The sequence below is a fragment of the Centropristis striata genome, chromosome 18 (assembly GCF_030273125.1).
Source record: "Centropristis striata isolate RG_2023a ecotype Rhode Island chromosome 18, C.striata_1.0, whole genome shotgun sequence".
Classification (NCBI taxonomy): domain Eukaryota; kingdom Metazoa; phylum Chordata; class Actinopteri; order Perciformes; family Serranidae; genus Centropristis; species Centropristis striata.
The window spans coordinates 23,449,682-23,559,609 of NC_081534.1; the positions used below are offsets into that span (position 1 = coordinate 23,449,682).

Genomic DNA, 109,928 nt, shown 5'->3' on the forward strand with positions numbered 1-109,928 from the left:
AGTGTTTAGAGTAAGACGTGTGCTTCGTTCTCTACACTTTGCTTGCAGTTGTTTCATGACAGATGTATGAATATTTATAGTTGCTGCATGTCAAGGCAATCAGTTACTTTGCACACGGGTGACAGGGAGGATTGCAGGTTGCAGGCTTCAACGGTATCACACAGACACATTTAGCTGTTGCCGGTTGTCAGTCAAAGCGGTGTGAATACTTAATCGTACACTGTAGACATTACATGAAGATGTAAGAAAAATCTGCACCTTTCAGCTTGCTGTCAAACAATACAAATCAAGCTTAATGTTCCAGTTAAACATGTATGAGTACTGCTGTTGCTGGTGTTCTGGATTCCCATGAAATATAGTACAGACAGATGTTGATTTCTCATAACTGTTGATCCTCTGACATTTCTTTCAGAGTTCCCAACAGGTCAAAATGCTCACTTATCCAGCAGAATATACAGCCCTAATTAAAGTAGATGCAGAATGCATCCAAAGTCAGAATTCACAGTGTATATTTACAAAAAACAAAAGTGTATCAATTTCAACATAAAATATACTGTATTTTGACAGTTTTAATTGATTATTTGTCATAAAAAGCATGAGTAAATTATTGATTTGTTCACCATTTAGACAGCATCACAACTTTTTTGGAATCAAGGTTGCATTGACATCTACGAAAAATTTAATACAGAAGAAGAAGAAGCCCATACTGAAGTGACTTCAAACTGCATTATTTATTCTAGCCAGTAGGGGGCAACTCCACTGATTGCAAAATGAAGTCAGATTGTATAGAAGCCTATGAGAAAATTACCCCACTTTTCATTTTCATTTATCATCTCAGTAAATATTTTCCTAATGAGTTTATCTCAATCTCTAGTTTTAAGTCTTCTTCAATTCAGCATGATGTTAATTTTGTAAGTTATGGTTGCATTTAGAGTAAAATAGATGATAAAGCAGGGTATGCTTTAGGGCGTCTTATGATTGACACATTGTGTGTATAACTTTGACCCTTTTATTAAAATGAATTGTAACATTCTGGTTGGGTAAAATGTTCAGCTTTCAGTTGTAGTAAAAAACTCTCTAAGGAGTAGGCTTGCTTTTCATTTCCGCACTTTGCTGACCAAATTAGTTAGCTAGCACTCGCTGGTAATGTTGTCCAAATATGGTCATTCGGGCTAAAAAAAACAGCTTGCAATGGTAAAAGTGTCAAACTCAAGGCTTCAAATCTGTAGTCCACAAACCAATGCGAGATGTCACAGCGGATCCACTTCTTGTATACAGTGTACAGAAGTGTCCCCTTCAGGATAAATTATAAATCTTTAGCACTGAGGGGCTTGGGGGCATCACCTAAGATGACTATGATTGATTAAAGTAATTAAAAACAAGCTGGAGGAAAACGTTTGATACAGCACTGTGGAGAAAGGTCCAACTCTTTGCAATACTGGGAAGTGCTATTTAACAAATGGCAACATGCTAAACTATGATGATGAATATGGTAAACATTAAACTGGCTGAACACCAACATGTTAGCATTTTGATGGTAGCAAACTACCATGGTACGGTATGATATTGGAGTATTGGAGTAATTAGCTAAATGTCATTGAGGACATCCATTGGTTTTTTCAGTGATCTTAATTGTCAGTGAGAAACGACAAATATTGGTGTCAGTCCCTCTACATTTTTTTTCTCCAATAATCCTGCAACTTTACAAGAACACTGACACATAATACACAAAGAAATCCATCTCGGAGGTGGCAGAGATATGGATTTCTTTATAAAAGATGCCCTCAATAAACGCAGCAGCAATCACAGAAACATTGTTATTTTGCTCCCTGGCTGGACTACACGTACATGCCTATAAAGTTAATTGCATGAAACGACTTCATGACCCTTCTGCAGATATTCCCAGAAACGTAGGAAACAGAAATCGAAACAAAGCATTAAAGGTGCAAACAATGAAAAGGTGAACCTCGACATATGATCAAAACATTCCTCCTGGAGTGCAGCGGAACATCAGAGACGGATATTCTCTGATAGTGAAAGTGCATCTGAGGGTGATGTTTCCCTTCCAGGGTTTAAAAGGCGAGCTCGAGACTAGATCATTACTTCAGGCTTCAGAAACCCTGAAGAGAGGAAGTGAAGCAGTGTTTCTCTCTTCTCCATCCTTTGATGTTTCCTAGAACAAGGCATTTATCTGCCAGTTACTCTGCAAGAGCTAATCAGTTATCAACAAGCAAGAGGGCTTTTATTTTGGGCCGCTCTCAGGTTTGAAGCAGTGCATGTGGAGCTCAGCTTTTATCTGTAACTAGTCCAGCAGATCATGACTGTAAATAATGTGTTCTTTCTCACTTTGCCTAAAGATTGACGAGCTTGGAGAAGATGCTTACACTGACGAGCTGCCAGCAGACAGTTTTGCCAAAAAAGGGAAGTAAATTCACATTTAAATGAGCCTCATACTCTTGGGAGATTTATGTTTTTTTTCTGTCATTTGCTGACCTTAAATGTCTTCTCATTTTGTCAAGTAGAACATTTTGTTCATTTCAGAGACACAGACGGCAGCCATGGCTGAGCAATATTAATAATTACACCTGTGATGATGATAGCCTCATTTCACTCCCGAGGTGGAACAAGGTTTTCATCTGTGGCCGGGAAATGTCACATTAATGCATCTATTCTGATTTTATCTGCGACAATGCAGCCATTCGACTCCTGCTGCACCATTTATTCTGCCACTGTGGAAATAAGGTGTGAAGAAATATAACTTGAACGTTTGCATGGATATGCATGGAAATGAATGCATGTAAATTAGATAATTTATAATCAGTGAATCAAATCTGTTTTTATTAGGGCCGGGCAAAGGCCAGATCTTTGCTACTGTGATTCATGGCAGGATCTGACTCGTTAATTTAGTGGCGTCTAATCAGATTAAATGTGCTGATAACTAACTGGTTTGTCCTGCAGAGGAACAGACATCAGAAAAATAAATAAATGTGTATGAATCATGTTGTGTTGACACATCAACACTCAGCTCCTCTGAGTTGGGTTTCTAAGTGTATAAATGACATATTTGGCTCCCAAAATGTGCTTTTTCTCTGGCATTTTCATCCAAATACAAACACTGACTCACTTTTGAAGCACTCCAAATAATTGTTTTGGATCACAAAATATCAGGGAAAGCGAACAACTTGACAGGTACAAAGTAAAAACAGCCATTAAAGGAGAAAAAAAGAGAGATGGTCTCAGCTCAGCCAGCCTCAAAAATGATTTAGTCTGCTTTCTGTTCTTTAAGATTCAGAATTTTTTGGTTAATTATTCACACAATAAACAGACATGCAGTGACTAGCAATGAAGTGTGCAACCTCTAACTGCCTTTGAATGTGTAAAAAGGGAAGAAAACCATGTACAAAAAGTTAATGTGGAGGTTTTATAGGAGCAATGCAGCGTTTTTGTTCCTGCAGAAATTGTGTTAACAATCACCTCGTGAATTAGGGAGATAAAGCGGATATTCAAAGCTGCTCTTAATCTAGCTTTATTGCTGCTTTGTGCTGTGTTGATGCCGGTTCTTTGTCCGAGCACATCGTCTGCTAGTAGGAGCTCTGGGAATTCAAATCAGATCCTTTTTATAAGCCTCCACCACCACCACTGTCGTCTGCCTTGCTCGTATGCACCGCACTTGACAGCTCCATGGGTTGGGCAGATAAAGCTATATGGAAACACGTGACGTGGGCTTGTAGGAGCGACGCTTCATAAGTGTGAAGACAGAGAGAAAGAGGCTGGAGAGACGCTGGAGCAACCTGTATCCACAACGCAGGAGCGCGCTCCAGGAGACTTTCTGCAGAAACCTCACAAAACTTATGCTACGTGTAGAATTTTAAAAAAGGGCAACTAATAATTATGATGATAACGGTGGTTTTATTCTAACACACATGCACGCTGGTTGTTTCTGCTTTTTATGTAAGATCTGTGGATGATGCGCTTCTGACTTGGATTAACGCGCGGTGGTAAAGGGCGATTCTGCGCACTTGGAAAATTATGTAAGGTAAAGAAGCACTTTTCTTATTTTCAATGTATAATTGTGGCTTTTATTGTTGTTTTCTTCTTTATATTAGCACTTTAAATGTTTTTTGTTGCTTGTCCAAGTATGAAAGTGTGTTTTCTTCTTTTTTTATTTTGCGGATTCCTGGATGCATTTTTGCTTTTTGCGCCAAATTGTTGTTAAATCGATACGCCTGCAAATATTATTAGACTCTCTAAAGAATCTAATGTTGAAATAACTTCCCAAATTCTGCAAAAAATCTGTATTATGTAATGCTATTATTCCGTGTTTTATTTTTTATTTTTTTACTCTTACAGTAAAATAGACCAAATCTGCGCATGCATGTGCTGTATATAGTTTTGCATTACATTATGAGCTATATCTGTTTTGCAACAGTGTTCCAGTGTGTGCAGGTACGGAGGATCTGCGTTGTTTGTCTGGTTGTGCATTCACAAAGAAAATAGGCGTTTTTTTCTTTACCTCAGCTTCATGTTTTCTTTTTCTTTTTAAAGTAGGTTTTCTGACAAGAAAACACCTAGTGATTCTTAATTGTATGTAATGATAACTACAGGGTGGATAATACAATATTTATAAGTAGGCTACACCAGCTCTGAGACCAGGTGTGGTTTGTGAACAATCCAATTCTATAAAATATTGTTTTTTTTATAAAGAAAAATGTGTAAAATTGTTCAAAACTATCACATATTCAAAATATTTGCAATAAGAAATATTGCATAATGTGATTTTATCTTATTTAAAAGTGCAGCTTGCTGAAATATATTAAAGATGCTGCAAATTTAATATGTATGGGGTTCTGTTTTTAGGTTTTCCAAACATGTCTGAAATTTTTGTCATCAATTTGTAGGTTGTCCAGGTGTCTTAGACTGCAGTATTACCCTCAGACACAGCCATGAAATCTGTGCTGGATGGTGTGGCGGACACCACCTTCCGGACTATTACATCTGGTTTACAGTATCTGGGCTCCAATGACGCCAACTACGACGACCCCCTCAATGATGTAGACTTCAAGGCGGGTTTCTCTGTGCAGAAACCCTTATCTGCTTTCCGCAGCAACTCCTTCCCGGACAAAGTACCTGCGGACGAGGAGCTCATCCTCAAGGGCATCCCCTTTTTTCCCACCAATGCCACAGACTTGTTTGGCAACAGGAGCACGTTCAGAGATGAGACTAATACCATACAGTGTGGGGAAAACTTTATGGACATGGAGTGTTTCATGATCCTGACCCCCAGCCAGCAGCTGGCTGTGGCTGTGTTGTCTCTGACTCTGGGTACCTTCACCGTGCTGGAGAACCTGGTGGTGCTCTGCATCATCTTCCAGTCCCGCACCCTCCGCTGCCGGCCGTCCTATCACTTCATCGGCAGTCTGGCCGTGGCTGACCTGTTAGGGAGTGTCATATTCGTCTACAGCTTTCTGGACTTCCATGTCTTCCACAGGAAGGACAGCCCAAATGTTTTTCTCTTCAAGCTGGGTGGAGTCACGGCGTCGTTCACCGCATCCGTGGGGAGTCTTTTCCTCACTGCTATTGACCGCTACATCTCCATACACCGGCCTCTCGCCTACAGGCGCATCGTGACACGGACCAAGGCGGTCATTGCCTTTTGCATGATGTGGACCATCTCCATCGTCATCGCAGTGTTACCTCTGCTGGGCTGGAACTGTAAACGTCTCAATTCTGTTTGCTCAGACATATTCCCTCTGATTGATGAGAACTACCTGTTGTTCTGGATCGGTGTGACCAGCGTGCTGGTTCTTTTCATTATCTACGCCTACATTTACATCCTGTGGAAGGCTCACCATCACGCCGTGCGCATGCTAAGCCGCACCTCCCAGAAGAGCCTCGTTGTTTACTCAGCAGATGGGACTAAAGTGCAGACCACACGCCCGGAGCAGGCACGCATGGACATCCGCCTGGCCAAGACCCTGGTGCTCATCCTGGCGGTGCTGGTCATCTGCTGGGGCCCAGTGCTCGCCATCATGGTCTACGACCTCTTCTGGAGGATGGACGATGACATCAAGACGGTGTTTGCTTTCTGCTGCATGCTCTGCCTGCTCAACTCCACCGTCAACCCAATCATCTACGCCTTGAGGAGCAAGGACCTACGGCACGCCTTCCTCAGCTCCTGCCATGCCTGCAGGGGCAGTGCCCAGCAGCTGGACAATAGCCTGGAGTCAGACTGCCAGGCCAGAAATGCCAACATTTCTGCCAACAGGGCTGCAGAGAGCTGCGTGAAGACCACTGTGAAAATAGCCAAAGTAACAATGTCTGTGTCAACTGAAACTTCTGCAGAGGCTGTCTAATTGGCCGTCACTGGGGGAAACTGTGTAAATGTCATCCTCCCCAAACAATGCCATTCAACACAATAAAGCAGAAGCTAAAATATCCCAGAGAAAAAAAAAAATCCTCTCTCGAGAGTTACATCCTCACATAGATGCTTCAGTGGTCGCATTATTTTAGGTTGGGTTGTGAGTACATGGTGTGCCAAAGTGCCAAACGGTTCATAGGAAGGACTCACAACTTGAAAGGATTGTCAAAGACTATCATAAGTCTGCTGTTTACCATAGACTTCATGATATCCAGTTAGTGAAGGCATATTATATTTTTGTACTGTGAATTCAGGTTTTAAAAAAACAACAATATATCTTCATTTATGGGGATAAGGGGCTACTGACATTTTTAATTCGAGATGTGTTACTGTGTCATTTAGACTTTAAAATGTGTCTTGCGCCATAAATATAACAAATCTTTGCGTCTTGACTTTCTACAAGCTTCATGTATATGTTGCATAAAGACATTTCTATGAGGGAATGGTACAAAAAAAAGATTGTTTATTTCCAAAATTGCCATTAAACGTCACTTTTTTTTTTTTTACTTCTTCTGACAACACTCAGTGAGTGGCAAAAATGTGTGAAGACATTTTGAGAAATGCCAGGTGATTCATGCTCAAGATAGGAAAAAACTACTCTAATGAAGATGGAGATAAATAGATTCACAGCTTTTGTCAAATCTGAAATGGCATTTTCCGTGGCAGAGTGACAATTGTCCCTTTTGTCCATTTCTTTACCCGCTCGCTGTTAGACCTTTAGAGTAACGTGTCTTTGTTCAAATGTAAACCTAACAACTGTACAGTGTTTTCTTGCAAAATAAAGTGTTCAGATCATTCAGCTATACAGCCAACAAAACAACAAAGGAGCTTGAACACATCAAAACTGAATCTGGACGCAGTGTGCTGGTCACTACTGTAACAAAACAAAGTGGTTTCTGACTATAGCTGCTTTCATCAAATGTATGATTTTACTGGATTCAGCCTTATGTATGTGTGTGATACGTTGTGACTTGGTGATATATTTCCAACCCCAAGCCTTTTGGTCATTGCAGTGACTTGTTTTAGTGCTACTGTTGCAGCGGGGCATCATTTTGGAAAAATAAAAGCAACCCATGCACAGGCCTAGTGAAGTACTTTTGGCGTAACTCTAAATAAAAAAAAATATGTCTGCTGTTAATTTTACTTATCTAAACAAAGAAAACAAGGGGTCTTTTCCTTAGCTGGTAACTTGGATGGAAGTCTGTATGTATGCATTGTGTGGAGACTCCACAAATCGACCTTACAAAAGAAATCTGAGAAGGTGTGATTTTTCTGATAGGTGATGATGTAGTACTTTTAATCTAGAAATCTCACAGCACAATTGTTCTGTAGACATTTATCTTGGTGTAAAGTTATCCAGACTGCTGTTTATCAGTATGCTTTGCTGCCTCTTGTATTATTCAGTATTGAAGATCAAAATGTCAACTGTCAAGTGGCTTCTGTACAGTGGTGGCATAATGAGGACTTAAAAAAAAAAAAAAAACACAATCAGTCAAGTGTTTTTAGTATTGCTGTTTTCAAAACTTTTGAATAAAGTTGCAGCTGGTTGTCATTTTGCTTGCAGTTATTTGTTTTTTGATGATGGGAAACAGGATTTCGCAGCAAGAGGAGCAGCCTCTGGGAGAGGAAGCCAAGCCCAAACCATCAGTGGTGTTTTAGCGCCCCCTTGTGGAAGATCTTACATTGTCCTTCTGAGGAAAGAGGACATATCCCCACATTGATTTGTGCTTTCTTCGTATTACTGTGGTTACTTCTCTTAACCCCAAAAGTGACAAATTGCAAGAGCTACCGCCTTGTTCTCTGACACAAACATCTGCTCTGTTCTCTTCATCTCTCGGCTTAGAGGGACAGGAAGATTACAACATCTGTTCACGCAGATGTCTACAGGATTTTGCTCATTTATCTTACAAATACTCCAATCTGGGAAAAGCCATAAGGCGTGTTTACTCTACCATGTGTGAAAGTCTACACTTAGACCATTTTCTGATGTTTTGCATATTAAATGAATAACCAGTGGTGGAAAGTAACTAAGTACATTTACTCAAATACTGTACCTAAGTGCAATTTTGAGGTATTTTATATCAATTTTCTGCTTCTTGAATACCTACATTTGACAAATATTGTACTTTTTACTACCTTACATTTACTTCTTACCTTTACAAGTTACTTTGCCGACTCAGGTTATTAATTTAAAACATAATCAACATGTTAAATAATGATTTAATATTATCAGACTAAGTTAAAATTGATCCCAGGGTGTACATTCACAAGCTACCCAGCAGATAACATATATAAAGTAACTGAGATTAGCTCCACTTTTACCAGCTGCAGCATTTAAGTGTTGTACACATTGTGCATCAGTATATAATCCAATAATATTAAATTTCTCTGAAATGAGCCATTCTATATTAAGATTACTTTTATTGTTGGGACTTTAAGTATGATACTTTGACTGTTGCTTGTAGCAGAATATTTTGACACTGGTATTGCTTCTTCTCTGCTAAGATTTGATTGCTTTTTCCACCTCTGCAAATAAATGAGGTTGAGGCAGATTAATCAGGAATAAAAAAACATCTTTTGTTGAAGCACTAGTTGGGACCAAGATGCAGAATTTTTTTTCAGCCTGCAGCACTTACACTTCAAACTATAACACATTTGAGGCACAATAGCTGACTAGTTGCTCTGTGTGCTGACCCAAAAGTGCAAAAAAAAGTTTGGGTGCTTTAGGAAAAAGGGAAGAAGGAACAACAGATAGGAAAGCTATTCAGGTACTCGAAAAAGTAACAAATGAGGAAGGAAGTAATAATATAAAAGGGGCTACATAATTAAGAAAGTCAACATGTTTCAACCACAAGGTGTTCATCACTGCTTTCCTGTTTGTTAACACCATTGACTACACTTAAGAATTCCCATTGTTTATATTGACACTGCGGAATAATGACACAAAAAGATAATATCTGTATTATTATGGAAATAAAATCTTTAGCTTTCTTGGCTGGAGAACAAGAGTTGAACTACCAGTCGCTCTCACATCCTCCTTTTTTTGGACTACAGTTCATAATATGTTTGTGTACAGGGTGGTTGAGGAAGTGGTAATGATGAAAGGGGAATGCCTCAAACTCTGGGTGTGTGTTCAAGGGGAGGAGAGTTGTTTTACATCAAAACTTACAAGCCAGACTGGGAGTTTTGCAGCAAAAGTAATCCTTTAATACTAAAATTAAATAATTTCAATACCATTAGGCTATATTTAATCACCCCTCTGCAGAACTATTTATCTTTAGTATAATGTAATGCATTCCCTTTCTAAAATCTGAACATAATCCACAGGCAATTAGTTGGCTAATACTTTTATCAACCTACCTACAGTTTAATGTTTTAATTTAAATTGATTTCATTCACGGGCTGAATTAATATTATTTTCATTAAACCAGATGTAAGCTCTTCGATCAATACAATATGTTGACATAAAGTATTTAATAATTTGGGCCTACTTATAGCTTTCCACTGACAAATAACAACACATATCTAATTGGATTGAGTTTCCAATTCACTTTCATGCATTTTGACCTTAATAATATTTAATGTTTTAATAGATTTATGTATTTTAAAAAAATATAAGTATTCTTTCTAAAGTACTCTCTCTATACAAATACGTTTTAAACTCTTTAAAAACTCTTATATGGAGACTTTTTAAGCAAACTAAAACTTCGCCGTGGTTTTGGGGGGTTTTGTCACCAAACAAAACAAATTTGAAAAAAACAATCCTTTCGAGGCCTTCGGGAAATGTAGTTTAAAAGTTAATAAAACAGTGGACCTGATAGGGGTAAAAACTACAAGTTCCAGTTTAAGGCCGTTTCTTTGCGCATGCTCAATGCGCAGCATATCTATCGGAATAACAGGTAAACTCGTCTGAGCCGTTGAGGGTTGTTCTTGGAGCTAGTGCAGTAAAATCTGCAATCATCCGATTTTATAGCGACTTTTCCCGATTGTGTTTTATCCAGAATCTTTCGAGATATATTCGATAACGCAGTTTAGTTGAGATTTATCAGCAGAAGGCAACGAGAGCCGAAAAAAAGTGCGGATTTGTCTGCTTCCCGGAATCGCTGCTACCGTTTGACTTAGCTAACGTTAGCTAGCACTAGCAGCACCGAGCCGGGCCCAGGTCGGCCACTTTCCCAGATCAAGAGGGAATTTTAGCATTTCTGTTTTAGTTTTTATAGACGTATTTCGGCGTGATGGCTTGTGGGGCTACACTGAAAAGGACTCTGGATTTTGATCCACTAATGAGCCAGGCTTCACCTAAAAGAAGAAGGTGCGCCCCGATCATGTCTCCGGTCTCTTCGCCACAGAAATATTTGCGTATGGAGCCCTCGCCGTTTGGGGAAGTGTCCTCCAGACTCACCACAGGTATGAATCTATATATCGTCACACGGTTACAATAATCGCCTTAGTCATTTTTGTCCATTTTTTGTCGCCCAAATCATCTCCTCATGACGCCGGCCACATATGGTGAAGTCGCCTACATCCTCAGTTGACCAGATCATGTGGTTTGACCCCTTTAAACCTCTGAAGTCCAGGAGATTTTGGTTCAAATTTGCCAACTTCCTATGCATTATGTCTCTGTTTAGCATCTTTCAGTCTGTCCTTACATCACATGCATGGCTCCTTTTTCTCGACACAAAGTTGGCTATCAGTCAGATTTTTCATTTTTGTTTAATTAACAAAGTATAAAGCTAACACTTTATTTTGAAGGTGTCTACATAAGAGTGACATGAGCTTGTGATATACATGACATGGGATGTGTCATGAACCTTAATGACACTTTGAAGTAACATTAATGCTCATGATACTTGTCATGTCATGTTTCTGACAGGCTTGTGTGACTCTTATGTAGACACCTTCAAAAAAAGTGTTAGCATATCTAGCTTAAGTCACAAAGGCATGTTCAAAAATTGCCCAAGTCATTGATTTCTCTTAAGTTACATAATTTACACAGTGTTATTACTATGCCAATAGCCATCCTTTGTTACATCCTTTTTGAGCGAAATGATCAATAAATGTCATATGTTATACTTTTGGTGAAGTTTTTTGTGTTTCCTGCAAAACTTGAAAAAATGAGTTAGGCGATTATTTTAACAGGGTGACGATATACGTTTTATATTTATATGTAAACACAAGTTCAGTTTGTTAAACCATGTCCAATTGTAAACTGGACAACGTTAGCATTAGCGTACGCCATTAGCATTTCCCCTGTGTACCGGTGTCCTGTGGTGTGGTTACAACAAAACTCCTCACATATTTTGTCAAGTTTAATTAGTGTTGTTGTAAATGCCGCCAGTCGGTCAACACATAATGTAGGCTATGTTATAAGAATATTTATTACCTAATTGTAAATTCGGCATACACTTTGAACAAGTTTTTATGAATCAATCTTTGTTTTTGAAAGTGTTACTTTACATGGTTTTGAGGAAGTTAAAGTGTAACAGAAAGCTGGTGTGTGCTGCTACTGCCTGTTTATAGATGTATGTATACAATGTGTGATAACTCTGAATCGCAGAGTAGGGAGAGTGGTATGTATTGTGCTGGTTAATGTGTTGTAGGTCTAATGATGGCCTGTGGTTGCTGTTTGTCTCCATGCACAGGGAAAACGAATGCAAATTAAATATTAGCTAACTGTGGTTCAGTTACTTTTATGTGTGAGCTGCAAAAATAAACACTATAAAACGTCTATTATGTACCTGGATACATGTACCAATCCAATTTGTAAATTATAGAACTGCTTTGCATCACCTCTGTGTAAATATGTCACTTTTAAAACGTTGTTCTTTTCTATTTCAGAGCAAATTCTTCACAACATCAAACAGGAGTACAAGCGGCTGCAGAAGAGACGACACCTGGATAGTGCTTTCCAGCAGGCAGACAGTGGCTGTCCTCTGGACCTGCAGAGTGCTCACAGTGGATCTGCTCTACCAGGTAACTAGTTACCATGTTAATGAGAATATTAACTAGTTTTCACTAGTCTATAAACTTAATATAACTATTATTAACCAGTTGTTCACCAGTTAACCTATTATTATACGTCATTTTGTTATTGGGATGTGGTTGAATTAGTTCCTCGTTATGATGGCATGGATACTATTAGCTGACCAGAGCTCATGGTCTCTTGTTTGACACACCAGTGACTGGCATATCCATCCCCTTTGGCTTCAACAAGTCAGGGTGTTTTTTTTAACCTTTAGTGTTGCTAAGAACCGTAGGAAATCCTGTTTCTTCAGCCCACTCCCAAGGTAAATCTTAAAACATTATTTCACATCCTTGTTTCCCTCCCTTGTGTCTCTTAAGGGCGTATGAGCTCCACCCTTGTAAGATAAGAGGGGCAGATGTGTTGAGTTAAGAAATCAGACAAACCAGACATCCTCACACAACTGTATCACATGTTACTGGGCTTAAGCAAAATAAATACTACACAGACATGCTACAAATACGTTGAGGCAGTCACAAATGTTTATTGAAATTATTTCTTCTTTTTTTATTCATGGGATTCCAGGTATTATATTTTTATTATTTAAATTGTAAATTTTTGTACAATATAAAACAAATTGTTGGTAATAATAAATGAGAACTGTGCTCACATTTGTGACGTGATGTTTGTGCTGCCTTTGCTGTGGAGTATTTATACATGTGTAGTGGGTAACAACACTTCTGCAAAGGCTGCACACGTGTCCACACATATCTCTCTACTGGAGACCTCTCTCCTTGACTCTTATGAATCTGCATTTAACGATTCAGGATGTCCTTTCAGGATGGCTAGTCTTAATCAATTTCCAGGTGAAGTGATTGAGGAGAGAGGAGGGATTTTGGGACGAAGCCCCAGATGGGAATAGTGGAAATCCCCCTTGTCCTTTCACTTTCTTTTACTATGGAGTTTGATTTTAATGAATCCCAGTCTGTGAAAAAGTGAAATGCTCTGAGGAGGATTGTACATCAGATATTGCAGCTAGATGAGGAACCTAAAGACCTTGCAATGCTGTGGCAGTGTGTGATGTATTTTGTATTAACCCATTGAAGCCTGGGAAGCGGATAAGTCGTTTTGTAGTATTTGTATAAGCTCTCAAATACTTTTAGAATTTCATTTCTATCTGCTACAGAGGCTGAAAAATCTATTATCTAGTAGAAGCGTTGACACTTCTGTTGAATTTCCAGAAAAACTTCAGGTATTAGGGGCTTATTTTAAAATCACCCAGAGGTTTTACAGGCATTTCAGGCCTCAATGGGTTAACTGTGCAATATTATCTCACCAACAGGTACGTCCTCGGGTGCTTCATCTCCCACCAGGAAAGAGCAGCCTTTATTCTCCCTCAGACAGGTTGGGATGATTTGTGAAAGAGTGTTGAAAGAGCGAGAGGACAAAATCCGCGAGGAGTACGACGAGATACTGACGACAAAGCTTGCAGGTATGATTTTTTATTTTTTATTTTATGGCAAATTGTAGTGAGTAATCCAAACTGTGTGCCAATCAGTGTTTACTCTTCCAACAGAGCAATATGATGCGTTTGTGAAGTTCACGCATGATCAACTGATGCGACGGTTCGGAGAGCAGCCTGCCAGCTGTGAGTATAATATATTTATTATCTTTGTATTACAGTTGTAGCTAATTTATAATTTGAACAAAAAAATTGTGATCAAAATTAAATAGACAATGCAGACAATTAAAAAAAAAAAAAAAAATTAAAATGGTTTTGCATATTGATTCCTGAAAGCAGAGTTTGGTCCTGCTGCTCTTTCGATTGACGGCAGCTGGAACACATGAGTCACTGCACATGTACAGTGTTTACATTTTGCAGCAAACTGTAGCTTTCTGTCAATGTTCCGTTTAAACATTACAAATAATGGTGGTACAGCAAAGTGTTACGTTGCAGGGAAGGAGACTTGACTGTTTTAATGAAACATTATTTTCTGCAACGAGCTGATATGTTACAATATTTTTCACTGTCATAATGCATATGTATGTATGCATGCTGTTTTTTGTGATTTATACTGTGTGCCGATCTCTGACTGACAGAGGGATAAACTATACTCCTGTAAAAGTCAAGAACTCTGATATGATACAGGGCTGAACACTAACGTTTAAAAGTGGCTGTCAAAGCTGAACATATGGTTGCCATTTTTAGTCACCTTATATTTTGAGTAATTGGATACTATGCAGTTATACGTCAACTTGGTGATAGAAATGTGACATAAAACACAACCCAACAATTTTATTAGTGTTTGAACAAATTCTTTGTAGTTTGTTTTATCTCATCTTTAACACTTGGTTTCGTCAGGTTCTGACTGTGACAGTACTAATCACAAATGCAGCTAATTCTAAATGTATTCATTTTAGGATGCACATTTTGCTGTCCTTTTAAGTTAAAAAGGTGTTTCTACTGACTGTCCTTGTTCTTGTCCAATCCTGTGATCTGAATAGTGATAATATTCTTGTTTGTCCTCCACAGATGTTTCCTGAGTGTCAGCGTCTGATATTTAGGAATACAATTTGCTGCACGCTACTCCAGGGACTCGTGGGTCTAGTTGAACTTTTCTCCTAGCTGTGCCATATCGCCTCCATGTGGACTCAGTTTGTGGCATCCACGTTTGCTGTGTCTACCAGAGTTGGGAGGGCTTCCTGCTGCCAACTTGTTCAAGGACTCTCTGTGACTCTGCCAGTGGCCTCTTAACTGCCGTGTCGATATTTATTTGGCTTTGTTCTGATGCCTTCGTAAAAGGCTGACTGCCACCAAACACTTGGCCTTTTTTGATTTTTTTCTCTTTTGTTTTTGTCAGAATTAGTTATTTCACAGAGAGGATGTTAGTTGTGCAGCTCCTCTATATGTACATTTTGAAAAAGGGATTGAACATTGACGAGTGGACGAACCAAGACGCCACCAGGAACCGGCATCTTGGCTTTTTTTTCAGCATTGATTTAAACTGTACTGGCAGTTTACTGCTATTACATTTGTATACACTGTATTTTTTACTTTTTTGCTTGAATTTTGTTCATTGTACCAAAATTTCATAATTTCATTTTTTTTGCTGTAGGTATAAAGGGGCTTTGATCCAAGAAAAGCGAACAAATAAAGTCTTTACACAAATGTTTGGGTTTGTCATGGTTTTTCTATTTGAGGCTCCAAAGTTGATGTCGTTTTTTGCTTTTTTTAAGAGATCAAAAGTTATGCTGATATGCTGCCACTACAATGCTGTGAAGGTGAGTGGAATTTATTGTGTTTCTGTTTTGACTGTTCCAACAGCAGTCTCCATACAAACTGTTACTGTTGATAATAATCACTGGAACTATTTCTTTAGAGAATTGTAAAACTTGTTTTTGTTTTATTTTGTTCAAGGTTATATTTTTCTGACTTTTTAATGGAGCAGGGAAGTAATCGCTTCATGACCTGAAGCGTGTCAGTGCTTGGAAAATATAAAATATTCAAAGTAAGCATTATGTGTAACAGTTCAACGGGGTATTTTAAACTTTAAATTATTTTCTCAAAACAGTCAGAGCCTCCTGAATAAAAAGATTAACTGTCAGCACCACGGTTTTGTTTTTTTGTTTTCTTTTAATCTAAATTCTGTTATAGTAGGTGGGCTTTAACACTTGGAATAATACATTTTAAATGCATTTTGCTCATGATTTGAAAATAATTTACTTTGAGATATTTTATTTATTTTTGTTGACAAAGGGCATAAACGGTAAAATGTTTTGTTTCAGTCATGGGCCTGCGTCCTATTTTGTGTTTTTGTTTTTTTAGTTCCAGGTTATATTTTTCTGCAAGGCCTCTAACTTTTTAATGGGGCAGTCAAGTAATAATAGCCTGAAGTGTGTCACTGCTTGGGGAATAATAACTAGGACTGCAAGAAGTACTGAACGGGCCCTCGCAGTACACGCGTGTCGGGGCATGCTGCCGTCGGGGTGTGCGCGTTACAGGGTCCAGTCTATACCACCCCTATGAATTTCATTGCCTTAAGTGTTATAGTGTGACCACGGTACCAAATATGAAATTAGACTGCCACCTAGGGGCCGATTAATAAAACCTTAAAGGGTTATCCTCAGGAGGGCATTGACAATAATTGTACCAAGTTTTGTATAATAATGCACAAACTATCTCTTTAATCCTCATACAGTGTCTGAAGGAGGACTCTTAACTGATATGTATAAGTTAGAAGAGGCAGGTAGCAATGGTGGAAAGTAACTATGTACATTTACTCAAGTACTGGACTTAAAGTACAATTTTGAGGTACCTTTATGTACATTTTATGTAACTTTATACTTGTACTGGACTTGTACGATACATTTAAAATTATTACCCATTTTTATAAATTAAACCACTTAAAAGTTTATTAGGTAGTTAAAATGAGCGAAGTGGAGTCATTTCACAGTGTGGTATTAGTACTTTTACTGAAGTAAAGGATCTGAATACTTCTTCCACCACTGTCCTTTTACTTAACTTTTTTTGTACTTTAAGTGTTAAGTCGTACATTAACACAATTCTCCTGAACTTGGTGTTTTTCCACCTTTTCCTTTTTGGTTCAATAACTCAGAAAACAGAGTCTCGAACAGCATTACCTGGGGATAGTTGATGCTTATATACTGGAAAGTTTGTACATAACATACCAATAGCAACATGAACACAACAGCTCTATATTATATCTGCTGAATTTTAGAAATTTAGTCCCAGTTGAGTCCAACTTTTTTTTTTACTAATTGATAATTGTACAAAAAATGTAAAAAAAAAAAAAAAGTTATGTTTTCCCATGGCCAGGTTTTGGTTCGTGACACACTTTTGCATTGGGATTTAACTATTGTTGCCCTTTTTTCAACTTGAAACAATTTCATTACATGTCCAACTGTTGCAGTAATGCCGTAAAAGCATTGGCTCTGAATGTAACAGGCCCACACAAAATTAGTTGCTCATTTGTCATTTATTCGTGAAAATTGTGCAAAGTTCATAAAGACACATTTGTTTTGTTCAAACTCGGTCGTCATGTCTTTCTACAACAAGTCCAGCAATCATTGGCAGTAGTTATAACAGCATACATTGTAAACAGAAATATAAAAAATCATATACACCCATTCGCCACAAAGATATCAACACTCCAATAGGCACTTTCCAATGTAAAACACTTCATGGCAGTTTTAGCCTAGTGGCATTATACTGCATTCTGATGAGCTAAGATACAAACATTTTGGATGCTGCATGAAAATGGTCTACTCTGGTAAAATGGACGTAAAATAAATGCAAAGAAAATCTTTCAGTATGCAAATGACGTTGATTGTAGACAAATTTTTGCTCAGCAATTTGTGGGATCTGGCACTGTATGGAAGAATTATCCTATCTTTATTCAAGAGCGTAGATTTTCAGTTTGAGAGCATAATTTGTCTTTCTCATGCTCAGATTTGTTCTCCTCATGCTCACATTTTGCGCTCGCGCTTGAGAGCGCAGAGTTGAGATCTGAGCGCGTAGACTTTAGATTTGAGTGCGCACAGGACATATTTGAGTGCGAGCAAAATGTTTGTGTCCAAGAAGAAGAAATGTGAGCACAAGCATGTGATTTTTAAGTGCACGCACACATTTTCAAAGAAAGCAGCAGAAATCGAGTGCGAGCGCAAAATGTGAGCATGAGGAGAACAAATCTGAGCACGAGAAAGACAAATTATGCTCTCAAACTGAAAATCTACGCTCTTGAATAAAGATAGGATAATTCTTCCATAGCACTGCCCCACTCTGAGATGATTTACATGAGTAAAAAAAATTGATTGTCAAGAGTTAAACCATCAAAACTAACTGATAATCACGTGTAAGAAAAATCCCTTCATCGAAAATGCCCTTTAAGTGCCTTAATTTCTACCAAAAACAAGCTCGCTTTGACCAAAAGGAAAAAAAGGCACATTTTTAATCACTTTTTCTTCTTACAATCTTGAGTTGCCTTTTGGCTGAGGGTGGCTGACAATAAATGGAGGCGCAGGTAAAAGATAACCATCAGCGCTGTAGATTGGACAGGCTTTAAAGTCGCAGGGCCAGTCGCTCCATGCATATCTGAGGGCAACTACTTCATCAGTAGGTGGACACAGGCTGGTAGATACCGTGACAGTGGTCGCGTCCCACTGCATGATGGGAGCTGGAATCCAGGAGGAGCTCCCACATGGAGCCTGATTCTCTGTGCAGCAGATCTTAAATTGAAATAAAGAGAGAAAATCGCTGATTGGAGCTTATTTATTGAGCAAGGTTTTTATGTTTAAGACATGATTAGAGTAAACCTGGCCTATATCTGATGGTTATTTAACTCTCTGAACCCCAAGAAGTTTGAGGTGTATTTTTTCCACATGACTGTTGGTCTCAGCTGAGTTGTTAATGGCTTCCCAGCTGCAACGGGGAGTGCAAAATGTAATGTTTCACAAACGTTTTATTTTAAATAAGACATGAAGAATAAAGTGATTTCAATCAAATATCTCTATTTAAGCTTAGATTTGGTCACATTCCCTGATAGAATTCATCGCACATGATTCATTCTAGAACCACAGAAAATTCAAAATTCTGGCGATAATTCCACTTTTTAACAGTTCTGGCGTAATTTGGTTATTTTTAAAAAGATAAAACATGTCTTTTAACCTGTCGGAAGGTCATTGGTTTCAGATGGTTAATAGCTTTTTTTGTTTGTTAGCTTGGTTGCCAAAGCGTGTGGTGCCAGCCTTACCTCAAAGATGTCCTTAGACGAAGTAACGGACACTTTCTGGTCGTAGGTGATGTTGATATCTTTTTGAGTGGCCATGACTTCGGTGGGGAAAGGTCCCTGGTAGGATACGTCCTCATTATAAGCCACTGCCCTTGCTCCCAACGACAGTCTGTAGGCTACATCCTGCTTGTCTCGGGGATGGATCCTGAAACAATAAAAACAAAGACTCATCACTTGAACAAACATCATGGATGAACCAGTTGGTAAGACCAGGAGGTTTAAAGTCAATAGAGTATGCATCACTTTGAAATATAAAAGCAGGTCACATCTTAATTTGCAAACTTTTAATGAAGAAAGAAACAGTGAAAAGCTGATTCCCTGTTGGTCTTTCAGTCTTCGGTCCATTAGGAAAGTCTGTTGATGTGTGAATAATGCTGTGTCTTGGCAGCACATCAGGGGCAAGTCCATGAAAAGTTTTGTAGATGTTTTTATTATGATCTTAAATTCTATCCAAAGACAAACTGGAAGCTGGAGCAGAGACATTTGCACAGCTGAGCTCTTTGGTTCAATTTAAACACTTTCAGCAACATTTTGTGCTTCAAAATAAACTATTGACGGAGTTGCACATTGGTTCTATTTGTTAATTACACTATTAATAAATACCTGTATAATGTGCAGTACAGATTTGCTAAGAGTACATATAATCACCACACTTACGGGCCATAGGGTGAGTTTTTATCTGGTAAATCCAAAGCCACGGCCATGAAGGTCTTCGGCATCCGGGCATTGGGAACATAGCCAACGTCGGCCGTCTGGTGCCAGCGTATCTCTGGAAAGGAGTCATTTTTGGATCCTTTCTTGTAGGTGGACAGCTGCAAGTACGAAGAAATTCTGCATATGATCTATGATACATTCCCAGCGTTTCAGAGGAGAATACTGCTAATTTTTTTCACAATTTAAAAACCACATTGTTTTTTTTTTTTTACATTTGGCCATTTCTTTTCTGATTCATATTTGGCTGGGTGTTTGATAACACATTTTCTGTGGTTGGAAAACACCACATGTGTACTTTTGCTTTAGCTGACTAAAATACTAACATACCTGAACAAACCCAAAGGGGAAGTCGGGAGCTGTCTCCCCGCCTGAGCCCTGGTGAAACGCCATCCTCCAGTCACCAATCATAGCAGGGAAGGAACAGTTGTATTTGTCTTGTTGATAGATAGTATTTGCCTCCCCTGGAAGTGACACACATGTATACTATAGATGCATGATATGCATACATGTGGCTACACTGAACATTATGTTACCAGCGCAGGTAGTCTTACCTTGGTACCAGATGGCTCCTTTCATGGTCATGTTGAGCAGCGGATGGATCATTGAATTCCACAGGACTGAATTCTTTGTCGGACTGGGAGATTATATTGTGCAAAAAGTAGCAACAGTACAGTTAGTGCAAGCTAACCTTTCTTGGTTATGACACAAAACTACTAAGAGTACAAGAAAAACGTTATTTTACTTTTATGTGTGTCAGTTTCCACATACATTGGAGGTGGAGCCTCAGTTTGACGCTCGTACCACTCTTCCCCTTGTCCACATCCAATAAATCCACAGAGACCAGCCGGTAAACTTGAATGAAACCACAAATCACATTACCTACCAAATTACCATTACCAAACACTCGCGAGAGTGACACATTAAAGGTACAGTCTTCACAAAACAAAAATATATCTATCCACATATATTGTAAACATCAAAACATGTACATATTGTAAACATTATTATTTCTTATGAACTTCAATTATTCTGTTAACAACAAAAAACTGCATTTAGGCTCCTACATACATTTTGTGACAGGCTAGCCGTATTGTTTTTATTTATTCATTTATTTTTATATCTTTACCTGCTGTTAGCTTCCTCTAGTATTCCACACTTCTGCAGTGCTCTTGAAGATGACCAGACTTCAACACGTGTGCCTGGCCAACAGGACTCCACCAGTCCTATGGGGTACTGCAGCTTGTCAAACAAGTTACGTCCAAATAGCCAGCAGACCGCAGAGAACTGTGCCAGAGCTGGAAACACACCTGCCTGTTAATCAGTCCATCCCCAGAATGCAAGTAGGTGGTGGTACACACATAAACAAATAGCAACATGCTTGAAGCTGTAACCATAACAAAACACTAGCTTGGATTAAGGAACACATTTAATCTATTCATGCAAGACTTACTTGCTGGCGGCACAGACCAGGGAAGTTCTACTTGAATCAAATCAATCAGCTCAGTTTCACTGGTTTTCATGGACGCCATAAAAGTCCTCACATGAGGATACTTCTCTGCAATTTTCAGCTCCTCTATTGCATTGAAAATCTATTGGGAGAAAGAATGAATGCAAGAGTTCATTACACAGTAAAATATGAGTCTGGTATCCAAATCAACCCCACAAACAGGTTTCTACTACACATTTATGTTTGTGCGATGAGCTCATGAGATAGACAGACAGGTGAATCAGCCTACCTTATCCATTTCAAACGACATGTTGCTCTGCCCTCCACACAGCCAAACATCTCCAAACAGCACATCTGTCAGGACGGCTGAATCATTCTCAGCGACTGCTATCACAGTGTATGGACCGCCAGGTCCAACAGGGTCAAGGGTGATTTTCCAGATACCTGTGAACAAAGTCAATGATGCATAAACTGTAAAAATACTGTTGGGAAGTCCCTCCTGCTGTCTCGGAGGCCAACTTCAGCAGTCTGACATTGCTTTCCACTCAGCATCACATACAGTTATTTTAAACCACCCTAAAACACATTGACCCACATTCATGCACTCCATTATTAGTTTTGTGTTAAACTGAGTTCATTAAATTATGTTTAAGTATGTCCCTTGTGTATGTCAACTCCCTCATTTTCACATTCTCTCACAGTTTCTCCTCAGTTTCTCACAGCGACTGAATTAATAAGTGGTAGTTGTTCCCTTTATGTAAGGGTCTAACAGTGTGATCACACCAGAAGCGAGCTAAATGTTTGTCTTGCGTTACATTTGCCTGGGGGTCACATTTGTGTTCAGTCAAGTAACTTGCACAAGAGTGTAAACAAGCTGACAATCATTTGGTCATCAACCCAGTCTGGAATAACCATTACTACTGCTTTCATCCCAAACAGTCAATTTTCAATTCATAACATCATTGAGAGGCTCAAAACAAACATTTGTAATTTAATTGCAATAAACAATCACAAGTGCCGACAAAAAACATATCACAACGCTGATATTTTAGTCTGAATTCATGCTTTGTCTGGTCTGTCTGCAAGATAGAGAAGCAAAACTATTTTTAAAATGCTTGTTTTCTGGATGAAGTTCATGATCGATCAGAGGTGTGTTCCAGAGAGCTGGGTTTGTGAATACCCTGAGTATTTTAACCCTGATATGAGGGAATAAAGAAGGCGATCATGATAAAAGAATGCAAGTGGTGACATTGACACATGCAACCAGGAAAATTGACAAATGTTACTTCTGGAAAAACAGATGAAAAAACTTTTGAAACTTCCCCTTTTTCCAACTGTCCTAACCACCGTGGTTACACAATACAAAGCTCTGAATCAAAAATGCACTTTTAAATGAATCTGTCCGTCCGGATCACTCAGTTTGACGTCTTCAGTAGCCTGCGGATGTCCACATAAACTTCCCACCAGTGGCGGATTTAGCAATTTGGGGGCCCAAGGCGAATTTAGCTAGGGGGCCCTTCAAATCCTTACTTTTAACAAAAAGAGTTTTATGTTATTTAATTCTGTTGACTTTTTTTGCTGTATATATATATTTACAGCATATATACACACACACACTGTAAAAAATGTTTGTAGAAATTACAGTAAAACACTGTAAAATTGCATCTGAAATAGGTCGTAAACATTGTACATCACCCTAGTAGATACATTTAGTTACTGTAAATCAAAGAATAGTATAAAACTTTAAATTCTACAGCCATAAACTGTAGAAAAGAAAGTAAAGTTGTAAAGTTAATGGAGAAATACCATGATGAACGTGGTTAAAATCCTGCTGCTAGGTGAGCACCATGGTGACACTCACCTGTCGCTGTTTACGCACTGTTGGAATGTAACTAACAGTGGTGGAATAAGTATTCAGATCTCTTACTTAAGTAAAAGTACTGATACAACACTGTGAAATTACTCCACTACAAGTAAAAGTCCAGTATTCAAAACTTACTGAGGTAAAAGTAAAAAAGTATCAACATCAAAATGTACTTAAAGTATCAAAAGTAAAAGTACTCATCATGCAGAATGGCTCCACTCAGATTGTTTTTTACATTTTACATATATTATTTGATTATTATTATTATTGATAGATTTATGTAAGCAGCGTTTCACTGTTGTCAAGATAGGGATCATTTCAACTATACATATGTATACATATAGGCTATATACACTGTAAAAACAAAAATCTGTTTAAATTACGGTAAAATACCAGCTGTGGTCGCCAGAACTTCACCGTAAAAATACAGTGAGCGTATGTAAATGTAAATATCAGCAAAAACTGTAATTTTATACTGAATAATCCCATTACTTTTAGGATAATTGTGTCATCATGGTATTTCTCCATTAACTTTACAACTTTACTTTCTTTTCTACAGTTTATGGCTGTAGAATTTTAAGTTTTATACTATTCTTTGATTTACAGTAACTAAATGTATCTACTAGGGTGATGTACAATGTTTACAACCTATTTCAGATGCAATTTTACAGTGTTTTACTGTAATTTCTACAAACATTTTTTACAGTTAGTTACTAGTTTGCAGTTTACGTTGACAGTCACTGAAAACGTTGGGCCACAACGCCGGATCATCTCCGATGATGACAACACTTTCGTGGTGGTCAACAGAATCAGGACTGCTACTCACCACCTCCTCATTGTTGACATCTCTTCTGTCAGAGCTCGAGCATGACGCGGTTACTATGGTTACCTCCTCCCCTTCTGAATTAGCCGCTGCCTCCTGCTGCTCCTCGACAACCGGCGGTGTTGTCGAAACATTAAAAAATGTTGTCAACTTCGGGAGTGTGTCATTTTTTGATTTCGCCTCCTCCCGCTTCCTTCTTTTGGTGGCACCACTCGGGTAGTTTCGCTTCATTTTCCAACTGTTGATATCAATTTCACCGCTCACGTAACGTCTTCCAAACTTCCCTCCACTTCCGTCACATAACTTTGGAACTCTCGCGATCATGGCCTGGATGGAATAGTCCATTATAACACGAAATGGGGGGGGGGGGGTGTCGACGGATACTTTATTTCTTTGTATTTTAGTTTGTTGTCTTTGTTTCCGATTTAAACATACAAATTTACATTTACATTTAAAAACGCAATGGCTGGGGATCACTGAGGGCCCCGATTCCCAGCTGAATGGAGAGTGGGCAGCTGGTCTGGGGGCCCCTGCAGTTCGGGGAAGTTGGTGGGGCCCCAGGCAGTTGCCTACCTCGCCTCTATTGTAAAACCGCGTCTGCTTCCCACCTGCAAACAACTGGGTGCACTCACCTTTTGTAACAGTGACCGGTGAGGTTTTCTGATCCACTTGTCCTTTCAAGTAAAGGGTCACCTGTGCACCCTCAGGGCCGTAGCCCCACAGCACAGCTCTCTCTGGAGCCTTCTGCAGCACCATGTGGTCTCCATAGTAAGAGGCAAAGCGCAGCTTCGCATCTGGACACACAGTTTAATGTATGAAAAATATGACATTATTTTTGTTGTTTGCATATGTATAGGCTTCAGAAAACATAAAAACAAACAGTTTTAATTTAAGGAATTAGCTGGGGAAGTTTTATGGCGATATCGTATTAACATATTTCCCTCTACTCTCCCCATGTAAACAATGCCTATGGATGACAAACAGTTTTTGTAGACGGTACTCACCACTGGCGCAAATAGAAGCTAAAAGTATAAAAGCAAGACTCTGTATTACAGCCATGACAAAAATACAGCAAACGTTAACAAAAAGCTTAACGCCTCTGTCAGAAAAAGTCAAGTGACACACAGAGTGAAACCGGTCGAGCTATAAACAGGCTTGGAATTTCGTCATTTTAGGGGCAAGGCCATTTGGCCTTCCCGTTCACATTTTTTTAAGGGCACAAAGGCCACATGACAGGGCACAAAGGCCGTTTGGTTAAATTACGCTGGTTTTACCTTTCAGATTAATACCTTAACATTCTCATTCACCAAGAAACATTAATTATGTATTAAAACATTTGTTTTAATTCATAAACATTTAAAAACTTATCATATTGTAAAACATTGCATTAAGAGAGACTGTGAGTGAGGGAGAGAGAAATAGAATGTGTGTGTGTGACAGAGAGAGAGAGAGAGAGAGAGAGGGGGGCGGAAACAGTGTTAGAGCCTGGCCATAGAAGTGAGAAGGTTCAGACAAATACTGGTAGAGAAAGACAACAGCCACCACTGTGACCTAAACACAGAAGTATCAGAGATACACTTTCTCCTGACACAGTGCAGTGCACAGTATATTTAATATATTAGAAAGGACCTTTTTTTGGACAATGACAAATTAACCTGTTTTGAAAAGATGGCAAATGCATATATTTTGAAAAGATGGCAAAATGAATCTCCTGCCTGAGTTCATCTAAGAGTAAAGAAAGAGAAATGCCTCCTTCCTGCCATAAAAAAGGAACCTGCTGAGGTGAAATTGACATCAGCTAAATGTCGAGCCCTTGGCCCTGAGGTAGGGAAGACGTTAGCGATATCCCAACTAGCTAGCTATCACTAGTTTTCATGATGCAAAAATGTAACGTTAACGAGTCCACTTTAAATAGGCTAATACAATGGTAATTACCTATCAATAGTACTTTCTATAAAAACGTAAATGTTAAGTCCTGTCAAATACTACCACACACATCAGTTACAACATATCAAAACAGCTTGTCCGCTAGGGACGGAGAGTGGGTCGGGGTTTGACCACTAGGATGGCTGTATAATTCCATAAGCCCACCACGCGTCACTAGCGTTGTGTTTATACTGGAACTTTGACAGTGGCGCAAAGGCCACCTTGGCCGTAAATTGAACATTTTTTCACAGGGCATCAAGGCCAAAGTGCAGGGCAACGATGGCCGTTGTGAAATTCCCACCCTGGCTATAAATCTACTTCCGTGTTTTTCCGAACTAGGGGTACGTCCATACAGTCTATGGGTACGTCCCATGTCGTCTATTTCGCATCCCTGCATCCCTCACTTGCGCCGTTCACGGAGATGAGGGATGGCGTTTCAGTGAGATGATTGCACCTAAGCTCTATGGCACGAATCAAAACTAAATCACGCTAAAAACGGTAAACTACCGGAGGATGAAATGTTACCTGAACTGGGAGTAAATGACAGAGAGACTAAAAGCTCTTTGTCTCTTTTGAAGTTTCCCACCTTTGACAAGCAACCGGCTGCCCCGCGAAATCAGACCAAACTTTTTCCTTTGTCTCTGACGGACTGTTAGAAAAATTGCATGAGGAAACCTTGAAAATTGAATAATCTTACACCAACAGAGAATCCCTCACCATTTTTCTCTGCGCAGTCGTTGATGGGGAATGATGAGCAGGAGACGTCCAAGTTCTCAGTTTAACAAAAGTTTATTACAATACGTCAAAAAATGCAGTTACAGAGCTCTGGGTCCAAAACTACATGTCCCTGAATACAAACAGACGGGTTTCAGTTCGTGAAGTCTGAACCACATCTAATTTCCCTGAACCGAAGGTAGATTTCTTCCAGGAAGTTCCGCCTTCTTCATCCGTTGATTCGTCAGTTTTAATCAATACAGGGAAATATCATGTCACCGGTCAAATAATCATTTCTGCCCTTCACAGTGTTCTGACCTGCTATCAAAACTTGTTAGGACAAACATTCTGCCTTGTTATGACTTACAGATATAATTTGGAGCCACTTATTTTTTCAATGTTTAAATGTATTCTAAAGTCTAAAAAATATGAAACGCAATATATTCTTTGTGATTATAGAATCTTAATCAGTTTAAGCAAATGAAATATATGTGATCAAAGTAATCACAGTTTCTAAATCAACATTAACACACAAACATAATCATTGTATCAAAATCATGCCTGATTAATATAAATGCATAGAGATACATATTACACCCAAGGTTGACCTTTGATAGTGACCTGCGTCACGCACAGAGACAGACACGGAGTCAGACACCAGGGAGGCAAACAACAGAGAAGCAGAAATCAAGCAATCAAATCATTTAACAAAATAGAGAATAATCAATTTATTCTAACAACTCACACACAGTTAAAGTCACTGAAGCAACTTCCAAGAAAAGGAAAAGAAAAGCAGTGGTTTGCTCCTACTTCTGTCACTTAGCCTACTCTTCTTCCCGGTTACTGTTCAGAAATGAACAAAGAGCCTGCCATCACCATGCATTCATATGCTCGCAGAGCTTTAGAAAACCAACTCGAGGTTTTGGATGGATTACTCAGCTCTGAAAACCCACCTACAATACCTGATAAAAACATTGAAGATCGACGGCCAGTAAAGAAATAAAAAAAATTGGCCAGGGAAGGACACGACAAAAAAACTGTTTCAAACGCTGCTTTAATGGCAGTGATGGAGAGAATAGAAAAAAATGCAGGAGGAATCCCTCAGAAGAATGCAGTCTCTCGAGACCACTGTTAAAGACAATACACAAACTATTAAAAGCGTTACTGACCCTCTGGAGTTCCTGGGGAAACAGATGGAAGATGTGACTCTTCATGTGGATTCCCTGCAGAGTCAAGTTGAAACACTGGAGAAAGAAAACGCGGTGCTCCGCGACAAATGGATTAAGCTGGAAGCTTACCAAAGAAGATGGAACCTCAGAGTGGCGGGGATCCCCGAACAGCCTGGAGAAGACCTGAAGAAAACCATCATCGACATCCTCGGCATGGTTTCCCCTGACACCGCCCAACACCTGCACTTCTCTGTGGACATCGTCCACAGGCTTGGACCCCGCTCTGCGGACCGTCTCTCCAGCCGCCGCATCATGCAGTTCCTGTCTCGCACACACCGAGACAAGATCTGGAGAGATGCACGAACCTCTAAGCTGCTCAAGGAGAGAAAAATTAAAATCTTCAAGGATCTGTCCCAAGATACGAAAGGTGCAAGGAACAAGCTGTGGCCGCTGGTGGAACAAGGGAGGAAAGAGGGAAAGAAAGCCGGCTTCAGAGGCTCCTATGCACTTATTGACGGTAAAAGGATCACTGTGAATGACATGAACAATATCACTTAGTCCGTAGACTGGGCGCAGTTTGCACAGAGGAAGCAGACTCTTTTCCCCCCCCCCTTTATTTACAATGAACTTTTGTTACAATGGGGAAAACTGAGTACTGGGTTTGGACTTGTGGGCGGGTCGGTCTTCCCTCTCTTAGTTGCCGAACTTTTTTCAATATCTGATTGAAGCTGTTGCCTTACTGGGGAAATTAATTAACTTAGTCTCTCCCTCAAATCTTCCCTAGCTAAACCTTCACGCGCAAAAACTGTACTGTACTTACTGTAATCTGCCTGCTGGCTGGCAGGGGGCAGCAGCGCTAAAACACTTTCGTCGGAGCTCAAACTAAAAGCAGGAGAAGAAGACTTCCAGATCTGGTCAAAACAAAACAGGAGACATTATATTATTGACATATTTTGCAGTAACAGACAAACAGCAAAATAAAGAGTGAGGGGGGTTACATGGGGGAATAACATAATTACAACTAATAGTTGTGTGAAACGCCCTTCTGCGCTTCTGTGCATGCAGAAGCGTAAAACGTCGCGCATGCGCAGAAGCTCAAATAGGCAGCGCATGCGCAGAAGCGCAAAAATAAGAATAAAGGTAAAAAATAAAAATAAAAAGGTGGAAGAAGTATTCAGATCCTTTACTTCAGTAAAAGTACTAATACCACACTGTGTAATGAGTCCACTCCGCTCATTTTAACTACCTAATAAACTTTTAAGTGGTTTCATTTTTTAAAAATGGGTAATAATTTTAAATGTATCATGTTTTTCATTTTAAATCTTGACCTGAAAAGTAACTAAAGCTGTCAGCTAAATGTAGAGGAGTAAAAAGTACAATATTTGCCTGTAAATGTAGTGGAGTAGAAGTATAAAGTTACATAAAATATACATAAAAGTACCTCAAAATTGTACTTTAAGTCCAGTACTTGCAGCACATAACATACCTTTGTTTCTACTGAACCTTTCAATCTACTTAAAAATTGACAACAAAATCCAACTGAGTTAAAAAAGTATTTGCATTTAATAAAGACAAATGTTCATAGTTCCACTGGCAGATAGAGCAAAGCAACAGTCTCAGATACACAGACAAGTGAAAGGAAGTCGTCCAAGCTATCGTACAAAATCTATCAAACATAATATACGCTGTTCAATACTCATGGTCCGACAAACATCCACTGGTTAAACATAAATACTCTATATGATCTGATTAGGTGGCGTCTAGGCATAAAGGTTATGTTTCTACAATTTACAGAGTCAAAATAAATAGTCTACCGTTTTGCAGAATCTCCTCACAGAAGATAAACTTCAAGACTTCTGGGAGTTATTCTTTTTGTTCCTGTATTAGTGCTGCGAAAAGTAAATAGCTCCAAAAATAACGACAGTAAAACTCCCTTTCGAACAGGTTACTGCAGGGACTCCTGTGGGGGGAAATGTACAATGTGTACAAATTTTAAGAAAAAAGGAGTGAACACAACCGTCTTTACCATCGTGGTTAAAACATTTTTGCTCCGTATTTGTGACGTCACAGAGATCATCAACGGCGTCTGAAGGCACGGGAGATTCTCCAGGCGTTGGGCTCCTCGTATCGGTTGTAGAGCGGCTCGAGGCGCTGCTGCTTCTTCTGCTTGCTGAGGCGCGTTGGGTCGGACACCTTGAAGAAGGCGGGAGAGAACTCGACCACCCATCGCGGGTCGATGTACTCCTTAGTGGTCAGCACCAACTCGTGGTACACAACCCTGAGGGGAAGGAACGTTTTTTTTACAGTTGGAGGTTATTATAAAAAGAACATTTATTTCTTATTTGGCTGCTAAAAAGGTGGAAATTTTCTTGTCGTCATACCACTCAGGCTGGCGGTTGAACAGAGCGCTGGAGGGGTGGATGTAGACCACCTGCTGGTCTATCAGGGTGCGGTATCCCTCCTGAGGATCCTTCTTGGCTGCGTTCCTGAAGAAGCCACTGCAGATGGCTTTCTGGACCCGAACTGTGGCTTTACCACAAGAGACCACGTCCAGTTTGTGTCTTAGGAGAAAAGAGCATATTAGAGGCTCATGAGAAACCCAAAACATTAATATTATCTCATATTCGGTTGCTTTCAAAGTCCTCAGATCACTGAACTGTTCAGACAATTTGCTGTCTTGTAATCAGGAGGCTTGAGGTCGTTACGTTCCTCACACTATACGACAGGCAGGTGGGGCATTGATACAAAAACTATTCAAATCCCTTACTCAAGTAAAAGTATTACCACCACACTGTGAAAGGCCTGCATTCATATATAATGTATGTACTGTTTGTGTTAATGCTCTTGCAAGCTATAGCTCTGTATAAGTTTTGAAATTGCTGTATATTAACCCTAATGACCGCAAGATTTGCAAGCATGCTGTATTTTTGCAAATTTTGCACAATGTCCATTTATTTTTTTGTTTTTGTTATAGTTTATAAAAATAATGCATCTCAAAAAGTGAGCTATGAGCACAGTTAAAATAAATTTCCTGTGGTTTGAAAGGATTTTGTTTTCCACTTACACTTGTGTTTTTTTTGCACTTTTTTTATTAGCAATTTATTACATTAGTATGGACATAAGTCAATTAGAATGTGGGATGTAAGGGTTGTATTGCTGTATATCATATTAAAATGCTCCAAAAATACAAATTTTCCTATGTTTCTATGTATAAATTATTTCTGTAGAATGGAATTTGCGGCCTGGAGCACAGTTTTAAAATTTATTTTTTGACAATTTTTTCTCTCCCTCTACACTCTGGCGATGATGTCACACACTGTGACACGAACATTGCGTGCAATACACACCCATTATAATCTCAGAATTTCTCCAAAAATGATCATGGTCATTGAACAGGGATTGATAAAAAACTATATGACCTATCGAAACGTGGATTAATACACCGATACACAAGACTTGTGTCTACTATTTAAAGTTTAAATGGAATCTCTATGTGAAATTATGCCGGAGAAGTAGACGTTTAAAAATCTCCAGTTATTGTTCTCCTTTTTTTTCGTGACGATCAAACCGCAATTTGTCCTGCAACTCTTCTAGTTGTCGGACTAGTAGCGGGATGAAATTGTGTCCGGAAGGGGAAGAAGAAAAAATCCACAGTATAACAGTAGTTATAGCTATTTATTGAGTTTACTTGTTTATTTTTTTAAAAAATATATAGAATAGAATAGCCTTTATGTGCTTCCATTATGTATTCATAAGTGAATTTTCTGATTGTGAAAATGCAGTAAAATAACATTTACCGAAACATTGCTTTTATTTTGAAGGCGGGGCTAACACGTTGTTACCGTAATGCTTAGTAAATACATTCTCCGGGAAAACAAGTGGAGTCTGACTGATCACCGCTACTAAATTAATGTAGCAGAAGCCCTGTAATGTATGCAGTTTATATAAATATGGATTTTAACAGTTTTAAGGTGCTGGAAAAAAAAGTTCTTGAATTTGACTTTGAACAAGGTAGGTGTGAATGAGAGTGTGATTGTCTGTCTCTATGTGTTAGCCCTGCGATAGTCTGGCGTCCTGTCCAGGGTGTACCCCGCCTCTCGCCCAATGACAGCTGGGATAGGCTCCAGCCCCCGCGACCCGATTGCGGATAAGCGTTTAATGGTAATGAATGAATGAATGAATGGTTTAGGAACTGGAAGACACAATATTCTATTTCATTAATTATTGCACAATAAATCATGTTAACTTATTCTACATAATAGATTTAGGCAGCTTACATTCACTATGAGTTTAGATTTCTTGATAAATCATTTTTTTAAAATTGTTTTTTCTCAAGCTACCGGTGGATACGTTTTGAGGTATGTCGCCCTGGTGACGGCCAGGTCCCTCACAGCCTATCAGAGGACGATGCCTCAGTCAACTTTGAGGCCTACCAGAGACACCAGGGCTTCGAGGAGAACATCAAGACGGAGCATATAACAGGTTATATATCTGTTTTCTAAAGTCTCAGTGTTTTTAGTGGACTACCTTTATGTTTTGTTACATTTACAGGATATTGATTATTGCTTGTACTGTATAAGCATTACAGGCCATCCTGGTTCCTGTGTGTTCATCACACTGATATGAACCAGGGTATCCTTCAGGTTTAACAGCACGGCTTGTAGCGAGGAGGTTACGGGTTACAATCTCTTGGTGGGAAACGATATAAAAAAATGCTTCTTCTTCCCTGACAACTGCTGTTAAAATGTCTGAGCAAAAAGGAGAAGCTGCTCCAGTGGAGCCACTCAGTTATGGTTTGTTCAACTCGAGTGTCTGTGAATAACTCTCCTTACCAATGGTGGAAGACATCCTCAGGGTTTATACTTTGGTAACAGCACTAATACTTCAGTGTAGAAATACTCTGATACAAGTGAGTGTTAGCATCAAAATGTAATAATTTAATTAATTCCAATCCGACTTGTGAATTTCCCACTTGGATCAGTAAAATTTGATCTTAACTGATAATAATATGTCATTATTTATTTGTTGATTGTATTTTGTGTTATTAATCTGAACCTGCAAATTGACTAAAGCTGTTAAATAAATGTGTTGGATTGAAATGTACAATATTTCCCTCTGAGATGTAGATGAGTAGAAGTATAAAGTAGCAGAAAATGGAAATACTCAAGTAAAAGAACCTCAGAATTGTCCTTATTAAGTGTTTAAGTGAATGTACTTAGTTACTTTTCATCTACTCCTTTCAAGCCTCTGCTGTGAACATATCATAAAATAAAGGTTAACTGAAAATTAGGATTTTAAAGTAAGAGTGTTGCCAAAATGCCAGAAACTTTACAGTAGTTGTAGTTTTTGTTTTGAATCTCATACTATTTATCCATCATTCCTCAGGTCAGACACCGCAGTCCCCTGGCTCTTCTCATCAGCTCCACCTGACCTCCCCGACCATGAAGCCCTCTACCTCATATTTCAGCTCCTGATTCTGGAAGTGTTAAGTCGTACATTAACACAATTCTCCTGAACTTGGTGTTTTTCCACCTTTTCCTTTTTGGTTCAATAACTCAGATAACAGAGTCTCGAACAGCATTACCTGGGGATAGTTGATGCTTATATACTGGAAAGTTTGTACATAACATACCAATAGCAACATGAACACAACAGCTCTATATTATATCTGCTGAATTTTAGAAATTTAGTCCAACTCTTTTTTTTGCTAATTGAAAATTGCACAAAAAATGTAAAAAAAAAAAAAAAAAAGTTATGTTTTCCCATGGCCAGGTTTTGGTTCGTGGCACACTGTTGCATTGGGATTTAACTATTGTTGCCCTTTTTTCAACTTGAAACAATTTCATTACATGTCCAACTGTTGCAGTAATGCCGTAAAAGCATTGGCTCTGAATGTAACAGGCCCACACAAAATTAGTTGCTCATCTGTGATTTATTCGTGAAAATTGTGCAAAGTTCATATAGACACATTTGTGTTGTAAACTTAATAATTCTGAGTTTTGTTCAAACTCGATCGTCATGTCTTTCTACAACAAGTCCAGCAATCATTGGCAGTAGTTATAACAGCATACATTGTAAACAGAAATATAAAAAATCATATACACCCATTCGCCACAAAGATATCAACACTCCAATAGGCACTTTCCAACCTAAAACACTTAATGGCAGTTTTAGCCTAGTGGCATTATACTGCATTCTGATGAGCTAAGATACAAACATTTTGGATGCTGCATGAAAATGGTCTACTCTGGTAAAATGGACGTAAAATAAATGCAAAGAAAATCTTTCAGTATGCAAATGATGTTGATTGTAGACAAATTTTTGCTCAGCAATTTGTGGGATCTGGCACTGCCCCACTCTGAGAGGATTTACATATGAGTAAAAAAAATTGATTGTCAAGAGTTAAACGAACAAAACTAACTGATAATCACGTATAAGAAAAATCCCTTCATCGAAAATGCCCTTTAAGTGCCTTAATTTCTACCAAAAACAAGCTCGCTTTGACCAAAAGGAAAAAAAGGCACATTTTTAATCACTTTTTCTTCTTACAATCTTGAGTTGCCTCTTTGGCTGAGGGCGGCTGACAATAAATGGAGGCGCAGGTAAAATGCCATCAGCGCTGTAGATTGGACAGGCTTTAAAGTCGCAGGGCCAGTCGCTCCATGCATATCTGAGGGCAACTACTTGATCAGTAGGTGGACACAGGCTGGTAGATACCGTGACAGTGGTCGCGTCCCACTGCATGATGGGAGCTGGAATCCAGGAGGAGTTCCCACATGGAGCCTGATTCTCTGTGCAGCAGATCTTAAATTGAAATAAAGAGAGAAAATCGCTGATTGGAGCTTATTTATTGAGCAAGGTTTTTATGTTTAAGACATGATTAGAGTAAACCTGGCCTATATCTGATGGTTATTTAACTCTCTGAACCCCAAGAAGTTTGAGGTGTATTTTTTCCACATGACTGTTGGTCTCAGCTGAGTTGTTAATGGCTTCCCAGCTGCAACGGGGAGTGCAAAATGTAATGTTTCACAAACGTTTTATTTTAAATAAGACATGAAGAATAAAGTGATTTCAATCAAATATCTCTATTTAAGCTTAGATTTGGTCACATTCCCTGATAGAATTCATCGCACATGATTCATTCTAGAACCACAGAAAATTCAAAATTCTGGCGATAATTCCACTTTTTAACAGTTCTGGCGTAATTTGGTTATTTTTAAAAGATAAAACATGTCTTTCAACCTGTCGGAAGGTCATTGGTTTCAGATGGTTAATAGCTTTTTTTGTTTGTTAGCTTGGTTGCCAAAGCGTGTGGTGCCAGCCTTACCTCAAAGATGTCCTTAGACGAAGTAACGGACACTTTCTGGTCGTAGGTAATGTTGATATCTGTTTGAGTGGCCATGACTTGGGTGGGGAAAGGTCCCTGGTAGGATACGACCTCATTATAAGCCACTGCCCTTGCTGCCAACGACAGTCTGTAGGCTACATCCTGCTTGTCTCGGGGATGGATCCTGAAACAATAAAAACAAAGACTCATCACTTGAACAAACATCATGGATGAACCAGTTGGTAAGACCAGGAGGTTTAAAGTCAATAGAGTATGCATCACTTTGAAATATAAAAGCAGGTCACATCTTAATTTGCAAACTTTTAATGAAGAAAGAAACAGTGGAAAGCTGATTCCCTGTTGGTCTTTCAGTCTTCGGTCCATTAGGAAAGTCTGTTGATGTGTGAATAATGCTGTGTCTTGGCAGCACATCAGGGGCAAGTCCATGAAAAGTTTTGTAGATGTTTTTATTATGATCTTAAATTCTATCCAAAGACAAACTGGAAGCTGGAGCAGAGACATTTGCACAGCTGAGCTCTTTGGTTCAATTTAAACACTTTCAGCAACATTTTGTGCTTCAAAATAAACTATTGAAGGAGTTGCACATTAGTTCTATTTGTTAATTACACTATTAATAAATACCTGTATAATGTGCAGTACAGATTTGCTATGAGTACATATAATCACCACACTTACCTGCCATAGGGTGAGTTTTTATCTGGTAAATCCAAAGCCACGGCCATGAAGGTCTTCGGCATCCGGGCATTGGGAACATAGCCAACGTCGGCCGTCTGGTGCCAGCGTATCTCTGGAAAGGAGTCATTTTTGGATCCTGTCCGGTTGGTGGACAGCTGCAAGTACGAAGAAATTCTGCATATGATCTATGATACATTCCCAGCGTTTCAGAGGAGAATACTGCACATTTTTTTCACAATTTAAAAACCACATTGTTTTTTTTTTTTTTACATTTGGCCATTTCTTTTCTGATTCATATTTGGCTGGGTGTTTGATAACACATTTTCTGTGGTTGGAAAACACCACATGTGTACTTTTGCTTTAGCTGACTAAAATACTAACATACCTGAACAAACCCAAAGGGGAAGTCGGGAGCTGTCTCCCCGCCTGAGCCCTGGTGAAACGCCATCCTCCAGTCACCAATCATAGCAGGGAAGGAACAGTTGTACTTGTCTTGTTGATAGATAGTATTTGCCTCCCCTGGAAGTGACACACATGTATACAATAGATGCATGATATGCATACATGTGGCTACACTGAACATTATGTTACCAGCGCAGGTAGTCTTACCTTGGTACCAGATGGCTCCTTTAATGGTCATGTTGAGCAGCGGATGGATCATTGAATTCCACAGGACTGAATTCTTTAACGGACTGGGAGATTATATTGTGCAAAAAGTAGCAACAGTACAGTTAGTGCAAGCTAACCTTTCTTGGTTATGACACAAAACTACTAAGAGTACAAGAAAAACGTTATTTTACTTTTATGTGTGTCAGTTTCCACATACATTGGAGGTGGAGCCTCAGTTTGACGCTCGTACCACTCTTCCCCGTGTCCACATCCAATAAATCCACAGAGACCAGCCGGTAAACTTGAATGTCTACTCAGAAAAATGCAGGAAAAATACAAAATAGAAAATGTCACAAAATGAAATAAAAATCGCGTCCTATACACGAAATTAGAAAGTAGTGGAGAGAGAGGTCAAAAAACTATTCGGCTCCACTCCCCGCTTGTCCTGACTGACCACAAATCACATTACCTACCAAATTACCATTACCAAACACTCGCGAGAGTGACACATTAAAGGTACAGTCTTCACAAAACAAAAATATATCTATCCACATATATTGTAAACATCAAAACATGTACATATTGTAAACATTATTATTATTTCTTATGAACTTCAATTATTCTGTTAACAACAAAAAACTGCGTTTAGGCTCCTACATACATTTTGTGACAGGCTAGCCGCATTGTTTTCATTTATTAATTTATTTTTATATCTTTACCTGCTGTTAGCTTCCTCTAGTATTCCACACTTCTGCAGTGCTCTTGAAGATGACCAGATTTCAACACGTGTGCCTCCCCAACAGGACTCCACCAGTCCTATGGGGTACTGCAGCTTGTCAAACAAGTTACGTCCAAATAGCCAGCAGACTGCAGAGAACTGTGCCAGAGCTGGAAACACACCTGCCTGTTAATCAGTCCATCCCCAGAATGCAAGTAGGTGGTGGTACACACATAAACAAATAGCAACATGCTTGAAGCTGTAACCATAACAAAACACTAGCTTGGATTAAGGAACACATTTAATCTATTCATGCAAGACTTACTTGCTGGCGGCACAGACCAGGGAAGTTCTACTTGAATCAAATCAATCAGCTCAGTTTCACTGGTTTTCATGGACGCCATAAAAGTCCTCACATGAGGATACTTCTCTGCAATTTTCAGCTCCTCTAATGCATTGAAAATCTATTGGGAGAAAGAACGAATGCAAGAGTTCATTACACAGTAAAATATGAGTCTAGTATCCAAATCAACCCCACAAACAGGTTTCTACTACACATTTATGTTTGTGCGATGAGCTCATGAGATAGACAGACAGGTGAATCAGCCTACCTTATACATTTCAAACGACATGTTGCTCTGCCCTCCACACAGCCAAACATCTCCAAACAGCACATCTGTCAGGACGGCTGAATCATTCTCAGCGACTGCTATCACAGTGTATGGACCGCCAGCTTCAACAGGGTCAAGGGTGATTTTCCAGATACCTGTGAACAAAGTCAATGATGCATAAACTGTAAAAATACTGTTGGGAAGACTGCTGTCTCTCAGGCCAACTTCAGTAGTCTGAATTAATTTGTGTTCATTCAAGTTACTTGCATAAGAGTGTAAACAAGCTGACAATCATTTGGTCATCAACCCAGTCTGGAATAACCATTACTACTGCTTTCATCCCAAACAGTCAATTTTCAATTCATAACATCATTGAGAGGCTCAAAACAAACATTTGTATTTTAATTGCAATAAACAATCACAAGTGCCGACAAAAACCACATCACAACGCTGATATTTTAGTCTGAATTCATGCTTTGTCTGGTCTGTCTGCAAGATAGAGAAGCAAAACTATTATTAATGGGCGTTCCCGTTGCCACACCTGGTAGAGCGCATACCACAGAGGCCCAGTCTTCGTAAGCGGGCGGACCGGTTTGAATCCGGCTTGGAGCCCTTTCCCGCATGTCTTCCCCTCTGTCTCCCCCTTTCACTCTCCATATCTCTCCTGTCAATAAAAGCTACAAAATGCCCAAAAAAATATCTTTACATTTTTTTTTTTTAAATGCTTGTTTTCTGGATGAAGTTCATGATCGATCAGAGGTGTGTTCCAGAGAGCTGGGTTTGTGAATACCCTGAGTATTTTAACCCTGGTATGAGGGAATAAAGAAGGCGATCATGATAAAAGAATGCAAGTGGTGACATTGACACATGCAACCAGGAAAATTGACAAATGCTACTTCTGGAAAAACAGATGAAGAAACTTTTGAAACTTCCCCTTTTTCCAACTGTCCTAACCACCCTGGTTACACAATAAAAAGCTCTGAATCAAAAATGCACTTTTAAATGAATCTGTCCGTCCGGATCACTCAGTTTGACGTCTTCAGTAGCCTGCGGATGTCCACATAAACTTCCCACCTGCAAACAACTGGGTGCACTCACCTTTTGTAACAGTGACCGGTGAGGTTTTCTGATCCACTTGTCCTTTCAAGTAAAGGGTCACCTGTGCACCCTCAGGGCCGTAGCCCCACAGCACAGCTCTCTCTGGAGCCTTCTGCAGCACCATGTGGTCTCCATAGTAAGAGGCAAAGCGCAGCTTCGCATCTGGACACACAGTTTAATTATTACATTAGTTAATTAGCGTGTAGAAGGACTAAATCACAATATATTAAGAGGATAACAGTGCGGATATGAGAGGTCATACATATGACTGACTTCTGGTTTCTGTTTTAAAATTGTATTTCTATTTTTCTAAATATTTTAGCTTGCTTTGACGTGGCTAGGGATTCTGACTGCTGTTTAATCCTCACTCTGATGAAAAAAAACATTTTTAAGCAGTCTTCAACGATGCGATCTCAGGCACTAGAACATTTTTAACAATCTGTTCATTCATTTTAATTTTTTACACACTGTCACGCAATTTTGGGCTATATTTTGCATCTATAACATGGCTTCTTTCAGTCTGTAAATTCATCCTAAATTCACCTAAGGTTAGTGTTACATAATCTTTCCTGCGTACACAAACAACAAATAAATAAATCTGGCTTTATCAAATGATCAGATTTCTGTTCTGCAAATGTATGTATGTATTTTTGTTGTTTGCATACAGGCTTCAGAAAACATAAAAACAAACAGTTTTAATTTAAGGAATTAGCTGGGGAAGTTTTATGGCGATATCGTATTAACATATTTCCCTCTACTCTCCCCGTGTAAACAATGCCTATGGATGACAAACAGTTTTTGTAGACGGTACTCACCACTGGCGCAAATAGAAGCTAAAAGTATAAAAGCAAGACTCTGTATTACAGCCATGACAAAAATACAGCAAACGTTAACACAAAGCTTAACGCCTCTGTCAGAAAAAACAAACCGGTCGAGCTGCAAATCCATTTCCAAGGGTGTTTCCGGTGGCACACCTGGTAGCGCGGGCAATTTTTTTCATTTTGACAACGACTATCTAGACGCAGGTTCAAATCCCACTCGGGACAAAACTTGTAATGCATTATTAAACAGAAATCAATTTTCGTGTTCATTCTTTGTTCAAATTATCTTTAAAATGAATGGCAGTAGTAATGTTTTTGATTTTTTAAGTAATTTAGGACCTTAAAAATAACCTAAAAGGTTCTTAACTTAAAGGCAGTGTAAATAGACAAAAATACTACAGCAAATGTCATGACGTTATATCAAGTGCTTGACTTACTCATGGCTTTTAACCGACTGTATTACAGTTTTGTTACTCAATTACAATTGGATTGCAATTGTAATGACTTAAAACTTGTTTATTTAATTTAACAACTTTTACTGCTCACTACACATTATTGACTTATTAATGAGACATGTAGACATTAGTAAATGGAATGTGTTATTTATTAACAGACAGAGCCCACAGTGCAAGGTCATACATACACAGCACATAAAAACATAAAAATAAAAAACTATATACAATGCCTTTAAAACGTTGCTTTTACACATGAAATAATGGTCAACATAATTTGGCCTTTTTAAAAAGAATTTGCAAAAAAAAACTCTTTAATATCAAAGTGAAAACAGATTTTTACAAAATAATGTAAATTAATTAAAAATATGTGAGGTAAAATAAATGATTGCATCAGTATTCATACCCTTTAAAGTAACTGACCTAATTCAACAAAGTTCCAGCTAATTGATGCAGCAGAGTCACAGTTAGTGAAATGGAGATCACCTGAGCACAGTTGATGTGTGTCAAGTGATCATAGTATAAAAACATGTGTGTCTGGGAGGTCCAGTCTCTGGTTCATCACTATTCCTGCTACAATTGTAACATGAAGACTAAAGAACACTCTTAACAACTCAGAGAAAAGATAATTGAAAAGTAGAAGTCAGGAGATGGCTACAAAAAATGTCAAGCTCACTGATCTCACAGAGTTCAGTTAAACCATCATTAAGAAATGGAAGCAGTGTGTCACTTGTTTAAATCTGCCTATAGCTGGCCGTCCTCACAATCTGAGTGACTGGACAAGAAGAAGACTGGGGAGGGAGGTCACCAAGACACCTAGGACCACTCTGCAGTAGTTACAAGCCTCAGTGGTTCAGATAGGAGAGAATGCACATACAACATATGTTGCCCGGGTTCTTCACCAGTCGGAGCCACCAGCTGAATGGGAGAGAAAAAAAGCTCATGAAATTGATTTTTGTCTATCAGACTAGACACTATGTTTGGCAAACACCAAACACTTCACATCACCACAAACGTACCATCTCCAGCGTGAAGCATGGTGGTGGCAGCACCATGCTCCTCAGCAGCAGGGCAAGTCTTCTTCTTGTCAGGTCACTCAGATTGTGAGGACGGCCAGCTGTGGAGGAGGAATGCTGGGGACGGCTGACGGCTTTGGTAAAGGCTGACCTAGTCAGACAAGATTAGACAAAGCAATTGATTAAGATTTAGTTGTTAGCTGATTTTTTTTATCTCTTTGGCATTCACACAACCAAATTCAAAAATGTATATACTCACTTTGAGCTTGCTGTGCAATTGGCGGTTGCAGTGGCACTTGACTGGGCTCTGTGGATGTCTCAGGAGGCATCAGAAGGGTCTCTGAAACCATATAAGCATAATAAACACTTAATTATTATTCACAGTAAGATAAATAAATAAATGTAATATGACACTTAGAATCTATGCAGTAGTCCTTAAAACGCCTGTACATTGCAGTGCTGTTTACATTTAGTCCTAAAGTTGCGCTAGTATATGAATTACAACGATTAAACTGATTTTAAAGGATTTACAACAGTTTTGGTGGACACTGCATATGGATATTTTTAAGATGCAAACACAGTTAAAATGATTGTTAGAAAAATTGCATGAGGAAACCTTGAAAATTGATAATCTGTCACCGACAGAAAAAATCTGTCACCAACAGAAAAAAACCTCACCATTTTTCTGCGCATTCTTTGATGGGGAAATGAAGAGCTGGAGAACGTCCAAGTTTCTCAGTTTAACAAAAGTTTTATTGCAATACGTCAAAAAATGTGCACTGTACAGAGATCTCTGGGTTCAAAATTAACTCATGTCCCTGAATACAAACAGACGTGTTTCAGTTCGTGAAGTCTGAACCACGACTCCCTCCCTGGAACCCATTAAAATACTAACATTTGTTTACAAAACATGCTGGTCCATTTCTTCCAGGAAGTCCCGCCTTCTTGATCCGCTCATTCGCCAGTCTTCTTTCATACCGTCACACATCAGGCCACCTGGGCAATACAATCACTGCTTCCCATAACAAAGCCTTGTGGCCTGCTAACAAACTTGTTAGCACAAACATTTTTCCTTGTTATGACTTACAGACATTCTCTCACGGGATTTTCATTTGGCCTTCTGTGGCCCTCCTCTCCAGACACACATACACACACACACACACACTCACAAATGCACATACACACACAGCAAAAACTATGCATCAATATATCTGGATGTCATTCTTTGTGAGTTATAGAATCTTAATCAGTTTAAGCAAATGGAAAATATGTAATTAAAGTAATCATAGTTTTCTACATCAATATTAACACACAAACACAATCAATGTATCAAATCATATTGTCTGACTTAATATAAATGCATAGAGATATTTATTACAGTCAAGGTTTGACCTTTGATAGTGACCTGCGTCACTCACAGAGAACAGAGACAGACCACAGAAGCAGAAATAAAGCATAAAACCATTTACCAATATAGAAAATAATCAATTATTTTAACATGATACACACCTGGAACCGTGACAGTTGTCTTTGTTGGCAGAGGACATTCTGTTTGTGGTAAGAGGAACATCAGCTCCTTAGGCAGGGGCACTGGTCTCTTTACTGCTGCAGAGCTGAGGCTGCATGGAGGGAAGGACCACAACAAGTAATGGTTTATAACGGACACAAGCAGAGGCATTATAACAGAAGGTTTTAAATGGATGAACAAAAATATGATGCATCTACCATCTCCTTGTGAACCCTTCACTTCAGTCGGTGTGGACAGTCTAGCAGATGACACTACAAAAGGAACTCTTGTCAATTATTTATATTTTGGCAATTATCAAAAAATGGCGTTAGTCAAGGCACTCATGATTTGCTTCACCTGCTTGTCTCAGCTTGATATAGTGAAAGACGGTTTCTTACATGAATATGTAAAGAAAACATTCATTAACACACAGTATTTTTTTTTTGTATGGATAAATATTCAGTATTTAGTCATATAATTGAGCCTGAGCAGGGGAAGCAACATGGCACACTGCAAACACATGCATTCACAAGTGTTAGTCAACACAGCAGTTTTAACATTTTATATGTTATATATATAAGGAAATAAGGAATGATACTTACCCTCATCATGACTGGAATCAATTCATAGTCACTAGGACTCTTAAGTAGAACACCAAAACACAGACACGACCAGAACGTGGTCAACCTGAGATGGATCGATTTAAGACATGCTTCAGTTTGGAATAAGGATTCATGTTCCCACAGTTGTCTATCGACAACAGGACGTTTTTGGTTAAGAACCTCTTTCTGTTCCTGAAGCCTCTTGTGGTCTGGCAGCTGAGGATGTTGCAGGAACGGCTACATAACACACACAAAAACATTATATATATTATATCATGAATATATATATCTTACATAAAAAGGAATACACAAACTATACCGTAAATAACTTTGAATCTTAAGGCAGCAGAAAAACAAAACAAATAAAAGACAACAAATATTTACTCACAGCTCTCCACGTGATGCTTGGAAGGAGAGATACTCAGCATCGCTCTCTCCAGCTCCATATCTTCATCCATCACTATAATGCAACACACGAGGATTAGAATAAAGGAATATGTCTTCACAATACTTAGGCTTGTACAACCACCACGGCCATGATGGAAGTTTATTCCACTTGGTGTACTAAAATACCATTGAAAGCATATACATCTTTTTGACAAAACAAATGGAAAACACAAGAAAAATCTACTTCCGTGTTTTTCCGAACTAGGGGTGCGTATATATGGGTACATCCCATTACCACTATTTCGCATCCATGCGTCCCTCACTTGCGCCGCTCACGGAGATGAGGGATGGCGTTTCAGTGAGGTGATGCACCTAAGCTCTATGGCACGAACCAAAACTAAATCACGCTAAAAACGGTAAACTACCGGAGGATGAAAAGTTACCTGAACTGGGAGTAAATGAAAGAGAGACTAAAAGCTCTTTGTCTCTTTTGAAGTTTCCCACCTTTGACAAGCAACCGGCTGCCCCGCGAAATCAGACCAAACTTTTTCCTTTGTCTCTGACGGACTCACACACAGTAAAAGTCACTGAAGCAACTTCCAAGAAAAGGAAAAGGAAAAGAAAAGCAGTGGTTTGCTCCTACTTCTGTCACTTAGCCTACTCTTCTTCCCGGTTACTGTTCAGAAATGAACAAAGAGCCTGCCATCACCATGCATTCATATGCTCGCAGAGCTTTAGAAAACCAACTCGAGGTTTTGGATGGATTACTCAGCTCTGAAAACCCACCTACAATACCTGATAAAAAAAAACATTGAAGATCGACGGCCAGGAAAGAAATAAAAAAAAATTGGCCAGTGAAGGAAACGACGAAAAAACTGTTTCAAACGCTGCTTTAATGGCAGTGATGGAGAGAATTGAAAAAAATGCAGGAGGAATCCCTCAGAAGAATGCAGTCTCTCGAGACCACTGTTAAAGACAATACACAAACTATTAAAAGCGTTACTGACCCTCTGGAGTTCCTGGGGAAACAGATGGAAGATGTGACTCTTCATGTGGATTCCCTGCAGAGTCAAGTTGAAACACTGGAGAAAGAAAACGCGGTGCTCCGCGACAAATGGATTAAGCTGGAAGCTTACCAAAGAAGATGGAACCTCAGAGTGGCGGGGATCCCCGAACAGCCTGGAGAAGACCTGAAGAAAACCATCATCGACATCCTCGGCATGGTTTCCCCTGACATCATCGTCCAACACCTGCACTTCTCTGTGGACATCGTCCACAGGCTTGGACCCCGCTCTGCGGACCGTCTCTCCAGCCGCCGCATCATGCAGTTCCTGTCTCGCACACACCGAGACAAGATCTGGAGAGATGCACGAACCTCTAAGCTGCTCAAGGAGAGAAAAATTAAAATCTTCAAGGATCTGTCCCAAGATACGAAAGATGCAAGGAACAAGCTGTGGCCACTGGTGGAACAAGGGAGGAAAGAGGGAAAGAAAGCCGGCTTCAGAGGCTCCTATGCACTTATTGACGGTAAAAGGATCACTGTGAATGACATGAACAATATCACTTAGTCCGTAGACTGGGCGCAGTTTGCACAGAGGAAGCAGACTCTTTTTTTCCCTCCTTTATTTACAATGAACTTTTGTTACAATGGGGAAAACTGAGTACTGGGTTTGGACTTGTGGGCGGGTCGGTCTTCCCTCTCTTAGTTGCCGAACTTTTTTCAATAGGCCCTATCTGATTGAAGCTGTTGCCTTACTTGGGAAATTAATTAACTTAGTCTCTCCCTCAAATCTTCCCTAACTAAACCTCCACAGTGCAGGTGACCTGGTTTTCTTAGTGTGGATTTTTTGTTTTCCTTATATGTAGAATATGCAATAGAAGCCTGGTGTTTTGTTTTGCACTCATCCTAAGAGAGGTGTGTGAGTGCTTTGTTTTTAACTTCAAGATGAGGGGGTTCTTCAATTATCGCCTGATGTTTTTGTATTTTATATTGGGTAACTGCAGGAAATTTAGAAATAAAGGCCCTAATTATGATGAGGCGAAATACTAAAGCTATTGAGTTTTTTGAATAATTTGCATAATTTCTTATGTCTTTATCAGTGGTTTCATTAAACACCAGAGGCTTGCGTGACAACTTAAAACGCAAAGTCCTGTTCTTTGTCAAAAAACAAAAGTCTGATTTCTGTTTCTTACAAGAATCACACTCAACTGTAAATTATACTAAATTCTGGAAAAATCAATGGGGAAATGACTTATGGTTCTCGCATGGATCAGAAAGATCAGCAGGAGTAACCTCCCTGAAAAACAAATTTGAAGGAACTATATTACACTCCTGAGGATGACTCAAATGGTAGATTTCTTATACTAATTATAAAGCTTGATGACCATATAGTCCTTTTGGCCAACATATATGGGTATAATACCAAAACTGATAATGACTCCCTATTTGACACTTTGGGATCACGTTTTATAGCCTGGTTATCTAAATATCCAAACATATTGTTTGTTGTTGGTGGTGATTTCAATGTGACGGTAGACGACTCTGTAGACAGATGGCCCCCAAAGAATAGAGCAAACTCTCTCTCCAATGTCGTTTTATTTATGCAGAAATTTCAATTGGTAGATATTTGGAGAAAAAAGAATCCAAATATTAAACCCTATACATGGGCTAATAAAACTGGTACCTGCAGGTCACGAATCGACTACTGGTTAATTTTAAATTTAGATGTAAACAATATCTGTTAATATTTTGACTACACCGCTCACAGATCATAAAACTATAAATATTTAAATTAACTTCAAACCTAATGCCAGCATGCATCGAAATTCATATTGGAAACTCAACAACTCAGTCTTAAAACATAAAGTTGTGATAGAAAAAATTCACTTTCTAATAAAATGTTACTGGCAGAAGGCGCTGAATGACAAATGTTTGCAAAAAAACTGAATTACTGAAATTTGAAATAGCAAAATACCTAAGACAGTATGGATCCTTGTTGGCCAAACTAAGAAAAGAGGAAGAAACAAAAGTAATTACCAAAATCACCACTCTTACTCAATGTATACCTGAAGATTTAACAGAAGATGACAGACAAGAACTATTTGAGCAGCAGCTCAAGCTAGATGAAATATACAGAGTTAAAGCAGAAGGTGCTTATGTGAGATCCAGAAAGCAATGGCTGGAAGAAGGAGAGCAAAACACAGCATATTTTTTTAGACTGGAAAAGTCATGCAGCAGAACGAATTGCATTCAAAAACTTTAATATAGATGGAGCTGTCACAGATGAGCCACAAAAGATATCCAACCACTGTTTAATGTTTTATAGGAACCTGTATAAATCACAATATGATGAAAATGCACAGACTTTATATACCTCGTATTCTCTGCGTGACCAATGTATGTACCTTTTTAAAAAAAATTTTTTAACTATTTCTCCTGATTAGTTCTTTGTTTCATGACATTTATTTGTTTCTAGAAATCACTTTTTGTCTGACCTCATGATTGTAATGTTCCTTAATTGTCAATAAAGAATAAAAAAAAACATCAAACTCGATTTTCTACGTTTTTAATCATAAATGTTTAAATTTCCTAGGAAGATGTTTTAAACCTCTGAAGTCCAGAGATTTTGGTTAAAATTTCTCAACTTCCTATGCATTCTGTATCTGTTTAGCATCTTTCAGTCTGTCTTTACATCACATGCATGGCTTCTTTTTCTCTACACAAACTTGGCTATCAGTCTGATTTTTCATTTTATTTTAATTAAAGTATTTTTTTATTATTTTTTTTTTTACCATTTACACACACAAAAACAGCAGAAAAAATAACTAATGCAAAACAGTCTATTTGCATATAGATTAAAAAATAGTAATAGTTTTAATTTTAAAAAGAAAATTCACATTTTAAAAATGGTCTAGAAACATAAATGGCACACTGTGAAAGCTCCTATGATTGAACTTTCAACTGGCTTTCTCAACTTGTGTACATATGATATATAAATAAAGTTATTACTGTAAATAAAACGTGTATTTTCAATAAATAGATGGACTCCAGAGGGTTGAGGTTTGAAAATCTGATATTCTTATGGTTAACTGACCGGACATTTCGGGAGCAGCAGACATGATAATCGAACGAACCTTTTCAGGTCGTTGACGTTGTTCGCGTACGAAGCCGGTGATTGGACGAGCTTGGAGGAAGTGTTGTGACTACACCGGAAGTACAGTAGCTATGTCAATGTGAATGAAAATCATGCAGCATTTGTTTGTTGCTAATTTTGCTCCAAGTTTATTACCATTATAAAGCGTTTAAACGTTTAAGAAACATGGCTTGTTTCTTCAGGAGAAGGATAGCAGAGAAGGTAACGAGGCTGAAAGACTTTAAAGATAACATTGTATGCTAATGCTAACTTAGCAACATGCCTTGACCCTGGGAACTGAAAACAAGAGTGCCTTAAACACAACTGTCAGCATGTGCTCTATGAGCTTATCTCACCTTACTGTTTAATGAAATCTTCTCCCTTTTCTGATGTGCAGCTGGGTCGGACGCTGCAGCAGTCTGAGGATGCCTTCATACCAGCTCTGTCAGCAGTTCCAGCTTCAAAGAAACAGTTAAGTGCGTTTAGCATTAACTCTGTTTGTGTCAGGTGCTTTATAAAAGTCTGTTTGTTAAAGCTTTCTGAACTTGTGCTCCTCAGGCAGTCTGCTGACTTCAAACTGTCCATCAATGCTTTACGGAGCAGTGGGATTTTACCATCCAGTGGTGACATCCACCTGCAGACAGAAGACTTGGCCGCTCAGGTAAGGTTAAAGATTGAAGAAGCACTACCAAAACCACATCAACACTGTCATCTTTCAAAACAGCCCTCAACACCCACCTCTTCAGACTCGTCTACCCCAGCTAACCTCCCTTTTGTCCAAAGACATTTCCTCTTTTTTTTTTTTTTTGTAATTATCATTTTATTAGGAAATTTCACATCAATTGAAGAGGACAAATGGATTTACAGCTGTTAGCATCAGACTTGTACAGAACCAAGGGTTTTCTATCAATAGCTTCTTGTTCCTTTTTACTAATATGAATATGTATATGTAAAGAAAAGAAAAAAACATACAATCAAATGTTTTACATCCAGAGGGATATTGAGGCAAAGAGTAAATCCATAAAATGAATAAATAAATAGAAATGTCTGTAGCAGTTGGGCATCATTCAGTTCAGCACATCACTAAGATACAGTGGCAAACAAAAAAGGAAATCAAATAAAAAGTGGACGTTTCATCGGCTTATTACCTTGACAAAATCTGGTCTTAAAGGTCTGATGAACTCCACCCAACTTTCTAAAGTGTTTCATGAATGTGTCTAACTTAAGGTTGAGAGAACAAGTAAACTTTTTCCATGAAAAATACGTATATATATATATATATATATATATATATCTTTTGTCAGAAATTTCCATTTTTAGTAGCATTTTGGGGTCCAATGTTAAGCTCTGTATCACATCAACATATTGATTCATTGTCCCTAAGATCTAAAAATGTTTTTAAAAAAACCCTAAATAACCTTTGAGATGCACAACTGGCTTACAACTCTTTTTAAATATCTTAAAATGTTCCTACAAATATAGTCACAAAGGCACTTGTACATGCTTTTATAACTTAACTGTTCTATAATTAAAAAAACTTTTAACCTTTCTACTGTTATTCCTCAGAAGAGTATGTGGTAATTGGAGCTTCAAATTTCTTGAATAGCGGTACTTAAGATGTTATTTATATGTACACCCTTCTTTGTGCTTGTTGTGAATTGATACAATAATTAATTTTATTTTTTATATTATATAATGTGTAAAGAATACTCAGTTTTCCCATGATTAGTGAAATTTGTTTTATAATGTTTGTCTTGAAATTTCTCCTGGAACTAAAATCACAATTTGTATATTGCTCTTACTTTTTGTTTGAAGATGCACTCTTATCTCTCTTCTGCATAATATAATTCTTAGTTCTAAAAAACAACGACACAAGGCCTTTTATCTTTCTTTAAAATCTGTGTTGTGTTTTTCAGTTGACGCGGGACAGTATGGTGGAGGACATATCTGCTGCAGGTGGATTCATCACCTTTAAAATGAATCGCACGCTGCTCGTCCAGGTTTTTCCAGTTTTTTATCCCACCGTGTTGAAAACAATCACTTTGACTGCTTCTACTGTGATTATAATCTGCTCTTCTACATTTGTTTTAGAAAGTGCTGGAGCCTTTTGGAAAAAATTATGCGCAGACATTTGGGTTAAATAGTGAACTTTTAAATAATCTCAAGAGAGGAACGACAATAGTTGAGTACAGGTATGTCTGTTAAGTGTTATATGCTCTTATTTAACACCACATACAATGTCTTCCCCTTATGGACTAACAGATTAATGTTTTTGCTTTGCAGCTCTCCAAATATTGCCAAAAAATTTCATGCGGGGCACTTAAGATCGACAATAATTGGTGAGTTTTGGCGAAGGTTTGATTTGTTCAGTAACTGAAGCCAAAGTATTGATACAAAATGTATCAAAGTAGAGAGCTGCAGCAATGACAACAAGTTGACAGCTGGTATTAGATCAATGCAGATATATTGGTATACATGCCAGCAGATCAATGAAAGAATATATGTTTTTCAAACTCTCTCACTGTAAAATTCTCTCTTGTACATTTCTCGTAGGGATGTTCCTGACGACTCATTTCTCTGATGTTTAAACAAAAAATTTTAACCTTAGATTAGTCTATTAGTCCAAAAGTAAGAAAATTGTGTTTTTTAATGCTGCTGAAATATGTGGCACTTTGCATTATGAACATTGCACTTAGCCTCCAAAACATTATTCGCAAAATACATTTGACAAATGATATTTATTGAAAACAATATTCTGCCAGAAAATAAGTCTTAAGGAAACGTCCTTCATTATAACATTAGTAGCTAGCAGTGGTGGGAAAAATATTCAGATCCCTTACTTAAGTAAAAGTCCTGCATTCAAAACTTACTAGTAAGTAGTAAAAGTACAAGTAAAAGTACAAAAAGTTTAGCATCAGAATTTACTTAAAGTATCAAAAATAAAAGTACTCCTTATGCAGAATGAACCCGCTTTGTTTTATATATTCTAAATATATTATTGGATTATTCTTATTGATGCATTTATGTAAGCAGTGTTTTAATTTTCTCAGTGTAGGGTTCATTTAACTACTTATTATGCTGTTATATGTTTAAATTTCAAAAAGTAATTTTAAATGTGTCATGTTTTTTATGTTGATTCTTGACCTGAAAAGTAACTAAAGCTGTCAGCTTAATTTTGTGGAGTAAAAAGTGCAATATTTGCCTCAAAATGTAGTGGAGTAGAAGTAAAAAGTTACATAAAATGGAAATACTCAAGTAAAGTACAAGTACCTCAAAACTGTACATAAGTACAGTACTTGAGTAAATCTACTTAGTTACATTCCTCCACTGGTAGCTAGTACATTAATTTTCTTTAAAGCAACATTTGACTAAGAAGACATAAGATTTTGGTGCAAATTATGTCAATATGGAATTTAATTTTTGGAAGTTTAACTGATTAATATTTTTATGGTATTAAGTATCATATCGACAAATTTCATGTTTCTAGATTCTTGATTGCATTTTTTTAACATTCAAATATAAATATTATGACATCTTCTGAAGTCCTGTATGTGTCTGGTTAAACTGCTAACTTAAATTTTAAATTGATAATAAAATCGGTCAACTGGACTAAAATTAAATTTAATCTCCATCCCCAGGTAACTTCATTGCAAACCTAAAACAGTCTCTTGGAAACAATGTAATTCGAATGAACTACCTGGGAGACTGGGGGATGCAGTTTGGTGAGTAAATACTGTGCAAAATATTCAACAGGTCCTCTGGTCTCATAAAGGCTACTTTTTAATTCATAAACCCAGTTTTCCTTGTTGGATGTCAGGTTTACTGGGAGCTGGGTTTAGTCAGTTTGGATGTCAGGAGAAGCTGAAACAGAACCCTTTACAGCATTTGTTTGAGGTGAGTTCTCACTTACCGTAACCACGGAAACCTGTTCGACAAGATTCAGGGTTCGTACGGGTGCTTGAAATCCTTGAAAATGCTTGAATTTTAATGTTGAATTTCAAGGTTTGAAAAGTGCTCTTGGATTAAGTGCTTGTAAATGCTTGACATTTCTACTGTATTTTTTACTGTATTTTTTTTAGATAACCGCATTTTCAATGGAAAAAAATTATATAAACTGAATAGCCTATCTGAAATGAAGCCCGCTCTGCCTGGGTCTCGCCTGCGTCTTCTTGTTTCTGACATGTTTCTTGTTGCTCTACCCTGTATCTTCTTACTGGAGGGTGTTTTTATAATTCCTAGTGGATGTGAGGGCTCCTGAAGTAGCCTGTTTGCGAGGCTTTCCTCCTAGTTTGGGTCGTGTTTAGTTCCACCAGCTGCCGGTTGATGATTTTTGTGAGCTTACTTTTGCTCCTAGCTCCTAGATTCTCATACCAGTATGTTTTATGAGATTAGCAAACTACTATTAGTTGTTAAAAGTGTAATAGCATTGCTGGTGGTATGGTTAAGTGAAATTACCCCTTTTAGTATCAAAGTACTCATCTAAAACATGCCATTTACAACCGTTGTAAGGTACTGGAAAAGCTTGAAAATGGACCTTGAAAGTCCTTGAAAAGTGCTTGAATTTGACCACTGAAAAAGTGTACGAACCCTGAAGATTGTATTTCATAAAAAGTGTTTTTATCCTGAACTACATCTCAGCAGTGTTTGATGTTTTCGTCCTGCAGGTTTATGTCAAAGTTAACAAGGAAGCAGAGCATAATGAGGATATAAATCAAGCGGCCAGAGACTTCTTTAAACAGCTGGAGCAGCATGAGAGCGAGGCTGTGTCTTTATGGCAGCAGTTCAGAGAGATCACAGTGGACGAGTATCAACATGTTTACAAGGTACGACCAGCTGGAGTGAGCACAGCGGTCAGAAATACCAAAACTCTGAAATATACAGCGGTGCAGTGTCACTTAGTACATTTACTCAAGAACTGTAAGCACAATTTTGCAGCAAGTGTATCATACTTGAGTTTTTTTATTTTATGCTACTTTGTACTTGTAATCCACTACATTTCAGAGGCAAATATTTCACTTTTTACTCAAATTTATATGACTATATGACGTTTAGTTACTGGTTAGTTTGCAGATTTAGATTAATATTACAAATTTAAAATCTAATAAATTATGATTGTCTTATTGTTATATCTTATTGTTATAGGTTAAGCAACCCAGAAATATAAAAAGTTATTCAAATGAGCTCTACCTTGCAACATAAACATATTAATAATTCACAAATCATAACCGAGTCATAACTATGTAAATAATTCTGATACCAACCATCTGCTTATAAAGAACTTTTACCTTTGGTACCTTAAGATGCCAATACTTATACTAAAGTAAAACATTTTAATGCAGGAGTTTGACTTGTAATAGAGTATTTTTAGTATTTCTGCACTGTGGCATTGCTACTTTTACTTAAATAAAAGATTGTCTTATAATTATATGTTATTATTATTATTATTATGATTATAGGTTGAGCATGAGCTCCACGTTTACCAGCTGCAAAATTAAAGTGATTAATCTACTAATGCATTGAAAATCATAACCGGGAAATATAATATATAAGTAATTCTGATATTAAGCATTTTCTTATTAAGTACTTTTGATACTTTTGGTATCAATTCAAATGCTTTCATAATTTAGTAATATATTCAAATTAATATATTCATAAGTACACTTTTTTAATGCATTCATTTTGCTTGTAATGGAGTATCTCCATTTCCATTAAGTAAAAGATCTGAGTACTTCTTGCATCACTGATTTAATTTTATTCTAAAATGGTCAATTTTGCACAAGTACTTACTTTAAGTATATATTTTGATGCAAAATACTTTATTTATACTCAGGTAAAATCTTGAGATTTTTACTTGTAACACAGGTATCTTTCGGAAGTAATAAGACAGTGCAAAAGTACTCATTTTACCTCTGATGATGATTCATTTTGCAGCTGATCCATGAGTTTTTTTAAAGAGTTTATTTAGCTTCAGAAGTAGGTGAATTTCCCCAACACATAAAGTGACATTTCTTTCTTTAGTCTGGGAATATAGACTAAAGAAAATGTCAGATTAAATATAACATATTGTTTCATCTCCGATCTTTTCAGCGGTTGGGGATCCACTTTGATATTTACTCCGGGGAGTCGTTTCACCGGGATCAGGCCCTGGACGTGGTGCAGCAGCTGCAGAGCCGAGGCCTGTTGAAAACCTCTGAGTATGTGACGGCTTTTAATCAGTAACTAGGATCACACACACTGAGTAAACATGTTAGCAGGCCGGTGGACAACTTCCAGCTCCCATTTGGTTTATTTGCTCGGTGGCCATTAAAGTGATGAAATAACTGGACTAGATAAACTCTGTTACATATCTTATCGGAGCTTATGTTTTGTGTTGTTAGAAGCTGATTTCATCTTATAAAAGGATATTCTTATTGGAGTAAAGATAAGTTTCAGGTATTTTACAATTACAATACCATTACATTGTTTGTCCAGCAGAGAGCACTGACAGGTTGGTTTTCACACTATTTTTTTTAATGCAATCTGCAATCCTCTGTAAAAAAACAGCCCAATCATATGTTTTGTGCAGTATGAAGTGAAATTTAAACAAGGCATATAGAATACAATTATTTTAAATTTAATATAACTAGTTTAAGCTTCAATTTAGCTTTGAAATAACTTTTTGCCACACAGAATTAATTTTAAGACATCTAAAAATGTTAAAATTCCACAATGCTGCCTGTTTTTATAATATCTGACAATGATGTACTGTAATTTTAGTGATTTAAATTAATTAATTAATTAATTAATTTATTTTAAAGAAATAAGGGTTCAGTGGGTAAAAGAACATATAATATATATATATATATATATATATATATATATATATATATAATATTTTCAACAAAAGTGTATTGCTTGATATATTGTCAATACATCGTATAAAACTAAAATTATCAATATCTGTATCATCTACTAAAATACTTATTATAACAACTATGTTTTTTAATTATTATTTTTTTAAAGCCTGAAAACACAATTTAGCATGTTAAGTCAGAATTGCTTTTTTATATTTTTAGCATCTGTATAGACAGTTCATTATGTGAATCAATGCTCTTTCACTGCAGACATGGATGTATTATTAAATTAATGACTGCTGCTGTGTTACCAGGGAAGGAACAGGTGTGGTGGATCTCTCTCCTGATGGAGACTCCAGCAGCGTCTGCACGGTGCTCCGCAGTGACGGCACCACCCTCTATATCACCAGGTCATTGCAAATCTGTTAACTGTATTTTTATATTTTATATATAGTTACATTCTGAGTGTTCAGATGAATAATGTCTGAGAAAATCAATTCAATTTCCAGAGACCTCGCTGCAGCGGTCCACCGTAAAGAAAAATACAACTTTGATGAGATGATTTATGTGGTAAAGAACTCTCTTTTTCCCTCTGTTTAATGTGTAAATAGTTACATTGCTGTCCTTTAAAGACATGATGAAACAGTTGCATGTAATTTTCGATTTACATGAAATGTTTATTTACAACATGAGCTACAATCGTAAAATACTTTTTTAATTGCATTTAATTACAGTCAGCGGCTTCACACTGAAGTATGGCAGGTGAAGGTTGTAAAAATGATTAGCCAAAATCAAGACCCAGTCTTTAATTTTTATTGCTATTTACAAGTGCTGCTTTCTTCCTTGAATCTGTTTAAAGGAAAATTGTGTGAAAATTCAGTAAGTTAAAAACGGGAACAGCACCTTTTTCCTCTATAAAGTTGAGGGCCATGTTTTTATAGACCTATTATCTCAGCAGTGTCCTTTGTTGACAGCAGAAACAAACATGCAAACATTACGGCAAACATAATGATCCCAAACACAAAAATGCAAAATAGATGTGTGGATATTTGTTTACCTAGAGTTTAAATGTCCATATTTTTGTGTCATTGTTACTCTTGATTCTTTTACACTTTTCTCATGCCCTTTATTGCTGCATATTTCTCAGTTTGCTCCATCATGTGCATATTTGTTCTTGTTTTTTAGACGGATAAAGGTCAAGCAGATCACTTCCAACAGCTGTTCCACATCCTGCACAGATTAGGACATTCTTGGACTGACAGGTAGCAGGAAACACACCTGAACACAACCACACACAGCACATTATATCAGTTTATTTAAAGCTGTTAACCAATAGTAGTTAACAGTGGTTGGTTCTTAGACTATGAAAATACTACTCATTGATCTGATAGAAGAGCCTTTTGTGTTTGACATGGGATTCAAATCAAATATGTGTTCTAGTCTGGAATAATGGCAGCCTTTTTTATCCGAGAACAGTACTGTCACTGTCTTTAGAATGAAACCAAATGGTAAATAACATGGGAATAGCAATAGCTGATGCAACCATCACCCCACCCACCACAGACAGCTGTTTTAATTAGAAAAATATGTGTAATGTTGTTGCTGTTGCACCCAGTGGTGACATTTACTCATAAAACAATTTTGAGGAACTTGTGGCTAACTCAAGTATTAACTCAAGTATTTTTAAAAAGTTTTTTTGTACATTTAATGCTACTTTACACCTCTAACCCACTACATTTCAGATGGAAGTACTGTACTTTTTAACCCATTACTTTTATCTGACTGCTATAGTTACTAATTACTTTACTTGAGTAATTTCACATAAGTAACTTTATACTTCAACTTCACTACATTCTCAAGGCAAATATAGTACTTTTACTCCACTACATTTAGCTGCTAGCTTTAGTTAATTTTAAGGTTGAGGTTTAGCATAAAAAACATTATGCATTTAAAATGATTATGCTTGTTCATAAATTAAACTACATTATAGTATAGTATATTAAGTAATTTTGATGAGTTACTAATTACTGTAAAAGTAAATGTTTTCTTTCAAAATGTGAGTAAACTTGTTAAAAAGATAAATTGGTGATTATTAGATTAAAATATAAAGTGGTTCAAATTAGCTCCACCTCCAGCAACTTCAATGTTAAATTGCTGCTTACATGTCAATGCATCAGTAACAATAAACAAGATACTAATAATACAGTATATCATGTGGAAAAGGGGCATTCTGCATAATGTCTGCCCTTACTTTTGTTACTTAATACATTTTTACTGATCATTCTTTTGCATTTTAACTTTTACTTGTAGCAGAGTATTTTTATTTGACACGTAAATGTGTTTCCCACCTCTGGCTGCAGGTGTCGGCACGTGCCCTTCGGCCTGGTGCGGGGCATGAAGACCCGCATCGGTGAGGTGGTGTTTCTGGAGGACGTGCTGGACGAAGCACGGGCCAGGATGCTCCATAACATGAGCCAGTCAAGAAGTAAAGCCTGTCACACTTTTATTTAGCAACACAAAGCACACGTGGTGGTTTTAGACAGTTTTACCTGGGGTGGCATGGGTTTACCTCTCCCAGGGACCTATTTCCTGCATTTGGAGATTTGTTTTTATGCCTGGTTGAAACACTTAATAATGAAACAGCATGAATCAGCTTTTATGTTTGAAAATTAAATCAAGTCATATTTTTATCCAACAGAAGTTAAAACAAATGTCAGAAATTATATTTATGACACAGGCAAACACTCACAATTACAATTTAAAGGTAGATTTTTATTGCTTTTTATCCCAATGGGGTGGTAATCAATCTGTTTTGGGGCTCTTTTCTACAGCAACAAAGGAAATGGACGACCCAGAGGACACAGCAGAGAAAGTGGGAATCGGTGCACTTATAATCCAGGTAAACTGTTAATATTTTAACCCTCTACACTCGAGTACTTATCTATACATTTCTTGATTTGTCTGTACAGTCTGATGAGAGAGATTCTAGTTTTTATTTGACTTTGTTTCAGGACTTCAAAGGTCCCCTGCTGTCGGACTATAAGTTTGACTGGGACATGATGCTGCAGGCTAAGGGGGACACGGGAGTCTTCCTCCAGTACACACATGCTCGAATGCGCAGGTCTGTAAACATCAGCTGCTTGAATAATGAGATTCTCAAGATTTCAGAAATTCTCTTTTTATTGATTTCATTATGTGAATCTTCGTAGTGTAATTCCAGCATAGTACAGAAGTATATAATTTGTTTCACGATTGGTTGCTTGGATATATTTATTGCCTTTTTTGACGGGGAACTGAAGCCTTTATGCTGTCTTCATAGCCACCAGACTTCATTGAGAAAAACAATAATTTTACCTTGCAGAAGTCAAAAGTCCACTGCTTGCTTGTTTGGCTGATCGACTTTGGTATTTTAAAGGGTTGATAGTATTCAAATAAACTAACTGATAAGGGCGTATGCGTGTGCATGTCCCTTCAGAAGGTGAAAGTCTGATTAAATGGCTGAAAATCCTGCAGAAAATGTTGGTATTCCAGCACTGGCAACAATTGACTATAAAACAGGATGTCAGTTCTCATAGAAGCTACAAAATAATGACATTCTGATCATTTATTGCCTCAGTGAAGCAAGTAAATGTCTCTAAAGTTGCATAAAACAAGCGATTAAGTAGAGTACAATGCTTAATCTGCTTAAGTGTTGATTTGAAAATGCATCGCATCATTCACAGTCACTGTTGGGAGTTATTCTGTGTTTAGGATTTCAAAAAACAACCTTAAAACATATTGATCCAAAAAGATTTATACAAGTTAATGGTACTGGATACTTAAACTCTTACTGTGTTCTTACTGCAGTTTAATCAGGAATAACGAAGGTGTCGATGCCGAGACATTTGATCCATCTCTTCTTCTCGAGCAGACGAGTATCTCCGTCCTGCAGCATCTCCTTCGGTAAGCAAACCTGCCAGCTGTTAATTCAATAAGAGAGGTCGTCACAGCCTGACAGAGCTGTATCAATATTTGCTCCACTCCTATTAAAACGCATGATGTCTCTCTCTGTAGCTATGACGAAGTGTTGTACCAGTCGGCCCAGGACCTGCAGCCAAAACACCTCGTCACCTTTTTATTGAAGCTGAGGTAAGAGCAGGATGTTGGTCTTGAGGTGTATTGCCATCGTGCCCGGGAACTTTCTATTGTTTAAAGTTTAAAGTGTCAGTGTAGTTGTCTCTTTTTGTGGACATTGTAATTAAACTGTGTACTCAGGTGTATTATTCATTTTCCTCCTCACTTTGTTCCAGTCACCTGATCGCCTCAGCACACAAAGCGCTGCCGGTAAAAGGAAGTGCTCCGGATGTGGCTCAGGTATGAAGAGAATTACTACAGTTCATATCTGGGCTTTCTTCTTTTGAATGCACCGTCATGCAACATTAGACAATCAGTTAACCCTTATCATCTTAAAGGGATCGTTTTTGAACTGGGATTGTATTCAGTGGTGGAATGTCACTAAGTACATGTACTTCACTTGATTATTTCCATATATGTAACTTTATACTTCTACTCCACAACATTTTAGAGGCAAATATTGAACTTTTTCTACATTTAGCTGCCAGCTTTAGTTACTTTTCAGGTTGAGATTTAACATAGAAAACATGATCAATTTAAAAAATATTGTGCAAGTTATATGTTTAAACCACATAAAAGTATACTCACTGGACAACAGTAAAACACTGCTTACATAAATGCATCAAAATAATAATACAATAACATAAAACAATCTTAGTGGGGCTATTCTGCATAATGAGTACTTTTACTTTGATACTTTAAGTACTTTTACTGAAGTTTTGAATGCAGGACTTTTACCTTGTAGTAGGGTAATTCTGCAGTGAGGTATTAGTATTTTTACTGAACTAAGGGATCTGAATTCTTCTTCCACCACTGGTTGTGTCGGGTATCTATCTATAGTCAGATAGTATCGGGGCAGCAGCAATGTTTATTTTAGCTGCGTACCAAGTTATTAATTAATTAACCTATTTCTGAAGAAAATAATCAAGATCAATGATGCAAGCTTCAAACCAGCCAGTTGGAGGCAAGCCATTTAGAAAATTGCATCAAATAGATGCAGAATGGTGCTTTTTTCCCCCATGGAAGCCAGCTTTGACATAATGTACGCATATTGGCATCCAGAGAACACACATGATTTTAATTTTGTGTGTTCAGAGGCTGCAGCTGAATAAATTAGCTGGAAACATTATACTTACAAATGATCACTGGCTTGGTTTTTACAATATGAGACATTATTTGAGAATGTACTCCAAGATCCTTATTTAAACAAAATAATTAAATTATGCTAGCAGCCTCTGCATCATGGTGCAGAAAAATCAGCCTCTTTCAGAGTCTCAACACTGATATTTATTTATTTCTAGGCTCGGCCAACATGCACTATGCTGACAAAAAATGCTGTTAATTGCAAAAATGTAAACAATATTTACGAAATTAAGCATTATCTCATTGTTTAAATATCAACAGGCTCGGTTACGACTGTTCAGCGGAGCGTGCTCAGTCCTGGCCAGCGGGATGAAGATCCTGGGCATCACACCGGTTGACAAAATGTGAATGTTATTTTACCTAATGTAGGTACTATTGTGCTAAAGTTATATTGTACTGTAAATAAAAAGCCTTACGTTTAAAAAAAAAAAGGGATTTGCTTTTGATGCTTATTGTCTCCGGTATTTTTCAATCTCACAAAGAAAATAGTTTCCTTGATGAGTCACACTGACGCTAACTGAGAGCTGGAAACTTGTTAAACCAGTGATGTACCTTTAGTCCTATTCAACTCAGATAATGCAAAAATAAATGTCTGTGCGTAACTTGATGAGGATGCCAGGGACGTCATATAATGGTCAGACTGGTTCAGCCTGGTTTAGTGATAACTTTCAGCTAGCAATCAACTGAAAATGTATAGGTGAATGTATATGCTGAGCAGAAACAATAGCCATGGCTTTTGTTGTGTTTCCATACACTTTTAATGAAAGTTTAAAAATTACTTTCAAAACAGGATGTGATACAAAACACACTAGAGAGATGATAAAAACAAATAATCACACATGCAGTCTGTCGACATCCTTCTTTCAAGTATGTTTTCCCGTGATTGGGCACATTCAGAATCAGCACTATGTGATATGAACATAAGACACTAACATTGCACAGTGTAAAACAGACTAATAACTGATTTTAAAAAAAGAAGAATCTATGTAAAAAGTTGTGATATTTGTTTGCCTCCTTGAACTGATACACGGAGGCATCAAAATAAAAGTACTTAAGTCCCGTTACTGCTCCAGAGTAGCTGGAGATATAACAAGACTTCACTGATTGCTTCAGATTATGTACAAACATTAAAAAGCAGCTAGTTTAAAAAGGCCAGTTTTAGAACAAAAGTGTCTTTTCTTCATATCAACTAAAAGATTGTTTGAATCTACATGGATCAAAAGCTGTCATCTATGTGATGAACTGAACACAGAGACAACTGTGAGTGTTCATTTGGAAAGAAAAGTGCAGGAGGTCTTTAAGGTCCCGCCTCGCCCCAACAGACCTGGTCCACTAGCATGTGAGACTCCTCTGCTGCAGGTAGGTGTCTCACACAGTGATCAGTCTCTGTTTGGACTCTGTGTCTTGCCGGCTCAGCTTTGATGTGTCTTGCTTTGGAAGTCCGTACAGGTAGATGGAAACACACACCAGGAGAGCGCCACTGGCAAATGAGATTGCTGCACAAAAAAGGTGAGAAAAGCAAAATAGAGGCATTAGTGAAATTTAAATCACTTCGAAAAGAGTTAATAAAGCTCCGCCCTCATCTGACGACAGCTTCCACGAGACACTGAAGCGACTAACGGTTCCATAGTGTCCACAAATTGTAAAACCATCCAGAAGCAAGAGTGTAGCCAATCTGTGAGTGCAGTAAGTGTACAGTGTAGCGTACAAATTAACCATGAACACACACACTGCTCCTCCTCAAGACCCGAGAAGTGCTCTGTGCAGAGATGGCACACTCTGCTCCGCCTAATTTGCAAAATGTATAGAAATATGAGACTGGTCTTTCCTCAAAAACGACCCTTTATGTCATTTGTACAGACAACAAAATACGACCCATATTTATGTTTTAGACTGTCCTAACGCCCTCTAGTGGCCGTGGGAATTACAACTGATGCCGATGCGGCGTATAAATGGCAGAAATCGCACTCAGGTCGGGTGGGCGGATGCTGTACTCTCACCCAGTAGAACAGGGCTTGTGACCCATGTGAAAACAAAAGTTAACAATTTGATTTAAACATCACAGAACTTCCGTGCCTCACGTTTTTACGCAACTATGACACTTCAGTCATGTCGCCCTCGTAACTGCTTTATTTCCAGTATTTACTTATATTAATTTACCTTTTAAACTGTCTTAAATAACTTCCTTACCAGAACTTTTTTCTTTTCTTTTTTTAACAACCGCACGTGTATGTATAATGATGTGTGTGCTATTTTTAGAACGCTACACTCTACTCTGTACAGCGAACTGCTCATATGGGTCATTATGGGCGGTATCAACCGGTTCTCTCGTTTAGGTTGGAGATCATGTTGAAAAACATTTATCCAGTGCAAGATGTGTGAGTGAAAAACACATCAGACACAATGCAGTTCGGACTAGGGGTTACGTTTCTGAATAATGTGCTTTGAAATATTTCAGTCTCTCAAGTTTAGTGGCCAACACGAGCACTCTTACATGATTACTCACTACAATTTAAAATTTTAATTTGGTGGCTTCAATCTAAAACAAAGGCTTCTTTTATTTAGAGTGTGCAAACATACAGGTCATGAGCCAAAATTAAATGCTAGAGGGTGTTAAATGCTATACAGATGATAAAATCCCTTGAGGCAAATTTGTGATATTTGGCTATATAAATAAAATTTAATTGACAATAAATACCTCGCCTGATGAGCCAGGACTGTAAAAACTACCAATATCTCGGGGGCAAAGGCCATGCTTCAAACTTGTGATGTGAGAGGTACATGAGTGATATTTGAGCTGGAGATAAGGTAGCACCAACAATGTGGTTTTGAGAAACTAACTTACTTATTTGTAGTCCAAACAAGAGGACCGACGCCACAGTTGAGAGAACGATGGCGGCGGCAGCAGAGAAGCCCTTCATGATGTTGTCTGTGTACTTCACCACCACAGACGTGTAGAGACCGCCCACACTGGCCAAGACTGGAAGCACAAAGAGCAGTGTCAGCTAAAATACTGTGGAAATACAGTGAACTCAAATAGAAAACATCCGCAGCTCCAGTCGTACTTACATACTACAAAGCAGACCCAGGGCGTGTAGCCGAAGAAGAAGCCTTTCTCCAGGACCTTCTCTCCATCGGTCATGCAAACGCCTATCAGGGTGACCACAATGCCGGACAGGTACATCTGGATGTTTCTAACCCAGAGAGACGTGTCGGAGCTTTTCAACACCTTCTCAAAGTACACGCCTAAATCAGAGAGTAGACACAAAACTGTTAGTGCAAGGTAATACTCACAGATGTTTTAAGAGGTTTATCACGTCAAGATGACAGATCTGGCTTGTCAAGAACGGCAATAGAAATATAAATAATTTCTGCTGCCTGGGGGCTCTTAAACAAGCAAAATGTCCAAGATCTAAAAAGTTTATTGTAAAAATATGGTTTAAACTGCCAGAAATGTTCATATGTTTACTTTTTTTAGTTTGACAAACAAGCGTTGACTGTATGCAAAGGGGATATAACGTCATTGAAATGAAACAAAATAAAGCAAATCGTTACCTTGATTATTATTATTATTATTATTATTATTATTATTAATTAGAGTTTGAAAGTTGTTTGAAACATTTGTGATAATGTAAGTACACAACACAATATTAGGCATAGTTATAGACATTTAAAAGTGGAAAACTTACACAGTATACCTTTAAAAAAATAAATAAAAAAAAAACATGTGCAGAGGAAAGCCATCAGCACATGTTTACTTTAATTGGTGAGTGGTGTGGAACAGTGTTTTTTATGAGTTTCTCAATCAATCAAATCAAATCAAAATTATTATATATAATAATTTATTTATCCCCGAGGGGAAATTCAGTTAGTCTGGTAGAATCTCTGGAAGAATGAGACAAGTATATTCTCAAGTATATTGGTAAACTTGCTATTGGACAAGAAGATGAAATCAGTATCTGTGTTTTCTGCAGAATCCTTTGATGATTTTACCTGCAAATCCAGAACAAATGACCGCTATAGCAATGGCGACGAACCCAAGAAAAGGATTTTGTTCAATCTGGAAATAAAGAAACGACATAAGCCACCAGACAGACTGTAAATATCACCTTCAGTTTGAGGAGATATGGATAAATAAAAGCCAAATCCATAATAGTGTGAGCCAAGTGCATAGATTAGAATTCACTGAGTCACCAGTATGATTATAACATTTACATTTTAACTAATTCCACCCCCACCTGTACTTTTGTGGCCTCTACAGGCCTCCATTGGACGAGCGTTACGCCCCCGCAGAGCATGAAGACAGAAAACCACTGCAGCCGGCTGAGAGAGCGGTTCAGCATGAGGACTGTACACAGGGCCGTGCACGGGATCTTCAGCTGATACGTCACCTGCACAGGCAAACACAAGTTAGGTGTAACATCTACAGGTTCTTTTAAAACCTATTTATAGAGGGAATGTGAACTGTGCAGCTTGTTTTTTTAGGGAATGTTTTCCGGGACCTTTTGTGTGTTGTGGTCATTGCTCAACAGTGCAGCTGGCCTTTCTTGGTAGTGGGAAGTCACAGTGGGAACACATCAGTGCTTCATTTGACCAAGTGAATCATAAATTACAAATCATTCTTTACACTATTTTAGTCTTACAATGGAAACAGCAGTCCTAAAAAACACCAAATAGTACAAAAAGGTTTCAACTTCTGCAATGTGGAAATTTGTTGTTCTTCTGTTTAACAGTCTGTTTTTTTACCGTATGAAAGTCAGAACAAGACAATTAAAGCATGACCTTTGGAAGATGAGAATAGACTTGTTATACAGCAGTTTAACTGACAATGAACTATTTGTTAATCATAACTCTCACATCTTTTCTTTCACTAATGTGTCTCTACATATTGAAGTTAGTGGGTGCAGCACAGACACAACAGGTTCATAGATGATTCACACCCAGGCATTATGCTCAGAGTGCATGTAGAAATGTTTTTGCATCAGCTCTTACCTGATAAACAGCTGCATCCAGGTTACTCAAGGCAATAAAAGCCATGTTATTCTGAACTGCATACACTATGGAGGGCACGCTAAGCTTCAGCAGTTCTCTTGGGCTGCAGAATACATGTTCCACAAGAGCGTTCTTCAGTCTGGTGGGGCTGCCAGTTTCTCTGAGTGAGGAGGCACAAAAACGAACACACTGATGAGGAACAAGTAGTGTGTTTACTTAAGATGCAAGCCAGTAAGGCAGCTTACTGTTTTTTTCCCATTGATACCACTGTCAGTCTTTATGTTTGAACAGCATTCCTGGATATCTGACAGTAGCTGAAACTCTTATCTTAAAACACACATTTAAAACATAGCCATTTTGCCTGTCTTTTGATGCAAATATTTCATATTTTAAAGCCCCCCCTTTGGTTTTATCGATTATTTTTATCCCTTTTTCCCCATTTTCTTTTTCATCTTCATTAATCTATAATTACATTACTTGTTTGTAAAATTGTATTTTTATGTAGTTTCAGTCACCTGTAAAGCATTTTTTGAGAGTGCTAAATGTTAATGAAGAAATGTGAGTAAAAGGTGCTGCTATACAAATAAAGTTTGCTTAGGTAGTGTATGCACACACACTCTCTTTCTCAGATTAAATAAGGAAACTATACAGGATATACACGTATACAGAATTTGATGAGTAAGAATAGCAGCAGAACTAGCAGTCTTTTTCCAAAGTCAGTTAGTAGACGGCTAATACAAAGCCAGATATATCTAAAGGTTTAGGAGATTAAATGTGTTTATATACAGTCATGGAAGAAAATAATTTGACCACCCTTGTTTTCCTCACTTTATTCTTCATTTTAATGCCCGCTACAACTAAAGCTAAATTTGTTTGGACAAATATATTGATGACAACAAAAATAGCTCTTAAAGAGCTGATATCAAGCCATTTTCCAGGTTTTTCTTTGTAATAATTTTGGTTATTATCTAGAAAACCATGGAAAACGGCTAAATATCTATCCGAAATTGAAAAAAAAATGGTGGTCTAATAATTTTTTTCCATGACTGTATGATCCTGGTCCATATTGTTTCACACCTGATTAGTAATACCTTCTCTCAATAAGAACAAATATCAACCTGACCTGTGGTTAACGCTCCTCTACATCTACAAAAGGTCTTATTCATGATTTTTGTATACTTTATCACTTATAAGGAAACAGTAAAAACCTTCCTCTGTGTTCAGACTAGCATGCTTTTGTGATGAAGGGAGGTATGTAGCAGTGACAAACACTTACTTTGTCAGCATCCCCAGACTCAGTATTAGTTTAATGACCTCTGTGATGCACACTGCAGTCGTGGAGAAGTACAGGTCTCCTGTTGAGATGGTTCTTGTGTACCGCAGTGCCACTGTATATGTAGCCGCCACCAGTGTCATCACTGTCAGGCAGTACAGCTTGAACACCACGCTCACATTTTCTGAGGAGAGGCAGAAAATGAAGTGAGAAAGCTAGCTCAGTGTAGCTAAGTTAGTCAGTCATATACAGTTGTTTGACAGTTGCTTTAATTGTGGTGTTAACTGAAAAAGACAATACATGAGCAGGGCCAGATTAACACTTTGCTCTACCCTGGGCAACAATATTCAATGGCCCCATCATCATGACCCCAGAATCACCATAATCTGGCAAAATACAGAATAAATTACAGTAATGTACAGTTAATATACTCAATACATCAATAACTAATTGTCATCAAGTGCATTTTCATGTACAGATGTGCAAACACTCATCAGCAACACATCAGCATCAGTATAATCTGGCAAAATTGACCCACTACATAGATGATGATGATGATGATAATAATAATAATAATAATAATAATAATAATACATTTTATTTGGAAGGCACCGTACAAAAAGAAAGAAAAAGATGGGGGAGTGTCCTCAATTTTCACAAAAAAATAAGTTAGCAACCACTTTCAAAGCATTTATTTAACAGCACCTATTCCCAGCAGCACAAATGTATTGAATTGATAGAGCCATCACAGAGGAAGACAAGACACAAACAAAAATCTAGAACCAAGTAGCATTTTGGTCCTCAGCTCATTTTAAACAGAAATCTCCCTGTCACCTCAAAATTCACTGCTGAGTAAAGGCTCCGATTGACAGTTTAACATAAGCGGGAGATAACCAGATATTTTTGCATGTGCCCACACTGCCCTGGGCCATTTGAGGAGCTATTATAGTTCATCTCATGTCCTTTTCTGTTAATGTTCCTGTCGGTCCTTTAACGGCTAACATTAGCCACCATGCTAGCTTGAATTAACAGGTTAAACTCACCGACAGCCATCGTTGCTCTGGTTTGTGTCCGTCCGACGGGGAAGGAAATGGATTGTCCTGCTCACGTTACATGTCATCAAAAGGAACAAACTTGCCCGGTGTGGATTGAGGAATGTAGCCCGACCAGCTACACATCCAGAGTCTAGTTCAGACTGTTCCTGCCTGGTGGCATACTGCCTTCGATTCCCAGAATGCAGCGCGACGACAGACGACTTTACGAGGGGTGTGTTAGTTTTCTTTGCCCAGACATTCGTTTGGTTAGAGACTGTGAGGCAACCAGTGGCAATTTCAGACCATTTTATATTTGCATATTAATTTCAGCACCCATTATTAATATTAATCATAATGATTATTATACTAATTATTATTAATACTGGTTTGTTACAGCGGCTTTGTGGCATTTTAGACCATTTTTATGGGTACTCAAGCACACATAAATTCCATTTCAGCAACCCTGAATAAATAATAATGAATACAAATAATATAATTATTATTATTAACATTAAATAATGCTAATGGTTGATTCATTATTATTATTAGCAAAGCTATATACATTTTGTGGTGGTGACCCACAGTCATAATTATGGCTTTTTTAAATATATACTTTATTTTTAAGTGCAAAGTTTCAGTGTCTTACAAAGACAAACAAGACATATTAACTAAACAAATCAGAACATTCAGGTCACCGAGGGAAATGAATCACTTTGTCTCAGAAAGAAAAGAAACACACTACAACATTGCTTCATGTAATGTAGGGCCACAAAAGTCCATAGGTGAGAGGTGAAGATGAAGGGGGCCTATGGAGAGCCAGCACAGTCCAACCGGCCAGGGGAGGGTGTCCCTCCAGGGCAAGTCCATCTAAACATCATCCACAGCACCAAGGACAAACAAAGCTGTATGAAAAGAAAAGAAAGGAACTGCTCTATTCTGTTTTCTCATTTACATACAAAAGCAATTTCGACCGATGCTTTTGGGCTTTATTACAGTTCAGTCTTAGAGAGAAAGTCAACATCTCCATTTCATGTATATCTTTTACAGTGGCTGACCACTTTCCCACTGTCGGCGGCTCCCTGTTAAGCCATTTTCTTCTTATTGGTTTCTTGCCGGCTGCCAGTAGTCACAATTATGGCTTAATTTAATTATTCTAAAAGCTTCAAGATTTGCTACTGTATTTATTACACATTACACTGCACATATATTTAAATTGACATTGTCCAGTTTTTTTCTGGTCAGTGTACATCTTGTTTTTATTCTTTCTGCCAGATATTCACATTCTTATTTTTTATTCAACTATACTACTGAACTATACTAATATGACGACACATGTTCAGTTTTTAAAACATAGTAGCTGAAGTGACTTTCACAATACAAAATGTAGCCAAGACTTGACAGCACCTAGTAACAACAACAACAAAAAGGCTAACAATATAAACACTGGTGATCTGCATGGCAGTACAGATCTTAAAATACATTTAAATGCATTTAAATTGCATGAAATGTTTGTGATGGTTCAGACAGGAAAAATATTTAAATGGGAGTATGGACAGATATGCAAGAAGACATAGATTCGATTCAATTCAATAAATGTATTTATTTTTGTTTTGTTCAAGTTCTTTGCCAATGTCAATTTCAGTATTTGAATAACTGACAAGAAATCACAATGTAGCTCAAATAGAACAGCACACAAAATCAAATCTGGCAGCAAGAGAGCATTGGAATGTGACTTTACATCACTGTAAAACAGGTTTATTATTCCTTATCATAACACAAAATAGAATTGGACTATTCAATCTCTTTATAGGTCAAATTGATACCTGGTCAACAACAATATGATCAAGATTTAGATGTATGAAGGGGATACTCTGAGAGAGCTAATATTAAAGAAAACTTCATTTATTTTAAGAATTTCTGGCATAGTGTCACATTGAACCCTTATCAGAAAAGGGAATGTATTTTAGCATACTGCTTCGTGGCTAAATCTTCAGAATTCACCAATGCCTTTGTGGCTATTCAAACCTCTGCATAACAATCTGTCCGTCTGAGCTTCTTGCAGGGCAGCAGGAGCGAATCCTCACCCACTGACAGCAGCCAAAATCCTGCCACACCAACACATTTCCCGCCCATCACAGCCTGTTAGGAACACATTGAGACTGCAGGCGATTTTAAATGGGTAGAGAAGTAATGGCATAACCCATCACAGAATCAACTTTTTAGATGTTTAAAGTTATGGGAAAATATCCACTACTTCTTGTCTATACTTCCCACAAAGACTGCAGCCTGTGATATTACTTTGGTGTAGCTCTACTCACAAATGGCTTCTGTCCATGCAGATCCATGCACTGTTGCTGGAGGAAAAGCTGTACTATGCACGGATTAAGAATTGTAACCACAACAGTAGTGAACTCAGGAGTTGTCAGAGGCAACATGCTCGAAGCCTTCGCTCTCCCTCACCAGCGCCCTCTCCAGGATGACGCGGCCCTCCTTGTAGCGCTGGCTCTCCTCTGTGGCGAACTCGTACATCCAGCCCAGCTTACTGTTGCAGTTCTTGCAGCTGACGTCCCGCACCATGTGTCTCCCCGTCAGCATGACTCTGTCCTGCACCTCGCTGTGCTGCAGATTCACAACCTGCAGGGCAGCAGCCAGATATCTGTCAGTCTTGCAGGTAATTGCATTTCTGCAGAAAAGTTTGAAGACTTTCAGGTAAAATTTCAACAAGTCAAGACATTTTATGAAACATTTCAAAGTCTGAAAGGTGTCGACCAGAAGTAGTTGTAAAATTAATTAATTCAAATTAAAATAAGAGCAGCAACTGCTATACTCGAGCAGATGTCTAAAAAATATTTTTTTTCTGACCAACACCCAAACCCAAATATAATAAATTTCGAATTATATTAAATAGTGAAAAAGCTCTAAATCCTCACATATGAGAAGCTGAAGCCATTTAATGTTTGGCATTTTGTTTGAAATTTACTGAAATAATTAATTTATTAATAAATTGGATGCTATGTATGGACATTTAAAAGAACACTGAAAAAACAAAATACAAATAAATAAATAGATAGAAAATACTACTTTGAATTAAATTAAGAATGAATTAAATCAAAATAAATAGTTTTATGACACCATTTCAAAATAATATATTTTGGGGTGTTATATATATAATAACACCCCAAGTATAATTTCTGCATTAAATATAACAAAAACATTCTCTTATTAGAAAAAAAAACATATAAACCAATACTGATAAATAACGGTGTGTCTGTAATAGGCCAATATTCGCTAATAAACCCTTTAGTGGAAATGACTATCCGACTCTGGGGGATTCTTTATCATCCTGAGATAAATGTCCAAGTGTTTTAGCTATTAAACTAACAGGTGCAACACTAGTGTCTTCCATGATCCAGGTGAAGGAGGTGATGTGCAGGTACCTTGTTGAACAGGAAAGCTCGGCCAGTGGCTCCGGTGAAGCGTGTAGAGATGAGTTCAGCTCTGTTGGTCAGGATGGTGTCACAGTTGGCACAAGAGAAGAGACGAGTGCCACCAATGTGATCCAAGAAGATCCGACCCATTTTTCTCTACCACCAGATGGTACAAACAAAAACACACAAACACAGTGGCCATGTAAGATGATGTGACACACAAATTAGGGGGTTGGGCTCAAAATCTTGATCCAGTAAGTCAAAGTGAAAAATTAATTATCAGCTCATAAAGGTGAGGTTGTGCTGAAAAACTGATACTAACACCACTGCATGGTAAAGATTTTTTAAGTGGCAGATTGAAAAGTATTCAATAACCGACAAAATAGCTAGAATAAAAAACTAGAAATAACTAGAATCTAAGATTGAACCCATTTAACAATTCTAACCCATTAATAGGGTGTCCTGTATTGCATTTCTTTTCTTCTGACCATATTTCCTGTCACAATTTTGATATATGTTATGGAGATGCAAACAAAGAGGGCAAATGGTTATTTGTTTTTATTTATTATTAATTTGTTACTTAAAAACAAATCTGAAAAATAATTTAGTGTTTAACAGCACTATTAATGTCACAATTTTGATATATGTTGTGGAGATGTAAAGAAAAAGGCAAATTTGAGTTTCTGTAAGCAGAAACTGTGTCTAGTTTTTATTTTATTTTAAAATAAGAAATATTATGAACACAAATAGGCCTACTATAAACGACCAATATAACGTTTATGTCACATCACAGATCTTTGACATTTAGGGGTAGTATTTTTTTTTTTAATTTTAAACATCATAAATGTGTTCTATGTGGTCCACTTGGTCTGTGGTATATCCCCCATTATTTTCCTTTAAGGATATTTGGGTATGGATTCTTATGGGTTAACCTGATAAAATAAAAGGTGAACACTACGGTCTGTCAGAGAAAAACATGTCAAAGGCATTCAGGTTTTAGCTGACGGCCAAAAACGGTGAAGTCGGGGGCAAATGTCTCACCTCGAAACGTTATAGCGGAACAGCAGTTGCCAAGAAATTGAGATTTTTGCCGTTGGAGTGTTATTAATCACCGGTTTGGCTTTTATTCTCGGTTGTATTTAACCGGTTCCCCGTTTCCTTCGTTATGGTTGCTGATGCAGCCAGCCAGCTGGTTTCAAGATCAAGCTAGCGACCAATGACAGCAACAACTTCTGCTCAAAACCTTCAAAGTAAATCCCCGTTTAAAACTTTTAATTCGCAAAAGGTAATTTTAAATTATAAACACTTACTAGTAATGATCACAAGAATCATTTTGAACTCATAGTCGAGACGAGGGTCCATAACCCTACGCTAATACTTAGCTTTTTTAATTGACAAAGGCTTGTGCATTTTATTTTGAATACGGGGTCTCCCCATTATTTTCAGTGTTTTTCCGGTGGCTTAATGTAGTTCTAAATAATGACCACAAGGAGGCATCGTCAAACTTAAAATAATTGTCTAAGTCATTTTTTTTTTTTTTTTTGCCTAAATCATCTCCTCATGACGCCGGCCACCTATATAAAATCGCCTACATCCTCAGTTGTTCAGATCGTGTGATTTTACCCCTTTAAGATCATTTTGAACATGCCTTTGTGACTTAAGCAAGATATAGTAACACTTTATTTTGAAGGTGTCTACATAAGAGTGACATGAGCATGTCATAAACATGACATGGGATGTGTCATGAACATTAATGACACTTTGAAGTAACATTATTGCTCATGATACTTGTCATGTCAAGTTTCTGACAGGCTTGTGTGACTCTTATGTAGACACCTTCAAAATAAAGTGTTACTATATCTTGCTTAAGTCACAAAGGCATGTTCAAAAAATTGCCTAAGTCATTTATTTCTCTTAAGTTACATAACTTACACCCAGTGTTATTACTATGCATATAGCCCTCCTTTGTTACATCCTTTTTGAGTGAAATAATCAATAAATGTCTTATGTTACACTTTTGGTGAAGTTTTTTTGTGTCCTGCAAAACTTGGCGATTATTTTAACAGGGTGACGATATACATGGAGGAGTTGACCATGCACTGTACAAATAACCCATATGATTGTATGATGCATTACATTTTTTGTGCAACTTTATTTATTTTTTGAACAAAATATTGTTGTACTAATACTCAAATGGTGGATTATTGATTCCCAGTATCGCTGTCTTTCATGCAATTGTATGTGTTTCTAAACAAATATATATACTTAGATTTGAATAAATCAACCTGCTGACAGAGAGCTATTTAGCCACCTTATAGAGAATAAGTTAGACAGAAGTTTTTTGGTCTTAAAGTTTTTGCACTTAACTTTCACAGTTCCACTCACATATATTAACGGAAAAGTCTAATGATTGACATTCTGTTATTTTTGTCTTTTTGTCAACAAATGCTATGAATGAATTGATCCCTACTAACAAGTTTTGTCTTAATAGCTAAATACTCATATAGTTTAATACTTTTATTTATATGTATATACTTATATACATACATATATTAATACAAGAAGGCAGTGATGCACAAGCACAGTGGAGAGAAAGCAAAATTAAGCAATTAAGACTGATAACCTAAAATAAATAATTGGAAAAAAAGAATAAAAGCAATAGGAGAGCTCCATTGTTGTCAAAAACTTTAAAAACACATAGTCATCAACATATTCACGGTTTTCTGCTGTGTGATAGCATGTCTAAAAACTACAATACCCAGCTATTTGGATTTTTTTTTCCAAGTATAACTTTATAGATGTGCATATATATTGAAGATTTACATCTTTTATAGGAATCAATGTGCTTGGGTCTGAGTGCCTGTAGGCGAGTTATTTAAGGTCAGTCCCTGGTTGTCAGGTGTTGAATATCCATTTGTTTGATTGATTTAATGTTGCAGAAAGATGAAGACATTACAACCATGGAGACCTCTCCAGGGTTAAAGGCTTGTTGGGAGGAGAAAGTAAGTACGAGAAATTGCACGTAGTTATCAAATATTACAGACCAATTTAGCATTGATCAAGGCTATCACAGGTCACCAGACATCAATATACAGCCATCATGTATCGTAAAATATCCTGCAGTAATGTAACATATTAACTTAACAGCTTAGATTAAATGATCACGACAATTTGATTTACCTGATCACACGTGGAATGCAATAAAATAAGAACAGTTGTAATATTAAAATCCAACAGGCCTTAACCAGCTCCGTAAGCTTTTTACTTTTCCAATATCGTACTTTTCATGTCTTCACCAGAAAAAAAGACCCCTCAAAGTCTCCCGTCTTAAAGGAATAGTTTGGATTTTTTGAGAGGGCAGAAAGTTGAGCAATACGATATAGCAATTAAAATATTTTCAACGCTTTACCTTGCCATCAGACAACTCTTTGTGACAACTGAAGCCGTTATATCCATCTGCACTCTCTTTAAAGCCACCAGACTCCACTGACAAAAACAGTAATTTTACCTTGCAGAACACAGGAGTCACTGGTCTGCTGCTGCCTCTATCAGTTAGTTTGTTGAATCAAAACTTACCATTTAAAGCATTAAAGTCGAATGAACCTTTCTTCAATGTATGACCATTTTTAAGTTGTCAAAAAAACAAACAAACAGATAACTAGCTTTGACTCTTAAGTTTAGGAAACAAAATATAAATCAAGGATTTTAATTTGTATGAGCAATGGACACTTTTCTCATATATCATCTCCTCACTTGATTATTGTTTTTTCAGCTGAAGGAGTTAACCAGAAACACATTTTCTCTGTCTCAGGCTTCTTAATAAGTCGGGTAAGTCTACTATTTATATTTCACACTTAAAAACAACAGGAGCTGACCCAAAGTATTTTCCAAGCGAGACAGATGGGAAGAGTGCCTGCCTCATTACAGGTATAAAAGAAATAAAACGGTGCCTAAAAGACAGTGCAGTACACATAATCAATACAGTACAGCAGTAAAGGGAAAAAGACTGAATTAAAGGTTAGGTTAGGTTTAAAAACTAAAAACAAGAAGATAAAAAGAAAATCTAATTAAGGAAATCGAAAAATAGAATGAAAAAAAAAAGAGATTAAGTGCAGAAATGGGATGATAAAAATAAAGTGGTGGATTATAATTTCCCAGCATTGCTATCTTTCATGCAATTATGTGATTGTAAGCAAATACCAATGATTCCACTAGGGACCTGATTTTTTTTTGTCTTTTTGTCAACAAATCATGAGAAAAATACCCCCAAAAGCAAGCAATAAATTGATCCTACAAACAAGTATTATCTCTGTAGCAAAAGACTGACATGGTTTATTAATAATAATAACAATTATAATTATAATAACTTTATTTATATACAATTTTATTTTATTATAACAGTTTATAAAGTGTTTTGAATGCTGGGTACCAAGAAGGCAATGTAATAATCATATATAGGCCTATAAATAAATATAAATAAGATTAAATCAGGGTAAAATGATAAATATATATATTAAAAAAATACAAAAAAATAAAACAACGACTACAACAATAACAATATTAACAACAACAACAATAATAACACCAATAAATAATTGCAAATGAAAGAGAAAAAGATGGTTAAAAGATAGATAAAGAATAAAAAAAATTAGGTAAGCATAATGGGGAAACCCTAGACTGACCTAAAAGCAGGTTAGTAAGATTTTAAAATCAATTCAAAAAAGTTTTTTCTCAAGACAAAGAAAAGGTGCTTCAGGTCAGGTTAGGACAGTTTTAAAGTGTTTGTACAGACAGTGAAGATGTGAAGATGACAGTCATGGTGCTTTCTTTTTTAATGCAGAAGTGTAACTGCAGGACAAACTGTTCAGTCCATCTAAGCCTGTTCAAAGATTAGTGTAGATCGGGGAGATAAAAGCTCCAGCAGGAGGTTCATGCAGAGTTAATGTCCTTGAGGGGAGATAAAAGACTGTAAATGCAGCGCGACCTCATATCTGGATTAAGGTAATCATGATTGCTGCCGCCACTTCGGTTCCAGGCAGCGTTCATAGTTCTGCAGCATTTAAAACCTGCTCTGAGCAACAAGGACACAATGTGCAGAGTCCTTTAAATGTTTACAGTGTGTGTGTGTGTGTGTGTCTGTATGCAGCTGTGATTTAACGCTGGCAGGATTAGAGGCAGTATTAATGTCTGTACTTCATTACATAAGAGCAGCAGTAGTAAAAAATCAGGTTAGTTGTTTTCTTAACTTCTTTGCCCTTCCTTCTGGCCAGCCATCACCTCTCTAATCAGAGCGGAGATAAGAGATAGTAGATTTATAACACTGAAGCATCCCAGTTGTATAAAAAATAACATGTTTTTTGGCTGTGCTGTCAAGGTGAAAGTATAGAGATGTTAAGTAGACACATCATCTTCATGCACAGTGAGATTTAAGAGAAAAGACAAGTCGCTTTTACTGTTTCCTTGGATGTAAATACAAATGTTTTGTTGAATTATGGGACAAAAACAACAACAGAGAGTTCAGTATGCCGTACAATACTGATATATACAGTAAACATTTTACTGGTCCTGTCTGATCTTCTTCAAAAATCAAATTGTGTGCAGAATTTTAGTCAATTTATCCCAAATGTATCCGATATGAGGCCAATAAGGAGCATGAGTTTAAAAATTAGTTATAAAATCTATCAATCCATTGACTGGAGTATCCGGATTATCACAGGGCAGACAAACATTCACGCTCTCATTCACTCCTACGGGCAATTTAGAGTCACCAGTTAAACTTAAGCTGCATGTCTTTGAACTGAGGGAGAAAACCGGAGCCTGAGCCGGCTCTCATGAAATCTAAAAGATAAAAAAAAGAGAGATTGTTTTTATGCCAAGATAAACTTTCCCCTCGTTCACCGGCTGTCACACCATGTATCTGCTGTTACTGTCAGCCTATGAAGTGCTGTAACTCCTGACCTTACGTTACATATGGTGCTGCAGTGAAGAGGTCAAGTCAACATACCAAGGACTCGTTTATTAGGTGTTAAAGGAATACAAGCATTCAAACAACATTTCTACAGGCAATATGTTATAAATAAATACATAAATAAATAAATGCAAATACATATGATATGCTTCTTCTGCTTCTTGTGTATAAAATTTATTTTACTCCTTGTATATATTTATGCAGGTTTATCTGTCTATTTTAGTATTCTCTATATATAGATATGATGACAATGTGGATATAGCGATAGATAGATAGATAGATAGATAGATAGATAGATAGATAGATAGATAGATAGATAGATAGATAGTCTATAAGTAGAATCACATTAACACCCTGAAGGTCACTCTCTCTCATTATTATAATAAAAGCTTCATCATCAGTGTCATTGTTTCATTGTAAAAGCTTATGGCTGTGTGTCCTTTGGACGTGTAAGCCAGTCCCTCCCCCTCTGTGCATATTTATGATTTGTCATTATCAGTTATCCTGACCAGGTATAACTGATAATGACAAAGAAAGACGGCTGACCGCCAAACAGAGAGAGAGCAGAGAGGAGAGAGGAAGGAAGGCTGCAGAAAAAGATCCACGAGGACGAAAATCTGAGAGAATCAGAGAAAATCAGAGATGATGCTTCCACAGCTGGTTGTGATCACAGTCCTGGGGCTCACATGGACCACAGGTTTCTGCTGTTTGCTTCATTTTATGCTCATGTTGTTAATGCTGCAGCTTTTTCAACAATTTGTCAAAAAAGAAGCTGATAATCAGTTTTTAAACTTCTATGTATGTATATCTAAATCACAAACTTGTAAATGATCATTTTGGTGGCTGAAGCATTTGATGGTTTTGAATTGAATCACTTATTTTGAAATGACAACAAAAGTTGTCAAAAAACGCACAACTCCTCAGCTGTTGCAAGTGATCTCAGAGTGATATTTCATCCACTAACATATCATATATTAGTGTGCCTTTATAGAGGAGGGGGTTTGAACACTTTTGAGCTCACGTTTGACTCACGTTTATGGTGCAAAAGTGAGTGGGTCACATTTGAAGACGTAGAAAAAATGTATAGAATTGTAATGTGTGTGATTTGTGCATTTTAAAACTCTGCACAGCTGTTAAGTTGTTAAAAATGATAATTGATCCGCTGTGTTATATGTTATAATGGTATAATTGTTTTTGATTTCAGAAGCTGGATTGCCCTGCACTCAGATGTTCCCCTCTCAGTCGCCCCCTTCAAATGGTGAGTCGGATTATTAAATCAAAGTTTATTATAATCTATAGTATTATAGTACGATATCATAAAGCAAAGGACTGCATATTAAATAAATACAGCAATAAGCAACATTAGCAAAACACAAAAAGCATATAAAAGTAAGATAAACAACATCCAAAGCAGCAACACATACAAAAGTATACAAAAGTGAGATAACACATTCATACTTCATACATTTATTGTGCAGTTTTAAGTCTAACAATTCTCTAAATTTGAGAGCATTTACGTTTATAAATATACTTTTTGCTGGGTCATGTGAAATGAACAATTTGCAACAAAGCAAATGTCCCAGTGCTGAGGAATTTAAATTATTATTATTTTCTATCCAGTTCACAGCATCAGGCCCTCAGATGTGGCTGTGCTTTCCTCCGTTGGACTTCACATGCACAGGTGAGCACAGGTCACCTGTTAGATTCAACTATGAAGACATATTTGCAACATAAGGTGTGAAATCCAACAATACAGAGACATAATCAGACTATTTTCATTTCCTGCAGCACTGAATTGTCCACGGTGATGTCAAGACTCAGAGGTAGGATTCAAATCCCAATTTAAAGAAAGATATGTATATTTGCAAAAAAAATCAGTTTCAGCATAAAATACAGTTTGTACAGTTTTCAATTGACTACATGTCAAAAAGGAGTAGAGAATTATCGCATTTGTCCTGAGGTTGTAAATAATTCACCTAATTCTTTTATAAAGACACTTCACTCTCATTTGTTCCACTGGTCATCAAACAATCTTGATGGGAAAGCTTCAATAACTACTGGTGGCTAATCAATTCCTTATTATTGTCTCACGGTGTGAATACATGGTGTAACTCCTCTGAAGAGGTTGATATGAGCTTCTATTACACTACTGTGCGGTATCTTTATTACTACACTGATATCTGCAACACCGTGATAATTTGAAGCATTGAACCCCAATACACACACACACACACACACACACACACACACACACGTTATCTTTTTATGGAATAAATATTTCTGTACTTAAAATACATAAAGCAGGAAGATCACAGTTGTTGATAAAAGTGTGAATTAACATTTAATATCACTTCTTCTCTGTTATACTGCTATCAGTGTCATCTGAGCCCTTATGTCCCCACCAGAGCCCTTTAACTTTTTTTGACCAGAGCTGGTTGACTCCCGGTCAGTTCGGAGTCGGTGCTCGTGTGAGTCGCAGTTGGTTCAACTAGTGAGCTTTGAACGGATTGCTTTTCCACAGTCTCTAGAGCCACGTCATTGCGTCACTGCTAATGTCTCTTTATGAATGATGTCTCTTTACAAATGCTTCTGCAGCCGCCGTCAGCAACCCCTGCTGGAATTTTTCGGTAGAATGCAGCACTTCCTGGTTTGCCTCACTGCTCAGACCCAGAGGTTGCCGCGATCACCGGCAAACTTTAGCACAGTATCGATCGCCCGCTAACGTAGCACTGTAGCTTGCCCGTATCAATCACATTGCAGTTAAACAAATCAATTAAATGAGAGATACTGGCAAGGAACGTGCTCTGGTCGAAAAAGGATATGAGAGAACATTATCATCATCTTAATTAAATAATTAATAGCAACAAACAGTAACTTTAGACTAGAATATGCCAGGTGACACTCATCCTTCAATATGAACACATTTTACTTTTTACCATTGTAAATCAATGCATTGACTAACTACTAATTGCCAAAAATTCACAGTTCTTACACTCTGAAATGTATATTCAAATTGCCCTGCAAGGACTTCTGGGAACTATCTGAAGTCTACATGGATCACTGGTCTCCACCACTTTTTAGCACAAAGTTGTGCCATTTTTATACTGCACTCTCCGGGCCAATGTCACCATTATTCTTTTCCTAAAATATGATTAATCATAATAGAAAAAACAGTAGTCCCAAAGGTTTAATGTAACATGATTAGAAAAACGTACTTTTTAGCTGAATAGTTTGACTAATTTTGAAAATGCCTTTACATTTGTGCTTGGGCAAACCCAACCAGGAAGCTCTGTGTTTTGGTGTTAAACTGGTGTTCATGTCTCTCCATCAGAGCTGCTGACTCTGTTCAGCCCGGCCCTCATCAGTCCTCTCTCAGATGAAACAAACTTGTACGCCCCTCAGTTTGTTCAGCACAGGTACGGACAGCTTTGACACATTAGAGACATCCAGTACCAACAAACATCTGCTGACTGCTTCTAGTGAATCGTTGTTCTCTCCTCATTTTATATGGTTTGCAGCTCATTGGTGGAGCAGGTGAAAGAATTGTCCCTCCACCTTCAGAACAATCAGGTAGGATTGGGTATCTGAAGGTCCGTCTTAAAAGACTTTTACAAGGAAAATAAATAATAAAAATATGTTTTTTAACCATGTATTTATTTATTTTGTACTCCTACAGGTCATTGATGTGGACAGAGATTGGAAGCTGGTCCTTCTCTTTGTTCAGGTGGATCAACTCTGTGCCTGTGAGCAGCAGCAGGTAAACACATTCATAATGGTTTATAACAGGTTGGAAATTACACTGTCAAAAAAGATAAACAATAGCTACTCAATAAAATTGAGGCAACAGATTGCACGCAATATTATTAATTAAATCTAACTACGTTACAAGTTGAGTTAATAACAACTTAACAGGAAGTGCCTGTAAATTAAAAACGGACTAAATCTGTTGCGTTGGATTCATTCAAAATTCTCTTGATTTAGAATTACATACACATAAAGATTATATTTAATGTGATAAAATAAGTAGATTCTATCTCAAACATTTTTATATTAAAGCTACTTAAAAAACTACCTCAAAATCAAGGACGCATTTATATTTAATACATTTAATCAAATATATTAAGTAAAATGAAATGACTACAGAATAATTCAATAAGCATAACTACATCAAATGTGCTTTTTTTTATGGAAGCAGCCTTCTTCATAACTCAGTCTGACAAACGGATCAACACCATGAAACATGAAAAACACTTTTTAAAATGACTTATGCTGCACCCTACTTTGCTTCTTTGATCCCCCCTTACATATGTATTTCTTTAAACTGTGTTTCATCAAAGTTACAGACAATTGCCAAAAAACAACTTTTTAAAATTGTTTTATTTTATCTTATCACCATCAGACTCCTACTGTGTCCCACACAAACCTTTTCTTTAAAAATGTCTTTGAAAAGTTCCATGCTTTATTCCAGACATTTAGCAAAATAAAATAGTTGATATGTTGTAACAGCTAAAACAATTCTGCAGACGCAGGGAAATAATTGATGAAAAAATGTAATGAAACTTTTAAAAATGCATTGTACATTTTCAACAATTCACACTAAGAGTAAGAAGAAAAAAGTAATTCAACAGCTTAACAGAAAGGTTACAGTTGGTTCAGCCTGCTGTGTTTGTGTGCAGGTTCAGTCCGTTATTAAAGGCGTGGTGGAGGAGGTGGATGAAGCTCTGCAGCTGCTGCACTCTCAGGTATATTTCAGATAAAATATAGCATTCAGCTGTTGTTATTGCTTTGCCAATATTTATACATTTGACATTTTGTTTCACTTCACTGTGTTGCAGCTGAAGCGGACCATCGTCAGTGTTGCTTTGTGGGATGGAGAGCATGACCGTTTCTACAACAAGTGAGTTCACATGTAAAAAGACACTGTTTGTTTTTTTCATTGAATTATATTGAACATATTAAGAATCAGAATCAGAAATGTTTTAGATATATTTATTCTGCCCTGGGGGAAAATTGCTTTTTTTTTTTGCTGTATAAGAATAGAAAAAGTAATACTTCTTTAAAGAAATACAGTTAAAAAGTAAAAAGCACTCTTCACTAAATTTACAACAATATCAATTAAAACGCCAGTCTTAACTAAATAAAGATATGTACAAATAGAATATAAAATGTAGAATCATTTGGAGTAAATAAAAATATGTATATATGTAACAACTGTGTAACAAATTGAAATTGAAATATATATTAATGAGTAAATCTGTTTCAGGATGTGTGGATGCATGGAGACAAACGGTGAAGGAGAAGCCAGACTTCAGAGGGCCATGCTGACTCATGCTCTGCAGGTTGGTCCATCATTAATACCACAATATCTGATTTTCATTCAGTCATTCGGTTGTTTTACCTGCTGTGAAATTTCCTTTTCCTCTATTTTCTCTGACCAGGAGTCTTTGGACGAGCTTGTGGTAAAGAAGCGTTGGTACACAGACAGAGACGACTTCACTGTCGTCGTGCAGGACTCACCGTTCATCACATCTGTAACTGTGAGTGCCTTGTATCACACACAATTAGATACATGGTAAACACGCAACACAGTTTATTTATTCTTAATTTATTTATGTAATACTATACCAAAAGCTATGATAGATTCAGGCTCTGTGAACATGTTTAAACAAAAGCTGAAAATCTATTTATTTAATTTAACTTCTAATTAATGCCATTTAATTCTTCTTTTTCACTATTCCATTTTTAATATTCTCAATGTTCTCTGTTTGACTAGAATCAAAAATATTTTCTTTGCCCCATTTCACAGAAATTTCTGTTAAACACTTCGTTTTTTTAAATCCATAATTGTCAATAAGACACAGCTATTATTGGTGAGAGAGAAGAGATCTTTTATGATTGTGATTTTTAGCGATGTTGTTGATTTTTTTCCTTCCTTTAACAGAGTGAGAAACCTCTAACTGATTCTGCAGCATCTCAACAAACTGATAAACTGATGGTGCAGCTGTGGACAAACCTGGTAAGACAAAATGCTTTCTAATCAACCTCCTGCTCTGTCTTTTTCCCACACTCACTCACTCACTCACAAACACACACACACACACACACACACACACACACACACACACACACACACAGTGTTATTTAAGTAAAAGTAAAAGTACTCAACTTCAACTAAAAGGACTGAATGTTACTTTACTTCAAGTACTCATTCTGCAGCAAATGTCAGTGTTTTACTATTACACACATAGACTATATAAATAATGGACGTAGTCACTGTGACGTCACCCATTGGTTTGTGAACTACCCGTTTGAGGCATCGAGTTCAGCATTACATATGTCGCCATCTTGCATCACCATCTTGTTTCTGATACTGGAAGCAGACCATATTTGGACTGTGGAGGAGCGAGAGGGATCTGATCACTGACTACAGCCTCTCTACACCTCAACCTGACTGAGAGAAGCCGCTGCTAATTCATGTTAGCATTAACTGGAGCATTAACTGGGATGTTAGTTATGGCTAGCTAAAAACAAAAACAAAACTGACGTTACTTACCTCAGAAAAAATAACAGCGACTCCTTGGAGTGTCTGTTAGTCCAACCAAACGCTGAACAAGACATTTTTACTGGACAAACGTTCAAATAAACTGTCATTAAGTGAAAATACAGTGAAAGGGTCAAAGCTATGAGATCAACCCAGTAAACTGCCTTTTTTCATATGTATATAACTTTATTGACAAGTTGCTATGGATACGCATTGTTCTGCTTCTCTCCTGATGACGGCTCGCCTTGTTAGTGACCTGTCAATCAAAGCTAGCCACGCCCCAATCATACGATTCTTTATCTTCTATTTTCTTCGAAATGGGCCCATTATTCACACTATTAACATCAAATTTTCTTGAAGAAGATTTTTTACTAGAGATTGAGACCATAGTGTTATCCTAAAAAAAATTTAGAAGTTTTTTCATTTTGTATTGAAATTAATGGACCCAAATGCTTCCCCCTTTTTTCGGTAGAATGCAGCTTAAGGCACTTCCTGATTTGCCTCACGGCTCAGACCTGGAAGTTGCCGTCTGATTACACATGATATTTTTGGAAGAATATTTTTGATGGCTGCCCACAGCGCTCATTTATAATCATGAAAGTTTGGAGAGTAAGGGTTTTCACTGGACAGGAATTGTATGAAAACTGTAATCTGAAAAGTAACTATAAAGATGTCAGACACATATTGAGGAGTAAAATCCTCAATATTTAACTGTGGGATTCAGTGAAATTAAAAAATAATCAAGTAAAATACAAGAAATTTTCTCAGAGAACTTGAACAAATGTACTTGGTTACATTCCAGCACTGCACACATGTCCACACACATACAGAGTCATTGTTCCCCGTGTCACAATGAGATTTCTGTCCTCCAGCTGCAGCCCACAGCTGTCCATCAACATAACTCAGAAGACAATGCGAACATCATCGAGCTGCCGTGTCCAACTGAGGTGCAACAAACTCACACACATGCAGTTAAAATGCAGCATTTGATTAAAAAAGTTTGCCAAACCAACATTCTACTCTTCTTCTTTCTCCTTCCTCCTCCTCTCCTGTCTGCCTCCTTCCCAAAGGCACTACCCTTCTTGAGGACGGAGGGAAACTCTCCTTCATATCACCACAGCGAAGAGTCTCCTCTCCTCCACCAAGTGAGTATCGTGTGTGTGTGTGTGTTGAGTGCAGATGGAAGTTGTTATTGGCCTCCTGTTTGGTTCTCACTGTGGATTTTTTTTTTGCGTGTGTGTGTTCAGTTTACAGGCACAGAGATGGTTTGCGAGGACCTCAGCCCCTCACCCTCCACACCCTCCTCAGGTACAGGAACATGTTTTACTCTCATATGTTCAGCTTTTAGTTTCTCATTGTGCACTTACTACATTCCTGTTAACATTCAAGTTTCAAGTTTAATATTATTCAGCTGCATTTAGGCAAGGCAAGGCTGTGTTATTTATATTGCACATTTCACACAGAGCAACCCAATGTACTTTTAAAAATAAGCAAAAGGACAGAAAGAAAAGAAAGAGCCAGATTAAAATGGAGCATTAAATAATGATTTGCTTTAAAATTATTGGAAGAAGATTAAAATGTTTTAAAAGGTGCTCATCCATAAGCATGTCATAAGATAAATGTTTTAAACCCTTTAGAAAGTAAGATGGGGCGGCTGTGGCTCAGTTGGTAGAGCGTTCTTACAGTCATCGGAATGTTGGTGGTTCGATCCCCGACCATGGCTGCCTATATGTCTAAGTATCCTTGAGCAAGATACTGAACCCCAAATTGCTCCTGATGTTGCGTTCATCAGTGTGTGAATGAATTCCCAATGGTGGCAGGTGGCACCAGTGTGCCCTGGTAGCCTCGGCCACCAGTATGAATGTGTGTGTGAATGGGTGAATGAGCGTAGTGTGTAGTGTAAATTGCTTTGGATAAAAGCGCTATGTAAGTGCACCCCATTTACCATTTCAGATAAAGTGATAAAATATGATTAAAATAATATTAACAATAGTATAAGTAATAAAAGTAATGAAATAGACATATATTAAAAAGATAAAATATGATTTAGACAACAACTATATATAAATTTGATGAAAAAAGAGGAATAGATCTGATGAATGGATCGATATAGAGATAGTATTAAAAAACATACATGCTTAATCTCTCGACTTCTTAATCTCTTTTTAAAAGATGCCTTTTATATCATCTTTTATTTTATATAACAATGCTTCTGATAATGTCTAATCTATTTGTTAGCTAGAACTTTTATTATTATACATTCACTATTATACTTTCATTTCTTTTACTTTATTTTATTTTTATTATTTTCTTTACTATTTCAAGGTGGTTTATTGCTATATTATTGTAATTGCATATATCTTTCTCTCAAAGTCATGCGGTGTCTAATTTATTATTATGTTCAGAGCCTTTATTGTCCTGACTCGTGACCGGTCTGAAATGTCGTCTTTATTTTTTCAGTCCATGAACTCCGGCCTGCAGATATAAAGGTGGTGGCTGCTGTGGGAGACTCTCTGACAGTGAGTCATTCTGTCTTTCTTTTATTTTTTAAATATATAAAATATAAAACACAGAATACATCCTAGAGTTATAATCGTGTGATTTTTTTTTTATAAACCAAGCAGTAGAATATCTGAGAGCTTGGAAAGAGTCTGAAAAAAGCACATAAAAGAAAAATAATAATAATCTGCTAAATATCTTTAGTAAAAGAAGAGCCTAATATACGGGTGTAATGTAAAACATCTAGAATGTACTATGTACTTACTAACATGCTGCTGTCCTGTTGTGTCTGTCAGGCTGGGAACGGGATCGCCTCCAGCACCTTCAACATCCTGGATGTCCTGACTCAGTACAGGGGTTTATCCTGGAGGTAAGGCAACACTCTCCAACATAACTCTCATAAATGTCACATTTTTTTTCCCCACAATATTTTTATTTAATTTTACACATTTATAGACAGCAGTGGAACATGATCACCAAGTTACATTTCTCATAAAAAAGATACATCACATTTCACATATTCCACATAACACAAGTAGATTGACAAACAAAACCAGACAAAACAAAACAAAAGAGAAAAAACAACAACAACAACAACAAACAAACAAACAAACAAAAAAACAACAACAACTCAGCAACAACTCAGCACCTCACAACCGAGTCAAGGTGAATTCGCATAAATGTCACATTTCATTTGAATCGTTACTGTAAATCTTGTTTTGTATTTTTATGTCTACTGTTTTGAAACGCTGTATTGCTGCTTTTAATGTTTTAATCCCAAAGGGACCTACCTGGTTAAATGTTATATAATAATACTAGACGTAATGCTTGTGTAATTGCAGGGGTTTTATGATTATGCATTGTTTTGGTAATTTTAAGTCATAATTTTGTGTGTTTTTGCAGTATTGGTGGAGATGAGAACCTCACAACTGTCACCACGCTGCCCAGTGAGTCTTCTTCATGACAAGTTTGAACAACTTTATTAAAGCCAGTCTTTGTTGATCTGAGATTTTTTATTATAGTTTTCGTTTGTCCTTACAGACATCCTTAAACATTTCAACCAAAACCTGACGGGCTTCTCTGTTGGAAAAGGAAAGCAGCACACAGATCAGGCTTTCCTCAACCAGGCGGTCGCAGGAGCCAAGAGCAAGTGAGGCTTCTTCTTCTTCTTCTTCAGCATCTTTTCTGTTTTTAATCATATCACCAAGATGTAACTTTTTACTGATATAAGTATATCAGTGAAAAATGTCTCCATGAAATTAATACTTGGATTTGGAAATTGTAATTTCACAGCCTTTTTCATACATTGAATGAAAACTATTTTATTAATAAGCTAAAAGCTGAAAGAAAGAAAAATTCAGATGGATATACGATACATTTATTTAAATAAACATGCTTTAACATGGACTACAATTAATTATCATTTTCATTATTTGTTAATCTGCCAAATATTTTCTTATTAATGTATTAATTGTTTAATCTATAAAATGTAAGAAAAAAGTGAAAAATCGTCTCTAAATGTCTTGTTTTCTAATAAAATTTCAGTTTTATATGACATTTAACAGAGAAAAACAGAAAATCTCCAAATTTGAGAAGCTGAAAACTGCCTTTCCTGCCATTTTTTAATGAAAAATGACTTAAATGATTAATCAATTGTCAATACAGTTTGATTTAATTCTTTGCTTGTGTTTGTGTTTTAAGGGACATACCAAAACAGGTGCGGGCCCTGGTGGCAAGGATGAAAAATGACTCTGTAAGTTGATATTCATTCGTTCTTTATTATTGTTAAATTTTACTATAAGAATACTTGCCTTTTAAGAACACAACATACCAGTTACATTCTCTCACATCCTTCTTTCCCACACAGAGAATCAATTTTGAATCTGACTGGAAGGTGATCACACTTTTTATCGGTGGAAACGACATCTGTGACCACTGCTACAACTCTGTGAGTCTTGTGAGAAACATTTTCTTTAATTTAATGGAGGGGCCAAAAGACACAACCTGATTTTTTCCCTTTTCTTACAGCTACTTTACTCTGAAGAGAATTATATTCGTAATGTTCGTGAGAGCCTGGATTATCTGCACAAAGAGGTAAACAGTCCACGGACATGCAGCTACATCCCCAAATCACAAAAAAATGGGATTTTGTCTAAAAAATAAAAATAAAAACAGAATAGAATCCTTTTAATACTGAAGACATCAAAACTATGAAAGAATATGGAATTATGTTGTTTAATAAAAGTGTTAATTTGTGGAATTTCTTGCCTTTTTTAATGTGTTGCAGACCACCAAGCAAAAGGTGACTACTTTAAGAATCGAAAATATAAAACCTATTCTGGTTTGTTTAACATTTTTTGTTTACTACATAATTCCATAGGTGTTCTATCATAATTTTGATGTCGTAGAAAATAAAATAAAAATAAAGAAAACTGTATATTCAATTAAAACTGTCCAGAGTCAGTATATTTAATGTTCAATGTGATAAACCTTTGTTTTCTAGACATACTCTCTGAATTCTGAATTTGATGCATTCTGTTTTTATTTATTTTTACACAACATTCCCAATTTTTTGGATTCGGGTTTGTACATTCTCAGATTTATGTTCGTCTGATTGGTAGTTTGAGAGCATAATATTTTTTTCTCTCAGGTTCCTCGTGCTCTTGTGAACTTAGTAGAGCCTCTTCAAATCACCCCGCTGAGAGAAATGCACATCGATACTTCACTTAAATGCCCAACTTGGCTGGTAAAGTGAGTATCACTGAGATGTTGAAAATCTAAAATAATCACAAACGGTGCTCTAACACTTTGTTTTCTCTCCTTCATCAGCATTCTGTGTCCTTGTGTTATCTTGCCAAAGCCCAACTCTAAAGCTCTGCAAAAAGTGAAGGACATCAATACAAACTATCAGGTAGGACAGACAAAAACACACATTATGATTCTACTATGAACAATCTAGTGAAACTTTAGTCAATGACCTTCTCTTTCTTTCTGTCTTTAAGCATTTACTGCACGATCTTGTGGAGTCAGGCCAGTACGACGATAAACCAGACTTCACGGTGGTCGTTCAGCCATTTTTCAGAGAAGTCATCGTCCCCAGACTGCCGGTCAGTAACAAACATATTAACACATTAACTGCAATGACTTTATATTTGTTTAGTCCATCAGCCACTTTTTCCAGCATAATAACAGATTTAGCACCGAAATCATGACAGCGACTCTTTGATAGTGTTTTAGCATACAGCATGTTAAATAATTTGGGAAACCTTTCTACATTACAGCCCTGTAAAAAAAGAAAGAAAAATATATAGTATTAATTAAGTAAGACCATGTAATTACTAAAGTAATAACCAGTTAATCACATTGGTATTAACAATGTTTATATATATCTAGGTAAAATTAAACTGTAACTGATTAATAATAATAAAAAAAACAAAATGGGTAATAATGGCGATGAGGTATTATAATTATATGTTGGTAATAAAAAATGGTTTTATCAGTGTGATATTTTGTAATATTTAAAATAGTAATATGGTGACATTAATAGGGGTAATAACCTGATAATAATCAGGTTCTATAGTTTGATGTATGTTTGTTTGTTTGTTTGTCTGTTTGTTTGTTTACAATATTATAGGCTACTATCAGCATTATAGGTTAAAAATCATGTGAAAATTCTTGAAAGTCAAAATTGGTAATGACCACATTATATTGTTGTAAATCATCCTCCCTTCCAAGAATTTCCTTTTGTTTCAATGCACACATTATATGTTTAATGCTCTGATTTATTACTTGGAAACACTAGTGGTAGTACCTGTGTAATAATCCTGATTCAAGTCTAACAAGTAAAGTCAGATATAGGCCTACAGTATAACTACTCTGATTAAGCGTCAGTGCATAAATACATTTATTGTATCTTTTCCACAGGATGGCCGGCCTGATCGCTCCTTCTTCAGCGCTGACTGCTTCCATCTCAGTCAGAAAGCCCAGACGCTGATGGCTCGCTCCCTCTGGAACAACATGGTACGTTTCCAACAGACAAGAAAAAGTCTCATTTGCGACTGAGATTTTTCTTAAAAGCTTCAACTATATCCAACTTGGGCCTTATCAATACAGAAGTGCCTGAAAACCACACAAATATGGAGGCCTCACATAGCATTTTATGTTAAACATACACTTTCTACTCCTGTTTTCTCAGCTGGAACCTTTGGGGAATAAGACTACCGTACAGGATTTTACTGCAGGCACTGACATGAAATGTCCAACCAAGGTGGGAAAATTCAAACACAAGAAGTCCCCTTTCTAGAATTCTAAATTACAAGTATTTTATGTTAGGTCACAATGATGTAATGTCAAGTAACCATTCTTAATGTCAAGTCACAGATCTAGAATGTTAGAAAGTTAGAGCATAATTATATAAGTATAATGGGAGACAACAACTCTAGAATTTTAATTTAATATTATAGAATGTTAAGTCACAATTCTAGAATGTTGAGTTACAGTTCTAGAATGTTTAGTTGCAGTTCAAGAAAGTTGAGTTACAGTTCTAGAATGTTAAATCACAGTTCTAAAATGTTAAATCACAGTTCTAGAATGTCAAGTTACAGTTCTAGAATATTGAGTTACAGTTCTAGGATGTTAAATCACAGTTCTAGAATGTTAAGTTACAATTCTTGAATGTTGAGTTACAGTTCAAGAATGTTGAGTTACAATTCTAGAATGTTAAATTACAGTTCTAGAATGTTAAATCACAGTTCTATAATGTTAGGTTACAGTTCTAGAAAATCAGGTTACAGTTCTACAATGTTATGTCCCAGTTCTAGAATGTTAATTTACAATTCTAGAATGTTAAGTAACAACTCTAGAATGTTAAGTTACCATTCTTAGAATGTTAGGTTACAGTTCTAGAATGTTACGTTGCAGTTGTAGTCTGTTACTGTTATGTAATGTGAACTTAATCAGTGGAATTGACATTAACAGAGAATTGCTTTGACCCTGCAGGATGCTATCCACCAACCTTTGGTCTTTAATGTTTGTGAATATAGATCCTGTGGTAGCTCAGTCCTGTGAAGAGAATGCTATGAATTAATTTCCATATTTTGTAATAAAGACACTGTCTCCACATATACAGATGTTTGAAAGCTCCACACAACCTTTGTTTTCAAAAATGTCTGCATGCATGTAGACAGGGTCTAAACCTTTATAATATTTTTGGATGTACATTAGTTTTCTATATTCTGAGACCATCATGCAAAATAAGTTCTGTCCTTTGTCTGCAGACGTCACCATTCATCCGGACTTATAACAACAGCGATTACAACTACACCGCTCCTCCTCCACCACCTGGACCTATCACAGTAAGCGTTTCATCATGTACAAGAAGTAACTTCAAAAGTCAAGTTATATGCTGCCCTGGCATTATAAATGAAATGTATAATGTTTAACTAAAAACCAATTAGGCTACATTTTCACAGAAACTCATATAGTATTGAAACAATTTGTTGATTGCTCAAAAAACATAAATCATCAACTAATTTGTTAACTGATTAATCATTTTCAAGTTATTAACTGAGGAGAGCTGCCAAATGTTCTCTAGTACCAACTTCTTAAATGTGCCTTTTTTTTTTTTTAAACAAAATAAGCAGTATTTAAATGTCGCCTCAGAGTCTGGGGACTATTCTTGGCCATTTTTCTCTATTTTGTGAAATTTTATTGACTCAATGATTAATAATCATTAAGAAAAGTATAATTAGTTGCAGAATTAAACTCAAAATTTACCATCAGAGAGATGTCACAGCACTCAAGACAAAATAAACTAAAAATGAAATGAATTACTTTGTATGTACATCTGTCATATACATATATATATATATATATATATATATATAGGCATCTTTTACATTGACAATAACTTTGATGTATCCATCCCCACAGAACTGGGGAAGTGATTTCTCCTGTGTGGACCTTGCTCCTTCTGACACTGTGCCAACTTCAGGTGAGACATCTCTGCATTATCAGCAGACAGTCGATACAATATTGATTGTCCTCTTTTATCTATAGTTAAAAAGCTGAAGCATACCACCAATGACAGTGAGAATAAAAGGGCTGATATCAAGATCACCAGTTGTCACCTGGTGTCTTATCAAGATAGTTTAACAGATGCTTTCATCATGTAAAAACTAGAATGGCACGAAAGAGCTCAGCCAAGGATAGTGGTGTATTCACATACTCCTCAGATGGTCCCATTTGCAGAGTGGGGAAGTCATTCTTCTGTTTTGGTGCGTTCATGAGCTTTAAGTTGTAAAGTGAAAACAACACGGAAGCAAAGAAGATGTGTTCAGATTGTTTAAACAACACGTTGGTAGTTAAATGTGTACTCGAATTTGCGCCAACTTTCCAGCACTACATGAATGCAGCACAAGTGCTCTGTCTCAACCGAGTGGCCAGAATAAATGTTGTCATTGTACGTTTCTGCAAAACTCAAATACGGTGAATCTCAATTTTTAACCGCAAGTATGTTGAATATGAACATTTCTTCACAGTCACAACCCATTCTCATTATGACACAAGATGACTGCTGCTTTAAATATTTTGGACACACGTGACAACTGCTGTTTTCAACACAGCAGGACACAAAAACACTTTTTCTAGACAAAACTTCCAACAATGTGATGTGAACACTGGTCTCCCGGTTTTAAGTTCAATGTAATATTTATGGTTTTTGCAATGGTAGTGAAAGTTGAAAGTAATTTGTGTAATAATTCCTTAGCTTGTGCTACACCCTTTGACCAAATTTCCCAAAGATCAGGCCAGTAGTTTTTTCCATAATCCTACTGACAAACAGACAAAAAATGGGCTGAAAATATAAACTTGGTGGAGGTAAATATGCACACAGTGGCTTTAATTTGAGGGGTAAATGGAAAAATTAGGATCCGGTTTAATGCCAAATTTTACATTACATAAGTATGATGTTTGTGACTTATTTGATGTCAGTAGGCTTAATCTATTTTATGTCTTTATCTGTAGTTCACAAACTGAGACCAGCAGACATCAAGGTGGTGGCAGCACTGGGAGACTCCTCCACGGTTAGTGTTTATAAGTACAAGGAAGGAGACATCATGTATAAATGTTAGATATTCTTTGTCTTTAACATAATATGGTGTCTGTGTGTGTTGATGGACAACATTCAGCACAAACTGTGAACCTGTTGGTATCAGCTATTTAGTGTCATTGAACTATGAACTCTCTAATCAATGTGTTATCAGTCAGATAGCTTGCACCGCAAAGGATGATGCCTTTTATGTTGTGGTGCTACGTCTTTGATGTAAGACTAATCTTTGTCAGTGTCTCGCATTTGTCTGCAGCATATTTAGGGCCCGAGCAGGCAACGACCTGCGAGGTCCCTATTGTATTTCGAATGATTATATACATTTAAAATGATTACCCATTTTTATAAATTAAACCACTTAAAAGTTTATTAGTAATAGTAGTTAAAATAAGCGGAATGGAGTCCTTTCACAGTGTGGTATTAGTACTTTTACTGAAGTAAAGGATCTGAATACTTCTTCCACCCAGAGCCAGCCCAAGCCTCCATGGGGCCCTAAGCAGAATTCGATTTTGGGGCCCTCTATTTCTGCCAATAATATTGATTGTTTATCATTCACAGACCTACTATAACCTCATTGCGGCTCTGGCAGTGTTGTTTATATTATCCTTTTTCCAGCCTGATATGTCTTTACACATTTATGGGGGTGGCCCAGTTAATAACATATACCAATGCAATAATAATACAAATAATACCAATGAATGAATGATGTCCAGCGTGTCACATATGGTTTTTATTCTCAAAATGTAGCACATTCAACTAGAAGAGCGAGCTAGGGTTGATTTGCACAACGTTCCAAATGGTAAAACATTATATAAAAAAACTATATTATCTATATTTTAGTAAAAGTGTCATATGGTTTATTATTTTTGGCTTTAAAAAACTGCAACAGCTTTGTGTGAAAATAAATTGTAGTGCAAGAACAACAATAAAGTGCAACAAAAAATAAAATCACTTAGAAACATCTATATATCTATATATATCATATAACACCTTTACTTCATAAATAAGTCAACCACTTCCGCTTGACTTTTGCCCCATTGACTAACTGTCTATAGGTATAGTGGCATGCCTTTTGGGGAATGAAATAGTTCTCGTTAATAGGCAGAGGCCCTCTGATCACCTGCTCAGTCCTGTTTAAATCAGAGAGGAAAGAAGGCCACTCAGCTGGGTCAACTGATGAGAGCTCTGATGATGATCTATGGCAGTGGTTCCCAAACTTTTTTAGCCGAGCACCCTCTTCTATGTCCCAACCGGGTTGACGCACCCCCAATCCCCTATACCTTCCAAAAAACAAAATGCAATAAGATTTTTTATAGCCATATTAAAGGTGGAGGATGATGACAGGCTCAGGATCAGAGGCAGAAAGTTGAGAAAAAGTTATAATATTTTGAGCAGCGTTGAACAAAAATTGCAGCAAGTTTAAATGAGCGTGGAGCTAACAATACCCCGTCATCATAACACAGGTTGGAAAAATGATACAAGAACAAGAAGATAACTTCTTCTACGCTCCATTATAAGATCAAAAACAACCAAAAATAGATGCAAAAATGACCAAAGATGACACAAAATTATCAAAATAGACACAAATTGACCAAAAATACATGTAAAAATTACCAAACAACCAAAAAATAGATGCAAAAATGAACAAAAAATGACACAAAATTGAATAGCCTGTATTTATTAATTAATTAATAACACGTCTTTATTGTGTGGGGGGAAAAAAATGTAATTGTGTCATTATCAGACCGCCATTACATTTTTCATCTCGCGCACCCCCTAGCAGCAGCTCACGCACCCCCAGGGGTCCACGCACCACACTTTGGGAATCCCTGATCTATGGTACCAAGGGGATGTTGTGGTGCTAAGGAAGTGACCAAAGAAAGACAATGACAAACAATATGGACATTAATTACAGTTTTGGACATAATTATTAATCTCAGAAAGTTCTGCAGTACAATGAGCAGTTATAAAGGGTGGACTGGCACTGGGCTGATTCTCCAAAGTTACCCTAACCCTAACAACTCCTGGGGAAGTTTCACATATCTTATGAGTTGATGTGATAAAGAATATGTTTATTTTACTCATAAAAATAACCATGCTCTACAGCAAACAATTTGTGCAAACAACAGATCTCAAACTATAACTAGTAGCCCGATGCAAAAACATATTTCTAGCACCGCACTTGCGAGCAAACGTTTTAATTAATGGTTGCTATCAAATATTAGCAAAAACTTTATTTTGAAGCCAAAATATATAGGACCAACCCCGAGAATCAAGCTCAGTAGTAATCAAGTCAAATACAAACATGTTGGCATGACTAGTATGTATTTAACCGGCCAGTTAAAAGGCACATTTCTCTCGTTTTTAACAAGCTAATTTGCTATTAACGGCTACACAAATCTCTTTGATAGACAATCCATTACAGAGCCATGAAAACATACCTTTATCTTGGCGTTTTTTCTCCTCCTCCTCTTTCTTCTTCTTTCTTTTCTCTGCCACTGAAGGATATGTCCTTTTTGCGACAATATTTTGCCTCCAACTACCTGCGCTTTGAATGAGCAGTGCGCACTGCACGGCAGGAGGCCCACGTTACCGGAGCAGCGGAGCTTTGACATTATAAAGAGGCAGCAAAAATCCCTAGTCCTACAGCAGCAGCACTCTGTTGACATAAAATTGTGTTTTTGTACAATAATATATATTTGATCAAATATAAATCATCACTCATACATGCAAAAAATAAAAATAAAAAATGTATTTTTTAATTCCTCTTGGGGGCCCTTTTTTTTTTATTTTTTTTTTCCTTTTTTTTCCCTTTTTTTCCTTTTTTAACTTTTTTTTTCTTAACTTTTCTTGACTTTTTTTTTCTTTAAACTTTTTTTGACTTTTTTTTAAACTTTTTTTTTTAAATTAATTAATTAATTTTTTAATTTTATTATTTTGTAATTTAATTTTTGTAATTTATTTTTCTGCACAATGCGCATGCGCGGCCTCTCTGCGCTTCTGCGCATGCGCGGCTCTGTTGAGCTTCTGCGCAGGCGTGGCCTCTCTGCGCAGAAGCGCATGCGCGGAAATTAAAAATAAATAAAAAGTCAAAAACATTTTTTTTTTAAAAAGTCAAAAAAAGTTACAAAAAAAGTTAAAAAAAAAAAAAAAAGTTAAAAAAGGCAAAAAAAAAAATGTCAAAAAAAGTTTTTAAAAAAAAGTAAAGAAGTAAAAAGGACAGTGATGGAAGAAGTATTCAGATCCTTTACTTCAGTAAAAGTACTAATACCACACTGTGAAACGACTCCACTTATAAAAATGGGTAATCATTTTAAATGTATCATGTTTTTTATTTTAAATCTTGATCTGAAAAGTAATTAAAGCTGTCAGCTAAATGTAGAGGAGTAAAAAGTACAATATTTGCCTCAAAATGTAGTGGAGTAGAAGTATAAAGTTATATAAAATGTACATAAAGGTACCTCAAAATTGTACTTTAAATCCAGTACTTGAGTAAATGTACATTGTTACTTTCCACCATTGCTACCTGCCTCTTCTAACTTATACATATCAGTTAAGAATCCTCCTTCAGACACTGTATGAGGATTAAAGGGATAGTTTATGCCCTCCTGAGTATAACCCTTTAAGGTTTTATTGATCGGCCCCTAGGTGGCACTGTGGTGGCAGTCTAATTTCATATTTGGTACCGTGGCCACACTATAACACTTAAGGCAATGAAATTCATAGGGGTGGTATAGACTGGCCCCTGTAACGCACACACCCCAACGGCAGCATGCCCTGACAGGCGTGTACTGCGAGGGCCCGTTCAGTACTGCTTGCAGTCCTAGTTATTATTTTATTTTCCAATATTATTTTTCTGTGTCCTTACAGACAGGGACTGCTGCTAAAGCAAATAACGTGTTTGAACTGGACAAAGCGTACAGAGGAGTATCATGGAGGTATGGCACGCCTGTGGTGATAATAAAGTTTACATTAACCATAATATTTTATGAACCTGGCTCATGTTTGATGGCTTTTTCTTGCAGCATTGGCGGGGAGAAGACTCTGGAGAATGTCACAACACTGCCAAGTGAGTTTATGTCACTTGTTTGGTGGAAAGATTCTGTTTCTGAGGCACTGCATCTCACGAGAATAACACTTACCTGACATAAAGCGTCATAAACTGCTGCGAAAGTTAATGACACATGTGGTGGGCAGAATTCAGAAATGTACAAACACAAACCATAGTTTTAATTGAAAATCTTTTAGATAAAGACAGCAAACTCTTCCCAACACTTGTCGTCCCAACTCACATTTTTAATGTTTTCTCGCAGCATCAAGACTTCTCCTTCTTTCCATAATATTGTTGGACATTTATAGTAGCATGGTGAGGTTGTCATTGGCAAAACAAGCACTTTTACAGTGCAAAGTTGCCCTGTGTGATCACATTGTAGCTTGTTTTGTGGATGCTGGCTGCAGCACTCTCTCAGTGCTGGAGCGATTTAAGAAACTGTTGTGCCATAACCACCTCTGCCGTCATTTTGCCTTAGAACATTCATACTAATTCCACAATGGCATAATATTGGTGTCCCATCCGAGGTGGGAGGAGACAGAAGTGGTGTATAACAGAACAGCAGCAGTATACCTTCATTAAGTGACAGTGGCAAGTAAATTAAAACAATAATGGTGGAAGAACTGCCCATTGGAGATTCTACAATCTCAAGAAAAGTTGTTCTGCATTTTGCTGAATATGATTCGATTACTGTTGGACTCAAGTGAGAGATGTGTTTCTGATGATATGGTCCATGGCCTTTCTTATTTTCCGAGTGTTGGTCGCACAAATAACCTACATCACAAATTTTCCATCTTGCCACATTGATCCAGCCTTGTATAGTCTTGCTAATTTAACACCTCTGTTACTACCTCCGAAGGCAGTACAGAGATCTCATCTACACCACAGACATGTTCAGATTGAAGGTGAAACATCACAGAGCGGTAGATATTGCGGTTTGAAATGGCAGTCTAAAAAGGGGAAGAAAAAGATGGGAAGATAGGGTCCAAGTTGAAAAACAGCAAAGTTCCCCTAAAAGAAGGGTTTGGTGAATTCAACTGGGAAGAGCCAATACCATGATGATACAGAAACGTTTTTATATGAGGCCCAATGTTCACCTTTTTGCCCAGCTGCTGACTCTCGATCCTTATTCCTCTTTCAGACATCTTGAAGAAGTTCAACTCTGCTTTGATAGGATTCTCCATGGAAGGCTTTGGAAGGAAGGCCTTCAACATGGCTGTACCTGGAGCAAAGACCGCGTATGTGCATATTCTTTTACTCTGCAGGGTAAAACTTTTGAACAACCCACTGGCATGCCTCTAACGCCTATTTACTGTATTCATTCTGTTACAGAGACCTCTGGGAACAAGTCGAGGCTCTCATCAAAGCCATGAGAGAACATAAAGTAAGACTTCCCTACATAAAATGTATTAAAAAGCTTTAATAGTGTCTACCTCCATGCTCATGCTGTAAACATATGTCACACAGAAGGTGGATTTTGAAAATGACTGGAAGCTTGTGACAATATTTATTGGAGGAAATGATCTTTGCCATTACTGCATTGACCAAGTAAGTGTTCATGTACTGTACATAGATAATCACTTCTGTATTTTATGAAACTGCAGTCAAAAAACAAAAACATATTTTAATTATCTCCACAGAATAATCTGTCACCAAAGAACTACAGCCACAATCTTAAACTCAGTTTGGACATGCTTTACAAAGAGGTGAGATATTAAACACTATTTATTGTAATTTGTAGTCCTCCTGAGTCTAAGTGTGTCATGTTTTCTTCTCTCTATCTTCTGTATTTTCAGGTACCGAGGTTATTGGTTAATCTTGTGGCGATCCTGCAGATTGATCCGTTGAAATCGGTCAAAAGAAACACGCTTGGCTGTTCCCTCTTGCAGAGGTTTGTTTAGCTTGTTTTTCTCTCTGTTTCATCATCATACAGCAGAAAGACAGAATTAGCAACTAGATGGTGAACATAGAATAGCATTTAGCAGCTAAAGAGCAAGAACTTATTTCAGCTGAATGTACAATTGTCTATCTATTTTCACACATCAGTCAAGGCATTGAAAATATTAATGTCACTTTTTTTTACAGGACCAACTGCCCCTGTGTTATCAACCCATCTGAAAACTCCCCAGAGTTTGAGGATATAAAACAAATCAATCGCGAGTATCAGGTAAAAGTAAAAAGCTCTTACTCTTTTAACCATTTAAATGTTTCCCCTCCGCGAATAAAAAAATATGTTTTCTCCGGTCGTGTTTCCATCAATTAATTTCGATGTGAATTTTGAAGATTCACATGAGAAAGCTTGATCGAAACACCAAAATTCGACAAAACTTTGAAAAATGCACATAAAAGTTTTGACGCTCGCTTGAGTTGTTTTTTTGTGTTTTTAATAAGGTTAATGCAAATAAGTTCTGACGTAGTGAACATTTAACTCACATGACTGATCAGCTGTTTCCTCTGACATGAAAGAACAATTAAAGTTGCCCAATTGAATCCAATTCCTGAAGACTTCTCTCCTTTTTCTCTCGTGGGTGGCCAAAGTTGTCTGATAAGCAACCTCTTTTTTGTTACAATTTTCTGTCTGGCAAGTTCTTCTTCTTCTACTGTTTACTGACGGATTAGACGACAGCAATAAATTACACTGCCACACCTTCTGATGAAATTAAATTTAATGCAGTTCTGTTTATTCGCTCTAAACCAGTTGATGGTTGATGAAACGTCACTTTTTTGCATTTTTTTTGAGGCAACATTTCAGAATTTCTCTTCAAATTTTGTTTCGACTTTAATAGAAACATGGCTTTTGTCATTCCTACAATATTCTTATTCTCTTGTCCCAGGCTGAGATCCAGCACCTTATTTCTGGAAACCGCTATGAGGGAAAAGAAGACTTTGCTGTTGTGCTTCAACCCTTTTTACAGAATTCCTTCATCCCTCATATTGGAGTGAGTTACAGATTCACACAGATGCATCCAAACCAGCAACCACACAAAAAAAGTATTGAAACGTGTGTTAACAATCTTCTCTTTTCTCACCAGGAGGGTGAGGTTGACACAACTTTCTTTTCTCTGGACTGTTTCCACATCAGTGAGCGAGCTCATGCAGAGATGGCCATTGGCCTGTGGAATAATATGGTGAGCATGAAGCAGCAATGGACCAAGCTGCAGCAAAATGACCCATGTGTCCAAATGTGTCCAAGAATTTCTCTCTCTGTCTTCACAGTTGGAGCCAGTGGGCAGAAAGCAGACTTACAACAACTTCACATATGACCGCTCCAAGATTCACTGTCCCTCTGAGGTAAGAGTGGAAAAATATGGGATGGCCTAAAATGACCCCCTCAAAAAAAGTCATACTATAATATGTTGATTTTTGTCAAAAATTGTTACATTTTAAAATGCCAAAAAATTCTACAAATGGGTCAATTATAATCTTTTGATAAATACCAGAGCATATTTTTGCCAGAAATTACCCTATCTAAACCCTATCATGGGAAGTCCAAAAATGTACCTTCAAATTAAAAAAGCTATACTATAACATGTCGATTTTTGTCAAAAATGGTCAAATTTTAAAATGCCTAAAAATGCTAGAAATGGCCAATTATACTCTGCTGATGAATGTAGTAGTATAGTTTGTCCAAAATAGCGAACAACACCATATTATGGGATGTCCAAAAAATTATCCCTTCAAAAAAAAGTCAAACGATAACATGTTGATTTTTGTCAAAAATTGTCAAATTTTATGATGCCTAAAGGTGCTAGAAATTGGTCAATTATAGTCTGTTGATACATATTGCAGCATAATATGGCCAGAAAGGACAGAAAAAACAACATATTATGGGATGTCCAAAAATTACCCCCTCAAAAATAAGTCATACTTTAGCACAGGGGTGTCAAACTCTGGCCCACGGGCCAAATTTGGCCCGCAGTGTAATTTTATTTGCCCCGCGAGGCAATACCAAATTATTATATTATTACTGTAAATGAATGACATTGATGTGTTTTTTATTTGAAATTTGATTTTGCATGTCTGCACTATTTAGTTATATATTGTATGTTTATAAGCGTTGCTGGTTCCATATCTAATGTTAAAGCAAAACATGTTTGGTATATATTAAAAGGTTTATTTGTTCAATGTTGGCCTGCGATTTTATTCAAGTTTTAAATTTTGGCCCATTGTGTGTTTGAGTTTGACACCCCTGCTTTAGCATGTACATTTTTGTCAAAAATGGTCAAATTTTAAAATGCCTAAAATGCTTAAAATGGGTAAATTATATTTATAATCTATTGTCTGTAGATACATATTAAAGCATAATGGCCATAAATGACAGAAAAACACCATGTCCAAAAATAACCCCCTCAAAAAAGAAGTATATTTAAAAAAAAAAAACTTTGACATACTATGATATGGTGGGTTTTTATTTTTGTGCATACAATACTATTACCATGCTGAATGTGCTTTTCAACAGCGTTTTTTCAACAGACTACACTATGGCGTCTTTTTTTTTTTTTTTTTAGATATTTGGACATACTGTGTTTTATAATTAAAATAAGTAATTCATAAAAAACGTTTTATAATGCCAAAAATAATTGCCTTAATGTAAGTAATGAACTGGGTAAGTTTCATTGAGATATATCTGTTACAGGTTTTACCCTCTTCACCTTAAAGTTATTTATTTTGTCTTTTCTTTCCTATAGGCCGATCCCTTCATCTTCACAAAGATCAACAGCCTACCAAGCCCCCCAGTGACCACAACGACTGTCGCCCCAGTGACCACCACGACTGCCGCTCCTGTCCACACTGATACCACAACCACCCGCCCCAGTATCGTAACAACTAGCCCTGTGCCCAAGTGTCCCTCCTCTGTCCCTGTGTGGGTCCCAGTGGTTGTGGGTTGTGTCAGTTTACTGGCTGGAATTGTTGCTGCCTGGTTTATTTTCTCCAGCTGTCAGCGTCGGAAAAACAAAATGGAGAAACCAATGCAAATGAAAGGAACTGGTTTTTAGTGCAGGTCTTGTTGTAAAACTTTATTTATTATCAACAGTGTTTTTTTTAACCTTAAAGCTGCATCAAGAGTAAAACCAGCTTTCTCTTGTTTTAACAAAAACAAGTTTAGTTGTCTAAAGTTATTATTGACAAAATCATCTGCAAAACTGCATACAGCTGCAAACTGGGATGAAGATCATCAGATGGGGTGTCAGTACTGGCCGCCTGTTCATGTTATAGAGACTACAGTGATTATCATGTGATGGTGTTTTTGAATTTTTGTACTGCACTGAAATTGTGAAATATTCCATATGTAATTGACTTACCTTGTTGAATCCAGCAGTTTTGTACATTTCTCTTTTTTATTTATTGGTAGAATAAAATTCCTACAACATTTAAGACATGATTGACTGACTTTTACACAATATTATTGTACCCACTGATGTTTCCTGATCTCTCAAGTTACGCATCAAAATAAACTCAATATTATCTATGTGTTTGTGTGTTTTTTTTAGCCATGCTAGATTTTGACCTTTTGTGACAAAAATTGACATATGACTTTCTTTTACCCAGTTTATGGAAATCGCATAATATGGTGTGTTTTTCCCCCGCTATTTTTGGACAAACTATACTGCAATATGCATCAACAGACTCTATTTCACCCATTTTAGGCCATTTCAGGCATTTTAAAATTTGACCATTTTTGACAAAAATCAACATGCTATAGTATGACTTTTTATTCAGGGGGTCATTTTTGGACATCACAAAATATGGTGTTTTTCTGTCATTTCTGGCTATATTATGCTCTAAAATGCATCAACAGACTATAATAAAGTAAAACATTTTTTTAAGGCATTTTGAAATTTGAGCATTTTTGACAAAATTCAACATGTTATAGTATGAGTTTTTATTCTGTGGATCATTTATGGACATTCCAAAATATGTTGTTTTTTTGTTATTTCTGGACAAATTACGCTCTAATATGTCTCAACCATGCCTCCAAAACGGAAAAATGAATAGGTGGTTTCCAGACTATAACTTATTTGTGATATAGTCTGGCAAATTAATGCAGAAAACTAGGTAATTTTTTCCTTGCAACTGTAGAATAACACCAACCTTTTATTTTCCCTGTTTTGCAAATTGCATTTACCTAACTATAAACAGTGAATGACTTGACTGAGTGATCATGAAGTTACTGTTTGAGCTCCCATGTGAAGCTCAGAGGCAGGTCACTCATCCTCTCTGTGAACACTTGGTCAAAATACTCATTCTGGGCCACTGTGAAGTGATTCTTCCAGTCACCCGCCACACCTGGCAGAAATACACATACACAGACTTTATTAAAGCCATATCTATCATTAAAACAAAGAAGATAAAAACATAAGAGAAAGAGTTGAAGCTTTGGCTATATTTGCCTGAAAAGATCATATAGAAAAAACATGCTGGGAACAAACCTTTGCGCATGGTTTCCTTTAGGTAGCGTTCTTTTTCAACCAAATCCTTGAAGTTTGCGTTGGGGTTTGTCTTCATGTTTTTGAAGGTAGAACTCTCCACAACATCATCGATGGCTTCATCAGTCAAATCTTTCCCTAGAAAAGCACAAAGCTTCACAACTTCACTTCTGAGGTCCTGTCAAGAACAAATAAAAATGATTTTAAGTCTTCTTACAGGCATATTATAATGTATTTTGGTGTAGTGTTCACAGCATATGCATATACAGTATACTTGATAACAAGGTGCACCCAGGTTAGAAGACGCAAACCGCCTTGACTAAATTTCGCCAGGGTGTAGTTTGAAAATATGTGGCCCCTCAACATAATTCACTGCTCTTATATCATGTGGGCTTCACCCCTCCACATTGCTTCAAAACCAGCCAACCTAGATTTAAAAGTGATCTTTTCTAATGTGGACCTCGTCTATGGGAACCACCAGGTGATCATTAAAAAAGCAGCACAACCCTTACTGGTGCATCATGGACTCTGTGCTATGGGACCTGTCTTTTGTCTTTGTCCATCAGGATGACATCTTCGGTGCCAACTTCCAGGACTCTCTTCCACAAGCTCAGTCAGCATGGGCTGATCATCGGTGTTGAATTCTTGCATTGTCAAGTCGGAAACATTCCCTTTATAAGCGTCAGTGTGTAAATGTGGTAATGCAGTGTGTTTGGAGTAATGCTTTTTCAATGGTTTATTTGTGAGTGAGCTGTGCTGCCTTCATGTAGTTAAAGATAAAAGCTGTTCATCTTTATTTTTCTGGAACTTCCGCAATAGCATATGGTCAGCACTTAACCACTGTACTATACACTATATACTGCTTTTAAGTGCTAAATTAGGGAGGTTGAAATAAGGTGTAACCCAGCACGGTACAGCAAAAACAGTACAAAAAACAACTATGAAATGAAATCATAAAAAGTATGATTACTCACCTTCAACATATCTTCATAACTCATGAAAAGGATGTCCATCTGGTCTTCTTGATTGTAATATTCTCTCACATGATCAAACCACGATCCCATAAAAACTGTTACAGAATAATGACAAGCAGGAAAAATTCAGACGCACAAATGCAGTATTTCCTTCTTTTTCACAAGTTTACTCGTATAACAGTACAATGAAAAAAAATGGTGAACTAGTCTGTATCCTGTGAATATAACACCTGAACCTACCATTGCCATCAAGGAAGTCCTGAAAGAAATCTTCAAAGCTCTTTGGTTTTTCCAACATGACCCAACTGTGAGCGAAGTGATAGAGGGATACCAGGACATCCTTCGGGTTCCTCATCACATACACAACCTGAGTAGCAAATAAAAGGGGTTACTTCTCTTCTTCATAGCTTTGCAACCATATCTCGGAACAACAGCCCTTTCAAAGACTGGATTTCTGTCAATAACTGAGGAGGATTGTAAATGAACAATTATGAGGTGCTGCAGCACTTTATTTGGCCTCAGCAGTACTTTTTGGAAAGCGGCTGAGTGTTTTGGCTAAGCCCACTGGTTAGTTCCCCTCTTCCTCTGTTCCCATTTTTCATTTATCCTTTATTTATTTTCTCGAAGAATCATTGAGGGCAACCCCTCATTTACAATGATGTAGAGAGTACAGAGAAAACACAAAACAGCGCAGACAAAACACATGCAAAAACATTAAAACAGTTACAGTGAAAGGCAGAGTAATTGGTCATCATAGTTTTAAACTGGCCCATAGTTATAATTGTGTTGAGTTTGATTGAATGTTGTCAGATGTTCCAGGTAGATGCAGCAGAAAAACTGAAAGCAGGTTTTCCAAATTCAGTAGTTGTCCGGGGAACCTTGAGCATTAAGCATTAATCACTAGAGCATGTTGGATAATTACTATGTGACCAGTTTAATAAGGTGCTGAGGTATGGTGGCATGTCGCCTATCAAGACTTTATAAATGAAAAGGAGCCAGTGCATGTCTCAACTCATAGATAAAGGTGCCCATCCCACCTTGTTGTATAGAAATGCAATGATGGGTGGAGTAACTGTCACCAGTGATGAATGGGAGTGCAGAGTGATAAACAGAATCCAGTGAGGTGGACAGGTACTTTTATAGTGGCTAAACAACAGGGTTCGAATGTGACGTCAATAGTTCTGCGACACTTAAGTGATTATTCAGCTACAATTTTGACCATGACGTCAGTTACGCAACGCTGACAACAGAACGACGCGGCAAGTCCAAACAGTCGAGACATCTTTTTCCTTTATCCATCGTCTTCTCTTCTTTGGTTTCCTGTTCTTGATTTTCTCGTCTCAGTCTGCTCTGCTTATTTCCTTTTAAATGACGCTGTTATGTTGCGGTTGTGTCGAGTTCTATGTCGTCATATCCCGCCTCAACCGTATCCAATCAGCGTCAACAATCAATAGCGGCTCAGAAAAGTGCCTACCCAAGGCAGGTATTTTCTGAGCTGCTACCTGAGCCGCTAACCCGTGAAGTGGGGCGGATCCTCTCTCCCAAGCCACACCCATAGCGGCTCACAAGAGGGAAAAGTACCTAATGGAAACACGCCTATAGTGGCTGCAATAAAACTGAGACAACTCACATGAGACATACTACACACTCAATACATTCGATTTTTTTCCACAAGATATACCTTTATTCCCTTGGCCTTCACTCCATGAGGCAGCATTTCAGGGGGGATGTGTGTGCGGTAAAGCCGGGGATCTGGTCTTTCTCGATGAAAGTTGTCCACAGCGCCGCCCTCCAGCCAGGGAACCCGCACCCTGTTGGTGGAGTCTTCCACCTGGTCCGGATGTGCAGCATCCATGATCTTGACAAGAATCTGTTGCATCCATAGTGTGCCTTCACACAGAGTAGAATAGATAGTCAACCATTGCAGATCTAAGTTCATGTGTGGGTCTTAACCCTCTGAAATCTTGGGCTATTATGTCTGTTAAAAAAATCTTTACCATGCCATGTTGGTCAGTTATCAGTTTCTTCAGCGCAACCTCACCTATATATGTCCTGATAATTAATTTTCAACTTTGACTTACTTGATAAAAATTTTGAACCCAAAAGAAACAAAGGAAAAAATAAAATCTGATCTTGAAAATTATGTTTCACACAGAAATGTACATGTTGCAAATATGAACACAGGTTGCAAATATAACATATAACAGGTAAAATGAGGATAATATCTAGTTCTATATTTTTATACTAAATATATATGCCATTATCTCACTTATCTTACTTGGTCGAATATCATCAAAAAAAATCTGGTATAGAGTTTCAAGCCAGAACTTTAAAGGGAAGCTGGTTCGATGTTGCTTCATTTTTATGTCTTCAAGTCATGAAGAAGTAATGTGAAGGTGGTTTCATGGACTCCAGAGGGTTAACACTTCTATTACAATATTCTAACAATAAAAAAGTATTACTATTCTATTGTACTTTGGTAATGTTTATCATAGTGAATAAATATTGTTCAATTTGTACTTTTATTTTGATATTTCTAATTAATTATTGTCACCGAATGTCTTTTCATTTTGATCAGGTCAGCTGATCATGTGTAATGTGTTTACAGGCAAGCAATGTAACCTAGAATTACCTCTGCTCAATGCACAGCAGCTCAGCTGAACATGCATGTGAAAACTTGACAAATATTTTCTGGCAAAACGCCCATGACTAACTGCTCTGAAACTTCAAACATGTCACACATCTGTCCTGAACATGGGGTTGAATAACTTCTAGTGTGATAACCAAAATTTCCCAAAAGACTTGGCTTGGTGAGATTGTTTTGTTGACGAGACCGTAAATGGCTGCAGGTCCGGAGGGCTGCCTGGCTATGCTGCCCCCCTCCCCTGTGGCATGTCATAAGTCTGTTCATGTTTGTGAAATGTGTTTTGCTTATGTTGCTGAGGTTGTTTTTTTCCCCTCCTTTCCTCTCCTCACATGTGCTGTATTTCTCTCTCTTCATACCCTGTCTTCCTGTCCTGTTTACCTCTGTCATACTGTTTGTGTTTGTGTTTTATACGTTCGGACGGGCTGATGGCTTTTGTAAAGCACTTTGAGTTGCATTTATATGTATGAAAAGCACTATATAAATAAAGTTTGATTGATTGATTGATTGATTGATTGATTGATTGATTGATTGATTGATTGATTGACATCTAATATCATATATTACTAGATGAAATTGTCTTTTTTAATTTTATCTTTGAGTTTATTGTTATTCATGTATGTATCTTTTGGATTTTTTGTTGTTATACATTTATGTAAAGCACTTTGGCCAACCTATGGCTGTTTACAAATGCAGTTGTCAGGTAAAAGGAATGTTGTTTCAAGTCGAGACAACCGGTAACACCCGTCCTCTGTTTCCTCTCTAGGATAATGAATAGGTGACGTGGGTTTTGCAGATTGTAAGGTTTGGCCCCTGAAACTAGAATTTTTCCCAAACAGAATAAAAACCTAGCAAAATAAAAAGGTCCACAGGTTTTTTAAAAATCTACATTATATATACAGTGCTTAACAAATGTATTAGACCACCGATTTGTCCCATAGTTGTCCTAAATTAACAGCATTAGTAATTACCAAAATCATTTCTTATGTTTCTGTAAAGGTTAATACACCAGTATGTAGCTCTTTCACTGAAATTATATTTTTGATGCTAAAATATAATTGTTATTGTTAACCATGCATTTTCAAATATACTGATTTACAAAAAAACTGTAAAAATAGTAAAGTACATTAGTATTTCTTGATTAAAATGTCAAATTATAGTTATTTACTTGCATTCCTGAACAGAAAAATTAGTTTAATGGTTGAATGTTAAGCTTGACTAATTTCTGACTTCTCAGAGAAGCCCAGTGAGCCGATTCAAATCTGGGTATAAAAAGGTGAATTCAGTTTTTTATTTGCCAAATAAATAACAATAACAATTTTAGTTTTAAACAGGCTTTGGAAAGATGTCTAAAATATTATTTTTTTTCTCGATTTTATGACAGGTAGTCTAATAAATTTGTTAAGCACTCTATATACCATTATCATATTTCAATCCAATTGTTTCCAACAGTGAATTAACCCCAATATTTTTTGGGCTATTTAGATGTTCTGAATATTTTTGAAACAGGGAACAACATTTTGCCCTAAAACAAAATATTTTTAAACAGATAGGGACACAATGCAATATATATGTATTCCCAATAAATAGTTAGTTAGTTAGTTTAAATTGCCCATTTTTCTTGTTTATAGACCATTTTGCAGATGTAAACTCCAAATGTGTCCCACTTTGTTTCCTTTTGCAGAAAGGGAATGTGAAGTAACAGGAAGTTAATATGGATCTAATCTGTTGTCAAATGCAGTTCAAAGTGAACAAAGTGAATTTTCTTGTCAACCAACAATGCAACAGGTAATCACACAGAGGATTGAAATTGTGTTTCCTCCAACTCCAATGTGCAAGTAAAATATAACATACAACATATAATATACCACAAATAGTGCAAACAGACAACAACAGTGGACACAACATATACAGAAAAGTAATGGACCCATAAGTTATATCAAGAAAATTCACAGTGTGACAGTTTGAGGTATGTTATTGAGGTGCTATAAAGAATTGAAACAGAATTAAATATTTTTTCCCATGAATTAGTACCAAATGACATAGCTCTGCCTGTGGAACATAAAGGAAATTATTAGGAAGACAATATGATCCTTGCGCTTGATTAACTGTTCACTGCAAGCTACTAACCTGACTTTGGGAATGCGACCAGATAGATATCAGTAGGACGGACATCCACGTCCCGGAGAGCATCAAGGTCTTTGGGTTTTAATCCCTCCTGCACCACAAAGTTCTTCCCTTTGTGTCTGAACAGATAAGGGCTTAGTAGGTCCAGAGAATCCATCCAGTTTCAGTCAGCTTCAACAAGAGATGAAGTACACAGGAGAGTTAATGTTGTAATGTACAGACCCTCTCCCAGTTAGGTCAAAATGTCTACAACAACTGGTAAAACTGGTTCTCTATAGCATTGACAGATGGCTCCAGGGTCTCAGTTAGCATTTAACTGTGACTTTGGAGCCTGTACATACGTGTACTCTCTATGTACACTCATCATCACAAGTTCAAAGCCTCTGGTCAAACTGTTAGCTAACATTACTGATTACTAGCTGGACACAATGGCCCTCATATATCAAACAAGGTACAACAGAAAGTGAGCCTAAAGTGGCCGTACGATCATTTCTCGTAATGCTCGGCATTTATCAATATGGAGGGGAGGGTACGATCAGATCCCACATTTGTTCTCAGCTCGTGTGAGTCAGCTTGGGGTCCAAGGTTATTATAGTTAACAAATACCCCATTACCAAATAACTAAAACTAACACTAAAATTAATAAAAACTAACTAAAAAGCATTTTCCAAAAAATTAAAACTAGCAAACTCACTCTAAAAACTAACTAAATTTGAAAAAAAAAATCACAACAAAATTAAAACTAAAACTACTGAAAAATCCAAAACTATTATAACCTTGGTGGGGTCCACATGTCTTGTTATTAGACTTTTTTTTTAATGGTGCAAACCAAAGCCTGTTTAGGCTATATGATTTATCACTGAAACATCATTAAAAATAAACAGACCTTGCAACCGTGAAATTATTTAAACATGCTACTAGTCTAGGCTATTAAATGATGTTGTTGTTGTTG

The 109,928-nt window shown here is 37.2% G+C and overlaps 9 protein-coding genes and 2 long non-coding RNA genes across 15 annotated transcripts; 5 read left to right on the forward strand and 6 right to left on the reverse strand.

The window, feature by feature from the left end:
• The first annotated feature begins 3,734 nt into the window (after positions 1–3,734).
• Positions 3,735–7,970, forward strand: cnr1 (cannabinoid receptor 1). 2 transcript variants are annotated; one of them, XM_059357132.1, is made up of 2 exons: positions 3,735–4,031; positions 4,899–7,970. In XM_059357132.1, exon 2 carries the CDS (start codon positions 4,944–4,946, stop codon positions 6,351–6,353), a length of 1,410 nt encoding a protein of 469 aa, XP_059213115.1. In that variant the 5' UTR covers positions 3,735–4,031; positions 4,899–4,943; the 3' UTR covers positions 6,354–7,970. The 2 variants fall into 2 exon arrangements, with proteins under 2 accessions (XP_059213115.1, XP_059213113.1); XM_059357130.1 differs by having other exon boundaries at positions 3,736–4,036.
• Positions 7,971–10,273: 2,303 nt separating this feature from the next.
• Positions 10,274–15,553, forward strand: akirin2 (akirin 2). The gene is made up of 5 exons (XM_059356359.1): positions 10,274–10,825; positions 12,257–12,391; positions 13,723–13,872; positions 13,957–14,028; positions 14,914–15,553. Exons 1-5 carry the CDS (start codon positions 10,654–10,656, stop codon positions 14,922–14,924), a joined length of 540 nt encoding a protein of 179 aa, XP_059212342.1. The 5' UTR covers positions 10,274–10,653; the 3' UTR covers positions 14,925–15,553.
• Positions 15,554–17,839: 2,286 nt separating this feature from the next.
• LOC131991063 (sialate O-acetylesterase-like) lies at positions 17,840–25,198 on the reverse strand. The gene is made up of 11 exons (XM_059356358.1): positions 25,042–25,198; positions 24,670–24,831; positions 21,640–21,794; positions 21,354–21,492; positions 21,030–21,198; positions 20,672–20,755; positions 20,455–20,537; positions 20,231–20,364; positions 19,847–20,001; positions 19,151–19,334; positions 17,840–18,626 (listed from the first exon to the last, which is right to left on the reverse strand). The coding sequence occupies exons 1-11, from the start codon at positions 25,094–25,096 to the stop codon at positions 18,366–18,368; spliced, it is 1,581 nt and encodes a 526-aa protein (XP_059212341.1). The 5' UTR covers positions 25,097–25,198; the 3' UTR covers positions 17,840–18,365.
• Positions 25,199–31,722: 6,524 nt separating this feature from the next.
• LOC131991123 (uncharacterized) lies at positions 31,723–34,304 on the forward strand. 2 transcript variants are annotated; one of them, XR_009396104.1, is made up of 3 exons: positions 31,723–31,777; positions 32,183–32,328; positions 33,232–34,304. It is a non-coding gene; the product is annotated as an uncharacterized LOC131991123 (long non-coding RNA). The 2 variants fall into 2 exon arrangements; XR_009396103.1 differs by lacking the exon at positions 31,723–31,777 and adding an exon at positions 31,796–31,857.
• LOC131991122 (sialate O-acetylesterase-like) lies at positions 34,299–39,821 on the reverse strand. 2 transcript variants are annotated; one of them, XM_059356432.1, is made up of 11 exons: positions 39,721–39,821; positions 38,906–39,067; positions 37,808–37,962; positions 37,522–37,660; positions 37,198–37,366; positions 36,696–36,779; positions 36,479–36,561; positions 36,255–36,388; positions 35,870–36,024; positions 35,174–35,357; positions 34,299–34,650 (listed from the first exon to the last, which is right to left on the reverse strand). In XM_059356432.1, exons 1-11 carry the CDS (start codon positions 39,773–39,775, stop codon positions 34,375–34,377), a joined length of 1,596 nt encoding a protein of 531 aa, XP_059212415.1. In that variant the 5' UTR covers positions 39,776–39,821; the 3' UTR covers positions 34,299–34,374. The 2 variants fall into 2 exon arrangements, with proteins under 2 accessions (XP_059212415.1, XP_059212414.1); XM_059356431.1 differs by having other exon boundaries at positions 36,696–36,788.
• A 491-nt stretch (positions 39,822–40,312) lies between these two features.
• On the reverse strand, positions 40,313–43,754 carry LOC131991243 (uncharacterized). The gene is made up of 7 exons (XR_009396118.1): positions 43,692–43,754; positions 43,304–43,540; positions 42,920–42,973; positions 42,704–42,813; positions 41,454–41,534; positions 41,198–41,345; positions 40,313–41,096 (listed from the first exon to the last, which is right to left on the reverse strand). It is a non-coding gene; the product is annotated as an uncharacterized LOC131991243 (long non-coding RNA).
• A 4,131-nt stretch (positions 43,755–47,885) lies between these two features.
• Positions 47,886–60,326, forward strand: rars2 (arginyl-tRNA synthetase 2, mitochondrial). Its single transcript, XM_059355675.1, has 20 exons — positions 47,886–48,045; positions 48,221–48,294; positions 48,382–48,484; positions 49,740–49,823; positions 49,915–50,015; positions 50,107–50,162; positions 51,462–51,545; positions 51,641–51,717; positions 52,488–52,646; positions 53,911–54,017; positions 54,971–55,066; positions 55,166–55,226; positions 55,842–55,918; positions 57,017–57,141; positions 57,488–57,555; positions 57,668–57,777; positions 58,503–58,598; positions 58,710–58,784; positions 58,946–59,009; positions 60,174–60,326. Exons 1-20 carry the CDS (start codon positions 48,010–48,012, stop codon positions 60,258–60,260), a joined length of 1,740 nt encoding a protein of 579 aa, XP_059211658.1. The 5' UTR covers positions 47,886–48,009; the 3' UTR covers positions 60,261–60,326.
• Positions 60,327–60,646: 320 nt separating this feature from the next.
• Positions 60,647–67,394, reverse strand: slc35a1 (solute carrier family 35 member A1). Its single transcript, XM_059357199.1, has 8 exons — positions 67,221–67,394; positions 66,181–66,361; positions 64,905–65,064; positions 64,151–64,303; positions 63,906–63,972; positions 62,982–63,158; positions 62,758–62,892; positions 60,647–61,408 (listed from the first exon to the last, which is right to left on the reverse strand). Exons 1-8 carry the CDS (start codon positions 67,228–67,230, stop codon positions 61,281–61,283), a joined length of 1,011 nt encoding a protein of 336 aa, XP_059213182.1. The 5' UTR covers positions 67,231–67,394; the 3' UTR covers positions 60,647–61,280.
• Positions 67,395–68,652: 1,258 nt separating this feature from the next.
• LOC131991186 (protein yippee-like 5) lies at positions 68,653–72,014 on the reverse strand. Of its 2 annotated transcripts, none has more exons than XM_059356517.1 (3): positions 71,950–72,014; positions 70,649–70,795; positions 68,653–69,845 (listed from the first exon to the last, which is right to left on the reverse strand). In XM_059356517.1, exons 2-3 carry the CDS (start codon positions 70,787–70,789, stop codon positions 69,624–69,626), a joined length of 363 nt encoding a protein of 120 aa, XP_059212500.1. In that variant the 5' UTR covers positions 70,790–70,795; positions 71,950–72,014; the 3' UTR covers positions 68,653–69,623. The 2 variants fall into 2 exon arrangements, with proteins under 2 accessions (XP_059212500.1, XP_059212499.1); XM_059356516.1 differs by lacking the exon at positions 71,950–72,014 and adding an exon at positions 71,681–71,829 and having other exon boundaries at positions 68,654–69,845.
• A 5,157-nt stretch (positions 72,015–77,171) lies between these two features.
• LOC131991160 (phospholipase B1, membrane-associated-like) lies at positions 77,172–102,256 on the forward strand. The gene is made up of 42 exons (XM_059356481.1): positions 77,172–77,304; positions 77,812–77,865; positions 78,228–78,288; positions 78,396–78,430; positions 79,939–80,023; positions 80,126–80,177; positions 80,284–80,364; positions 81,284–81,349; positions 81,443–81,504; positions 81,871–81,946; positions 82,046–82,155; positions 82,551–82,623; positions 84,021–84,095; positions 84,219–84,293; positions 84,396–84,456; positions 85,609–85,667; positions 85,944–86,017; positions 86,551–86,594; positions 86,689–86,797; positions 87,349–87,400; positions 87,515–87,595; positions 87,676–87,741; positions 88,298–88,398; positions 88,477–88,558; positions 88,650–88,754; positions 89,572–89,667; positions 89,843–89,914; positions 90,924–91,001; positions 91,579–91,639; positions 92,671–92,729; positions 96,623–96,690; positions 96,778–96,821; positions 97,945–98,041; positions 98,136–98,187; positions 98,271–98,351; positions 98,444–98,509; positions 98,600–98,694; positions 98,889–98,970; positions 99,638–99,742; positions 99,836–99,931; positions 100,020–100,094; positions 101,492–102,256. The coding sequence occupies exons 1-42, from the start codon at positions 77,250–77,252 to the stop codon at positions 101,798–101,800; spliced, it is 3,330 nt and encodes a 1,109-aa protein (XP_059212464.1). The 5' UTR covers positions 77,172–77,249; the 3' UTR covers positions 101,801–102,256.
• Positions 102,257–102,972: 716 nt separating this feature from the next.
• LOC131990715 (amine sulfotransferase-like) lies at positions 102,973–109,693 on the reverse strand. The gene is made up of 7 exons (XM_059355830.1): positions 109,671–109,693; positions 108,980–109,147; positions 105,887–106,095; positions 104,446–104,572; positions 104,206–104,300; positions 103,235–103,409; positions 102,973–103,091 (listed from the first exon to the last, which is right to left on the reverse strand). The coding sequence occupies exons 2-7, from the start codon at positions 109,131–109,133 to the stop codon at positions 102,973–102,975; spliced, it is 879 nt and encodes a 292-aa protein (XP_059211813.1). The 5' UTR covers positions 109,134–109,147; positions 109,671–109,693.
• Between the last annotated feature and the right edge of the window lie 235 nt (positions 109,694–109,928).

Excerpts from the sequence above, each read along its gene's own strand:
- LOC131990715 (XM_059355830.1), bottom strand. The coding sequence starts at position 109,133 with ATGGATTCTCTGGACCTACTAAGCCCTTATCTGTTCAGACACAAAGGG. Across the intron at positions 104,301-104,445 it reads GGACTTCCTTGATGGCAATG|TTTTTATGGGATCGTGGTTT; the intron begins GTAGGTTCAGGT and ends ATTCTGTAACAG. Across the intron at positions 103,410-104,205 it reads GTTATGAAGATATGTTGAAG|GACCTCAGAAGTGAAGTTGT; the intron begins GTGAGTAATCAT and ends TGTTCTTGACAG.
- LOC131991063 (XM_059356358.1), bottom strand. The coding sequence starts at position 25,096 with ATGGCTGTAATACAGAGTCTTGCTTTTATACTTTTAGCTTCTATTTGC. Across the intron at positions 24,832-25,041 it reads AGCTTCTATTTGCGCCAGTG|ATGCGAAGCTGCGCTTTGCC; the intron begins GTGAGTACCGTC and ends CTGTGTGTCCAG. Across the intron at positions 20,365-20,454 it reads AGGAGCCATCTGGTACCAAG|GGGAGGCAAATACTATCTAT; the intron begins GTAAGACTACCT and ends TGTCACTTCCAG.
- LOC131991122 (XM_059356431.1), bottom strand. The coding sequence starts at position 39,775 with ATGGCTGTAATACAGAGTCTTGCTTTTATACTTTTAGCTTCTATTTGC. Across the intron at positions 36,562-36,695 it reads ACTGAGGCTCCACCTCCAAT|TCCGTTAAAGAATTCAGTCC; the intron begins GTATGTGGAAAC and ends ATAATCTCCCAG. Across the intron at positions 36,389-36,478 it reads AGGAGCCATCTGGTACCAAG|GGGAGGCAAATACTATCTAT; the intron begins GTAAGACTACCT and ends TGTCACTTCCAG.
- akirin2 (XM_059356359.1), top strand. The coding sequence starts at position 10,654 with ATGGCTTGTGGGGCTACACTGAAAAGGACTCTGGATTTTGATCCACTA. Across the intron at positions 12,392-13,722 it reads CAGTGGATCTGCTCTACCAG|GTACGTCCTCGGGTGCTTCA; the intron begins GTAACTAGTTAC and ends TCTCACCAACAG. Across the intron at positions 13,873-13,956 it reads ACTGACGACAAAGCTTGCAG|AGCAATATGATGCGTTTGTG; the intron begins GTATGATTTTTT and ends CTCTTCCAACAG.
- LOC131991186 (XM_059356517.1), bottom strand. The coding sequence starts at position 70,789 with ATGGGTCGGATCTTCTTGGATCACATTGGTGGCACTCGTCTCTTCTCT. Across the intron at positions 69,846-70,648 it reads GAGCTTTCCTGTTCAACAAG|GTTGTGAATCTGCAGCACAG; the intron begins GTACCTGCACAT and ends GCTGCCCTGCAG.
- slc35a1 (XM_059357199.1), bottom strand. Across the intron at positions 62,893-62,981 it reads CTGGGTCTGCTTTGTAGTAT|TCTTGGCCAGTGTGGGCGGT; the intron begins GTAAGTACGACT and ends TTGTGCTTCCAG. Across the intron at positions 61,409-62,757 it reads CTTGTTTGGACTACAAATAA|CAATCTCATTTGCCAGTGGC; the intron begins GTAAGTTAGTTT and ends TTTTTTGTGCAG.
- cnr1 (XM_059357132.1), top strand. The coding sequence starts at position 4,944 with ATGAAATCTGTGCTGGATGGTGTGGCGGACACCACCTTCCGGACTATT.
- rars2 (XM_059355675.1), top strand. The coding sequence starts at position 48,010 with ATGGCTTGTTTCTTCAGGAGAAGGATAGCAGAGAAG. Across the intron at positions 55,227-55,841 it reads TTGATGAGATGATTTATGTG|ACGGATAAAGGTCAAGCAGA; the intron begins GTAAAGAACTCT and ends CTTGTTTTTTAG. Across the intron at positions 57,142-57,487 it reads TAACATGAGCCAGTCAAGAA|CAACAAAGGAAATGGACGAC; the intron begins GTAAAGCCTGTC and ends TCTTTTCTACAG.
- LOC131991160 (XM_059356481.1), top strand. The coding sequence starts at position 77,250 with ATGATGCTTCCACAGCTGGTTGTGATCACAGTCCTGGGGCTCACATGG. Across the intron at positions 80,024-80,125 it reads CCTCAGTTTGTTCAGCACAG|CTCATTGGTGGAGCAGGTGA; the intron begins GTACGGACAGCT and ends TATGGTTTGCAG. Across the intron at positions 86,018-86,550 it reads TACAGGGGTTTATCCTGGAG|TATTGGTGGAGATGAGAACC; the intron begins GTAAGGCAACAC and ends GTGTTTTTGCAG.